The 114,954-nt window shown below is 48.1% G+C and overlaps 4 protein-coding genes across 6 annotated transcripts in view; all 4 read right to left on the reverse strand.

Annotated features, from left to right (window-relative positions):
* Positions 1–4,235: 4,235 nt before the first annotated feature.
* Positions 4,236–11,997, reverse strand: TAGLN2 (transgelin 2). 2 transcript variants are annotated; one of them, XM_059934425.1, is made up of 6 exons: positions 11,890–11,977; positions 6,765–6,931; positions 6,427–6,634; positions 5,774–5,948; positions 5,359–5,461; positions 4,236–5,056 (listed from the first exon to the last, which is right to left on the reverse strand). In XM_059934425.1, exons 2-6 carry the CDS (start codon positions 6,881–6,883, stop codon positions 4,915–4,917), a joined length of 747 nt encoding a protein of 248 aa, XP_059790408.1. In that variant the 5' UTR covers positions 6,884–6,931; positions 11,890–11,977; the 3' UTR covers positions 4,236–4,914. The 2 variants fall into 2 exon arrangements, with proteins under 2 accessions (XP_059790408.1, XP_059790416.1); XM_059934433.1 differs by lacking the exon at positions 6,765–6,931 and having other exon boundaries at positions 11,890–11,997.
* A 2,216-nt stretch (positions 11,998–14,213) lies between these two features.
* IGSF9 (immunoglobulin superfamily member 9) lies at positions 14,214–31,989 on the reverse strand. Of its 2 annotated transcripts, none has more exons than XM_059934450.1 (21): positions 31,941–31,989; positions 29,704–29,954; positions 29,283–29,465; positions 24,253–24,405; positions 23,098–23,246; positions 22,740–22,857; positions 21,006–21,147; positions 20,769–20,914; positions 20,534–20,676; positions 19,567–19,707; positions 18,934–19,050; positions 18,571–18,721; positions 18,251–18,374; positions 17,823–17,998; positions 17,336–17,586; positions 17,042–17,126; positions 16,768–16,944; positions 16,480–16,522; positions 15,297–16,148; positions 14,929–15,056; positions 14,214–14,698 (listed from the first exon to the last, which is right to left on the reverse strand). In XM_059934450.1, exons 2-21 carry the CDS (start codon positions 29,759–29,761, stop codon positions 14,517–14,519), a joined length of 3,519 nt encoding a protein of 1,172 aa, XP_059790433.1. In that variant the 5' UTR covers positions 29,762–29,954; positions 31,941–31,989; the 3' UTR covers positions 14,214–14,516. The 2 variants fall into 2 exon arrangements, with proteins under 2 accessions (XP_059790433.1, XP_059790427.1); XM_059934444.1 differs by having other exon boundaries at positions 23,092–23,246.
* Positions 31,990–38,218: 6,229 nt separating this feature from the next.
* Positions 38,219–53,273, reverse strand: SLAMF9 (SLAM family member 9). The gene is given in 9 exon segments (XM_059924437.1): positions 38,219–38,424; positions 38,827–39,045; positions 39,048–39,101; positions 40,175–40,366; positions 40,369–40,417; positions 40,727–40,755; positions 40,758–40,823; positions 51,760–52,014; positions 53,219–53,273. Coding segments are annotated over 9 exon segments (1,125 nt in total).
* Positions 53,274–113,372: 60,099 nt separating this feature from the next.
* Positions 113,373–114,954, reverse strand: part of PIGM (phosphatidylinositol glycan anchor biosynthesis class M) — a 3,833-nt gene continuing 2,251 nt past the window's right edge. The window contains exon 1 of the mRNA XM_059902730.1: positions 113,373–114,954. This exon is cut by the window's right edge and continues 2,251 nt beyond it. The gene's annotated coding sequence lies outside the window, so the exon portion shown is untranslated.

A 114,954-nucleotide genomic window follows, 5' to 3' on the forward strand; every position in this document is an offset into this window, starting at 1 on the left:
TGAATAGGTTCTCAATAAATATTTTTTGAAATAATGGAAGAACAAATACAATATACAGGTAAAGCTCTCAGCAGAGTGACTAACAGAAAAATGGTGAATCATCGTCGTCATCATCACTGTGATGGTTCAGCCCCGCACCGAGCTACATTTCTCTCATGGAAACACAACTCAAAGTTCAGGCCCTGTCCACAGCGGGGCGAAATGGTATGGCAGCCCCAGTGTTTGGGGAGATGATTGTATGACCCACTCCCCACCTACCCTCTCCCAGTGATGTTGATCTGTCCCCACCCAATCCCTGGTTCTCACCCTGACTCAGACTTCTTTGCCCACCCCCACTCCAGGCAGAAGAGGAATAGCCCCTTCACCTCCCCACTGAAACTTGACCTCTGACCACAGAGCCAGTGACTACTCCTTCTTCTGGAGGAGCAATCCCACCCCCACCAACCAGCAGCCCCACTCCCCGCAGCAGATCAGGGGAGAGGATCCCTGAGACACGTAGCCTCAGCTCACCATGGCATCACCACCAACCTCCACCCCAGAAATGATCCAGGGCTGTGGGAGGCTGGCAAGTGATCCTCCCAAAGAGCCCTATTTGCATTTCTCTAAAAGCACATATCACTGGCTTTCTGAATTATCATGGCTCCTATCCATGTTTTACCTCCCCTACAGGACTAGGTACTTTTTGAGCAAAGAGACCATGTATTAATAATCTTCATATCCCCGATAAGGCCTGGCATAGGCTAGAACCCCAATAATTGTTGAACGAATGAATACATGAATGAAAAAATGGATGTATATATGAGTGTTCCCAGCAGAATTGCTCATTTTCCACCTTAAGAAGATGAGATTTGTCCTATTATTGAAGACCTTCCTCCTGACCCTTAAGAGAATCTAGAGGCTAATAACACCTCAGAGTCAAGAGGATCTTTTTTCCTTGTTTAACCTAAATGTCTCTAGGTGCAACTTCAGTGCATTGTCTTTTAATCTACCTCCCTAGCCACTGGGACTAAAACTCCTTTCTTCACAAGGAAACCGTTACTAATTTACTTTTAGCCTTCTCTTCAACAAATGTAATCCCAGGCCCTTTATTGCTCCCTCCCTGGGGCCCTACTGTCCAGCCCTTTCCCTGTTCCACTGGTCCTTGGGCTTTTTGCCAAGCTCTCAAAGGCCTCTCTGGGCTGCACAGGCAGGAATGGACATATTGTTCTCCACGGAGCCATGTACAAACGCTCAGACGCTTACGCTCTGCCTACACACACCCGACACACACCTCTCTGCACCCCCAGTCCCCAGTCCTTGGTAAACACATACTCACAGGCAGCCTCCACACATGGTCACAGTTTCATCTCCTCCCACCCGCACCCCCTGAGCCCTGGCCCTGTGAATTCTCACACACCTGGACGCACACTCAGTGCACATGAACAGGCCGCACAGAACTATACTTTTCCCCAACAGGTCAGCCACACTGGGAACCCCTCTTCCTCCTCCCCCTCCCCCTCCCCCCTCCCCTCCCCCTCCCCCTCCTCTTCCTCCTCCCTGCCTTCCTTCTCCAGCTCTCCTTCCCATCAGCCACCATGGGCCAAGCCTACCTTCCCTTTACCTCCACAGTGATTTTCCACTGCAAGGCTGAAGGCAAGGAGTAAATGAACCAATGCTGGCTCCTACCTCTTCCTCCTGCCCTCTTCCCATTTATTTTCTGCCAAATCCTCAACCACCTTCCATTTGCCCGGAGCACACAAACCACCCTCCATCCCCTTCCCAACCTCCACTCCTCAGGCTATAGGGAGAACCGGCTTCTCAGGTTTTTACTTTTGGGAAATGAACAATGAGGAAGCATTGGAAACTGAAATGGAAACTGGTTTCATTTCAGATCCAATGACAGGCTGGGTCGCTGGGACCCTGGGCTGGCTGGGCACCAGACCAGGCGATTCAGGAGCATGAGGGCAGTGTGATATTCACTCATTCATTCGTTCATTCAACAAATATTTATCCAGCACCTACAACATGCCAGGCACTACTCTGCATCAACAAAACCAACACAAACCTGCCCTTACAGAGTGTACATCCTGTGGGTGGAGACAGAAAATAAATAAGTAAAATACACTGAGTATCACGTAGTGATAGGAGAAAGGAGGGAAGGAGGATGGGGTGCAGGCTGAGAGTGGAGTGTGCAATTTTAAACACGGTGGCCAGGGAAGGCAGTATGTTTGAACTGGAAGGTGACATTTGAACAAAGACCTGAAGGAGAGAAAGTAGCCACGGTGACACCTGGAAGGGGAGATTGTTCGGGGCAGCAGGAACCATCCTGCAGGCGCAGGGTGTTAGGGAACACCAGTGTGGAAAGCCACGGGGAATGAGTTGCTAGGAGATGGCAGGAAAAGGGGGTGCCACTCAGAGAAGCTTTTCCTTCTATTCCCAGGATTGGGACCCATTCTGGGCTCCAGGGCCTGATGGAGTGCCAGGAGAGATGAGAGGGGCCAAATTAGGGATGAAACTGTGATCTCAGATGGAACAAAATGCTGTAAAGCAAACAGAAAACAAAACAAAACGTTGAGGTGTCAGTGGAGGCCATTTCCAGAAGGAAGGAGCTGAACCTGGAGCGAAGTGGATTAAGGGGAGACGTGGAGGGGCCTCCCAGAGCTTGCTGGTGGGTGGTGGTTCCAGCAAGGAGGGAGGTGAGCCCCGTGGCTGAGCACCTCTCAAATCCAGTCCGGCTAGAGCAGCACAGTCTCAGCCAGCTCCCAGCCAGGGTGACCTGGGTTCAAAACCCCTGTCCGTCCACTAAATCCTTATGTGGCTTTGGGTGAGTTTCTTGTCCTGAGACCCAGTATGCTCATCTGGGAACAAAATGAGGGAAATAATACAGTAATATCCACCTCGCGGACTAACATGGGAATCTGCTGGGAGAAGACAGTGCTTCTCAGTCTTGGCTCTGTGGTGTGCCGGTCCCAGAAAGTCGTGAGGCCTGTGGCCAATAATTCATAGCTATAGTTAAATCAGAGAAGGGTGCAAATGGTTTGTTTTTTTAGTTTAAATATCAATGAATTCAATGTTGTCTCTGCAATGACATCACTCTTCCTCACTGGCATTCCATGAAGGCTTCCTGAATGGGAGATAACGGGGTGGAGTGACAGCTAATCCCCTGGGAATTTGCAAATAGGCTGCACCCTATCTTATCTGTGCCACAGCCCAAGGGAATACAGCAGGCAAGCAAATACCATCTTGCCCATGGCTGGGGCTCGGATAAGGTGGAGAGCCCCTGAGCTGATGGTTAATGTACAGCAGCGGCATGGGGCCTGGCACACAGTAGGTGCTTCTTGGCAGAGGGAACCACAGTGGAGTGGGAGAAAGGAGAATGGAAGCTCTCTTGTTATCCACCAGTGCACAATCTGTCACCCTCAGGCACAACGTTGTGGCTTTCCCATCCTCGGGAAATAGAGATACACTGAAGTAGACATGGGGAGAGGGACAGTGGAGGCCAGGCTGGCTGATGCTTGTGGGAGCTGAAGTGGGGGACTGGCCCAGGGCCTCTACGGAGACGCAGGGTCGGATGGGAAGGCCGTGGGGTTGGAAACTACAGGTGGAACATTCATGCCTGGGTCAGGGCTGGGAGCTCAGGACAATCTGACCCCAAAATTGATTATTGTGGTCCAAGGCCACCCGTCCAGAAGGAATGCTGCTAGGCTCTCACCAGCACGCAGCTCACAAGTGCCTGGGATGATCAACAAGGCTTCCTGCCTCCAGCCACGACCACCAACTCCTTCCTGCTCACTCATCCCCCAGCTCGCCAGATCCTCACCACCGCAACCCCTACCCATGGCCCCCAGACTGGTCTGGCCACCAGAGGCCACCTTGCATCAAGCCTGCCTGAGGGCCTCCCACCCAGACACTTGCCAGGACTCAGGGCACCTTCCTGCAGTGGCTGAGAACTGTTCTGGCTGTGGGAGGGGCCCAGCCAGGAGCACCTGGGTAGGTGCCGGCCCCCCTCCCTGTGGACCCTGCCCACGCATGCTGCCATCATGGCTTCTAGCCCGAGGGCAGCTGGGAGGGCCTGTCCCTTCTCCACCCCACCCCTAAACCAAGTGAGAAAAAGAATGGGAAGGAAATCGATGATGGGGAGATGTGTGTAACCTTTCATTTCAAAGCCCTCTTCCCTGGAGCCAGTCACCGCCCTTCCCCCACACTCCTCCCTTCCCAACAGCGGACTCAGTGGCCCCAGACACAGCCAGAGTCCATCCAAAAAAAGACAGAGATTCTTTATTTAAATCAGCAAACTCAGATTCTTCAAGCCCCAGTCCATGGTGGGCAGCCTTCCCTCCCCGGTCCCCTCACCCCCACCCCTTAGCCACAGAGAGGGGAACGGAAAATGAGAAGCCTGAAGGCCTCTGCCAGGGCAGGCTGCCTCAGAAGTGTGGTGAGCGCAGTCCAGCTGGGGCTGGGCGGGCAGCCGCCACAGGCCCCTCCCTATAAATTAAGTCCCTGCAGCCACAGCTGTGGGCGAGGCGTACTTGGGGGGAGAAGGCCATTAGGCAGCATCGCTGACTCCCAGCCGAGGAATGGATTAGGGCACAGGGCTCAGGGGAAGAGAGGCCAGAGAGAAAGAGAAGAGGTTTGGTGGGGAGAGGGGGTGATGCCCACCTAACTTTGGTCCCGGGGAAGAGAGGCCAGTTGGTCCAGTTTTGGTGGATTTGGAGAAGGGAATGTATTAGTAAGCACAGTGGGGAGGCCACCGTCAGGCAACCCCAGAGGAGACAGGCCAGGCCCCCACCCTGGCAGAGGGGAGCATGAGAGCTCCAGGGGCTCTCAGGGAATGTCACTGCTAAAATATATATATATACGTATATATATATATATATATACATATATATATATATTAACCATTCACGGCAGGCAGGGGCAGGGCTGTGGGTGGGATCAGAGGATCTGGCGTGGCATCCCGTAGCCGGTCATGCCTGCCTGAGATGCCCCGCGGTTGGTCCCCATCTGTAACCCAATCACATTCTTGCCCTCCTGCAGCTGGTTGTCTGAGAAGTTCCGAGGGTTCTCCTTGGATTTCCTGGGTGGAAAGGGAGCATTGGTTAGGAGGGTGGAGGCTGCCCTAGTAAATGTCCTCCATGGACAGAGCACAGGCTTTCTTTGGCTTAAGTGCTGGTGCCAGCTCTGCCCTGGAGAGCCTTGAGCTCTCTGAAGCCACCCCCTCATCTCTCAAAAGGGACTGTCCCTTGCCATCCCGGGAGACGCGTGAGGATTAAGTGAGACGAGGAATGGGAAAGTGCTTTGTAAAGGGCATTTCCTAGGGACAGGAGTGGGCAGATCACCGCACCGGCCCGGGGCCTGGGCTGTCCCAGCAGTACTCACTTGGGAAACCAGTTGGGATCTCCACAGAAGAGCCCATTGTTCTGGGCTACCGCCAGCCCACCCAGGTTCATCAGTGTCCGCTGCACACAGGCCATGTTCTTTCCTGGGAAGGTGGAGGGGGTGTGTTGGCCTCAGTGGGTCTGGGGTCCTGCATGGCAGGCTTCCACCTCTATCACTACGTCAGCAGGCCCAGCTTCCTAATTCTTTTACTCTTGGTCTCCCTACCCTTCTCCAACCCAACCCCCAATATGGTTAACTCCTCCATAAACACACACACACACACACACACACACACACACACACACACACCCCACTCTTTGTCCTCAGGTGTCAGAAACCTGCCCCTTCTCCCTGGTGGACATGGCCCAGCCCAGCCTCTGGTCTTCTGGATGACAGTGCCCTGGCCCTGACCCACCTTCCCAGAGGTCCACAGTCTGGAAGATGTCAGTGGTGTTGATGCCGTAGCGCTCGGCTGCTTGCAGGAACTGGGAGATCTGCTCCATCTGCTTGAAGGCCATGGTGGAGGCCTGGATCTTCCTCACTGGGGCCTGCCCCTCGGGGTACAGCCCATTAATGAGCTCACACAGCACCTGGGTGAGGATAGTAGGTGTGCAGAAGTGAGGCCCTGCCTACCACAGATCAGAATGTACCACCCTCGGCGCTAGAGACAGTGAACCGCAGAGGTGCCTCTCCTACCTGAAGACAGCTCTGACTCTACCTGGAGTGAGCATCAGGCCCTTCCTGCCCAGCCGCCTGCCTCTGAGCCCAGAGTGTAAACCGCGCTATTCCAGGATTACCAACTAGAGCACACCTCCCCCAGCTCTCCCCTTAGAGCGCCTCTTCCTTCCGTCACACAACACACGGCTTCCACGGCAGGGAGGCACGTTCACCCTCCCACTTCCCTCGGCGGGAGGGAGGAAAGCAGGGGGCCTCTGCACGATGAAGATATCCCGGCTCAAGAAAAGCTGGGAGGGGGCTGCCCTCTGTTCTTCAGCTGAGACAGTCCCCGGTCCCTCAGACCCAGCCCTGCTCTCCTGGCACTTCTGGTCAGAGGCGCCCAGCTCTCACCGTGCCATCCTTGAGCCAGTTCTGGAAGTTCTCGCGCCCAGGCTGGGGCCGGCCCACATCCTTGCGGCACTGGGTGGTGATCCATTGGATCAGGATCTGCTCCAGGTCCGTATCATATTGTTTCTCAATCTTCTGCTGCACCTCCCGGCTCAGGCCGTAGGAAGGTCCCCTGTTGGCCATTCCAAAGGGTGGTGGTGTCTGGGGAAAGCTGGGGAGAGGACACATCCAGGCCTGTGGTCAGCGCTCTGCAGCCTGTGGGGTGGGGGATTCTGACACACACCATATCCCCCGGGTGGGCCCTGGTGGTGAGAACAGCCACCAAATGAGGGAAGTCTCACCTTAACCCCTGGACGTGGGCTAGAGTCTCAGTGCTCAGAACTCTAGGAAGTGTTAAGGCGCCTCCGGGTTCTTCCACCCCTGTGACAGGTAGCCTGTCTACTCTACTGAGGCTTCCCATTAGATTTCATTTGAATGGTTCCACTGCTACAATGAAGTATAAAACCCACTGGAATAGAAAATAGGGTAAATGAGGCCAGGATTGGGGGTTCAGCCCCTCATTTGGGGCGGTCAGCTTTAGCAAAGGCAAACTGGTCATTCTAACCCCAACCCTGCCTTTTCCAGTTCTGGGCAAGAGAATGATTTGGAAAGAATATGGAGTGGCTGGAGAAACCTATGTCAGGAGCTAGGGGACTGGACAGATCTACCCTTAATTAGCCACTGGGTTTTAATTGAACACCATTTGTGCTGGGGATTGTGGAAGACACAGAAGTCCTTGGTCCTAAAGTTGCCCACAGTGCCATCAGAGAGACAAAGTGAGCACATACGAAAGGGCAAGAGTTGTACATGATGAATATTAAACTACACAGTCAGACCATATGTTGTAGGAATTGAGAGAGGAGTATTGGCAGAAGCAGCCTGGAGGGCTTCCTGGAAGAGGTAGGTCTGAGTAGGTCCTTAACAGATTTCACCAGGCAAAGGGGCTTCCCATGAGAAACCAGGTAATACCTAATTCTACTTTCCTTTCTAGAAGCAGTGGTAGGCAGAATAATGCCCCCCCAAAGGTGTCTATGTCCTAATTCCCAGAACCTGGGAATGTTACCTGATATGGCAAAAGGAATTTTGCAGATGTGATTGAATTACGGTTCTTGAGATAGGGAGAGTACTCTGGGTCTCCAGGGGGGCCCAATGTACTCACGACAAGGGTCCTTATGAGTGAAAGAGGAAGGCAGATGAGTCAGAGTGGGAGAAGTGAGAAGGAAGCCAAGGTTGGAGTGACGCAGGGTCATGAACCAAGCAATGCAGATGGCCTCCAGAAGCTGGGAAAGGCAAGGAATGGAATCTCCCCTAAGTCCCCCGGAAGGAATGCAAGCCCTGCCAACACCTTGATTTTAGCCAGTGAAACCTAGCTCTACAAGATATTACATGTGTGTTGCTTTAAGTCACTCAGTTTGTGATAATTTGTTACAGCAGGAATAGGGCACTAATCCAGGAGCCTTGGGTGGCATTTTTAGGGAAACCCGGGAAGAGAGGGAGGGATGGGGAAATACACAGCAGGGTTTCTTTAACTTAGTTTGAGGACCTCAGTTAGGAAGAACTGGGTGGTTTCCTGACCACAGGCCTGGGTTGACAGCACCTCGCAGTGGGCAGTCTGTCCCCACCTGCCACCTCCCTGCCTAGGTCCCGTACCCAGAGCCCTGTCCTAGGAATGCTACCCATGCCAAGGGGGAGCCAGGACCCCATTTCCTGCCCCCATCCCCTCCCCATGGGCTCTTCTTTCTGCTCTGAGATAGAGCTGGCTGACCGTACGTAAAAGGGGATGCCCCAGGCCAGGCACCTCTGTTCAAGGACAGGGAAGGGAAACACTCCCTCTCCCCACCTCAGGCCCCAGGCCAGAGGAGTCACTCTGGCTTCCTGGGTCCCCTGCACAGCAGGTTGAGCCATCCCAGCACCCCCTCCCTGGGCCTCGGGGCAGGCCACAGGGACAGCAGCTGCCTCAAACGCCCTCCCACCTCTCAGCCCCGGCGGAGGTGCGGCTCGGGCCAGTCCCCTCCCCCCACTCCAACATGGCTGCTCCTTCCGACTGCAGCCTATTGGGCTGCACATTTCCGGCAGCGATCCTCCCCATAATGTTAAACCTCATTAAGACAACCGAGCCCCGCTTCACCCAGCCCGGAAGCCCGGCCAGATAAATGTCAGTCTGGGCCTTGACCCACACCACCAGCCCCATACACGCACTCAGCATGGGGAGGGCAGGCCGGGCCAAGTGGAGAGAGGGAGACAAGATTCCCTCCCCTCAGCCCAGCCCCAGCTGCCCAGCCGAGAGCCACTCGGTCTCCCTAAGCCTGTGACCCCTGACGCACAGGGCCACGGCTGGGAGGCTCAGAAGGAAGGAGAGGGGGGCCAGAGGCTGCTGCCACCAGTAAGCGCCCTTTTCCCAGCCCAATGTTCAGACCTCACTTCTGGGAGCAGATTCACTGTGGTCACCCGGGCCTCAGGGCTGTGTCTCCGTGGATCCAAGTGGCCTGAGGCCCAGGGATCACTATGGCCCAGGGAAAGAAAGGACAGGAGAATGATTAACCCAGACACCAGGGTTAGGAGGGGAGCGCAGGACCGAAGAGTGACCCCTCCAGTGTCACCTATGGTATGGACGGGCAGGACAGACTCGGCCTCCCAGACCCACCTCTGGGTGGGTGTTGGGGGCCCTCCTAAACTCTGGCGCCTGGGCACATCTGGCAAGGTCACAGACTCCAGCTGCAGTGTCTCGGCTCCACTCTGGGGCCATTGCCCTAGATCCCGAGGTGCCAGAGCCATAAAGCAGAGCTCTGGGAGGAGGCAGGCCAGACGGGCCCAGCCTGCCCACGGCTGCTCTCCCCACCCCCGCGAGCAGGCACACGCTGAGGGGCTGCGGCCGCCGGAGCTGGAGTGGCCCGCGCTAGTGACACTCGGGGAACCTACCCTGGCTCTCCCTTAAAGGAGGGAAGGTAGCCAGTTGCCTACTGGGGTGGGGAAAGGCTGTGTGGGAGACGCCCAGAGCTGGGGGTCCAAAGGGAAAACAACAGCTGCACAGCATGGGGGGTGGATTGGCAGTGAGTAACCTAAACTCCAGAGCTGCCTACAGCGGTGGGAACAGCCCTCACTCCCACCCACAAGGTTACAACAGTTGGGAAAGGGGGAGGGGCCACAAAAGGCACTCCAGCCCTCAGCCCCACCCAGACCCTGGGCTGGAAGCTTACCTCACCCCACCGCCGACGCCAAAGAAAAAGCGGACATGGGGTGGGAGTAGGATTCCAGGGCTCCTGGCTGGGGTGTTGAACTGGAAAGACAAAGGGACTCTCCATTCATTGTACAGAGAGGACACAGGGGAACTTCCCAATCCAGAATTGGCATTAAGACTATTTTGAAAAGGCGAAACAGGGATACTTGCCCCCAAAGTGAAGTGCCACAGGGAGCGGGGGTGATGGGAGACCTATGACTGAGGGGCCACCTTGGGGCAGCCCCCTTGGTATCAAGAGTCAGCGGGCAGAAGAGAAAGCTGAAGCTATACAAACAGGAAGCCACAAGGCTTGCGCAGGAGGAGGGGTATGGTGGGGGCCGTTGCCATGGCTTCTGTGTACCAAACACAGGAATGGGGCAGGGTGGGGGCACCAGGCAGAAACATCCACTCGGCGCAGGAGTGGCGGGGAGGCTCCGAGTGGGGGCGGGGCGGGGGCGGGGCGAGGGCGGGAGCAGAAGTGGGATCCTTGGGAAAGGGGCCGCTTCACAGGTACAGACAGGTGCAAGGGATTCCTCAAGGAAGCAGCTGTGGAGGGTTCGGAGGGCGGAGAAGGGAAATTACAAGTTTTGGGGTAGAGAAATAGATTTAAGATTTAGTTCAGGAATAGAAGAAATGTCCTGGGAACAGAAGGTACATTCTGAGCTAGAGAGCCCCATAACTGAAAATCCTGGGCGGGAGAAGGGATGGGGATGGGGGTGGGGGAGAATGGATGGGGGGTGGGGTGGGGGAGAAGGGATGGGGGGTGGGGTGGGGGAGAAGGGATGGGGGGTGGGGTGGGGGAGAAGGGATGGGGGGTGGGGTGGGGGAGAAGGGATGGGGGTGGGGGAGAAGGGATGGGGGTGGGGGAGAAGGGATGGGGGTGGGGAGAAGAGATTAGAGGCCAATCCCCAGAGAGCAAAAGAGGGACCCAGGCTGTGGAGTGGGGGGGTGGGGGGAGAACCGCACTTGGACAAAGACTTATTTGTTGATTCTGGAAGGGTAGGGCCCTTCTGGCCCCACCCTACCTTGGCCTCCTCGGCAGTCTTCCCTGTGGGCTAGGAAGGAGAAACTGGGAGTGGGGTTAAAGACGGGGAGCTGTCCCTCTGTCTGGTGCTCTGGAGTCAGAAAACTAGGAGAGCCACAGGCCTCCTCCTACACCGGATCCCCACACTAGTCCATCCTCACTTCTACCCTGCTCTTTCTGCTCACAGATACCAAGGTGCCCCAGAATTTCACAGATACCGGCTCCAGGAGACTCCAGGAGGCCTGCAGAGGGAGCGGGGGTCGGGGTGGGGGGGGGGGAGGTGGCCGTCCATTTCCGGTCCTGCTGATCCGACCTCCACAGCCGCCCCCCCTCGCCACACCCTGGGCCGTTACTGGGATGAATCACCCACCGCCCGCCGCTGGGGTGACGCAGTGGTCTGGGCAGCCCGCCCGCCCGCCCGCCCGCGGCCACCACCGACTTTCCCAGCAGCAGGGGGCAAGGGGTGGGGGCATCGGCTCCCGTAGGGGCTGGAGGCCTGGAAAGCATCCATCCTCCCTCAACACCACCTCCAACAGGCAGGGCACGCTGGGGCGCAGTCAGGGCTGCAGCCTCCCAGATGTTTCAGGTCGGGGGGACCCTCCTGGAGGCGACTGGAGCTTCAACTCCCCGCCCGAACCCGGGAAGGCGAGGCCACTGCGGGACCCGCGCACGGAGCCCCCTCGCCCCAACCCGCGACTCCGAATCCCCAGAAAAACGAGCTGCAGGAGAATGAACAGAAAGGCCGGCTTCGGGGACGCAGAGGGCAGGCAGCACCCACACGTGCTCCTGGAACTAGGAAGTGAAGTGTCGCTTCGGAAACACCGGCGGCGCCAAGCTGGCCAGGGTGGGCGCCGGGACCCTGTACGCTCCATCACTCGGGGCCAGCCAGCTAATCCCTGACGACCCCCTTTCCCCACCCCAGCGAAGACCCGGGGCTGGAGCCGGCGGGCGGGACGCAGTCCCCGAGTCCCTGATCCGGACGGACGGCCCCGTCTATGCACTCGCAACAGCGGCTGACCTCATTGCTCAACAATGCGGGGTCAGAGCCTGGGGACAGACCTGACAGCCCGGGGAGGGGCAGAGCAGTCAACGGACCCTTGCCTGCCAGCCCTTGATCACCAAGCTCACTGGAGCAAGTCGCAAGCTCTGGCTTCTAGCTTTCTAGAGACCCCTCCCTCCAGCTCACCTTTCACGCGGGCCGGAAAGTTGCGCACTCAAGGCGGGATCTGCAGCGCGAGTGAGACACCCGGGCCGGGCCCGGCCGGAGGTTTTCAGCCTGCTCCCGCCTCGGACGGGGCGGACCAGGGGCGGGGCAAGGGCCGAGAGGGTTTAAAGGCGCCGCAGTCCAGAAGCTGAGGGCAGTGCTTAAAAGAGAGGGGCGGTGGACAAGAACCTGAGTTAAAGGACCTGGAGGCAGTAGCCTACACTCTTGAGAACCTCTACCCCTACCCCAGAGCCCTTAAACTTGTGCCCCAGTGGGAAACTTTCTGCCTAGGTTAGCTCAAGACTGTGGGCGTTTTTATGCGGGAAGAAACCTCTTGGTTTAAAAAGGGTGGTTAGGTAAATGGAGGCACAGGAAGACGCTCACCGCATCCCCCCCCCCCCCCCCCCCCCCCCCCGCCTCCACACACACACACACAGCTGTCTAGGGTGTGGCAGGACTGGGGCTAGAGGGCCAGGACAACTCCTGGTCTTGGTGGTCTTGCTCCCCACCTTCTTAAAGCCCCAGACTAGCAGTGAGGTCATTCCGTGCCCAGGGCCCAAGAGGCATGATCAGCGTTGGGGCCCAGGGTTCAGACTTGACTTCTTTTTTTTTTAAACAATTTTATTTTTTCATTTTATAATTTATTTACTTATTTTGGGGCTGTGTTAGGTCTTTGTTGCGGTGCGCAGGCTTCTCGCTGCGGTGGCTTCTCTTGTTGTGGAGCACAGGCTCTAGGTGTGTGGGCTTCAGTAGTTGTGGCACATGAGCTCAGTAGTTGTTGTTCGCGGGCTCTAGAGCGCAGGCTCAGTAGTCGTGGTGCATGGGCTTAGTTGCTCCACGGCATGTGGGATCTTCCCGGACCAGGGCTCAAACCCGTGTCCCCTGCATTGGCAGGTGGATTCTCAACCACTGCGCCACCAAGGAAGTCCCCAGACTTGACTTCTTTCCCCTTCATTTCCTCCTCTATGACCTGGCACCTCTTCTTAATCCTGGAGGGATCAAAAGAACCCTCAGTGGAGGAGGAGGCTGGCAGTTCTTCTGTCTCTGAGGGTGGAGGAGAGCCTCGTTTGGGGGTTGAAGGAGGGCTCCCCCCTCCCTGTTTTCAGGCTTCAGTTGAGCAGTCCCTCTGGGGTGGAGTCCCTGCTTACATCCATCAGTGGAGTTCTTCATAGATGATAGAAGACCCAGTTGAGCCTGGTTTTCAAGTGCATCACCAACCAGTGCCGGACTTCCCTGGTGGTGCAGTGGTTAAGAATCCGCCTGCCAATGCAGGGGACACGGGTTTGGTCCCTGGTCCGGGAAGATCCCACATGCCACAGAGCAACTAAGCCTGTGTGCCACAACTACTGAGCCCACGTGCCACAACTACTGAAGCCCGTGCGCCTAGAGCCCGTGCTCCGCAGCAAGAGAAGCCACCGCAATGAGAAGCCCGCGCACCACAACAAAGAGTAGCGCCGGCTCCACGCAACTAGAGACAGCCCGTGCGCAGCAATGAAGACCCAATGCAGCCAAAAATAAATTTAAAAAATAATAATAATTAAAAAAAAAACAAACCAGTGCCTTCCCACTTTTCCATTCTCTCTTGCCCGATCCTCCCTACCCCTATATTCCAGTGATTCCCTGGTAGGCCAAGGAATCCTCCGTGCCTTTACACAGGCTGTTCCTCTGCCTGGGATGCGTTTCCTCCCTTGACTGACTTCTCACCTGCTCTATCCATCACCGACTTTGTGACTTTTGGGCAACTTACCAAAGCACTGTACACCTCAGTTCCCTAGTCTATAAAATAGAGCTAATGGTACTACCTACCTCAGAGTGGTAGAGAATTAAATGATACATGTAAAGAGCTTACAGCAGTGCCTGGCACATAGTGAGTGCTCAGCTGCTGGCTATTATCATTGTTCTCACTTCCTGTGATGATGCCTGCAATCGTCCCAATTTATCCCAGCGCAAGCTGTAAGCATTCACTGTTTGCTGAGTCCTTCCTTCGTGCTACCTTAATAACCAACACATAGTTTATCACAGAACTTATCACATCATACTGTAACTATTTCTTTACTTGCCTGCTTCACCGACCAGAAAGAACTCCCCAAGAGCAGACATGTCTTGTGAACTTTGTACTTCCTCTGCATCTAGCTCAATGGCTGGTCTCAGTAGGCATTCAATAGCTGACCTCAGTAGGCACTCAATAAACGCTTTTTGAATGGATATTGAACGTACGCCCATTCATTCAGGAAGAGTACCCTCCTTTTTTAGGGTTCAGGGATTTTCCAACCTCCCTCTCAGATTCAAAGCAGATGACACACAGAAAGATTTTTCAGACTTTCTTTATTCACCTGTAAAAAACCTCACCCACACCACAAACACCACACACACGCACGTGCACACACACACACACACACACACACACACACACACGGGCAGACCTAAGATCCCTGTTCCAGTCCCCAGACTCTAGAGGCTCAGCACATACATCCCACACCAAGCCCGCTGTCAGGGTCTGTGCCTGAGCACCAAAGGAGGAGGGGCAGTGTCCCAGGCTGGAGCTAGGTCTTGCTGGGGGCCTTCCTTGCAGGGTCCGTGTGCCTTCACCCTGCCTCACATTAGGGCATTCACAGCAGAGTGGCCTGTTCAGGGTGGGAGACTGGCTGTCGATAGGCCGGTAGCCGGAACCTAGCAGCATCTCGACGGCGGCGGAAGGCCAGGAATTCCTCCCGAAGGGCAGCACAGCGGGCCTCGGGGCCAGGAGCGTGGGCAGTACTCAGGAGGCAGCCCTCCTCTGGAGTCTTCGCACCTGCAAGAGGGCAGAATAACGGAAGGAAGAAGTCTTAAGGTTCCCTGGGTGAAGTCTTGTGGTTCACCGGCACCATGAAGCTCTCTAGGGCCTGCCAATGCAGAGAAGCAAAGACAGCAAGAGGAGAGGGCCTGGGGCACAGGGCCCAGCTGGGAACTGACTGGGTCCTAAGGGTGGGGGTGCAGGACAGCAAGGCCAGGGGTGCCCACCTTTCTGGAGGGCTCCCATACCTAGCTCTGGCTCAGCTTCAAGTCGGGATCGAGGGCCAGTCAAGCCCAGGTGCAGAGTCTCCAGCAATTCCATGTCCCCTGGGAATTCTGAGTCCCATTCATAGTTCTCATCCACAGATGTGTTCCTCCTGTTAAAAGTGACAGACGTTTGGTATGGGTGGAGCAATGGAGGGTAGCCAGAAAAGCCTGAACCCGGGGACCCCAAGCTGAGGGTGGGCCATGGGTTTCCTCTGAAGATCCCTGGATCTCAGCAAAAGGACCTCAGCTCTCCTGGTCCCAGGGTGGGAATGGAGCAGAGAAGGCAGACGGTATAGGAGAGGGGTGGGGAGAATCTGGATAGGGCAGGGCTGGGCAGGGACTGCCCTCACCTCGTGCTGACTGTCACCACATGCTCCCTTCGGGGCCACCTCTCAGGGCCACTGGCCCAGCTGCTGGTGTCTCCTGGAGCGGGGCTGAGGTAGCTGCCTCCTGCAGAGGGGGCCGTGGAGGGGGGCCGAAGGAAGGAGGCGCTGCCCCGCCCACTGCTCTGGCTCGTGAGGCTGCCCCGAGGCGCGGCAGGCAGAAGGCTTGGCAGCAGCCGCTCCCTCGGCGTCCAGTCAGTCAGTGCTGTGTACGGGGGTTCTGGGGAGGCCCCAACCCCAAGCACGGCCCCAGGAAGCGCTGCCCTGGGGAACTCAGAGCGGGAGTCCAGGGGGTGGAGGAGAGATGAGGTGGGGCGGGGCCGGGTATCCATGTAGTCTGGGGGAGGGGCAGGCTCCTCCAAGGGGGGCCAGTCCCCATCGACATTCATCTCCCTGAAGAAGGGCAGGCTCAGGTACTGGAGCAGGGGTCCTGGACCTGGCAGGGAACTGGGAGGCGCTGCTGGAGGGGGCCTCACAGGGCTGATGTCTGCAATGCAGAGGGGCTGGGGCATCCCACTGGGGCTGCTGCTGCCATCACAGGACCTGGCCTGACGCTGAGCAGGGGTCCGAGGCTCAGCCTGCTCAGGGCCTGACTTTTCTTGGGAGGTCCCCACCTTGGGTCCCATCACAAATCGCCCATCTGGTCCCCGGCAAATGGGCTCCAGGGGTAAGGGCCCTCGGCTAGGTGGAGGATCCGGAGGGGGGCTGGGGGGTCCAGCGGGTTCCCCCCAGAGCAGACTCTGGCGCAGGCTGGGGACTGGGGAGCCCTGGAGCTTCAGCTTCGCCACGCTGTCAGGACTGCCCGAGCCCGAAGCAGAGCTGGGGAAGGACAGGAGATCAGGGTCTGTGGTAGGGGGCCAGTCCCCCTCCCAGGAACCAGCGTCAGGCCTTGAGAGGTTTGATGCAGAACAGAGCAGAGCTAGGGAGAGCAAGGGAGAAAAGGACCCACATGGTGGAAGGGTGGAGCGGTGGAGGGAAGGCACAGGCAACACTGGACCAGCCCCCAGGCTGGGGCCTCTGCACTTCCATCCTTACCTCCCTCTCACTTCTGTTCCACCTCTCCTACCCCTCCCCAAGGTGCAGAAAAGGAAGCAGAAAACCCTGGTGCTCACAGAAGGCAGAAGAAAGCCAAGGAAGTGGAGGGACTTACTGGGGAGCTGACTTCCCGGCCGGAGAGAAGATAAGAGGTGGATCTGTAAGGACAGGAGAACCAAAGGTGACACAGGCAAAACCAAGCCCCACCAGGGCCCAAGACCCTCTCACCCAACACCAGGCGCCCAATCCCATCTGCCTGGGAAAAGTGGAGGCCACTGGGGAAGCAGGACCACGGGTTGTGAGAACACACCTGGCCCACGCAGGAGGGAGGGATTTCTCCTCCAGGTAGGAGGTGCTTATGGAGGGGCGGGGCCCTTCTTTGGCCGGGCCCCAGGTGGCCTACCTTGGCGGAGGCGTTTGCGGTGGCGACGCGCGGCTCTGCGCCGGTTCATAAGGCAAGCGGCCAGGATACTCACGAGGACAGCCACGCCCAGGAAGCAGACCCCGCCCACCACGCCGGCCAGCACTGGCTGGGGCAGGAGGCCCGGCAGCTGTGTGCGCGAGGGGTAGACCTCCAGGCCTGGGCAAAGGGCCACGGGGGAGGGTCGGTGTCCACGACTTAGTGGGCTTCGAGGCCCCCCCATCCCCAGGGCTCTGCCCTCCTGCCAGATTCTCACCAGAAGTGGAGACGTTGGCCGTGTTGCTGGGATCACTGACATAGCTACCGGCGAAGGCCACCAGGCGGAACTCGTAGAGAACGTCCTGGGGGTTGGGGTCCAGGAAGGGGGTCAGGGCTCAGCACTGCCCACCCCCAACCCCGTTCGGAAAGACTTTGCAGTTGGAAGGTACGGGTGAAGTGGACAGCCAGAGGTGAGGATAGTCAAATCAGGGTGAGACCAGGTTTGGGGAGTGGAGCAGAGGGCTGGAGGGCTGCTGGGAGGACCCTCCCTGTGCCCGCCTCCCACACCTACCTTGATAAGTCCTGGCACCAACAACTGCATTTCACTGCCTGCCACGGCCCGATCCAGCACCTCCCACCCCTGGGAGCCTTGCCGTGCCTCCAGGACGTAGCCATCCAGTCTCTTAGGGACCAGTTCCGGGGGATCCCAATGCAGGAGTACCCCCCGGGGTGTCCTCACTGCCACCAGACCTCTCGGAGGGGGCAGGGGAGGCAGCATCTCTGTTGGGGGAGGACTGGGGGCAGCTGGTGTGGTAGGAAGCCCTGAATGGGACAGAGAGACTTGTAAAGATCGATTTCCAGGGCTCGTCCCCTGCTCCTCTGGCCTTCGACATCCCCGGGTGCCCAGCTGCTCTCCCAGAGCCCCTAAAGACAAGCCTGGATCATCTTCCACAAAGCCCTCTGGCCCCCAAGCTGCGCAGCACCTCTGCCCCCTCCCACCCAGGTCCCTACAGCCCTTGCCTGTCCTTGCCTGCTGCTCTGGGTAAGAGGTCTCTCACCTTCAGGGGCAGACAAGACGATCTCGCTGAAGGGCCCGCTCCCCAGCTTGTTCTGAGCGAGGACGCTGAACTGGTACTGGGTGTGGGGCTGCAGGCCTGGCACTAGGAGGTGAGCAGCCCCCACGGGCACCGCCAAGGACACCCAGTCGTAGTGGGCTCGGTCAGGACGCTTTGCCCTGGAGGACAGGAGGAAATGGGGGGCACCTCACGAACTAGGAAGAACAGGAAGGTTGGAGTCCAGAGAGCTGACCTCTCCCCTCCCTTCCACCATCCAGGGTCTCAGGACCTGGGCCATGAATCCCTGAGATTTTCTGGAACTCGGGCAGCAGAGTTAGGGCAGGGCTGGGATAGAGGGGTGGGAGAAAGGGCAGAGGGCCAGAGAGAATCAGGGTGTTGAGGGAGAGGGATGGCAGGGGCAGGTCACTCACAATGGGGTGTACCAGACGCTGAATCTCTGCAGATAGCCACCATCAAAGCCAGGCTCCCAGGAGACATTGGCACCCTTGGGCAAAGGCACGACGGACACATTGGTGACAACGTGGGGGCTGGTGCCTGGGTGGGGGGAACAGAGGGATGATGGTCAGGGTCCTGAGGGACAGCAAAGAGCCAGGGGGAGACCAGGGATTCGGCCCTCCACCCATCATCCCAGGGGCTCCCCACCCAACATCCCCCATCTGGGCCCCCCAAAATGATTTATTCCCGTCTCCTTCCCACATGGCTGCCTCCAGCTGGCTCTGCCCCCACTAACCCAGCACGTAGACGTTGGTGGAGGTGGCCACTCGGGCCACAGCATTGCTGGCCGTGCACTCCCAGCGCCCGTGGGCCTCCTTGGTCAATGGTCGCAGGATAAGGCTACTGTTGCTCTCCACCTGGGCCTGGCCCTGCAGCCCCCGGCCCACCTACAGAGCCACTGGTCAGCCCTGAGGCCACACGCAGCCGCCCCTCACCAAGGGCGCCGCTCATCTCTCTGGGCAGCTCCAGCTTCCTCCCTGCCCTGCCTCTGACAGCCGTCTCCTCCCCACCTCCTCCCTCCCACAGAATGGCCAGGGGCACGGAGAGGCAGGGGCGTAGCAGGCGTGAATACGGGAGGAGTGGGGGTCAGGAGCCTTACCTTAGCCCAAGAGATAGTAGGCGAAGGGTCTCCTCGGGCAGAGCAGGGGATGAGTAGCTCCCGCCCTACTTCTTGGAAATATTCTTCCTTGGGCCGTTCTAGAAAAGCTGGGGGAGCCTGTAAGCCAGATCTGGCATTGGGAGGGGGCTCTCTCACACTGCTGCCTGAGGGTCGTTACTTCCCCTCTGCGGGGCCCCCATCACGCTGCGTCTGTCTCCATCTCTCAGTGTCTCTCTAGCTTTCTCTGTGTTCCCCAGCAGGGGGGCCGGAGGGACATTGCTGGAGAGACAGGGCCTCCCTGGAGATGTACAAACCTCTGCAGAACACCCTTCACCCTGCCCTCTGCTTCCCACTCTCTTCTCTCTAGAGCGGAAGGCAGCCTGGTCCAAGTTAAAAGGTCGGGGCAGGCAGGATATCTTACTGTGTGGAGGTGACCGACGCCCCAACTCACCAGCACCATCTCTGCAAAAACCTCTGTGATGGCATCTGATAGCTGCTGCCGTGGCCACAGACTGGGAAGCCCCACCCCCTCCCCACATATGTCTGTCCCACCCGCCTCTGTCAGCCCGGTGTCAGCACTAGGCTCGCATCTTCAGTCACCTGACCCGCTGCCGCTGGCCCCCCGAGCCTCACCTTGAGCAGCACGCGGGTCACCGGGGAGGGCCCTGCAGTGCCAAGACGGTTGTAGGGGGTGCAGGAGTATTCTCCCAGCACATCCTCATTCCCCAGGGCAATGATCAGGGAGCCTTCTGGGCCCTGGGACCAGCCAGGGAACTGGAGGCATGAGGAGATGACAACCAGAGAGAGAAACTCAGCGGAGGCCAGACCAGAGATGGAGAGAGGCAATGCGCGGGAGGGACCCACATCTATGCAGAGGATGCCACAACCCTACCCCTAGGCCAGACCTCTCTGTGAATTCCATCCTTCCTTTCTCTTTCCTACAGAGGGGCCACTACCAATGGGGGTGAAGACTGGACTTTTTTTTTAAACCTTAGACAAAAATTTATTGAGCACCACTACAGTTGCAGTAGCCCTGGGGAGACTAGGATTAAAAGATGAAATACTAGCCCACAAAGAATTTGTGGTCTTTGCCAACAAACAGAAGATCTCAGTCACCTTGGAATGAGGTAATATTAACTTGGCATCCATAGTTCTTCCTTTTGGTCCCAACCAGTCTTTCCAGATTTCTCTGCACCAGTCACGTCCCCATAGGCACTGTAGCTCCCCCCCAGCTGGTAGACTCATTATGCCATAAATGCACTACACTGTTTCCTGCCTCTGGGCCCTGGTTTCTGCACGGAATGTCTCTCCACCCTTCAAGGCCCATCACCAGAGTCCCAGAAGCTGTTGCTGATCTATCCTCAACCAGCCCTAAGAGGAAGGTGCCCGCTGCCTCCTGGCCTTCTAGCAGAGTGTCTGCGCGGCTGTGCTGCCCCCTCTAGGCAGGGTGTCTCTGCTCCTGTTCCCCATGCGACAACCTACACAGCACCTGATACGACGTGCATGTTCCCCAGTCACTGAACTGATCTAATGCCACCCCAGCTGTCCTGACTAGAATACCACCAAGCTAAGCCCTCTCTCCCCTGCCCCAAGCCTGTACCTTGTCCAGCTGCAGGGCCTGCCCATCCTTGGTCCAGCTGACAAAGAGCAGTGGGGGGTTGGCACGAACCGGGCACCGGATCACCCCCCGCATGCCCACGGGCAGGGGTGTCTCAGGAGGCATGGCAGTCACCTGGGCGGGGTCTGGGGGGAAGCAGTGGCAAGTTGTCGGGGAGGAGCTTGGCCTGGCCCAGGGGAGGAGAGCAGTCTGGGGAGGGAGCTGGGGTCAGGCTTACAGAGAACAGTGAGGTAGGCAGAGGCCGAGGGTGGGCGCGAAAGGCCGTTGCTGGGTACACAGGTGTAGCGGCCCGCATCATCAGGCTGGGCGGCCTGCAGCCTCAAGCTGCCATCCACCAGGATCCGCACTCGGGGCTGCAGGCGGCTGCAGTGTGGCACGTGGGCAGGGGGGTCCAGGCCTTGCTGGACTCAGACTGCCCATCAGTTCCCCACGCCCACCCCACCCCATGCCCCACCTAATGTGGAAGACATTGGTGCTGTCCTGGAACCAGCTGTAGGTGAGGTTAGCGGGGTACGCCTCAGCCTGGCAGGCCAGGGAAACATCCTGGGAGGCATTGACCGTGCTGTTCTTGGGGGGCACCACGATGACTGGGGGTCCTGTGGGGGGGAGCACACGGGGAAGGGGAGGCCTCAGCCCAGTCTTCCAGGAACCCTGAGGGTCACTTCTACAGTTCTTCCCAGCTCCGCTCTCTGGAATACAGGGCTGGTTGCTACAAAGCCTTGGGAATGGAAACAGGTCCTAACCCTTTTATTTAACACAGGTTCTTCCTCTGCCCCGGCCAGCTCCCCTTCCCATCACCTCCATTCACCCAGTTTCCCGTGTGTGTGTGTGTGTGTGTGTGTGTGTGTGTGTGTGTGTGTGTTGAGGAGAGGGAATCAGTTTTACCCCTCTGATCACCCTTTACACCTTTACACCCACTACCCTTTCCATCCCTCATCTGTCACATCTGAAATCACCTCTGTCTCCTACCCTAATCCGGGTACCCAGTACCTTACCCCAGGATGCTGCAGCAATCCCTGACTCCAGGCTCCGCCATCACTGCCACTCTGATGGCCATTCATGCAGAAATGTCCCCCCCCCCCACCTTTGGCCGTAGAACACTTCTAGTCAAGAACCCACAACAGCTCCTGGCTCCTAGCACATTAAGCTCCAACTTCTTGACCCAGCCCTGTGGGCCCTTGTAACCCCTGCCTGGCCAACTATCTTTTCATATGTCAAGTCTTTGTGAACTCTTTCAGGTCCGTATGGGCAGCTCACTGTGCCTATGCCAGACTCACTCCCACCTCCATGCCTTTGCTCTCTGAACCCGCAGTCTAGAATGCTCTTCCCTGAGAGCCTGGCCAGGCCACAGAGCCCCTGCCAAACCGTCTCTAGCGTCTGCAGCTGCACTGCTGTTTCCCTTCTCTGGGCTCCTACTGTGTGAGCGGTCAGTAATAAGTGGTAACGATACGAGTTGGTGTATAGAGCACTTACAGACATGCCGGGCATGGATGAGCACCTTACCTGCACTATCCTCATTTAATCCTCCCAAGAGCCTTTCGTGGTAGAAATTGTTGTCTCCACTTCATAGGTGAAGACACGAAGGCTCAGAGGCAGAGAGACTGTGAGGTGACTTGCCCGAGATCAGCGGGGAAGGCAAATTCATACTCAGGCCTTCTCAACACCAGACTTCACCCTGCACCACTGCCCAGCACTGCCTCTCCCACAGTACCCAGGAGAGCAGCACTTCGCCACTGCGTCTTATCTCCCCTTGTGGATAAGAGGCTCCGTGAAGGCAGGGTCTACTTCTCAGCTTTCTTTCTAAGGGGAAGGGCTTGGCCAGGAATTACTATGATCATTGTGCTCGTCTGAACCTAATTCTTGTAACAATCCTGCGAGGAACATAGGAACCTCTTTGTATAGATGAGGAAACTGGAGGTCAAGGGGGTTCCATGGCTCATGGTCTAACACCAGCACCCATGCCCTTCTCACTATACCACATTGCTGGCACTAAATATGTTCACTGATCCTTTTACAGGCAAGATGCTGGTTTTAGAGGAAGAGCCTGCATTGGGAGCTCCCTCCCTCTCCAAGGGCCCCTGCCCTCAGGCACAAGCCTCCCCCCGGCTGCTGGCTGTGTGCACCTCCAGCCACAGGTCAGTCGTCTCACGTGTGTGTCCTGTTTCCCCGCCCTCCCCCGAGACAGCACCTAGCACCAGCAGCTGGGTGGCGTGGGTGGCGCTGCCCTCAGTGCTGGAGGCTTGGCAGGTGTAGACCCCGGAGCTGCCTCGCTCCACCCTCCGGATCCGCAGCGTCCCGTTCTGCACCTAGAGTCAGAGTGGGTGAGAACAGACCCTTGTGTCTCCCCTGCCCACGGCGGGCCTCAGACCCCGCACTTCCGAGGCTGGCCAGCAGAGGGAGGCAGTGTGCTGGGCTCAGGGAAGCCAATGCCAAGCCCCTCCTCCGGCCCGTCTCCCAGCCTCCTGGCCTCCAGCCCCGCTCCCAGGCCACTGCCTGCCTCACACTCTATCTGGCCCACCCTGTCCAGCCCTGGGACTCACTTGCACCTGACTCTGGCCCTGGCCGAGGTCCTGTCCTCGGAGCTTCCAAGTCACACGAGGTTGGGGGCTGCCGCGGGCCGCGCAACGCAGGGTCACAGGCTCCAGTTCCCGCACTTCCAGCACCTGGGGAGGTGTCTCCAGGAATTGAGGGGGTGCTGCAAGGAGAGAGGCATCAGGGATTGCCAGAGGGGCCATCAGCCCAAAGAGCAGCGTCCGAGAACCAGAGAGACAGATCAGGGCCTCAGCCTTCAGCCCATCAGCCCACCAGCTTCATAGGAATCCCAACCCAGGGCCCCCCTGTCTGCTGCACCCAGGGCCCCCCTGTCTGCTGCACGCAGGGCCACCCTGTCTGCTGCACGCAGGGCCACCCTGTCTGCTGCACCCAGGGCCACCCTGTCTGCTGCACGCAGGGCCACCCTGTCTGCTGCACCCAGGGCCACCCTGTCTGCTGCACCCAGGGCCACCCTGTCTGCTGCACCCAGGGCCACCCTGTCTGCTGCACCCAGGACCCAGTGAGGACACACCAGCCCGTCCCCCTACTGGCCTGCAGAGTTGGTGAGGGAGCTGAGCACCAGGCTGGGTGTTCAGAGCTGGGAGAGAGCTAGGTGCCCTCTAGAAAAGCACTGTCCTGGGAGTCAGGAGACCTGAGTTCTACACTGCTCTGCCACTAATCAGTGGCATGACCCAGTCTCCCCATGCCCCATCTATGAAATGGGACTAATTATGACCTCCTTGCTTCTTAGGGTTGAGACAGAATTCATGAGGTACTGAGTTAAAAGGTGTTTTGAAAAAACAAAATGTTGTATATGTGTGAGTGATGTTTCACTCAGGGCTCAAAAACCCCTTATCCCCTCCTACCCATTACCCTCTCCTGGCCAGAGAGGCAGGAGCAGGGAAGAGAGAGGAAGAGGAAGTTCCTGACAAAGAGCCGAGAAGGCTGATTGGATTTAGGTTTGAGGAACTGAAAGGGCAGGAGTGGGGGTGGCAGGGGTAAGATGCAAACAGAGCCAGAAAACAAGGGGTGTCAGCAAGGGTGGGGCATCGGGACTGCCCTCCTCCCCTCCCCCCTCCTTCCCCTCCCCGCCCTCCTCCTTCCCCTCCCCTTCCTCCTCCTTCCTCTCCCCTCCCTCCTCCACCGCCTGCCTGCTCCCAGATTCATACAATTGACTGTGAGGTGCACCCAGGAGCCGTTAGCAGAGTCGTCCTCAGGTCTGTGCTGGTCCAGGAAGAGCACGCGGCACTCGTACCAGCCCTGGTCCTCAGCCCGGAGCCCCTCGATCTGGAGAGATGCCCCCTTCTGAAGCCGGACACGCCCTGGGGGAGGAGCCCTGGATCAAGTGTGCTGAAGGGACCCCCTGGGAGCCCCAGGCCCCTGGTCACACTGGTCATTCTCAGACGTCAAGAACAGGCTCAGTGTCTCCCAGTTACCCTGATAGAGTGGGGTCCAGAGAGGCACAGATGGGGTTGGGGTCACTGAGGGCAGGTCTCTCCCTTCAGCCCCTCTGATGGCTCCTGCCTTTCAGCAGCTGGGACCCAGCTTAGACAAAGAGAAACCAGAGCAGCAGCAGGTGGACACTGAACTCCGCCCAGCTTCCAGGACTGTAGGGGGAAGGGGCTCGAAGAGCCGACACTTAGTCTCCTCTGGATTCGTAGAGAATCTGCCCATCCCTGAGCTCTTTTTGTAAGGAGAGTCCCGGGAGTACTCCTGCCAGAGGACTCTGTCCCCAGAAACCACAGCTGTGTCTGGGGCCTGAGCAGGGATCCATACCTCGCCTACCAAAGCCCCTAATCCGCCAGGGCTATTATCAGCGGCCTAAGCGCCTTAGGGTGGCCAGAGTCCAAACCAGCCAGGCAGCGAGGTCAGCAGCCTCCTCACCCCATCCCCTCACGCTCCAGGGCATCCAAGCCCCGGCTGACAGACTACACAGAGCCCCACAAAGCACCCAGCCCCAGCGCAAGCAGACAGCGCCCTCCCACCCTGACGGAGCCCTGCACCCCAGACAGCTTCGTGGGTCCCTGGCAGTGCAGCCTAGCCAGCAAGGCACACACTTGGGAGCCACAGAGACCTAGCCTCCAGCTCTGCCATTTACTTCTCTGGCCAAATCCCTTAACTTCTCTCTCAACATCAACTTCTTCATCTATAAAATGAGAGAGGAAAAAAATCCAGGTAGGGTGGATGGAAGGCAGGCAGCATGGTGCCTGGCATCAGCGGGTGCTTAAATAAAAATGGTTGAACAAATGAATGAGCTCATGATTTGAAATCAGCAGCCTGCATTCAACCTTGGCTCCATCCCTCACCTGACAACACACCTTCTCCCTCTTCTCCCCTGTATCAGTGAACAGTGCCAACACACATGTCACCCTACCAGAAACCTGGTGTCACCTAGACTGTTCTCTCCATTACCCCCACATCTGCTTGTTCAGTAAGCCTTTCAATTCTACCTCCTAGATGCTGTTTCCCTCTCTACCACCTTCTCTTTAGTTTAGTCCCATAGCATCTCTCACCTGGGTTACGCCAACAGTCCACGAAGAGGTCCCGCTGCCTCCAGCCTCCCGCCCTCCACATTCATCAGCTACCCACCCCGCCTTGATCTTTGATAGGGACAACTGACATTTTCTAATTCTTGTGGGTTATGCCAAACAAAGGCAACCAGACTATGCCCCTACTTAGCCCTTTCTAAGACTGGGCAATCTGAAGCTGCTCACGCACTCGCCCCCTCCGATCTGCTTGCATTCTACCTCTAGGGCCATCTTTCTGAAATAGAATCAAAACCTGTGGGGGCCCTGAAGCCATCAGGAAAAAAGAGGAGATCAGGCTGAGGCCGGCGCTGTGCTCATAGGCAAGTGACTTTTTTCTTCCAAGAATGAGGTCCAAGGGTGCAGATTCTCTAGAAAGGGTGGAGCTGCTTAAAGGGCTAGGTGTTTAAATCCCCACCTAGAAGATAAGCCTGGGTCGTGCAGGTAAATATTGAATATGATCACACCCTTCCTCCCACCAGTGGGATTCCTCAGTAACCCTAAACTGCCTGGCCACGGGACCCCCGCAGACCCCACTGCGACCTCTTCTTTTTTCTCTTTTCTTTTTTTTGTCTGCGCCATGCGGCTTGCTCCCCAACCAGGGATTGAACCCCGGCCATGGCAGTGAAAGCCAGGAATCCTAACCACTAGGCCACCGGGGAACTCCCTGTGAACTCTACTACGTCCCGTGTGATGGTAACTTTTCATTATGGTGATCTTCAGTCGCTACAAAGAAGGAAGAAGAGGGAAGGGAAATAGAGTTTGGGATATGGGCCATGTAATATCAGGCATTGTCACCATACTTAATCCTTCCAAGAATACCATTATAGAGGAAGGAACTGATGTTAAGCTTCTTTCCAATAAGCTACTCAGGGATACAGCCAGGCCTTCTTTCTCATGATGCAGCGTACTCTCCATTGCACACTGGTGAGAGGATCAAGTGACACTCAGGGCACTTATCACTGAGCATAGTCAGTGTATTCTCACTCGGGGGATGTTGGTAGCCAATGGGTAACAGCTCCAAATGTCTGTTGATCAGAACATCCAATAAAGCGTAGAGTATGTCCTAACTTTTCTGTGAGGTATGAATGCCTAGACCTGTAGTGTCACAGAAGAACAGGAAGCTGGCCAGGGGCAGGCAGTCCTGTATCCTCCTGAGTCCTGGGCCCCCCTCCACCCGCAGGGCCAGAGTCTGAGTGTCTTTGCACCTCCCCACGTGCAGGGGAGTATAGAGGAAGGAGACACAGTCCCCATTCTTGCAGGTTCTAGGAAGGCAGGGAATCCACACTCATGGACATGTGCAAGTTCACATACACAGAGAAGCTTAAAAAATATTCCAAGAGGCTAAGAAGCAAGAGGAGTATGGAAGGCTTCCAGGAAGAGGTGACTCTGCAGAGGGTATGCAAGGCTAAAAGGTAGTGAGGGGAGATGATCAGAGGGAGCCAGGTTGTTCTAAATGGAGGATAAGATAACTGATTTTTATCAAATGACTCAGGACAGAGGGAAAATTCATGTCCCTTCTGCCACATGGGGTATCTTGAAACTCCCAAGAAATATAGCACAAAAGTCAAAGACCAAAAGCTGGTCCCATGAATTAGAAGAGCTGATCTAAGATCCACCCCAGGAAAGCTGGTGTAGAGGAAGTGGACCCTCTTTCCTCTGCATGCCTAGTCACGGTTTCACACCATGCAGGCACTCTGTACAGCCTCTGTGCTGGGTTCTTTACGTACAGCAGCTAACTTCATCCTAGGATTTAGTCCTGGCTTGTTTTATACTGCTTTTTACTACTTTTGTACTAGTCTATAAATCCAGTCTCCTCTGCTAGATGGATTCTAGGGTCCTCAAAGATTGGAAGCCTTCTCTTCAGTGTAATCCCTGAAGCTCCAATCAGTCTCTCTCATGGTCCCTCCCACATTCTAGGCCACGGGCCTCACACACACAGTCCCAGGCCATCTCCCCTTCGCTTGCCCAGAGGGTTTATGACAGGACAGCATTGTCCTTAGCAACCTCCACCTCCCGTTGCCTAGCAACTGCAGTTCAGAGTCCCCTACACAAAGGCTGAGAGGCCCCTTCCACACTGGGAGGCAGTAAAAGGGTTAATGGGTGCAGGGGCCTCTCCCCAGGGCCCTGACTCCCCAGACTAGCCCTGCCCGACCAGGAGCTCCAGAGTTGGGGCAGGGGTGGGCATGAAGGGCAGGGGTAGGAAGAAAGACCTGCAGCTCAGAGGAACATCACAGAGACAGAAAGAAAACCCACAGGTAGCAAAGTTGCTACCGTCCAGTGGTTTGTCTGCCTGAGGGACCTCAAGACAGGACAGAGGGCAGCGGGTGGGGGTGCGGGGAGGAGAGTTGCACATCTCCCTGGGGGAAGCCCAGGAAAAGCCCTTCTCTCCCCCGTCCTCCACCTCCCCCTGCCCTGCCGTCAGTCGGGCAGCGCTCTGCATCTGCGGGAGCCTCAGCCTGGCAGCTCAGCCCCTCCCAGCCCGGCGGGCAGAGGCAGGGAGGGCTGGTGGGCACGGCCGTTGTCTCTCCACTTGTCCTAATTGGGGCCCCGCTTTCATCAGTTCTCCGGGGGCTTGTGCAGACACATACGCTCCCACCAGGCTGTTTGCCAACAACTGCCCCCAGTTTGAAAATAAACTCTTCCCTTCTGCAGCACCTGCCTGAGCCTCCTCCCCTCTCTGCTCAGCCTGCCCCGCGGCGACAGCTCAGCCAATCCTGTGGCTTCTCCCAGGATTCAAACTAAAGAGGGAAAAGGGAGGGGGTCCCCCTGCCCCCATCGACGTCCTCCCAGGTGGCCTTTCCTGGGCTTCCCCTCTGAAGAGGAGGCAGCCAGACTCTCTCCCCAGCGGCCCCAGCCCCAGCCCTAGGCTCTCCCACACACTGCCCTCCGAGACCTGCACTAAACCGCTCAGATTAAGGCTCCATCGGGGATTAGGAGGAAGCTGAGCCTTTCGAGGGAGTCAGCTGGGGCACAGGAGAAGGCCCCTAAGGAGGCCTATACGCTATTTTAAGTCCATACAGAAGCCAGCTGAAGCAGAAGCCCAGCCCAGCTCCATCCATTTGCTGATCTTTAGGGGAGCCTGGTCCATCCCCAGTCCACCCTGCTCATGCACGAACTCTGCTGTACCCAGAATGAGAAGCAGTGGAGAAGCAGATAGGTCGTAGACCCACCCACACTGCTGCCCCATCAGCCCACTCCCTAGAAGCCTAGAACACCCAAACTAGCATTTAAGAAAGTAGGGGAGGAGGAGGGCGGGGCAGTGAGAAGATAGCGGAGCCAGGGACCAGGAGAGGGCCACGTAGGGAGAAGGATCAGGACGGTCTGGGAGGTTTCATGATGAGCTCCAGAAAGAGCGATTAGAGAATCAGGATGGACACTTGGAATAGGGCTGCAGGATCTCCTTTGGAACAGACCATGTGGAGTTTTAAAGAGACCACATGTGTGTCTGTGTGTGTGTGTGTGTGTGTGTGTGTGTGTAAATGAATGAATCCTTCAATGAATGGACACTGCTTGGGAGCAGAGCCACGCTTGTTAAGCAGAGTTCAGGCAGTGGAGCTGGAGATGAGGTTGGGGCAGGGACAGAGTTGTTAAGAAGAGGTCTTGTTCCCACTCTACCCAGTCCACCTTTGTTGGGGACACCTCCCGACCTCCCACCGGAGGATAAGCCTTACCCACGTAAGCAGGGTCGATGCGGGGAGAGTAGAGGCCGAACTGAATGAAGATGGGAAGCAGGAATCCAAAGCGCAGCCACTCGATGACGTGCAGAGGGGGCCGGCCAGCCGGGGGCAGCAGGTCACAGCCCAGCACCGCGCTCTCCCCGGCCCGGCCCGACACCGCCTCAGGCTTCCCTCGACCTGCAGGGCAGGTGGCATGAGGACACAGCAGAGGACCAGAACCAGGGATGGGAGGGGAGATACCCTCTTGATCTTTGTGGGCTCCCCAGGCCTTTGGGAAGTGGTCGAGGCAATCCTCGACTTCTGCAGAACCAGTGCTGTTCCTCCCCTCCACTGACCGGCTCACAGAGAACCCCAGGGGACCACCACCCACCCCAAGGCCAACAGGGAGTTCCGGAGCCCAGGAAGTCCAGCTCACCGTCAGCCCCCTGGCTGATGATCAGGCTGAGGATGGCCAGGCTGAGGCACCAAACCATAGCCCAGCTGCCTGCTCGCCCGGCCCCTCCTATCCACAGGGGCCCAGACGGAGGGGCCCAGGGACCTGCACAGCCCAGCAAGCCCTGTCAATCCTTCTGATTGGGTAACGGGGGTCAGCTCTCACTCTTCTGGACAGTTAGGGCTTGGCTCATGTAACACCTGATGAAGCCGTCCTCTGGAGCACCACCAGATCTAGATGCAAAATGCAAGGCAACATGCAGAGTGGGCCAATGTTGGAAACCAGAAGAAACCCCGAGTTAGAGAAAAGCTGGAGGTGAGCAAAGGCAGAAAAAGGAGAGAGGAGAGCCGATGAGTGGGGGAAGGGCTGGGGTGAGGGGGTGCCGGGTGGGGAGACCAGACAGATGAGGACATGTGGGGAGCAGAGGAGTTGGAAAGATCTTAGAAAAAGCAGAGGAATTCTGGGGATACCCAGGTTACTAAGGCTCTTGGAAAGCTGAGCCAGGAGGGAAATTGGGTTCCCATACACTTGGAAAAGGACTTCTCAGGAAAGTATGGGAGATGAAGAGCCCCCATAGCCCAGCCTCTTCTCCCTCTTCTTTCCTTAGTCCTGATGCTGATAACAAGGGAGCAGATAGCAAGGTAGAACCAGTATTATCGCCTCCACCCTACGGTGACAAATAAAGACCTTGGGTATCTCAGAGCCTTGCTCAGGCGCACAGAGCCAGTTAAGGGCAAAGCCTGGATGAAAACCCAGAGAAAATGGCCCCCAGAGCACAAATCCTTGCCTCATTTCTCCAGCCTCTGTGAACCCTGCAAGCTGGAGGCCCTGTACCTCTTTCTCCATCAGCCGCCCAATACTGCTTTAGCCGTGAATGAGTCAGACACTTGGGAGAGGAAGACTGCCTCCCCATCTGCTGGTATGGGGGGCCCAGGCAGCATCCTCCAGGTCTGGGCAGGTCCTGGGGCTGGCGGCTGGCGCCACTTCCTCTTCTTGATGCTGCCAGGCAGGCCTCCCTCTGCCAGACACCATGACCCAAGTGCCTTAACCCAATTCCTCCCACTTAGTCTCCCTCCAATATCTTCGGGGCCTAAGGTTTGCTAGGCTCTCCCTTCACTAACCCCAGGGGCATGGTGCATGAGAAGCTAAAAAGTCAACGAGTTCCTGGGGTGTACAAAGTGAGCCCTGGGGCATGGAGGGGAGGAACTCTTGACAGCCCCAGCCCCTGAGCATCTAGGGAAGTCACAGCGGGCTGGGGGTGGGGTGGGGTGGGGGTGGGGGTGCTGCCTTGGGCCTGGCGGATCCAAGTGGGCTCTGCTCTGCGGGCCTCCACCCCACTCTTGGCCTCACAGTTCAGGACGGGCTATAAAACATCCTCCATGTCCCTCAGCCTGACCCCTGCCTGTACTGAATGGCCCTGCACGTCTAACTCCTGATAACTCACCAGCAAACATCCATCCCCCTTGCTTGCCACTGTCCCCAGCCACCTCTCCCATACCTCGTGGACATATCTTTTTCCAAATGCATAGGAACCCCCAGTTCCCTCCAGGCTCAGTTTTCTGAAAACCTCAGTATCCAGGTTTGCCCAGAATTCCTCTGCTTTTCCTCAGATCCTTCCAACTCTTCTGTCGCCACTATGTCCTCACCTAATAGTCTCCCCACCCAGTACTCTCTCATTCCCCCATCCCAGTTATCCCCACTTCTCACAACTCCCACCCCCCAAATTCCTATTTTTCGCACCTGATCTCCAATTGCACCAGGTCCTCTCCGCTTCAAGGAACTCCCTGTCTCCTCCCGAATCGCCACTCACCCACTTCTCCTATCCTCTCTTCCCTGGAATTTCCCTCCCTCGAATTCTCTTGCCTCAGCCCACAGTACACTTCTGGTACCCCGCCCCCAATTCCCTTCTCCTTCGCCTTCTCCGGACCCCTGGAACTTCTCCCTGCTTTTGGAACCCACCAAGAACCACCCCCCCCAACCCCCCACCCCCAGGCACACTCATTACCTCCAGAACTCCTCCACTTCTCCGGGAGCACCCGCCCATCCACCCACGCAGAATTCCACTTCACTCCCCAGAACTCCCCTAGTTCAGCTCCCCAAAGAATTCCACTTCTCTCCACAAGTTCCCCGCTTTTTCCCGCCCCCCATAACTCCCGCACTGTTCTCCATCCCCCCGCCGGCACCCCGTTCCATTGCCCCCAGGGCGCTCCCGCCCTCACCTGCTCCGCACCGCTCCGCTCCACTCTTCCAGCTACACAATAGGGGGCGGACCCGCCTCCTAGCCTCGGATGCCCAGAGCGCCTCCCGTCGCCCTGGAGACCGCCGATCCCCCCTCCCGCGGCGGCCAATTGGAGCGAGCAGAAGGCGAGGCAAGGCGGGCGCGACCCCCGAGCAGCCTGGGAGTTGTAGTTTCGAGAGAGCAGGACTGGGCGGCACGTGGGCCCGGGTCGCCCCCTGGTGGAGCTCGATACAACGAAGGGTGGAAAGGCCGGTTGGCCGCTTCCCGCCGCAAGCTTGAGGGGCTACGCCGGTCAGGGCCCGGGCTCCCGGGGTCGCAGGAGCCGGCCCTCAGCTGGCTCCTTGCACACCTTCCCTCCTGTGTAAGCCACCTTGGACCCTCTCCCCTCCCCTAACGGGCTTAACCGCAGAAGTGGCAGCTAGGGTTGAAATCTGAGCCTGGGGGCCGGAGCACCAAGCGGGGAGCAGGACTCCCCGCCCTCCTCCCAGGGGACCCACCCCGCTCCTCTGATCTCCTCCCCCATCCCCATTCCTACCTCCACACATATCTTCTCTGGCTGGACTGGAAATACCTGTCTGCACTGGCGAGCTCCCAAATCTTGCCCAGGCGCCGCCCACAGTGTACAGAGGGGAAGGCGGCGCTCCCAGCCTGAGGTTGCCAAGTTAGCTACCAGCACCAGCCACCCAGAGAAACGGGCCCAGAGGGGAGAGACATCCTGGCACGGGAGACTGAGAGAGGAGGAATGAAATAAGTGATCATTTACTGAACCCCTACAGGGAGCCAGATCCTGGACTACATGCTTCATGACTCTTACGGAACCTGTACAGAAACCCTCAGAAGTAGGTGTGGCTCCGTTTGACTAACTGAGGTTCCACGAGGTGTAGTCACCTGCCCAAGACTTCCTGTCCAGCACAGGACAGAGCTGGAATCAGACCCAGCTGGGGCTCCATCACACCCACCCCCTTGGAAACTTCAACAGCAGGCAAAAATACATCTTGCATGTCTGCCCCATAGAGCTTTCTACCTCCTCCCCTTGGTGCCGCCTTGGGGAGGCAGGGTCATGACACCTTCCCCACCAGGCTTAAGCAGTCTTAAGTCTGCCCGGGTGCTCCCCTGGAAGCCTTCCCTAAAAGCAGCACTCTGATCTCACCCCAGGCTGAACTCCTGCCACTCAGAGCGCACCATTCCCAATCATGGCCTCAACACCAGGAGAGACCCAACAGGATGGGTCTAACCACGGCTCACACTGAACTCAGAGGCACAGCAGTGAGTGGTCCTGAAGAGATATCTTAGTTCTCTGCCCAGGAATTGACCCTGCGAAGCCTGGATGAAAACCAGGAATCCTAACCACCAGACCACCAGGGGCTAGCGGCTAGAGACAAAGTTCCCTGGCTCTTACCTCCATTGAAAGTAAGAATGTTTCAAGGAGGCAAAAACTGTAAAAACACGTACGAAGTTTATTATTAGAGACACAGCACAAGTGGGAGAGCACACAGAAAAACAGTTTATTTAAGACTGAAGCAAAGTAGAAATATACACCTGGAGAGAAAGGGTATGGGCGTCCTCTCTAATGTGGAGAAGCACAGTAAAGAGGTGATTTAAATCACTTATACAGGACAGTCCTTCTGTGTCTTTGTTTACCTTTGGCCTATTGTTTCGTTTTGCACACCTGACCAGTCCTAGGACCCTTTGTTTACCTTTGGCCTATTGTTTCGTTTTGCACACCTGACCAGTCCTAGGACCCTCCCCAACATGCGTGCACAACTTTTTGCTAAGATGGATCTCACCGCAGAGGCCTGTGTGTGCACATCCACACTTATTATGGGGTGGTGACCCCTCCATTTTTGACCCCCAAGGAGCCTTCCTGTGCATGTGCAGACAGGGAAGTTTCCCTTGACCTCAGGAGTGGGACCCTTATCTCTTTACTTCAGCAGAGCTCAGCTTCCGCCACTAACTTTGTCCTTGGAGTGTCTGGGTGAGAACAAAGCTTTAGTTTTACTCCACGCGACAAACACCAGCTGTCCAGCCCAAGTGCCCATCTATCTCCTATCTCAAGACCAGTATCCCTGCCACATCCTCCCTTCCAGGTGGTCATCCAGCCCCATACATTCTGGGCCAGGAAGCTCACCACCCCTTATAGTGACTCATTCCATCTTCAGGGACTTTTTTTTTTTTTTTTTTGGCTGCACTGGGTCTTCGTTGCTGCGCGGGCTTTCTCTAGTTGCGGCGAGCAGGGGCTACTCTTCGGTGCGGTGCGCGGCCTTCTCATTGCAGTGGCTTCTCTTGTTGCGGAGCACGGGCTCTAGGCATGCGGGCTTCAGTAGTTGCGGCACGCAGGCTCAGTAGTTGTGGCTCACGGACTCTAGAGCACAGGCTCAGTAGCTGTGGCGCACGGGCTTAGTTGCTCCGCAGCACATGGGATCTTCCCAGACCAGGGCTCGAACCCGTGTTCCCTGCATTGGCAGGCGGATTCTTAACCACTGCACCACCAGGGAAGCCCCATCTTCAGGGACTTTGACTGCTGGAAAGTTCTTCCAGGTGTAAACATCTGGGTGCTTTTTGCCACAGCCTGAGATGAAAATGGAACGGGGGGGGGGGGCGAAGTGAGGGAGGAGGCAGGAGGAGTGGCCTGATCTCTCCCACTATGGCTCCAGCAAATTTTCCTGAAGTGGCTGCTTCCAATGTTACAATGTAACAGATTGACCTAACAGTGCTGAGACTCTAATGAGAACATGTCAGTGGACACAGCATGAAAGCAAGGCCAGGCAGAATGCCTAGGAAAGACCGTCGAAGAGCGCAACCTCTTTCACATCTTGGCCCCTCACCAACTAGTGGGAAAGATCTCCCTTCCCCATGTTAGAATCAGCTCCATCTCTGGTTCAAAGGTTTCATTTCTGCTGTCTCCAGTGTTTTCTTGAAGATAAGTTAAACTCTTTTGGACATTAAAATAACTTTTTGTAAAATTGGGATTTAAAATGATTTTCAATTTTTTAAAGTTTATGATGTGGTCATTTTTTTTTTTCTGGAAGTTTATTTTGTGTTTTATTATTACTGTCATTTTGCTCTGATTCAGATGCATCTTGTTGGCTTTTTGGTAAGAAAAGGAACCTAACCCTAACTTGTTCCCTCACCATGCCAGGAGTGAAAGTCGGTAAAATTAGTCCCTGAGGCTCAAAACGAAAGATTTCCCTCTGGGTTGTCCTGGATCCGTAATCATCACCCTCTGGGATAGTGTATTCAATCTGCTAGGATTCTACCTAGCATCATTCTACCAAAGTTTCAGCCAGCCCACGTATTTTCAACTTGTTGACAAGAAGACCAGACAATGTTGTCAATTACAGGGACTTTGCTGACCACATGCTATGAGCACTGGTCCTGTCACCTGATCAGAAAAGAGGTATGGTTCCTCATCGATTGTCCTTTGGCTGTTGGCGTGCTTATCTGCTGACCCAACGAGACTCTAGCTCCACATGAGTGTGTGGAGTTGGTCTTGTTCATCCTTGAATTCCTCCCCAGCCCTTAGCCTTATCAGAGGGGCTCTGCCTACCTCTCCAGACTCATTTATCACTTACCCCTTCATCACAGGGCAGCAGCATGTGGCCTCGTAGTCCCTAGAATTCATGGTGCTTGTTCACTTATCAGTGGCTTCCCACTTATCTTCTGTCTGGCTAGAATGTCCTGCTCTCCCTTCCCTGAACTCACTGCTAATCACAGGTCAAAATTCTGTTTACCTCTTCCCTCCAAGACACCATCAATGACTCCTCCCACCATGCCCTCACCTTCACCCACAGCCCTTGTCACACCTCGTTGTAATTATATCTTACACACCCCACAAAGAGTTCCTTGAGGGCAGTGTCTTTTCCGCCTCTCCAGGGCCAGCCCAATGCCTGACACTTCAATGCTCAAATATTATCCTCCTCCCCTCAGTTTGCTTTTCACCTATTTCAAAACAGCAAACTTTGCATAAGGCAAAGTGCTGTCAGGTGATTATTATCCTGGCTTCCTGCAGAGGAAGAGGTCTGGGTCTCTCTGAGCTTATATTCCACCTTCTTGAGGGTCTGAGCCTTCCTCTTCCAGGTGCTCTGGACCGGTTGGGGACCTCAGCCTTTCTCTGTTCAGAGACTGGGTGTGAGAGGGTATTTTGCCAAATTCCAGGGAGGGCCCTGGGCCAGCCATACAGGGACGTTCATTCCCTTATTGACTTCCCGTGCCAGACTCTGAAATATACAAGAAAAGACCTGCCCCCTGTGTGCAAGATGGCTGTTGGCCTTTTCCACTCAGTTTCCAGAAAGGTATTAAAGGAATCGGAGGAGTTGGGTGCTGCAGGCTTGGTCCTAGAACTTCGTGCGTTTTTGGAGGTGGGACTCCTCAGCCCAAAGGGAGGCACAGAGAACCAGCCTCAGGCCAGGGACTGCCTTCCAGCAGGACAAGGACTCCGGCCTTCAGGGAGTAGAGTGGATCAGTTGCTATTCTTAGGAGCTCTTTGGGGACCGGTTTCCCAACCTCATCATCTCCTTCCCAAGCCCTACAGGGTTCCATCTCCTGCCCAAAAACCTAGACAGAAAGCCCCTGCTTACCTCCTGGACCTGCTTCCTTTCCAGCCCTGGAGACCCTGACTCTTGGTTTCCACCATACCCCTGGCTATTGGAGGCCCCCTCCTGGAGTGTCCCAGTGCCTGGTCCATGTGTCCTGTTTTCCCTAAAGCCGTCCTTGGTCCCTGTGGTTCCCCAGTGCGTCCCACTGTGCCTTCACAGCCTCAGTGTTCCTTTTCTTGGGAAACAGTTTGGAGGTCAGCATCCTTCTCCTCACTGAGAGGGGAAAGCCAGATGCAGAGAGATGTCTGGCATGGCTTCTGCCACATGGCTCTGTCTCTACCCCTCAGACCCTCTTCTAAAATCCCCCGGGGTTACCGGCCCCTCCTGCCCCTGTGGGAGCCAAGGCGCTCATTTAGCCCTGTCTCTGTAAGAGCGCCAGTCAGCTGCACCTGTGCACGCCTCTCCTTCAAAGCGCATGTTCCTGGTGGAAAGGGACGGTGCCTCCATGGACATCTGCTGGACAAAGTGTCCCAAGCCAGAGACCAGTGGCAGAGCACAGCCCAGATCTCCTGAGATCTCACCCAGCGATCTCCCTACCATATCCTACATACCACCCTCCTCCAGGTCACTCACTCCCTAGGCATGTCCTGTGACTTGAGTGGCTTTCCATTCCCTCCCCAATTCACCCCCCTCCCCACCCTGCCACAGCAGCCACATTAAGTAACATCTACAAGATCTGATGTGGGGAGAATGACCAAGACTTAAGCAGAGGGTGAAGAATTCAGACTGATCACCGGGCTTGGGAAAGAGAAAGAACATATACACTTAAAGGCCTTTGTAGGGGGGGACGGGTAATGTATGTGTAGGGGGTGGGCATTAACCCAGGACAAGAGTCCAGAGAGAAGGTGTGACACCTGGAAATCTATGGAGAAGGGACAGACAGGACAGTAACACCAACCACAAACAGAGGTCAAGGGTCCAGACCTCTGCTATTAATCCGGCTGAGTTGCCATCTCTGTGGGGCAGGCACGAGAGCCCCAGAGAAGCTGGCACCAGGGAGATGACCGAAAGGTCAGAGTAGAAAGCTCAGACCCAGAGTAGGACAGCACTGGGGTGCTTCAAAGCGCCCGTGCCGGACAGCTGCTAGATTGAGGTGGGGTGGGGTGGGTGGGAGTAGCTAAGTGAACTCATCTGCCAGGGCGGAAGGAGGGTGTGAGACCAGAAAGACCGGCAGGAATAACACCACTCTTACGTAGCGTTCTCATTGCCTGAAATCTCCCATGCAGGAGTCACAGCTTCAGTTAGGTTAAAAGGAATCTCTCACTTTTCTTACTGAAGTGTAAATGTTATGTGTGTTGGTGGGGAATGGGTTAGGAGTGAATAATAACATACCAACACTTCATTGTGAGTGCGTCTTTTAGACTCACTTTCCTTCCCAAAGGCAGGTGTGGGAAGCACGTGGGGTTGGAAGAGGGTAACTGGAATGGAAGAAAAGGCAGGAAAGCAGGTTTTGCCAGAGTCACCCAGTGAAGGACCAAATAGCTCATCCCGAGTGAGGTCACCTAATTTGACTTTATTGCCAGACGATCTTCCCTCGGGGAGCATGGCCCTTGGGACACCCACCCCTTGGCCCCCTGGGAAGAGATGAGTCTGGGAAGGAGAGGAAGGTCTCCCTTGGGGCTGGGAAGAAACAATGCTCAGGACAGGGGTCCCCAGGGGGCCATCAGGCCAGGCTGGGGCCAGGCTTCCCTTTCTTTCTCAGTCTCATTCTGTTTCTCCTGAGTTTCTTCATTCTTGGCATTTTGCACCTTGTCTGGACTCGGATGAGCCAAAGCCCCACAGCAAGAATTGCAAAAAGCAAGAGGATGAGCAATGCCTTGGCCAGGAGACAGAAGGAGGTGGAGGACTTCTCCGAAGGGTAGCCAAGATCTGGGACAGAAGAAGGCAAGGAGAGAGGGGCTCACCAGAGGGAAGGTCTGGATTAGGGGGCAGACACCTACCCCAAATTCCACAAAGGGCGTCTCAAGTTCACAGTCAGTTGATGTTCCTTGGCAAGTATCTCAGGAAATGTATATTCTATTCACAGAATTTCAGGGGCTGGGGTCTGAGGAGTAATCTCAACCTGAGTAAGAGACTAGAAGGGACCTTTGGAAGCTGGGAGGACTAGGAAGGCGCACAGGGAAAGTGGGGGGCCCCTCCCCAATCCAGGGGTCAAGTCTCCACGTAGTTAGGTTCTAGATTCCATGTACTCTCCTGGGGAGAAGAGAGGGAGGGAGGGGGTAGACTTGAGGCCCTGTGGTCGCTCAGGGGCTGTCTCTGGGGCCCTGGTACCTGCACAGAAGGGCCCAGCAGGGATGAGACGGGAATTGATGTCGCTGATGGGGCTGTTTGCCCGGCATGTGTAGGAGACGGCCTTGTCCCCGGGCCTCCAGGACGTGCTGAGGACAGAGCCTTCGTGGGCCGTGTCAGTGCCGTCCTCCCAGGATATCCAGCAGTTGGTCACATGCAGGCCTGCCTTCCCTACGGATCATGTCAAGGACATATTACAGTATCTTCTTCCTCAGAGATCTCAAAGTTCACAGTCATGTGAGGCTGTGACAGCCATCCTAGATGAAGGAGAAACACAAAGACCCTCTAAGTAATCAGGGGTTGGGTCTGTTTTCCTGAGCTCTTCAACACTGGGGTATGGAGGCTGCCCACTGAGACCTGCTTCACTTAACAAACAAGCCAAACTAACAGCACCTAGCCACCATCAAACCTGTTGTTCCAGCGTCCCCAGGGCAGCTGCCGAGCAGACAGAGCTGCCTTTGGCATCTTCTACCTCCCCTTTATGACTTGCCTTCTCTCTCTTACCTTTGCATCCCACCTTCTTTCAAACTCCGTCCTGCCTCCTTGATCTTGGAAAATATTATCACCCCTCCCAGGGGCATTTATAGTTTAATCAGTGCCTCTGCAAGATTCAAGGTAGAAAATCAGTCAGTGGACTTCCCTGGTGGCACAGTGGTTAAGAATCCACCTGCCAATGCAGGGGACACGGGTTCAATCCCTGGTCTGGGAAGATCCCACATACCGCGGAGCAACTAAGCCCGGGAGCCACAACTACTGAGCTCGTGCGCCACAACTACTGAAGCCTGCACACCTAGAGCCTGAGCTCCGCAGCAAAAGAAGCCCCCACTCCCTGCAACTAGAGAAAGCCCACACGCAGCAATGAAGACCCAACGCAGCCAAAAATAAATTAATTAATTAATGAAAAAAGAAAAAGAAAATCAGTCAATGTCACAGGCACTAAGAGGAAATTTGGGCTCAAGTAGAGAGGAGACCCTGATTAGTAGCCCTCAAATCACACAGGAGGACAAAAGGCTCAAGAATGGAGGTGGCATTCATGTCCAGGATGCAGAATCTCACTGGGAGAGAAAGGCTCCCTAGACATCTGTAAACGAAACCCCTGACCCATCTCACTGCGTTGGGCACATCCACAGGAACAGCGTCAGTCCAGGGCCTTGCTACACCAGGTCACTTTACCTGCAGTGCAGATACTGGGGTCAGACACACTGGAGGCAGACTGCCTTCCCATCTCAGACCCTCAAGCCATAACCCCGAGTCCTAAGACCCCTGATCCTTTGTGTGAGAAGCTCAGGAGAGCCAGAAAAAGCAGGTTTATGGTTCCCAGTAAACTCACGGTACACACGAAGATTGTAGTGCTGCATGGTAGAGATCTGGGACTTCCCCAGGTTAACTTGAGCTTGGTAAGGCCCCGAATCCTCCCAGCTCAGATTGCTGATGTGCAGGGAGTAGGTGGGCTCCAGGAAGCTCACTCAGCCCTCATAGCGAGGGTTGGTCACCATGATGGTAGCCGGATGTCCCTTTCCCCTGGCATCACAGTGGCAAGCCTTATGTGGGAGGACCAGATGATGTTCTCAACCTCTTTTTTTTTTAAGTTATTTATTTTATTTATTTATTTTTGGTTGCATTGGGTCTTCGTTGCTGTGCAAGGGCTTTCTCTAGTTGTGGCGAGCGGGGGCTACCCTTGGCTGTGGTGTGCAGGCATCTCATTGCAGTGGCCTCTCCTATTGCGGAGCATGGGCTCTAGGGCGCACGGGCTCAGTAGTTATGGCTCACGGGCCTAGCTGCTCCGCGGCATGTGGGATCTTCCCAGACCAGGGCTCGAACCCGTGTCCCCTGCACTGGCAGGTGGACTCCCAACCACTGTGCCACCAGAGAAACCCTCAACCTCTTCATCCAATGGTATTTCCAGGGGAGGCTGATGGACTCCTGAAGGACCACAACCACTTCCTTGGGATCCACACCATCTCCAGAGTCCCCTTTGGCTGCAGATAAAGAAAGAAAATATGGAAACAACACAGCTGGTGTCTCTAGGCTGCTGAGACTGGCAGCAGGGCTGTGGTCTCAATCTCAGTTGAGTATTTTCTATGACCCACACTCAACCTTGTCCTCCAGTTGCCTCTTCTGGCTCTAGCTTTTTGCTGCACCTGACTTGAGCACCTACCAGGGCTTGGCTTCCATCTGTGCCTCACCCTCTAAATTTTCTCTTCTCCATTTGCTGTCCTTCCATATCCCCAGGAGGGATATGGGGCTGCTTCCCCTTCCATATCCCCAGGTTTCCTCATCTCTTGGTCCTGCACTGAAGCCACACCCTAGTCCTCTTTACTCCAGAAGAGCTGAAGCATTTGGTCCCAAAGGTGGTGACTTGCTAGCCCAAGACCCAGCAGGAGAACAGAGGGGGAAAGAGATACTCCTGTCCTGGAGCTGGCAGTCTGTCTCATTACCCACTGACTCATGTTTGCTGTCCCTCAAACTCAGCTGAAATCCCACTTCCTAAATGAAGCCTTCCTAGATCCTACTCTCTGTACTCTCAGACTTGCCAGAAATACCACTTTCCCCAAGTTCTTTGAACACTTTCTATCCAGCCCTATCATTTGGCTTTCAGCATACTCTGCCTCGGGTCTCCCTTAGCAGTTCCTATGTTGCTGTGATCATATGACCATATAAACATCTTTATCTCCCCAGGCAGACTCCATCTTTTGGGACATCTCTGTATGTCCTACGGATGCTGGTCCCCATGGAGAAATGATATTTAAGCTGAGACCTCAAGGATGAGTAAGGTCTGCTAAGTGAAGAAAAGAATGAAGGAGATGATAGTTCTTAAACTTCAATTTATACAATTATCAAACCTCAGGGGCTGGGTTTTTTGAAAAGGTACATCAGGTCTCAGTCTGAGTATGAAAACTTTTTAACATAAAATCATTTAAAAAATAATATTAAAGCAAGGAAGAAAAAATTCAGTTGAAGATTTGAGCACATGAGTTAGGTTCTCTGAGAGTCAGATACTGGAGTTAGGAGTGAAAGAGGTTTAGGACTTCCTTGGTGGTGCAGTGGTTAAGAATCCACCTGCTAATGCAGGGGACACGGGTTCGAGCCCTGGTCTGGGAAGATCCCACGTGCTGCGGAGCAACTAAGCCCGTGCGCCACAACTACTGAGCCTGCGAGCCACAACTACTGAAGCCCGTGCGCCTAGACCCTGTGCTCCACAACAAAGAGAAGCCACCACAATGAGAATCCTGCGCACCGCAACGAAGAGTAGACCCCGCTCACTGCAACTAGAGAAAGCCCGTGAGCAGCAACAATGACCCAACGCAGCCAAAAATAAATTAATTAATTAATTTAAAAAAAAAGAAAGAAAGAGGTTTAATGTGTGTGTGGGAGGGAGTGTGGAGGGTAAAGCCTGTAAAAGATAAAAGGGGAAGGAAGCAGAAATGAGCAAGGAGAGCCTGGGACCATGATGCTGAGCAGACAGTCTCCGCTAATTCAGCAGGGAGCTCTGCAGCGGAGCTCCCGCACCCTCACTGTGCACAGTCATTGGCTGGGGCTGCCCAGGAAGTGCATGGGTCCTGCAGGTGCTGCAACTGGAGGCTGTCAGTTAACTGCATCCCTCGCAGCTGAAGACAGGTTCTCTCTTGAAAGGAGGTCCAGGGGCACCTTCATGGCTGCTGCAGTGAATATGCTGATCAGACAAAAGGTGACTGTGTGCAGATTGATTAAATGTGTCTCCATAAACAGCACATTATACTTATTGAGCAGAGGGAAATAATTACCATCACTCCCTCCCCAGCCCCTATCCCACTCTCACTAAGCCCTTTTCAGTCCAGTGTGGAGAAAGCCCTTCTCCGAACATGATTTTCAAGTGCTCTGGAAATCTGATTTTTTATTCTGGCTCATGGGTTGCGACCCAAATGCAACTCCATTTCCGTCTCTCACTGCCTCTTCAATCTTATTCAGTGGGGTGGTCTTCCCCTGAGGTTTCTGCTCTCAGTTCAGAAATGAGAACTTCTGTCTCATGTATTGAGTTGGCCAAAAAGTTCCTTCAGTTTTTAACTAAAAATAAAAGACATATTTTTCATTTTCACCAAGAACTTTATTGAACAACATATTCACCAGTTTGTTCCACTGCCTTCTGCCATTTTTCAGGCAACTTCATAATTCCATCTTCCCAAAACTTTTCTATCTTTTTGAGCAAAGAACTGTTCCAGGTGACTTTTACAGTCTTCTGGGGAATTGAAATTTTTTCCATGAAAAGAATTTTGTAAAGACCAAAATAAATGGAAATCCGAAGTTGCAATATCTGGTGAATATGGTGGATGAATCAGAACTTCCCAGCCAAGCTGTAACGGTTATTGCCTGGTCATCATGAAACATGCAGTCTTGCGTTATCCTGATGGAAGTTTATGGGTTTTCTGTTGACTAATTCCAGATGCTTTCATCAGGTGCTTCTTTCAGTTGGTCTAATCAGGAGCAGTACTTTTTGGAATTAATCGTTTGGTTTTCCGGAACGAGCTCATAATAGAGGACTCCCTTCCAATCCCACTATATATACACAACATCACCTACTTTGGATGAAGACCGACCTTTGGTGTGGTTGGTGGTGGTTCACTTCACTTGCCCCATGATCCCTTCTGTTCCACATTCTTGTACAGGATCCACTTTTCATCGTCTGTCACAATCTGTTTTTAAAATGGGACGTTTTTGTTACTTTTCAGTAGAGAATCACATGTGGAAATATGGTCGAGAAGGTTTTTTTCACTTAACTTATGTGGAACCCAAACATCAAAGCGATGAACATAACCAAGCTGGTGCAAATGATTTTCAGTGCTTGATTTGGATATTTTGAGTATGTCGGCTATCTCCCACATGGTATAACGTTGACTGTTCTCAATTAATGTCTTGATTAGATCGCTACCAACTTCAACTGGTCTACCCGACCGTGGAGCATCATCCAGCGAGAAACCTCCAGCATGAAACTCCGAAAACCACTTTTTACATTTTCGATCAGTCACAGCACCTTCCCCATGCACTGCACAAATCTTTTTTTGCGTTTCTACCTTTCTTGAAAAAATAAAGGATAATATACCGAAAATGTTGCTTTTTTCTTCCATCTTCAATATTAAAATGGCTACACAAAAATTCACAAATATTGATAAGATTTTTTTTAAATGCACGCTGAAATGACAGCTGTCACAACTGAATCTAACAAAATTGTTTCAAATGAAGTTAAAGACAACTAAGCGCTACTAGAGCCATCTAACGGAAAAAAAAAAAAAAAAAACCCGAAACTTTTGGCCAACCCAATAATATACAAAATTCCAAACTTAAATAGAATCAAGCTATCTCCCCTTGCCCTGGCTTGCGTCTATTTCAGGCTGGAAGGTTACAGCAGGGCAGTGGGAGAGGTCCTGCTCTCTGCTCAGCTTCCCCCTTCCTCTTGCTCCCCTCAACTTGCCTCCCCAATTCATGTTCCCCCTCTCCAGGAGGGTGGGCAGGGAGGGGAGGTGGTAGAATTGTTCTTATCTGGCGGAGTGGCTTTGCGCTCTGTGGGTCTGGCAGATGGTTAAGATGAACTCTTCTGAGGAGCAGTTTCGTGGGTTTTTACAGGTTTCTGCTGGTTCTTTCTCTCCTACTCTTGACCCAGGAAGGATGCGTCTCTCTTCTGGGTGGTCCTTTGAAAGTCCTTCCTCAGCTCCTGGACACCTGGCTGCACGTCTCGTCTCCACCCCTCACCCCTCCAACTGTCCCCACTGTATGGTACCCAGGCCAACCAAACAAACAGGCTGTGTCTCATAGGTGGTCCTCGGTTGCCCTCCAAAAACATTCCTGGCCCCTGACAGATTCCGAGATCTACAGCACATCGCCACACTCCTGGCCGCCTCGCGGGAGTCCCATCTCAGTCCACAGTTGTTTTTAATTCTCTGAGCCCTGACTTAGGCTCCGGTCCCCTTACTCTCACCTGCAGGCACACGTCCTCTCTCTGAAGTCCCATCAGACATAAAATCATCTATCCTTTGAGGGATGAGGTGGGGACTGACAATAAAATAACAGTTATTTCTAAAGAACTCTCTTTCCGGAATTCCGTGGTGGTCCAGTGGTTAGGACTCTGTGCTTCCACTGCAGGGGGCACGGGTTCGATCCCTGGTCAGGGAACTAAGATCCCACAAGCCGCGTGGTGCGGCCAAAAAAAAAAAAAAAGGAGAAAAGAAATCTCTTTCCAATCTCCCTCTCTCAACTCTCCATCCGTGGATGAGGGGATTCCAAGAGCGGTGACACAGGTTCTTCTTCATTCTGGTTGAGAATTTCACAGAGGGAGGTCTTCCTCACGCTGCCTTTGATCTCTCCATTCCTGTCCCATGGACACCTCAGTGGAACCACGGCAGGGAGAGTTCCAGTTAACACATAGGGTCCCCTTACCACAGCCTTTGACCCAGTTGATTTCTGCAGTGCTGTGGTGGACAGTTTCATGACTGTGCCCCTCCACCCTGAAGTTTGCACCTCTGCTTTTCTGCTTCAGGGCTATCTCTGCAGCAGTGGAAGGGCATCAACCCAGTTGCAGTGTAGCTGGAAAGTGTAGGGAGTGTATAGACCCCAGAGGCAACCCCTGGAGACAATGGAGTGCTGCGTTGTTGGATAAATGCCCCAGCCTCCCTGCCCTTCCATGGGATAATTCTGAGGCTTGTTCTCCAGGGTTCTTCAGCAGATTGAGCCCGATTGTCCACACCTTTTACGGGCTTTTCTCCCTTCCCCATCTCATGTTCCTCATTCTTTTATGTTGGCTTCCTGGATCATCTCCCAGAAAATACTACCTCTACCCAAGTTCTTGTCAAAGGTCCTGCTTTGGGAGGAACCTAGATTAAGATAATATTATATATGATAAAGTAGTTGAGCCAGTCAAAGTTAGATGCCCTGTCTCCTCTGCCTGGGTCTTTAGGGGGCAAATAAGTTAACGAGAAATAAGTCTCGGGACTTCCCTGGTGGTCCAGTGGTTAAGACTCCATGCTCCCAATGCAGGGGACACAGATTCGATCCTTGGTCGGGGAACTAAGATCCTGCATGCCACATTATGCAGCCAATTCCCACCCCAATTCTCCTGAGGTAACAGCCTTGGGAAACAGGGGCCGGTGAAAAGCTGGTGTTGTTCTGATGAAAGGATGGGGGGATAATAAAGGGTCAAACCTTTGATCAGATTTTCTCTTCAGCTTCTCGTCAGGAACCGGGACCCACATGGCAGAGCCATTAGCAGATAAGTTCCAAATCAGTCACCTCCCTCCCGCAGCAAAGCACATTGAGACCTGCACATGTCTTCTGTTCCATCAAAGGGGCTGCGCCTGATACATGGTTTACCTTCTTCCTTTCTTTTTCTTTTTTAAATGTCAGGGTTAAAAGAGTGATTATTCAGTTGAACTATGAAGGTGGCTGGTGAGAACTGAAACAGCCCGCAAATTGCTGAAGGGCACCCAGAGAAGCCTTTGTGAAACAGAGGAGGAAGGAGTGTCCCTTGTGAGGGACCAGCCTGGGCAGGACCCCCGGGGTGGGAGAGAGCAGAGCACATGGAGGCACAGATGGCATCCTGACCAAGTTGGGCAAGGGTGAGGTGGCAAAGATCAGAGAGGGGGCAGCAGAGGTGCCCTGGAGACAGCTCAACTTAGAGCCTTGAGACCTGCTCAAGAGCTTAGAAGTCATAGTCTCTCAAGAAGTTTACTTTGACAGGCAGGAGAAATAAAGGCTGGAGGTGAAGGGAAAACAGGGTAGAGGGAAGGTTTTATTGTTGCTGACTTTTTGAAATTTTATTGAAGTATGGTTGATTTACAATGTTGTGTTAATTGCTGCTGTAAAGCCAAATGATTCAGTTATACATATATACATTCTTTTTTATATTCTTTTTCATTATGGTTTACCATAGGATATTGAATATAGTTCCCTGTGCTATACAGTAGGACCTTGTTGTTTATGCTGTTGATTTTTTTTTTTTTTAATGGGAGAGATTTGAACATATTTAAGTACTGAGAAGAGAAGAAGCAAGTGGGGAGTGGAGCTGCAGGAAAGAAAGGAGATGGTCAGTGGAGCAAGGCCTCCCCCACCACCCCCAGAAGTTGGGAGGGAGCTGGGATTCAGAGCCCAGGAAGAAGAACCAGTCTTAGATTGCAAGATGGCCCTTCATTATAATAAGAAAAGATGATCAGAGATGCAGGTAGCATCTTCTTTGTCTGTGGCAGGAAGTTAAGCGGTGTCCTGTCATGTGGTTTCAATTTTCTCTGTAAAGTGGAGGCAAAGTTATCTGCTGACACTGAAGGTTTAGGTGGGTGTGTCAAAGGCAGGTATTTCAGGAGAATGGACAAAGTCTGAAACAGATGAAGTGAGTCTGGGTCCAGGTTTCTTGGGACAGTCCCAGCTTAAGTCTGTTGTCCTGGCCTAATTATTAATCATGCTCCTTTTCACTCTTAGAAAGTATCCTGGTTTGTAGGGTAAATTATGTGATTACCCTAAAACAGGAGCAAAATCTTAGAAAAGGAATCACAGTGAAATAGCTAAGCTTTAAGAACTCAATGTCATCCTTAGCTTTTCTGGTCAACAAATTGCCCTAAAGATCTGGAGAAAGGTAGTGGGGTGGGCAGGGGAAATGATGACAGATCTGGAACCAAACTGCTTGGTTTGGAACCTTCGTCTGCAGAATGGGATCCTCACAACACCAGCTTTGTAGGGCGGTTGTGAAAATGAAGTGAGATGATGCCCATAAAGTACTTAGTATAGAGCGGCACAGAGCCAGGGCTCAAAGAGTGTGAGTTGTGGTTGTTACTGAAGGTTGGTTAAGTGTCAAGATGGTGGGCTTGGGGAGTGTGAAGACCTGGGACCCCTTCGTACTTGGCCAGGGTCTATGGCTATTGAAGAGAATAGGGAGGAAGTCTCTAACAGATGATACATGAATAGGCTGATTTGAGACTGTTCTCTGGCAGCACCAATCAGCCCCTGATCTGAGGACACAGAGGGCTTTGCTGCCGGCAGGTTCAGCCCAGCTCGGTGCTTTCCACGCCACCTGCCTGCTCACCAGATCAGCCCTTTATGTACGCAGAGACGCAGCACGCTGGGCTGAGCCTTATTTTATTTTATTTTATTTTTTGGCCATGTGGCAGCTTGTGGGATCTCATCTCCCCGACCAGGGATTGAACTCTTGCCCCCTGCAGTGGAAGCGCGGAACCCTAACCACTGGACCACTGGGGAATTCCCTGAGCCCCTTTAAAACACACTGCCTGATGACTCATTCCTTATCTCTTGGGCATCCAAATCCCAGAGTGGTTCCTATACCCACACCCTTCCCTCAAACTTCCTTGTAAGTATGATGTGTCTGCCCTTCTTTGCTCAAATCGACTCCCCGCCATAGGCTCTGCTTATCGTTCTCACAGTGCAGATTTTGTATCTTCTGCATCAGAATCCCACAGAGGGCTGGTTACAATGCTGATTCCTTGGGCTCCACTCCAGACCCAGGGAATCACGACGGGGGCGGGACCTGGTGGTGGCTGTGAATCCACCTGCTTATCCAGGTCCCCAGGGGATTCCGCTGTATGCTAATGTTTGAGAATGTCCCACGCTGCCAGTTCTTCTGTTTTGCTGAAGCGGGGAGACAGTTCCCCAGCCTGAGCTGCCTTTGTCTCTAGTCACAAAATGTTTCTTTCCCAGTGAGTAGAGCTGTGAAACGCTGCCTTCTTGGGCTGGGCTTCCTAGAACATGAGAGGGACTCTGGGAGCTTTGGATCTGTCCTCCTGGGAGTCCCCCTGGGAATTGGGAAGCACTGTGTCCAGGACTGCCAAGGGAAGCAGGTCCGGGCCAGAGCTTCAACCCGAGACGTGCGCCTGCATTTATTCCTTGACATGCGGGGTGCTGATGCAGAACTTGTTTGAAAATAGGAAAGAAAAAAAGTTCAGAACCTACTAATCTTGTCCAACCCCTTATTTTACAAAAAAACACAAAAAACAAAAATAAAAACCAGAGGTCCATGGGGTGGAGGGACTTCTCCGATGCCACGCAGTTGCCAAAACCCAGGTCCTCTGGTACCTTGGTGGCAGGACTTTACTTGATGAAACAAATTTGGGATGTAACACACTCTATCTGTGATGTCCCAACATAGAAAATCCTCAGTAAATGTTAGTATTGCTGGTGTCATTATTAATTTGTATTTGTATTCATTCGTTATTGTTAATTTCTATTTGAGACTGGAGGCGCTCAAAGAGAGCCCAAGGGGAACAAAGTGGGGTGGCCTGAGGGAAGCCAGCTGGCTGCCCAGACAGCTCTGCACAGAATGATACTTTTCTCAGCAAATTCAACACTGATCAGGTTCCAGCTCTCCACACCACCATGGGCTCAAAACTCCAGCTCATCAATGTCCCAGAGTTGATCAGAATCTGGGAGGCTGCCTCATCTTATCAGAGCTGTCATCAACTGATATATAAAAGTAGCCACTCATCCTACAAACATTTAGGAAGTCCAACACAGTGCCGGAAACTGCAGGGCCCAGGGCTGTTTTCCTGAGCAGTCTTGTGACCCTATAGCTGATGTTACTACACCCTCAGAGTTGCTGCTGTAGAGTAGAGAGCTATGTGGGTGGCCTCCTATGGCCGGAATAGAACACTGAAGCATGCAATTTGGATACTGACAGTGTTCCTGGCACTGGATTATCTTCCTACCCTGCTTTCTTCTAATCTCATTTTCCTGACTGGTGTCTTATCTTGCCACATTGTATGCATTTTGTGAAACACGTGTGAGTTTAGCCAAGCATACAGTTAGAGAGACTAGAAGACCACCCTCACTTCTGACACCAATTGCAAGTTTCAGGGGTTCCCCCAAACCACCCTCAGTTTCAAAGATTTGCTAAAGGGATTCATAGAACACACTGAAAGCTTTTATTCTCACAGGTTAAAAATCAGCCTAGGGAGGAAGTGCAGAGGCCCAGGAAAAGTACCAAACATGTCCTCTCTCCATGGAATCCTAGGACAGTGTTACGCTCCTGGCATCTCTGTGCACACACAGAGAATCTCGCCCAAGCCTTGGTGCTGGTTTTGTTGGGGCTTGATGACATACGGCCCTCATGACTGATCTTTAGCCTCTAGCCTTCCAAAGGTTGCGGGGAGAAATGATACTGCAGGGCCCAAAGCCCTCATCATACATCACATTGTTAGACCGTCTGGTGGCCAAGGTCCCCATGCAAACGAAGACACGCTTATCAGACCTGATATTCCAAAGGTCTAAAGATCACTTCCAGTAGCCAATGGCAAAAGCCAGACCTCTCTTTGGGAAAGTTAATTCTTCACGACACAATGTGTTAAATTCGTTTTTCCAGCAAGGGGAGAAGGAAAGAAGGAATAAACCAACCAGTCAAATCGAATCAATCCAGTCACGACCAGACACCTGACTACAGTCCCCTATTGACAATAGGTGAGGGACCTCAGCAGGGACTCTAGCCCACAGCCTGAGCCCCTCTGTTGTGCTTCTTGTGGTACCCAGGGTTGGAAGAGGGAGCCAGGGGTGCTGCTCTGCCCTGAGTGAGGGGAGGAGAGACAGTGCCCTCTGAGGCCAGGGAAGGCAAGGAGATACTGAGGAGACTGAGGTGGATTCAGACTTGTGCCATCTTCTCACGTTACTAGGGAAGGGATTCCAGGCGGAGTAGGCTAAGATGGGCATGCGTGCAGTAGAAGGGTGGGGGTCCTGGCAGCTTTGCAGAGCTGTTTGGGAAGGATGCTGAGTCAAGTTCATGGTTGGCACTCAGGGTCCAGAGCCTCAGAGCCACTCTCACAAGCCTTCAGCCAGCACCTGGGCAAAGCAGCTACCATTTCTCCCCTGGTGCTCCGGGGAGTCCTGGGAGTTCAGGTTCCTGAAATACCTCCAGGCTGTGTGGTCGCAGGGTCCCTTCGGCAGAGAGGTATGCAGACCGTGTAACTGCCCACCCCAGCAGCAAGGGGAGAAGGCAATGCAGCCAGCTCTGGGGAGAGGGCATCGGCAGACCCGGGGAGAAATGGGGGCCAAGCTGAGGTTGTGGGGCTTCTTGTGGGTCTCTGGAGCCCATCTGCACCCGGGACTCCAGCTCCTGCTTCTCTGTTCATGTCCCTGTGTGTGCCTCGGTCAGGCTCTCCCCCTCTCTGCTCTCTCTAACACACACTGTATTAGTCAGCTCGGGCTCCCATAACAAAATGCCACAGACTAGGAGGCTTAAAGAACAGAAATGTAATTTCTCACAGTTCTGGGGGTTAGAAGTCCAAGATCAGGGTGCCAGCAAGGTAGGTTTCGTCCTGAAGCCTCTTCTCTTCACTTGTAGGTGGCTGCCATCTCGATATATCTTCACACGACCTTTTCTTTTTGCACGCCTAGATAGAGAGAGAGAGAGAGACGAGGGGAGGGGGAAGGGGTGGGGGAGGGGAAGGGAAGGGGGATGGTGGAGAGGGAGAGAGAGGAGGCTCTTGGTGTCTCTTCTTACAAAGGCACTTATCACATCATGAGGGCCCCACTCTCATGATCTCATCTAACCCTAATTACCTTCCAGAAACCCCCATCTCCAAATACCACCATATTGGGGGCTAGACCTTCAACTTATGAATTTGGGGTTTTCACAAACATTCAGTCTATAACACACACATTATGGCTTATCCACAGGAGACAAGTTGCCTGTGTCTGAGGCCAAAATCCAAATGGCTCAGACTTAGTGAGATCCCAGGAAAGTGGTTCTCTAAAGGGTCCACAACATCTGTGACTGTAAAAAGAGGACCCATCTAACTGCTTATTTTCATGTGACCTGAGGTTCCTCTCCCTCTACACATCTCCCTCCTCCAAGGTCCCCATGCTCTGTACCCAGCATGGCGGGAGGAACACAGAGGAGTGAGATCTGACCCTGGCCAGCTTGCTGGGCTCACAGCCCAGTTGGGAGACAAGACTTACCCTCCACGGAGAGTGTCTCAGGCTTGCTTGTCTCTTTGGAGACACTGTTCTCAGCCTCGCAGGCGTAGTTCCCAGCATCCTCCTCTGACGTCACCGGGAAGAGGAAGGAGACGGCTCCACCATAGGGAGTCACGTGGTTCCGCAGGGTGTCCCCACTGAGGTAGAACGGGGATCGGAGGGGAGGAGCTCCACAACTCGGCTGGTGGGTCTCAAGGTGAGCAGAGGACAGGACGCAGGAACCGGGGCAGCACACAGCTGGAAGGGTCAGCGGGACCCCCCAGGCTCCTCCCTTAGGGACCCCTCCCCACATTCCCAGGGGGCCCCACTGCCCACCGCCCAGGCCCCTGGGGAGTGTCTTCCCGTCCTCCCCTTACCCCACACCCTGACTTCCAGCTGGGGACTCTGTTTCTGGACCCAGCCACCCTCAAGTGCTGCCTCGCACCAGTAAAGCCCGGAGTCTCCCTCCTCGGCTGCTGGGATGCAGAGTGATGCTAAGGAGGTAGTATCTAGAAGACTATAGATACATATACATATATAATATATATAAATATATAAGACTATTTATATATATACATAAAACAGCAAAAGAGTGAAAACAACTAAAATGTGTATTAATAAGGGACTGGTTAAATAATTACGGGCCAGGGCTTCCCTGGTGGCGCAGTGGTTGAGAGTCTGCCTGCCCATGCAGGGGACACGGGTTCGAGCCCTGGTCTGGGAAGATCCCACATGCCGCGGAGCAACTATGCCCGTGAGCCACAACTACTGAGCCTGCGCGTCTGGAGCCTGTGCTCCGCAACAAGAGAGGTCGCGATAGTGAGAGGCCTGCGCACCGCGATGAAGAGTGGCCCCCGCTTGCCGCAACTAGAGAAAGCCCTCGCACAGAAACGAAGACCCAACACAGCCAAAAATTTAAAAAATAAAAAAATTTTTAAAAAAACAAAAAAACAGACCAGCATCCACCGGGCAGAAGGAGGGGCAGGGAGGAAACTAAACACAGATCACAAAATTAAAAAATAATAATAATAATAATAATAATTACGGCCCAGCCATATAATGAAATATAATGTAACCATGAGAAAGAGGTATGTCCATAAATACCAAATGGAGTGAGCCCAAAGATAAAGTGTTAGTGAAAGAAAATTAAAAGCAACATGTGAACCCACGTGTACAGTGCACCTCCACTGTGTATAAAAAGGTATACACATACATATTCACACATCTATAAGCTTGCATATGCATATAAGGTTTTTAGCATATAGTGGGTAGACCGGGTAACTCGTGGGCTAGGTCTGGGAAAAAACAGTTTTCACAATGCGCTTCTTTGTTCTTTAAAAAATTTTCTAATATTTTTACGGCATTCATATATTTTATTAATTAAAAAACTAGATAAAACAAAAGATTCTAACCTTTATTTCCCGTTTTCCATCCTTTCATAAACCCCTCCTACCTGAATTACCTGAGTAGGGATCCACTTCCTGCAGCAGAAGATCCTGAGGGGCTGAGTCTCTCATTGCACAAGGAGGATGATCAGGAGGAGGAAAGGAGAGACTCTGGGATCGAGAATCTGGGTGAGGGATTTCCCTGGTGCTCCAGGGGTTAAGAATCTGCCTTCCAATGCAGGGGATGCAAGTACAATCCCTGGTCGGGGAACTAAGATCCCACATGCCGCGGGGCAACTGAGCCCACGCACTCTGGAGCCCGCGTACCACAACTAGAGAGCCTGCACCCTGCAAGGAACGATCCCCTAACAAAGATCCTGCGTGCCGCAACTAAGACCTGACGTGGCCAAATAAATAAATAAATAAATAAATAAATACGAAAACAATTTTTTTTAAAAGGTAAACATTAAAAAAAAAAAAAGAATCTGGGTGACCGCAGCTTAGGCAGAGCAGGATGAGTAAGTGAGAAGACTGACAGCTGACCATAGGCTTGCATTCTTGTTGGTGGCAGAAGACAGGAGAGACACAAAGCAGGGTTGGGCCAGAGTCCTTGGAGTAACAGGTCGAGGTCCCAGCTAATGCTGGAAGACACATAAGGTGAGCAGATACAGTCTTCACTCAGAGACAAAAAGAAGGGATTTTTGCTGGCATCATGCTCTGTCTCTCCAGTTATGGGAAAGATTTGTTCTGTCCTGGATGTTGAGCTCACAGCAAAGCCAGTCACGCATCTTATAGCTCCTGCAGGCAAGGCTAGGACTTCAGTTGGTGGAGAGGCCTGGTGTGAATGGGAGAAAGTGGCTGAGAGAGAAAAGCAGAATGTGCCCAGGCACAGATGTTCGTCACTGGGCACTGGGAAGGAGGGGGTGGGTTCAAGGCCATTTGCAGGAGGGAAGAGACCTTGAGACCTCCCATGCCTTCAGACCTGGCATACGGCTCAGCACAGATGGGCACATAAGCTCCAGCTCAGCACCATGAAGCCAGCCTTACTGACTGATTTAGAGTCAGGGGCTATAGCAACCTCAGCGGGACAGTTGTCCTCTCAGACAGACATTTCTAGTCTGGGTGGTCAGAAGGGGACGTAAATACAGCCATACACACAGAAACAGCAAGGACATGAAACTAAGGACGCACCAAACTTTCCATCACAGGGCTCTGCAATGGAGAAAAGTGATGGGGATTAGATTCGACAATAAGGACTTCCTGATGGAAAGAGAGATTCAACATGGAAATGGTGGATACAGGAGGATGAGTGAGCCCCCTTACTCCCTCTTCCTACACACATTTGGGAAGTGCCAGCCCCCACTGCTTCCCCACCCCCAACTGGTCATAGTTCCTGAGAAGCTTCATAGGAACATTTCCGCCCGGCATCTGGCCATCATGGCTTTAGGGTGTCCACGGAGCCAGCCCATGGCATACCTCTCCCCACTCCCCATCCTCCCTGCTTCAGGAGGAATGAGGAAAGGAAGCCAGATGGGACTTAAATGACAACTGCCTCGTCCTCTAAGAAGCAGCAGGCAGGACAAGACTTGGGGTTGGGGTGGAGACTTTAGAAAGGATAACTGACTTTGGTGTCAGTTATGAGAGTAAACGTGGATCTTCATACAGGACACCAGATCTGATGAGGTGGGTTTAAGCACGTGGAAAGGACTCTTCATCTCTTAGGAGCCTGGATCCAACTTGAAGGAGGTAAATGGATGACTGTAGTCACCTGGGTAACAGATGCTAGGATGGCATCCAAACAGACCAGGACCTAAGAAGGGAGGCAGATAAAGATGCCTAAACTATATCTTACAAGACAGATTCCTGGTACTTTTTTTTTTGGTTTCCCTTTTGCTTACCCTAGCCTTTAGTAAATACCTGTCTAAAGGTTTCAGCCCAGCTCAGCCGTGTGTTGAAGAGGAAGCAGAGCTCTCCAAAACCCAGCATGATAGACACTGGGAGTGGTCACCAAGGAGAGCCCCCAAGAGAAGGTGAACCTCAAAAGCCAAAAGAACCTCAGATCTGTGGCCCAGTTGGTCCTCTCACCAGGAGATCCTTGTTCCAGGCCCAACTTCGGAGGTTCTGAGTTTTGTTACTATCACAGAAGGCAATATTTCCTTGTAAACTGAGCTGTAACTGGCTCTCTCCTGTCATGGGAAGGGGAGCTTCTCCCATTCCAAACCATCGTTTCCCAAGCTGACCCCAGAAAATACTTCATATGACTGTGTGAAAATACAGATTGCTTTTCGTTTTGAAGGCTAGAGGATTCACTTATGCTTATTTATCATGAGGCACTACATGAGCCTTGTACATCCTTAAATGCATCTCATCAATGCTGTTGGTATTGTTTCCTTTTAACTTCTATTTGATGGTGTTCAATTTTCCAAGTTTCTGTCTCACTTAGTGTGGCCATGAGTAGAAAACCTTGCAAAACTGGTGTGGGTAGGCAGAAGTTATAATACCGTTTACAAATCAGAAGGAGTAGAAGGCTACCTAGGTGGTAAAGTCTGAGTTGTTTTAGAGAAACCCTTCTCAAGCACAACTCTCTTAGATGCGCCCTCTGCTGCCCCCCCCCCCCACCGCACCCCCGCCACTGATTTATTTTTGGTTGTCACTACTTTCCCCCAAGTTCTTCTTTAATATGCAAGTACTGCTGGGAAGATAAGAGGAAACTACAGCATATCTCTGCTTAAAAACTGTTCTAATGTGTTTGTAAATGTTTAGGAAAAAAATGTAAATCTCCTTGGGTAAGCAGGATGAGATGAAGCTATGAGCTCATTTTGGTAAATGTGCAAGTTTAAGCATTTAAAGCTAAGAGGTTTAAATCAACCTAAGCTTCCAAGGCCAGGAGTTAAGCATCAAAGTATGGTAGCCAAAAAAATATTTTATTGACTGGAAGAGACTCTCATGGGACTCTTTACCATGAATGATTTAGAGAAAATAACATAAGGCAATTTTTTTCTACTTCAATTTAACTCAACAAAGATCTATTTCATTCTACTATATGTAGGACACTGTGCTAGGTGAAACTGGGGACACAACATTGCATATAACTGTCCCCTTTCCCAGGCAGTCTACCATGCAGGACAAAATACATATGGAGACACAAAGCAAAGTGTCAGAGTACTGGGTGAGTTCAATGAAGGGAGATAGCCCACCCAGTTGCAGGGCTCAGCAGGCATGGAGAAGGGATTTAGAGGCGGCTATAAGTAAAATAAATTGTATGTGAAGGAACTGACATAAACAAAGGCACGGAGATGGGAAATCACAATATATTTTAGGAAATATCAGGTGGTCAGGTCTGGATGAATCATAAGGTAGGAATGGGAAGTTAGTGGAAAATGAAGATGGGAGAGAAGATTAGGGCCTCTGAGCAAGACCAAGGCAAAGGAAGTTTAGAGCCGATTTACAATGAGTCTTCTGTTCTTTCCCATTTCTGCTTCTGAGAGCTCATCCTTAACCACCCACTAGAACCATGATTCCTAGGCACACTTCCAGGATGGGCTTCTGGGGCACAGACATCTCTCCACAATGAGCTGAGTCTTTGGTTCTGCTCTTAGAAAGACTAACCTTCTCATGTGGCTTAGTGTTCTTCCTTTGGCCACTCTTCCCAGCCTCTTCCCATTTGCCATATCCCTAACCTCTCCACCAGCCTTGGTACTGCTCATCCTCTTGGTCTTTCAACCATGGCTGCCTTTGTTCTCTCTTGAAAGTGACTAGTGATAGAATGGTACCTAACCACATTACCCAAGTGCCAGGCCCTCCTTTGATGGGCAACAGAGTCTCCTGAGGATTAAGAGCTAATTGGAGATCTCAGGCCTATTTAATATGTGTACTTCTCACTCTCCAACTCTTCTCATGTCTTTCTCCAACACTGTCTGTGTCCACGTCTCCTGGACCCATCTGATTCTCCTTTTCCTCGTCAGATGGCAGAAGCAGGAATCACAGGAAGGAGGAGCAACACATACACCAAAGGACTAGGGCCTCTTAATGCATGAGAGGGTAACAGAGGTGGGATATTGCTTACCTTCTTTTATGTGCTAAATTGTGTCCACTTTCTCCACCATCCCATTCATAAGTTGAAGTCTTAACCCCTAGTACCTCAGAATGTGACTGTATTTAGAGATAGGATTTTTTTAAAGAGGTGATTAAAGTAAAATGAGGCTGTTAGGGTGGGCTCTAATCCAGTCTGACTGGTGTCCTCATAAGAAGAAAAGGTTAGAACCCCAAGGCTGCTCGTCCACAGAGGGACAACCCTGTGAAGAGGCAGCACAAGAGTAGCCATCTGCAAGCCAAGGAGACAGGGCTCAGAGGAAACCAACTCTGCTGGAACCTTGGGAACCTTGATCTTGGACTTCCAGCCTCCAGAATTGTGAGAAAATAAATTTCTGTTGTTTAAGCCATGTAGTCTGTGGTATTTTGTTATGGCAGCCCTAACAAACTCATAGACCCTCCCAAGGCCATGTTGGAATGGATGGACTGGAGAGAAGTTTTTGATATTATCAGTGTCTACCAAATCCATGGCATCCTTCAGAATAAATCACTTCTGTCTTGATATACCACCAAAATTCGCCATGCCTTGAGTTTTATGATCCTGATACCCTGGCCACAACTGACTGGACCAAGGATCAAGTACTGGCAAGACATGTGGGTTTATGGGAGAGCTCCTTATCATAGAGTGCTAAGTTTCTCAATTAGATTCTCTCTGGGGAGTTTTGAATACAAAACAGTAAAAGACCAGGGAAGGCAGAGGTAATAGAAACAGAAGTAGGAGAAGAAAAGACAGAAGAGAGAGAGAAGCTGAGTAAGGAGAACAGCTATATCTAGAGCAGACATTGGCTTCTGAGGGGACAATCAGAGCTGCTGTCGAGTAATTCCCCCTCTTCTGTGAGACCTGACTGTGAGACTGTTGAGACAGTTTCCTTACTTGTCCTTGTAGCCTTAAAATAAATCACTGTCACTCAAGCTCTTTAAGCCTGAGCCTCTCTTTTTCCATCAATCTGAAAGGACCTACCTACTACTATAGTGTGTTTGTTTGCTAGGGCTGCTGTAACAAAGTGCCACAAATTGAGTGGCTTATATAATCAGAACTTCTTGTCTCACACTTCTGGAGGCTGGAAGTCCAAGATCAAGGTGTCGGCAGGGTTGGTTCCTTCTGAGGGCTATGAGGGAAGGATCTATTCCAGGCCCCTCTCCTTGGCTTGTAGATGGCGCTCTTCTTCCTGTGTCTTCCCTTTGTACACGTCTGTGTCCAAATTTCCTTTTCTTCTAAGGATATCAGTCATGTTGTATTAGGACTCACCCTAATGACCTCATTTTAATGTAATTGCCTCTTAAAAGATTCTATCCCCAAATATGGTCACATTCTGAGATACTGGGGGTTAAGAGGTCAACATACGTATGGGGGTTGGGGGGAGTGTGCACAGTTCAGCTGGTAACAAGTAGGTTTTTTTTTTTTTAATTAATTAATTAATTTATTTATTTATTTTTGGCTGCGTTGGGTCTTCATTGCTGTGCGTGGGCTTTCTCTGGTTGTTGCGAGCGGGGGCTACTCTTTTTTTTTTTTTTTTCTTCTGATTCTTTTTTTTTTTTTTAATTTTTTTTAAATTAATTAATTAATTTATTTTTTATTTTATGGCTGTGTTGGGTCTTCGTTTCCGTGCGAGGGCTTTCTCTAGTTGTGGCAAGCGGGGGCCACTCTTCATCACGGTGCGCGGGCCTCTCACTATTGCGGCCTCTCTTGTTGCGGAGCACAGGCTCCAGATGCGCAGGCTCAGTAATTGTGGCTCACGGGCCCAGTTGCTCCGTGGCATGTGGGATCTTCCCAGACCAGGGCTCGAACCCGTGTCCCCTGCATTGGCAGGCAGATTCTCAACCACTGCGCCACCAGGGAAGCCCGCAGGGGCTACTCTTCATTGAGGTGTGCGGGCTTCTCATTGTGGTGGCTTCTCTTGTTGTGGAGCACAGGCTCTAGGCACACGGGCTTCATTAGTTGTGGCACATGGGCTTCAGTAGTTGTGGCTCACGGGCTCTAGAGCCCAGGCTCAGTAGTTGTGGCACACAGGCTTAGTTTCTCCATGGCATGTGGGATCTTCCCGGACCAGGGCTCGAACCCATGTCCACCGCATTGGCAGGCGGATTCTTAACCACTGCGCCACCAGGGAAGCCCGACAGGTAGGTTTTTAATGTTTTAATTTTTTAAAACTTTTTTCCAGCTTTATTGAGATATAATTGACAAATAAAACTGTAATATATTAAAGTGTACAATGTGATGATTTGATATATTTATACATTGTGAAATGATTCCCACAATCAAATTAATTAGCACATCTATCAATCACCTCATAACTTTTTCTGTAAGAATGCTTAAGATCTAATTCTAGCAAACTTCAAGTATACAATACAGTTATTAGTTAATTTTTTTTTAAAGTAAACTAATATCTTTCAGTAATAAGTTCTGAGGATCTAGTGTACAGCATGGTGGCTATAGCTAATAACAAGTAGGTTTTTATCTAAAACCAAGGCATTTCCAGCAGGCCTCCTCCCAGCCAGTCAGCTTTCCTCCATTGACTTTCCTCCAAATAAGCAGCCATTCTGGGGTGATGGCCCCGCTCAGCAACCAAGCTGTCCCTGAGGCCTGATGTTAATGCTTTTCCAGAAAGGAATACTGATGTTCCTACCTACCTCCAGCCCACAAGCACAGACTAAATAAAGTATGATAGATCTGTGTATCCTGATATAAAAAGATCTCAAAGACAATTTTAAGTGAACAAACAAGTTGGAAAACAATCTGTTCAGCATAAGCACATTCACGCTTAAGAACAAACCTATATATTTTGTATATGTATATAAAATAATGTAAGTGCACAGAGAATAAACCAGGCGATACGGAAATAGAGGAGAAGAGCATGAACATCTCAGTCAGGCTGTAATGGAAGGAGAAAGTTGAGGGGAGGTAACAAGCTTGAAAGAAATTTTTTAAATAATGGAGTAGCCCTGAGGACACTGGTAAACAGAAGGGAGAATGGGAAATGCTGAATAATTGATAGGACAGGACCCTCGAGTAGATGGAAAAGAATGGAATTAAAAGCAGAAACTGATAAGCAGTGCAAAAGAGAAAGAAAAGAAAAACAGAAACTGGGCATGCAGAAAAGTCCTGAGGACAAAGAAAGAAAACTGGAAACATTCTGGTAAAATGTTTAGTCTTAGTGCTTAGTGCTTAGTCTCAGCACAATAAAAAGTGAGATAGCTCAGTGTTATGGGCTGAATTATGTCCCCCCAAATCCATATGTTGAAGTCCTAACCCCCAGTACTTCAGAATGTGACTATATTTGAACATACGGTGTTTAAAGGAGGTGATTAAGTTGAAATGAGGTCATTAGGCTGGGCCCTAATCCAATGAGACTGGTGTTCCTATAAGAGGAGATGAGGACACAGACACACAAGGAGGAAAGACCATGTGAGGACACAGTGAGAAGGCAGCTATCCACAGGCCAAAGAGAGAGGCCTCTGAAGAAACCCACCCACCAACACCTTGATCTTGGACTTCTACCCTTCAGAACTTGAGAAAATACATTTCTGTTCTTTAAGCCCCCATTCTGTGGTATTTGTTATGGCAGCTCAAGCTGACTAATACATCTACCAAGGCTGTGGTGTGCTCAAGAAGAAGAGGAAGATTTCAAATGCCAACTGGAAAAGGAGAGGGGGCAGCAAGCACACACACAGGAGAGAACAGCCTAAGCCCTTCCAGGAAGCTGGCAGAAAACAGCCTACCCAGACCAGGGGTGCTAAAGAGGTCAACCCCTCTTTCACGTCTCTTTTCCATTCCCCCCAAACTGCCTTAATTCAGACTGGGCTGCCGCAGTCATCTCTGTGCTGGGGAAAGTACACTCAGATCTGCTGCTAGGAGCCTGGTTGGCTGGTAGCCTCCAGCTGCTGCACCTCTGGGTGCATCAGGTGTTCACACTGCCCCACCCTCAGGCATCTCCCAGCTAGCGATGAGCACAGCAGGGTGCCAGACACAGGCCATTTGTGCCTGACGTGGGACATTGCTATTGGACACCCCATTGACCTGGCTGAGATTTTCTCACAGCTGCACTGTGGTCTGAGGCTCCTCTTACTCAACCTTCTCCCCTTCCCCCCACCCCCTTTCACAGGTGTCACACCTGCATTATGCCTGATGGCTCTCCTCACCTATCCTGCTCTTTATCCATCACTGGTGTGGTGTTTCCCCCAGTGACTCTCTTGCATGTCGACTTTTGTCTTGGTCTCTACTTCTCTTAAAGGATCTCACTGCCCCTGGTCTCCTTTCCCTCCATCCATCCTCCACACTGCTAGAGTCCTCCTTCTTTTCAAATTCAACTCTTGTCACACTCCCTGCTTTCTTTCTTTCCAAGATGCCTGGTCACTTACAAGATGAAATTAAAAGACTTAAGTCTCTCCATATTCAGCCTGTGCTCAACTTTCCATTCTCATACCCCCCGACCCCAAATGCCCCTCCTGACAGCCATATGGAACTACCTGCACTTTTCTAAACTTCAGTGCCATTTCACATCAAGGCCTTTGGCCATATAATTCCTTTCTCCTGGAAAATTCTTTTCCATTCCCAGCACACCACCACTACCACCACACAGACACACACACACACACACACACACACACACACACACCCCACCTAGTGATCTTTGAATTCCTATGAAGACCCACTTCAAATGTCCTGGACACAGCCAAGCAAAGGAAATCGTGCCTCTCCCTGTGCTATTTTTATACCCAACACTAATATCTCTTATGGCATTTATCAAACTGTCCTGCAGTTCCTTGTATCTTAGGGAAAACTTTAAGGTAGGAATAAAGTTATCTCTGTATCCTCAACACCAGCACAATACCTAACACACAGCAGGTGCCCAAACTTTGTGTAATGTTAAGTATATCTATATGTGTACATACAGACACACACACACAATATTAAATATAACACATGAAAGCAAATGTCTTGGTCAGTCATCAGCACTCTGGCCAGGCTCCTCTCTTATCGACTTACCCTCCCACCCAGGGTCTGCCTCCCTTTGCCATCACGGGGTCTGTGATTCTTCATCTCTTGAATGGAGAGAGGTACATATGGGTGTTGGAGGAGCCATGGACTGAAGTATCACAATCACTGAATATGTGCTGGGAGTCAGAAATGGACAGGGAAAATTTCCCTTTCCCAGGGAAGGAGTCCTCAGGTTGCCAAGAAATGAGAGCTCAGATCTTCCCAAGGAGAGGTTTTCTGGCCACTTTTTCTTTTTTTGCATAAGTTCATTCAAGTCCGTTTCTATTACTTGAAAATAAAGGACTTTAATGAATTCACTTGAAAGACATTGCTGGGAAGGTAATGACTTACTTGAGAGGTTGAGTTTGGGTGGAAAGTCAGTGTTGGCTAGTGGAGCAGGGTGGTGGATGCTGGCAGGGCAGGGGTAGGGTGGTGAGGCTAGATGAGCTTTTAGGTCCCTTGTAAGAAGATAGAGGTGCCTCCTCTGGTTAGTGATTCTGGTCAGTCTCCTCTCTCCACTCCCCCAAAATGAGAAGCAAAAGGCAGGAAGAAGGTTCCTCACAAGTCACCCATTCCCTCAAGGAAGAGACACATGGAAGTCCCAGCAGGGTTATTCACAGCGGCAAGCGACCAGGACGCCAGGAGAAGCATGGCCACACTTGTCCCAGCAGCAGCCAGTGCTTCAGATTTGATGGAGCAAAGGAGAGGGTCTCTAGGAGCAGGGTGAGCTGACTACACAGACCATGAGAAGAGGAAGTAGAAGAAGTGTGGTCTCAGGGCAATGTTTTCCTTACATGATTATGAAAACAAAGTCCACTCCGTGTGGGCTGAACAGTGTTCCCCCAAGATGCCCACACCCTAATCCTGGAACCTGTGAGTGTTACATTATATGGCAAAAGAAACTTTGCAGATGTGATTAAATTAAGAATCTTGAGATGGGGAGGTTATCCTGGGATTACTGGGAGGGCCTGAGGTAATCACTAGGGTCCTTATGAAAGGGACTCAGTAGAAGTCAGCGTCAGAAGAAGGCCAGGTGATGATGGATGTAGAGGGAAGCAGATCAGAGACAGAAGATGCTATATCACCAGCTTTTTAAAGATGCAGGAAGGGGGCCACAAACCAAGGGATACATCCGTATTCCTTAGTAGATAGCAACTACTTTGGAGTATCACTATGAGGATTAAATGATTTAATACATGTGATGGTAGTTGTGCAATAAATGCCTGCTATTATAAATATCCTTGGATCTCTTAGAACTGCACTGCCCAATATGGTAGCCACAAGCCACATGTGACAACTGAGCACACAAAATGTGGCTGGTCTGAACTGAGGTATGCCACAAGTGTAAAATATACCCAAATTTCAAAGACGTAGTACAAAAAAAAAAGAATGTAAAATAATTCAATAATTATGATATTGATTACAGGCTGAAATGATAATATTTTGGGTATAGTGGATACATAAAATATATTATCCAAATTAATTTCACCCGTTTCCCTTTCCCTGTATGTTACCTTTATATCAAAGTGGCTATTAGAAACTTTAAATTTCTGTGTGTGGTTCGCATTATGTTTCCACCAGACAGAGCTCTCTGAGTTTCTGAACTTTGCTGAATAGAACACACAAAGGCAAGCCCTGAGGATTCAGGGGAAGCAGTAGGACACACTGACATCTTTACAAATGCCGCTGGCACTCATCTGCTTCCTCTTTTTTGTATCTTTATGATGCTGTCCAAGAGACATTCCTGGGAGCACCCTTAATTCTTGACTGCCAGGTCCAGCTAAACCAAGAGAGTAAGTTCAATTAGCCTCAGACACAGTGTGGGTCCCTGCCCCAGGGCAGAAGGAGGTAGTTGTCACTTTCTCTTTGAGACATCCAGTGAGCTCAGAGCACCATCCTCCCACGTGGCTTAGCAGGAGCCTGTTCCCTCCATACCATACACTATTTTTTAATCCTTGCCATCTGCTCCAAAATGTTCACCCAACAGTCTGCCCCCATTCTTGAAATTCCACAATTTGGGTGACTCTTTTGAATAGAAAATTTAACTCTGTCCAGAAACGGTGCATGGGCCTTACGACTGTTAAACCTCTGCAACCATCAGGGATTCAGCTTGCTTTCCTTTCTTCACCCTCACCCCAAGAGTGACCCTAGACCAGAAAAAGGCCTCCCAGCTTCCTTCTCCAGTTGTCCCTAAAGACATACACACAGCTGGGACTTCCCTGGTGGCGCAGTGGATAAGACTCCGAGCTCACCACGCAGGGGGCCTGGGTTTGATCCCTGGTCAGGGAACTAGATCCCACATGCATGCCGCAACTAAGAGTTCGCATGCCACAACTAAGGAGCCCGCGAGCCACAGCTAAGGAGCCCACATGCTGCAACTAAGACCCAGTGTAACCAAATTAATTAATTAATTAATTTTTTTTTAAAAAAAGACATACACACAGCTGACCCCCATCTTAAAGGCTCTACTGCCAATCATTACACTGATACTGACGGCAAAGGATGGCAAAAATAATAAAGCTTGGCAAGCTGCAAGGCCTCCAGAATCTTCCTCAAGTCCCACAGCTAGTCCCTGGATGATGGGGACTCAAGTGGACTCCAGTCCCTGCCCTCATTCCTGAGGGTGGAGCTCACCACCCCATGCCTAAGGAGCACGTGGGCTCCTTTCCCCGAGAAGCCCTTTCCCCACTTTGTGGGCTTGAAGAGGCAGCAGGAGCAGACTCAGGGCCAAGTGGGCAGTTTGTACCTAAGAGGCCTTTAGACTGGGTGATGTGCACTTCACAGGCTCTCTGCCCATACCTCTGGATACTCTTCACAATCCTTATCAAATAGAATTACCAGAGGGACTTCCCTGGTGAGCCAGTGGTTAAGAATCCACCTTTCAATGCGGGGGACATGGGTTCGATCCCTGGTTGGGGAACTAAGATCCCACATGCCGGGGCTTCCCTGGTGGTGCAGTGGTTAAGAATCCACCTGCAAATGCAGGGGACACGAGTTCGAGCCCTGGTCCGGGAAGATCCCACATGCTGCGGAGCAACTAAGCCCATGCACCACAACTACTGAGCCTGCGCTCTAGAGCCCGGAAGCCACAACTACTGAAGCCCACACGCCTAGAGTCTGTGCTCTGCAACAACACTGCCACAATGAGAAGCCCACACACTGCAACGAAGAGTAGCCTCCGCCGCAACTAGAGAAAGCCTGCGCACAGCAACAAAGACCCAATTCAGCCAAAAATAGATAAATAGAATAAATTAATTAAAGAAAAAAAGATCCCACATGCCGTGGAGCAACTAAACCCATGCACCATAACTACTGAGCCCACGCTTTCTGGATCCCACATGCCACAACTAGCGAGCTCACGCGCTACAACTACTGAGCCCGCCCACCGCAACGGAGAGCCTGTGCACTGCAACGAAAGATCCCACATGCAGCCATGAAGATCCGGGTGCCGCAACTAAGACCCTATGCAGCCTAATTAATTAATTAATTAATTAATTTTAAAAAATTACCGTATATCTAGCAATTCTACTTTGGGGTATATAACCAAAAGAATTGAAAGCAGGGACTCAGACAGATATTTGTTCACCCATGTTCAAAGCATGTGAATTGTGGCATTATTCACAATAGCCAAAAGGTAAAAGAAACCCAAAGGTAAAAGAAACCCACCAATGATGAATAGATAAGCAAAATGTGGTATTTACATACAATGAAATATTAGTCAATTTTAAAAAAGGAAGGATATTCTGACACCTGCCACAACATGAATGAACCTTGAGGACATTATGCTTAGTGAAAAAAGCCAGTTATAAAAGGACAACCATTGTATGATTCCACTTATATGACTAGAGTAGTCAGTTTCTGAGACAGAAAGTAGATTACAGGTTTCCAGGGCACAAGGGAGGGGGTAATGGATACTTCTTGTTTAATGGGTACAGAGCTTTAATTTGGGAAGACGAAAAAGTTCTGGAGATGGCTGCCAACAATGTGAATGCACTTAATGACCCTGAACTGTATACTTAAAAATGATTAAATTCTTAGATTTTATGTTATAGATATTTTACCACAATCTAAAAACAATACCTCCAACTAAGAGAAAAAATAATCTGTATTTCTACATCTCTAACCAGAGCCAGATTATGATCAAATATGCCTCCAAATCTCCTCACCTTCCCTAGCAGAGGACCCTCTACCAGAGAATACCCCCAGGCCCCTCTCAGCTCCTCCAGGCACTGTGCCCAAGGGTGGGCTTCACTTAGATGTTTCTCTGTCTCTTATTGGAACTTATGGGCTGCCTGAGAACACATATTCTCATGAATCCACAGGGGAAGTCAGAAGTTTGGGTCTGGGCATGTTTGCAAGCACATTTGGCTACATACCTGACAACACAGACTTTGTTAGTTATAAAGCTGATATTTTTATCTCCATCTTCTAACTGCTGATACTCTGACTTGGTTGGTTCAGAACTCAAGCAGGGAAGAGAGAGGTGTTACACATTGACCACCTAAAATCCCAGCACTGCCAGTATTAGACAGGAGGCCAAGGCCAGGATTTTCTACTGGACCTAGGTTTCAGCAGTCTTAGCTATGGAAGGTATATGCTGGTTATCAAGCTATTGTGTGTAGGTTCCAAATCTACCCTTTCATATTTGTTTTGTGATGCTGAGTACCTTCCAAATTATGTTTCTCCTTTGCTGGCTTGCAGCTGTTAGGTTCTGCCAGGAGGGACGCTAGAGAGAGACTGGAAGGCAGGAGTAGGGAAAATACTCTTCTCACTGGCTTGCACCTCCTGGCAGGTGGGCCCAGCAACGGCCCTTCATCCGAGCAGCAAGTCAACCTGGTACAGCTTCTTTCCACACTCCCAGGACAAGCCTCGTGACTCCACCTCAGAGGTACCAGCACGAGCCAGACAGCACCCCCTCCTCAGAGGTCTGAGCCAGCTCTGCTGCCTCCTTGAAAAACAGAGGTAGTCAAAGTGGGACTTTACTCTGAGGTTAAGGCTCAGCAGTGTGGGCCTCTCCTCCAAGGTCATAGGTCCTGGTAACACTGACCTCACCCCTCATCCCCCAACCATAGAGGTAGATGCTTCCTGCACTTATTTTCTTTCTTACCTCACTATTCCTTTTTTTTTTATTTTTTTAGTCCTCTAGTAACTATTTGACCAATTTCCTACATTAAATATTTTCTGTTAGAATACCTAGCATGACTGCTGTTTTCCTGACTGGGCCCTGATTATTTTCGGGGGTTAAGGTCTGTGGCAGGTAGACCCTTAGGGTGATCCTTATGATCCCTGTCCCCTGGTGTCCAGGTCCTGCATAATCTCCTCCCCTTGAGTGTGGGCAGGACCTGTGATTTGCTTCCAACCCATAGAACATGGCAAAGTGAAGGAATTTTGCAGAGGTAATTAAGGTCCTCAAACTGCTGACTTTGAGTAAATAAAAAGGGAGATCATCTGAGATGGGCCTGACCTAATCAGGTGAAAGCCCCTAAGAGAGGACTAGGCCTTCTCTGAGGTCAGAAAGACACTCCTTGCTGACTTGATAAAGTAAGAGCTGTCTTAAAGAGGCCCACATGGCAAAGAACTCAGAACAGGGCCCTCAGTCCTATGACCACAAGGTAATGAAATCTGCCAACAAGTGGAATGAGCTCAGAAGCAGATTGTCCCCCGGTTGAGCCTCCAGATGAAAACACAGCCCAGTTGAAACCTTGACTGCAATCTTGGGAGACCCTGAGCAGAAGACTCTGCTAAACCACTCCTGGACTCCTGACCCACAGAAACTGTGAGCTAATATATATGTGTGTGTTCTTAAGCTGCTCATGTGGCGATCTCTTATGTGGCCATAGGAAACTAATACCATGTCTTCAGACTTTGTATGCGGCAAATCAAACATAGTGTTAAAATTACCCATGAAAATCCTTTAGGAAAGCTGACACTCACAGCTAGATTCTTTTCTTCTACATTGGAATTTATGATACCAGTTGAAGTAGGTGGCTTTCATTTAGGGACCATGTGGTTCCAAAATATATGTGTTTTTTAAACATGAGAATCACACTCAGCATACTAAGATACTCACACAAGAAAACTGAGATTTATGAAAATGAAAGCCAATTTGTGTCTCCCTCTCACCCTCATTCTGTGGTACATATTCATTGAATTTGAAATAGCAGGTGGAAATTCTTTTACTAAGTAAAGTATTCTCTTGCTCAGTATATAGTTGGACTTATTTAACTTCAACGAGTATATAATGTAATTCTTCTTTATTTGAGTTTTTGTGTTTGCATTTTTAAATTAATAAGACATTTGTGTTAAATTTTGGAGAAGCTTCTTTTATAATTTAAGACCCCTAGTTTAGCCAAGACTCTACTGAGTCTGCCAATACTCCATTAATAAGAGAAATGAAAACACTCTCTCAGGAGGTAGCTGCAGCAGAACAAGAAATACTTCTTTCGGTCCTCTGTGTAAGATGGCCACATAAGGACTGAGGACACCCTCTACCTCTACCCAGTCCAGAAATAATGATAGTGAAAAGTGAAAAACAGCACGTCTGTCACAAAAACAATCTGTATCTTGGAACTAGGCAAAAGAGATTTTTTAAAGTGTTCTTTCAGTGCAGTGCTGAGCTTGGTTTCTATTGATTAGGTTATTTTACAATACTTAAGAAGTTAACTTGTAGTTTTTGTCCACTAAAAAATGTGAATAACTGGGGCTTCCCTGGTGGCGCAGTGGTTGAGAATCTGCCTGCCAATGCAGGGGACACGGGTTCGAGCCCTGGTCTGGGAGGATCCCACATGCCGCGGAGCAGCTGGGCCCGTGAGCCACAATTACTGAGCCTGCGCATCTGGAGCCTGTGCTCCGCAACAAGAGAGGCTGCGATAGTGAGAGGCCCGCGCACTGCGATGAACAGTGGCCCCCGCTTGCCGCAACTACAGAAAGCCCTCGCCCAGAAACGAAGACCCAACACAGCCATAAATAAATTAATTAATTTTAAAAAATGTGAATAATTTATTGTCAAATAGAACAGATAACCCCAAAGGTTACAGTTTATTGCCCTATAACACTTTAAAACATTTTGTGTCTAAATCTAACCCAGCAATCTTAACCTAACATTTCTTTATTAAATTGCCTATCTATACATCTGCATATTCAGTTTCTCAAATGCTCTTTGAACCAATTTTGACATCTTACTGGTTCCCACATTAATTCATGAGATAGTTGAATAAAATTTTTGACATGATTCATTTCATACATGCATGAGAGTTAGGCTTTTATCATTTTGAAAATTATACTTTGACCGGGGTCCAAAGAAGAGTGCCAACCACACTCCAGAAACTTCAATGCATTTACACTAGATGAAGTTCAGTGGGACTAGACTGAAGAAAAACTTCAGGGTGATTTTCCCCCTCTCTTTCCTGAAGAAGAGAACGTCCATCATCACCTAGTTCTGTAACAACAGAAGGGAAAATCTTGAGACACTCCCAGTTTGAGAGGCAAAGGCTGGAGACAAGGGCAGGCCCTGACACAGTCTGGAAAGGGGTCAGAGGGAGTACTTCTGAGCTCTGTAGCACAGTAACTTCCTGAGAAGCCAGGCTTAAAAGCCCAGGCATGAACAGCTACTGCAAACAAAAAGCAGCAGCAGCAATGAAGAGCCTTGTTCCAAAGCAACATGAATCCCGTCTGGTTTCCATGCAGCACCACCATCAACAAGGCTGTGTAGGGACTGGTCTGGGCCAATCCCTATAGTCAAAATAGCAAGTATTTTTAAAATATTAGCAAACGCTTAAACTGAAAATAGATTTCCACCTTTGCCAAGCATGAGGTTTTTCTCTCACACCAACCAAATCGCTGATTCTCTGATGCCAGCTGGGTGCCCCACAATTCAATTCTGACACTAAGTACACAGAGCCCATGCAGACTCCTGAGGTTTCAGGCCTCAGTCCCAGAAACACCAGCCTCAAGACTGGGGTCTGTCCAACACGACTACCAAGTCAGGGGTTCCCACAACCCACCCCCATTCCCACCAGGTTCCATGATTGGCTAGGACAACTCACAGAACTCAGGAAAATTCTACATTTATTATTACAGTTTATTATGTTAAATTAATCAAACAAGGAGGCCATCAGACTGAGATGGCTCTATTGTCATGGCAGCCTATGTAAACAAACCAAAATCAAAGCCTGGAAATGCCTTCAGGTTATGAAATCAAAGCTTAAGGACAACCGATCACAAACAGCCAGTCAGGCTTTAAGCTACAGCCAAATAATTTCCTTTCTTTGGCACCTTCTCCAAGTCACCCCCTGAGCTTGTACAGGCGGAAAACCCCTGACCTCTTCCAGTTTGGCATTGCCCCATTCCAATGGATTTTTTGCTCAAACTCTTAAAAATTATAAAATGTTTCAGTTTATCTTTTATCTTTATAAAGCACACAAATGAACAGTCAGATGAAGGGATACGTAGGATGAGTCCAGAAGATTCCCGAGTACAGGAGCCTCTGTCCCCATGGATTTGGAATGTGCCACCTTCTGCGGTTGTGTTTGCCAACTGGGCAGCTCCCTGCACCATGACACTAAGGGTTTTTACGGAGGTTTTATTATATAGACATGATTGATTAATCACTGGCCATTGGTAATTAACTCAACTTTAACCCTTCTCCCCTCCCAGGAGGTTGGGTGGAAGAGGGTGAGATGGGGCAGAGTGGGGCTGAAAGTTCCAAGTGTTTAATCCTGCCTTGTTCTTTCTGGCACCAACCCCCATCCTGAAGCTATCTAGGGGCTGGCCAAGAGTCACATTATTAGCATGAACTTAGTTGAAAGGGGCTCCTTATGATTATGGGAAGATGCTCCTATCACCTCTATCACTTGGGAAATTCCATGGGTTTTAGGTCTCTGCCAGGAATCAGGGACAAAGATCAAATAGTTTTTTCTTATTATACCTCAATAAGGGATCCAGATAAATGCATCAGAAAGTCAAACAGATTAGTTGTGACATGATATATCTAAATAAGTTATATTTCCCTTTGAAGTGACAAAGATTCTTATATTTGATCCAACCATATATTGTCCACAAGAGGCACATCCAAAACAAAGTGACTCGGTATGTTTAAAAATAAAAAGATGGGAAAAGATATATTTAGAAAAGGAAAATTATAGTCCTAAACTATTAAACAAAATAAAAAATAATTAATGAAAACCAAGATCTGCAATGAAGATATGCTTGTCATAAACCTTTAGTTTCTGAATAATAAGAGGAAAATGACTGAAAAACAATTGCTGTGGAGACTTTGTCAGTTCTTAGCTGATCAAGTAAACAAACATAAAGATGTAGAACCTCTGACAAAACTCATTGCTGAGATACATTTAGCAAATATGAAAAAAATTAAAAAGAATACACTCTCTTTTTCAGTGTCTATGGAATATTTTAAAAAATGGATTGTGTGCTGGAGAGGGTGTGGAGAAAAGGGAACCCTCCTGCACTGTTTGTGGGAATGTAAATTGATACAGCCACTATGGAGAACAGTATGGAGGTTCCTTAACAAACTAAAAATAGATCTACCATATGATCCAGCAATCCCACTACTGGGCATATACCCTGAGAAAACCATAATTCAAAAAGATACATGTACCACAATGTTCATTGCAGCACTATTTACAATAGCCAGGACATGGAAGCAACCTAAATGTCCATCGACAGATGAATGGATAAAGAAGATGTGGCACATATGTACAATGGAATATTACACAGCCATAAAAAGGAATGAAATTGAGTTATTTGTAATGAGGTGGATGGACCTAGTGTCTGTCATACAGAGTGAAGTAAGTCAGAAAGAGAAAAACAAATACCGTATGCTAACGCACATGCATGGAATCTAAAAATAAAAAACCGGAACTGATGAACCTAGTGGCAGGTCAGAAATAAAGATGCAAATGTAGAGAATGGACTTGAGGACACAGCAGGGGAAGGGGAAGCCGGGACGAAGTGAGAGAGTAGCATTGACATATATACACTATCAAATGTAAAATAGATAGCTAGTGGGAAGCTGCTGCATAGCACAGGGAGATCAGCTCGATGTTTTGTGATGACCTAGAGGGGTGGGATAGGGAAGGTGGGAGGGAGGCTCAAGAGGGAGGGGATATGGGGATATATGTATACATATAGCTGATTCACTTTGTTGTACAGCAGAAACTAATACAACATTGTAAAGCAATCATACTCTGGTAAAGATATAAAAAAAAAATGGATGTGTATTAAACCACCAAAAAACTCTAACAAAATTCCAAACCCAGAAATTACACATGGCTGTATCCTTTACCACATACAATAAAACTAGAAATTGGAAAAATCTGTAACCAAAAAAATGTCTGACTACTTGGTATGAAAAAACTCTTCAAAATAATCCATGGATCAAAGAGGAAACCTAAACCACAATTTAAAGAACGCTTCAAAAATAATGATAATGACAATACCACATATTAACACTAAGAGGAGACAGCCAAATCTGTAATCAGAGGCTACTTCAAAGTAGCCAATAAAAATAGTAATTAACATTTGTTGAGCACTTACCATGTGACAGACACTGCACTAAGCACTTTTACATGTAGTTTCTCAATTATTCCTCATAACCAATCTGAAATGCTTTTATTAATATTATCAAATAAGAAAGTAAAAATATATGAAGTAAGCACATAATGCAAGAAGTTGAAAAGAAGAACATTAAAGTTTAAAAAACAGAAGAAATAGGGAATTCCCTGGCTCTCCAATGGTTAGGACTCCATGCTTTCACTGCCGAGGGCACAGGTTCAATCCCTGGTTGGGGAACTAAGATCCCATAAGCTGCATGGCACGGCTAAAAATAAATAAATAAAAAATAAAATAAAATAAGATAAAAAAACAGAAGAAATAAATTAATAAAACCAAAAGATGAAATTAATTAGAAACCTATGAAAGAACAGAATTGATAAATAAGCCCCAGAGGGTGTACATAGCAGAAGCTGTTGTGCCTGTCCCAACGCCCAGGGCATCATCACTTTTGTGTCTTCCAAAGGAATTCCAGTGTCAGTATCTGCATCCCTTTGTATGACAGCTTTTTCTAAGACTGTGTGAGGCCTTTCTGCTTGTGCCCAAGACAGGCTTAAGTGCCAGGGAATGAACACGCTGACACTCACAACCTACCCCATTTCTATACACAGTAGCCCTCGACCACTAACTGTCAGGAGCTGTGTGTGTAAATACCTCCACGCCACCACGCCTCTGGTGGGAGCTCTCTGAGGCATGCCTTTACTCCCGAGTTCCCCAGGATCACGTTCCCGTCCCCACAGCAGTGGCTGGCTGAACGACTCATCCTTTATTGGCCGACTTCCTTCCCCTGGGTCACCTCCCTGCTCCCCTCTAGTGTTTTCTTGCATCAACCAAATAAACCAAATAAACTACTTGAACTCAAATCCTTCTCAAAGGGAAGACTAAACTGTACGTTGAATAAATATCCAAAACAAAGTCTTGTACCCATAGAGGGAGAAAAAATTACACCCAATTAAAAATGATATTTTATAGCCACAGATCAAAACTAAATATTATAACCACACATATAGAGACTAAATTTTTTAAAAAATCTATATAAAACTTCATGCCAACTTATTTTGAAAATCTTAATGAAATGGTAAATTTATGGGAAAATAGAAATTATCAAAATTGACTCAAGAGAATGTAGGAGGTCTGAAAAGACTAACAAACATGGAGCAAATTGGAAATCATTGCCAAAGAATCCATCCTCCAAATGTGGTAGGTCTAGGTGTAATCTTTTAACATGATAAAAAACATATATTTCAAACCAACAGCCAGTTGTTCATGCTAACAAAAAATATCTACAATATTAATAGTAGATGAAATAGATTTCAAGTCAAAAATCTGACTAAAATAGCACCAAAAAGAGAAAATTACAGACTAACTTGACTTATGAATATAGATGCAAAAATCCTGAATAAAATATTAGCCAATTAAATGCAGCAGTGTGTTAAAAGAATAATGTACTGTGATCAAGTAGGTTTATTTTTATAAGACTACAAGGACTAAAATTAGAATATCTATTAATATGTTATTACCCATAAGGAGAAAAATAAAAAGATTAACTCAATACAGTAAAAAATATCATTTTCTGATATTAAAAGAGAAAAACCTAAATAGACTGGAGATGAAAATATATTTATTTAATAGAAGAGGGAATATCCATTTCAAAGCACTAGGCAATATTGTTATTTAAAGGCAAAACTCTAGAGACTTTCCCAATAAGTAAGGAGTAAGATAACGATAGTTGCTATTGTCATTGTTGTATGACTTTGTTGCAACTCTATGCAATAGGACAGATAAAAGACATAAATGTATAGCTATCAGAAAGAGAGAAGTCTTTGTTGCAGTTCACATAGTTGCCTACCTGTAAAACCCAAGAATATTGTGAAAATAAAGACCACCCAAATGAAAACAAATTGGAGGCTATTTATTCAGAGCTTGGTATTCAGAGGGGTGTCAGTCACATTCACTTGGGTTTGGTGGAACTCTAATGCAAGCAGGAAAGCTTTACAGTGGAAAAAAAAACAAAACAAAACCGGAGAGGGGAGGTTTCAAGTATGCTCAGATAGGAGGTTGTTGGCATGGGGACATTGAATCCAGGCTAACTAGATTCATCCTATGTGATTGATTTGGGGAGCATATTTGACTTTCTCTGGTTGGTCCTGAGCTGGAATTGTAGCCGAAATTCAGCCTCTGTACACTGGTACCAAACTGAACCTTGGAGACAGAGTTTTGGTGAAGTAGAAAAGAATAGCTTTATTGTTTGCCAGGCAAAGGGGGTCACAGTGGGCTAACGCCCTCAAAACTGACCTGGAGGGAGTAGTGAGGAGCTTTATAGTAATGGTTCAGAGAGGAGAGCATGATCAGCTTGTGGACATTCTTCTGGTTAGTTGGTGGTGAGGTAATTGGGAGTCAGCATCATCAACCTTCTGGTTCCAACCAGTCTGGGGTCTACGTGCTAGTGGGCAGCAGACAGTTAACTTCTTCCAGCTGGTGGGGGTTTCAGTATCTGCAAAACAGCTCAAAGGTATTGTTATGTATCTCTATTGAGGGGGAACCAGGACCCTGCCCCAAGGCTGCACTATTGTTTCTTGGCTGTTCCTCTCTTGTCTCTGCATCCCCTCCCTTCCCTGATTAGCAACTGTTTGAACCTGCCCTTTGAAACTCAGAGAAGGTCATGGAGGCTGAATGAAGCCTATTTCCTACAAAAAAGAGACAGGGACACAGAAGGGCTTTTGTGCCAAGGAGCCCCACAGGGTCCTGCTCAGTTACAGAATCAGGAGCAAAAATTTGGGGAACTGGCCACCATTGACCAAGTCCTGACTTTTCTGGTCTGACTGCTGCAGAGGGTCTGATTTGACTTTCCAGGTTGGTTGCTACAAAGGTTATGGGTCAGAGTGTTATGGTGGTCTATGGTCTGACCATTTTCCATTTGTATATTTTTTTTCTTTTCTTTTTTTTTTTTGGCAGTTTCAGGTCTTCGTTGCTGCACATGGGCTTTCTCTAGTTGCGGCGAGCAGGGGCTACTCCTCATTGTGGTGCACGGGCTTCTCATTGCGGTGGCTTCTCTTGTTGTGGAGCATGGGAGCTAGGTGCGTGGGCTTCAGTAGTTGCGGCATGTGGGCTCACTAGTTGTGGTGAACGGGCTCTAAGGCGCGCAGGCTTCAGGAGTTGTGGGGCACAGGCTTAGTTGCTCCATGGCATGTGGGATCTTCCCAGACCAGGAAGATGCCTGCATTGGCAGGTGGATTCTTAACCACTGCACCACTAGGGAAGTCCCCCTTTTGTATATTTAGTCTCTTAATATCAACCCAAAAGTAAATGAAAACCAACCACAAAATAAGATAATGAAGTATAGTTGTAACCTAGATTTCTGCAACCAGAATATCTTGAAGTCATCAGCCTTCTTGGATTACCTTTCTCTACAATTCAAAGAAAACAGTTCGGTCCTCCATCCCATGTAGAAAATCCAGGGTCCCTCTGAAACAGGAGGGAAGGGGGCAGGGCACAATCTTTATAAGAATGACATAGCCCAAGGACACAACATAAACTGATTAGAACCAAATATGTCCAAGATGGTCCAAGTCGACTTCCACTAGACCTTGAGCCTCAGTATGCACTCAGTGTAACATACCCACAGGCACCTTGGCAGTTCCAAGGCCGACCATCAAAGATCAAAAAGTCTGCAGTGACCCAATTCCCGGAAACCTCCGCCCCTACCCCAAAATAGCTGGAATACTCCTCCCACTCATTAGCCTGTGAAATTACTCACCCCTATAAAAACTGACAACCCTGTACCCTGGGGCCGCTCTTGCCTTCTGAGATGGCCCACACTCTGTCTGTGGAGTGTGCTCCTCTCTAAATAAATACACTTCTTACCTATCACTTTGCCTCTCACCGAATTCTTTCTGTGATGAGACATCAAAAACCTGAGCTTCATTAAGTTCTGAGACCAGGTGTGTGATCTCAGTTAAAAGACCGTGGGTTCAGGCTTCCCTGGTGGTGCAGTGGTTAAGAATCTGCCTGCCAATGCAGGGGACATGGGTTTGAACCCTGGTCCGGGAAGATCCCACATGCCACGGAGCAACTAAGCCCATGTGCCACAACTACTGAAGCCCGTGTGCCAAGAGCCCATGTTCCACAACAAAAGAAGCCACCGCAATGAGAAGCCCGTGCACTGCAATGAAGAGTAGCCCCCACTCACCACAACCAGAGAAAAGCCTGCGCAGCAATGAAGACCCAACACAGCCAAAAATAAAATAAATTAAAAAAAAAAAAAAAGACTATGGGTTCAAGTCCTAATCTGGGTTTTAGATGGGTTTGAGTCCCAGCCCATGGGTTCAAGTCCCAATCTCTTAGTTACACGATTTCACTTCCAATTAAATAATATTCTCAGGGGACTTTGTATTTCTCCTGGTTACCTCTTGCTGTAACTCCTGGACTTCACCAGGTTCTTAGTCTTTGCTGTTAACTTGCCTCTCATAACAATTTAATTCTTCCATCATCTCTTAGCCCTACACTGGACACTGCCCCTATTCCTTCATTCAAAACACTGTTAATCCCAGCCTGTTATATACAGCAGACTTTTTATCAAAGCAACTGAGAAAATAAAGAGGTTTATTTATTGAAGAACAGTGTGGGTGACAATATTGAATATAAGTCATCATTGTCCTAAAAATGCATTTTCCATTCCTCAACATGGGGACGTTCCCACTGGTCTTATTCCTCCTTAGGTGCCTCGCTGCGTTCGTGTCTCCACCTCTTTCTCTCCAGTCCTTCTCCCAATCCCTCTCTAGACATTCCTCACACTCCTCTCACCTTTCTGTTCTTGACCCCTCAACCCCTCTCCCAGCCTCCCCACAGACACTTAAAATTCTTCTCACTTTATAATAATGTCATTCAGGCCTCCTTGAGTCTCCCCAAACCAAATGTCAGGCTGTGACTTTCTCAACCATAAATGCCCATGGAGGCATTTGTTTAAGACATACAACCATGGACCCCAGAGATGACGTATGACATTCCCCAAGGAGGCAGTAGTAGCTGAGTTACTTTTTCTTTTTTTAATCTGTTTTTTTCCTACTCTCTACACAATATAAATTTGCAAAAATCAGCTATATTTTAGAATAATAATTCATGGGGGTAAACTCCACTTGCAATATAAACAGTAAAAAAAGATGCTCAATAATAAATATAAAAAGTATATGGGGCTTCTCTGGTGGCATAGCGGTTAAGAATCCGCCTGCCAGTGCAGGGGACACGGGTTCGAGCCCCGATCCGGGAAGATCGCACATGCACGGAGCAACTAAGCCCCTGCGCCACAACTACTGAGCCTGCGAGCCACAACTACTGAGCCCATGTGCCACAACTACTGAAGCCAGCAGACCTAGGGTCCATGCTCCGCAACAAAAGAAGCCACCTTAATGAGAGGCCTGCACACCTCAATGAAGAGTAGCCCCCACTCACTGCAACTAAAAAGAAAGCCCGCGTGCAGCAACAAAGACCCAATGCAGCCAAAAATAAATAAATAAATAAATTTATTTTTTTTTAAAGTATATGAACTGATATAAGGAAAAATTATATTGAGGAATATAATAAAAGCTTTGAGAGAGACGTACCATATTCCTGGATGGTAAAATGCAGTATTTTGAAAATGTCAGTGATTTTATATTAACTTACAAATTTAATGCAATTTTAATCAAAATCCCAAATGAGTTTTTTGTTTGCAAACTGACTTATTTACCATAAAATGTATCAAGAAGAATAACGAGAATAATTAACAAAACATTTTGAGAGGTATATGCATTGTCACATATTAAAATATGTTACAGTGTTAAAATCTAATTTCATAGCCTTGTTACATGAATATGCAGATACCAGTGGAATTTAATGAAAAGTCCCATCAGTTAGAATTAGGTTCAACTGCAATGACCAATAAAAACAACATAACAATGATTTATACAAAATAGAAGTTTATTTTTCTCTTGTTTATTAGAAGTCTAAAGATAAGCAATCCACAGCTGATAGAAAGTCATCAAGACCTCTTCAGACACCAAGACTTCTTCTATTTTGCAATAATGCTCAACAAGTAACTTCTACTTATGGTCCAAAATGGCTGCCAGAGTGCTTGTCATCACATTTACATTACAGTTGTCAGAAAGCAGGAAAAGATCTAAAGAAGAGCATGGCCCTTTTCATTCAGGACATATCCTGAAATTTACAAACAAAATTCCCCTTATATATCAATGACCAGAACATAGCCACGTGACCACGCCCATCAGCAAAGGAGGCTGGGAAACATAGTTTTGATTTAGGGGAATCAGGTGTCCAGCTAAATTAGAAAGTTTTATTACTAAAGATGAAGGGGAGAAGGGATATTGGGGTGTCTCTGGCAGCAAAGCACAGACCAACATACACGTGAGCATTTAATATAATCTAGTATAATGTAGAGGTGGCATTTACAATCAATAGAGAAAGGTGGATTATCTGATAAAGGGTGCTGAGATATTTGGCTAGCCTTTAGGAGAAAAGTTAAGCTAAAGCTCCACCTCATTCCTTACATCAAAATAAATTCCAAAAGAAATAAAGAATTGAACATTTTAAAAAATGAAATCATAAAAGGACTAGAAAAAACTCAAAATCGTGGGTTTTGAAACCTCTTTTAAACTATAACATCAAATGTAGACTCCATAAAGGAAAAGACAGACAAATCTGACTGCATGAAAATTTAAAGCATCTCTTGGTCCCAAAACACCATAGCTAAAAGTAAATGAAAGTGACAAATTAGGACAAAATGCCTGCAATATATTAACCAACAAAGAGTTAATATCCTTATTTTATGAGGTTACAAAAATCACTAAGAAAAAGATGAACCCCCTATTAGGAAAAATAGGCAAAGTATAGAAACAGACGATTCATAAAAGGAAAAAGCAGATGGGCAGAAAAGTGTTTAACCTCACAAGCAATGATCAAAAATTAAAATAAAAATGGTTTTGTGCTCTTTTTAAACTATAAACTGTGGGAAAAAAAAAAAGAATGATAATACCCAGTTTGGGGAAAGACAGTTGGCTGTTTAAAGTAACATTGCTACCACTTTCGGGGAAGACAATTGATAATGCCAGTCAAATGTTCTGAAATACTTCTCTGACCCTTGTAAAATCCGCTTCTGGGATATAAAAGGAAATAATCGGTGATGTAGGCAACGCTGTAGGTACAAGCATGTTTATTACAGGGTTATGTATATAACCTAGCAGCAGGGTATCTCCCTAGACTCTTGGGGGATAAACTCTAGGCACCTATTTTACTGCATTCCCGATTGGACCGTAATTATTGCAGACTTATTAAATGTTGTCTTGAGTCTTGTCATTCTTTCAACTGTGTCGATGAAAATTCTAGTATTTGAAAAGGTGCTATAAATATGAGGTTGAGTGTCATGGTGATGTGGAAGAGTATTCAATGATATGCGGACATGCTGTTGAAGTTTTTTGCTAAACTAATAAAGCTGACTACAAAATTCTTCATGCACAGTATATTCTTGTTCTCCCTGATGTCTGCTCCTAGCCTCTGTTCCCAGCTCCTTTGCTCCTTTGCCACTCCACTTTACTCCATGCTTCATTTCAACCAGAGCAAACAAAACCCCGGGGTGTTGTTAATAGCATACTTTTACTGAAGGGTTGAGTCATGGAGTACAATTACGGCACAGGGCAGGAAACCACTTCACGTTTAATATCAGACATTCTCTGCCACAAGGAATTCCTCACTGGTTGTGCTTCTTCCCAGAATCTACCCTTTTCTATGCTTCCAGTGCTCCTCCCCAGTTGCCCTCCTCCCATCTCCCTCCAGTCTCTTGAACTGCCAGCTCAAACTTTCCTCTTGTTCTCCTGTGGAGTAATTTATTACTCTCCCCTGGGAGCAGGGTTGAGACGTGTCCACCATTCACACGTTATACAGACCATTAGGACTGCTTCTAAATTAAAATAAGTCTTTCTTGAGATGAACTCTATCATCCTCCTAAAGGCAGAAGCAGCTACAGTCCTGTGAATGTATGTGTATAAATACATATCTCTTCTTCTAGACACATCATATTCACATGTGCATATAGTTAGAAAGAAAGACTGAAAAAGTATACTCCAAAATGTTAACAATGGTTCATTCTGATTGTTGGAATTACAATTACAAGAGCATTTTCTTTTCATGTCGATATGTTTTTCCAAGTCTTCTGCAATGTATGTATATATTAATTTTATATTTATGAACCTTGTGTTTTTAAGTTATCAAATGTAGCAACAAAAATATCCTTTTGTTAAAAAATTTTACTTATCAAATGTAAATACCTTTCACTTTATCTTAGCTTCCTTTACCCCCAATGCTCACCAATACATTTAAGGGGAAAACAGATTTATAAATAGCTATCATGGGCTTCCCTGGTGGCGCAGTGGTTGAGAATCCTCCTGCCAATGCAGGGGACATGGGTTCGAGCCCTGGTCCTGGAATCCTACATGCCACGGAGCAACTAAGCCCATGCACCACAACTACTGAGCCTGCACTCTAGAGCCCGCGAGCCACAACTACTGAGCCCGCGTGCCACAACTACTGAAGCCCACGCACCTAGAGCCCGTGCTCCGCAACAAGAGAAGCCACAGCAATGAGAAGCCTGCGCACCACAACAAAGAGTAGCCTCCACTCGCTGCAACTAGAGAAAGCCTGTGCGCAACAACAAAGACCCAACACAGCCAAAAATAAATAAATAAAATAAATTTATTTTTAAAATAAATAAATAGCTATCATTACAGTATAAAATATGTATTTCAAAGATGTGGACAGGCAAAGGTGAAATAAAAAGCAACCATGAACTAATGTGCAACACTGATCCTTAAGTTCAAAATGTGGATGAAGACTGTCCTGGATTTACACCATGTATTTCCTGGATTTATACCATGGGTTGCCTCTCAGCAGTGTTCAATCAGACTTGTAGACATTTGGCCAGATTCATGGCCCATGAATTTTAACCAGAGATAAAATTTGATAAAATCTATCAGTCTTGATGTTTAGTTTTTTAAAAATATTTATGTCAGCCATTTGTCTACATAAAGTACATAAGGAACAATAGACTGTTAGGCTGAGATCAAATATGTAGATGATGTCATATCTGGGGGAGGGCACAGTGAGTTGAATAGTGTCCCCAAAATTCATAGCAACCTGGAATCTCAAAGTGTGTCCTCAAAATGTGCAGGTGTAATTAATTAACTCCTCCATTTATTGTGAATTTAAAAGAAAATAAGTGTAAGACAAAAAGTGTAGTTAATTAGTAGGAGAGATTACACTAAGGTCCATAGATGCAGGAGGTTCTCATTGGGGTATCCTCATCATTAAAGCAGGGAAGGGATGTGAATATCATTGAGTTGGAAGAATTAGCACTTAGGCCTAGGTCTGGGTACTATTTAGCCCCAAACAATATGATATTTCCTTAAAAAAGGGAGCAAAAGTGTCCAACTGCACAGCCTTGGCAGCCCTGGTCGGCTGGATGAGAAGGGCTGAGGCCTCAGGGGTGAGGGTGGATGGGCAACTGAAGATCACAGACTCCCATCACAGAGGAGAAAGCCCAAGAACAGAGAGGAGTCTGGAGGGCATGTCGGTGATGGGAGAGGTGTGTGGATATTGGAACGGTCTAAGAAGCGAGCTCAGCAGCTTCAGGGTCCAGCTAGAACGTGATTAACGTGGCATGTGCCAACTTGAAATACTAACCCAAGGGCACATGAATCTGGCCCACCTGTATCACCAGCTGCCTTGCCTGTCTGAAAAAAGATTGTGAATAACTCAGGGTCATACGCAGTTTTTATATTCAACACATTCTGCATGGAAAGTATTCAATTCATAAATGATGATAATGCAAAACCTTCCCACCTTCATCGGCGGCAGAAGCCAGTGGCCACAGGACCAGGAGGACTGGGTGCCCAACATTATTAATAACACTCAGCCTGGAAGAGATTTATACCAGGTTCCTAGATTCAGAGAATTTACTTGATTAAGATGGTTCCAATCAAGTCTCAATTAATTCCAGTTGATAATGTGGATTATTCCCTTTGTGGATCACGAACAGTTTTTTTTCTTTTTTCATTCTAGGCAGACTTTTCCCTATCATCCCAGCAGAACATTTGTGAAATGATGCCTCTATTCAAGGAACCCAAAGTAATTTAATTAGTAACTAAAAAATACAATACAAGAGGTTTAAAAAAATCTGCTGGGAAAACAGATCTATCTGCTAAAAAGAAAAAATGGAAATAGAGTATAATAATGAGAAGTGATAATAATATTACTCTGTTTATAGCTTTTGATAGAGTAACTCTACTTTCAAAACGTGCTTCTCGGTTTGGGTCTTCGAGTCTGTGTGACAGAGATGGGGTGGGGCTTATACTGTTTTCACTCTTTCCTGGCTTTGAATGTGGATTCATTCTCTTTCCGGTGAAGAAGCAGTGCTATTGCAGACACCGCCAATTACCCTCCAGTCTTTCTGGAGAATCTCCATTTAATAGGGAGAGTTGTGTGACTCCCTTTCAGGGACACTGGCTGTAAATTTCTCTGGCTTTGGGACTCTCCAGGACTAGGTAGGGTGAGTGAGACATCACCTTAGGTACTGCCAAATTTAAGGAACTGCCAAAAAACTCAGAAGTCAAGATAAATAATATTTTAATGCAATATTTTAAAAAATCTTATATCAATGCCCCCCAACCCATTGTGAACCAAATATCAAAATTTGGAGACAGGATCAGTATTATTAATTTTCCCTTTGGGCTCCAGGCTCCAGTATGGCTCTATAGGACACTGCTCTGGTAGTCAGCAGCTGGACCCCAAAAGGAGCCTTCCCTCTCTGCCCCCACCCCAATCTAGGGAGTATTTTCTGAGGCCTGATCCCCCATAACATTTGGGGTGTCCAGTTCTCCATATAAATGTCCCAGCAGATGATTCTGGGCCTGATGGCGGCCCTGTGCTTATGTGCTATGACCCTGGTTTCTGGTCCCAATCAGGTACATACAATTTCTTTAAGCCCCTCTTCTGAGTTACAGTCATAAAGAGGCACCTGGAAAAGGATCATTGAACTTGGGGCTGCCTTGGAAAATCTACACTGCATGGTTTTACTTGGCAGTAGAGATTAAGCTTGAAATTTGGCCCCATGCCCACCTCTTTGACCCCTTTCCTTTAAGTGACAGGAAGATAGAGGTGGAATGGAGATTCCTTTATGCCAGAAGAAGAGATAGATGGGATCTCCCTGGGAGAGTTGTGGCCTGGTCCTCTCCTCCAGGTTCCATAACACCCCAGTACCCAAATGCCAAGGACTCAGTGGGGAGATCACATATGCTTCCATCCCAATCCTTGAGAGTCCACAGCTTTGGATGGGCCTTTCTCCATCACTTTATCCCCAGCAAATCCCTCACACCTCCAGATCTGGTCCTGCTTGAGTCACCTGGACCCTTTGGCATAACAGACCCCCGAGTGTTGATCCTTGAGGACATGTGGGACCGTCATCAGTGATGTCAGAGATGTCCATGCTGATTGGATGAACAGGGAAAGCCACAGAGAAGAGGAGGGAGTCTTTCCCCTTCCCTTGCTTTCCTTTCTTTCCTGTGTTCACAGTCCTGAGGGGTGTTGCAGTGAGTCAGCAACAGAACTTGCATGGCCCATACCTTCTAGCAGAGCCAAATCCTGGGCATATCAGTAGTGGATGTCCAACCAGGCCTACCACCCTACCCACCCCTATCCCAGTTTTCCTTTACCACCTTCTCCTTATATCCAGTAGAATTCGGGTAGCTTCTCCAAACCAGAAGAAAAGTTTGAGGTCAGCATCTTAGGATCTCACCACCAAATACATGTAGTGGCCCAGTGGGAGATGGAAGCTGGGTTCTTAGGACAATGCAGAGCCTGGCTGGCCCACACTACACTATCCTTTGGTGATTGATGAATGATTGTTTGGCCCTTGCAGCTCTAATCTGCTCTAAGTGAGGCCTAAAAATACCCAGATGTACCCAGGAGAGGAAGTATTGAGACCCTAAGGAAGACCATGTATGGCCTGGGAGACGTCTCCACAACACAGCGGCGGAAACAGGCCTCCAGTCTCCCCTGCTCATCTATGGGAAATAACCACCACACGTGGGGCAACCCTTGCCAATTTGTGAATTGGTTTCCATTAACACATTTGTTCCTCACAATAATCTGTGAGGTCATCAGTGGCAGAAACCAAAAGGGAAGAGAAACACAAGCTATTATTTATTGAACTGAACACTTGCTCTGTGCCAGACGCCACGGCTGGCACTGGGAACACAGGACAGGAGACCAAGTCCTAACCCCAGGCAGCTTTAGCCACTCCCCACCTCACCCTCATCCCCAGTCTATCACCAGGTCCTGGCACATTTGCCTCCTAAACACTGCTCAGATCCACCTGCTTCTCGTCGCTGCCACCACCCTGCTTCAGCTAGCAGTGACTCCGACAGGATAAGTGCTAACCCAGTCTCCCCATGGCCACCTTTGCTTGCCCATGTTGAATTTTCTACATTGCAGCCAGAGGACATCTATCACCATGCAAATCTGATCATATTATCTACTTGATTAGCATTTCAATAGCCTCCCAATGCTCTTGCAGTATGAACCAAAACTCTTATTATGACCTCCAGGCCCCACAAGGTCATCCCTTCTCCACCTATCCAGACAAGGCTCACGCCAGGCTCCCTTGGTCTTTTCCTTCTGGCCACATGGGTCTTCTATCAGATCCCCCAAAACACCATGCTCCCTCTTGACACAGGACCTTTACACAGGCTGTCTTCTCTGCCTGACATGCTCTCTCTTCCTCTTCAAACTCTCCTGCCCCACACACACACCTTATTTATGTGCCCTGTCCTACCCTTTAGATTATTGCCCTTCTGTCAAAGGAAGCTTTCCTGACCTCCCAGATTAGAGCAAGTGTGCAGTGATGGTAATTTTATGTGTCAATTTGGAGGGTGTTTTTGGATGAGATTAACATTTAAATTGGTGAACTCTAGGTAAAGCAGATTGCCCTCCATTATGTAGGTGAGCCTCATATAATCAGCTGAAGGCCTGAATAGAACAAAAAGACCAGCCTCCCCAAACCAGAGAGAATTCTCCAGGAGTCTGTCTTCAGACTTCACCCGTACATTGGCTCTCCACCTGCCAACATTGAGACTGGAACTGCACAATCGGCTCTCCTTGGTCTCTAGCCTTCCAGCCCACACTGCAGTTTTGGACTTGCCAGCCTCCATAATCCCATGAGCCAATTCCTGATAATAAAGCTCTTTCTACATATATATTTAAATGTCTATATCTATATCTATATTACAATTCTAACATCACTTCCAATGTGTGTGGTTTTCTCCATACCGCCAAGCAATTAATTCTGACATTATCTACTCAGAGACAACATCAGATCCCATAGGTCAAGGGCTCAGTCCCGCAAGACTGCCCCCCGTGACACATACACATACACACTTCAGGCACCAACTGCAAGTCCAGATTGTCATCTGTGCTTCTGATCAAGCAGCTATAGATCAGACGTTCCCACAACTCCTTCCTCAGGTTCAATTAATTTGCTAGAGTGCTTCACAGAACTCAAACATTTTACTTACTAGATTACCAGTTTATTATAAAGGATATAACTCAGGAACAGCCTGAAGAGATGTGTAGGGCAAAGTATGAGGAAAGCATAGAAGCTCCATGCCCTCTCCAGGAATGGAGCATGACACTCTCCCCAAACCTCCGTGTGTTCACCAAGCTGGAAGTTCTCAGAACCCAGTACTTTTGGGGTTTTATGGAGGTTTCATTACATAGTCATGATTGATTAAATCATTGGCCATTGATTGAACTCAACCTCCCTCCCTTCTCCCCTCCCTGGAGGTCACGAGGTGGAACTGGAAGGCAACCAGGCCCCATCCATAGGTTACCTAGGGGCTTTGTCTCATTAACAAAAGACACCTTTATCTTTCTTATCACAGGAAATTCCAAGGGTTTTAGAAGCTTCGTGCCAGGTACAGGAATGAAGACCAAATATCAAGGGGCAGGGGGATAAATTAGGAGCTTGGGATTAACAGATACACACTACTATATACATATTTATTTATATTTATTTATCTATTTGGCTGCACTGGGTCTTAGTTGCAGAACGCAGACCTTTGTTGCCAGGTGCAGGATCTTCGTTGCAGCATGCGGGATCTTTAGTTGCGGCATGTGAACTCTTAGTTGCAGCATGTGGGAGCCAGTTCCCTGATAAGGGATCGAACCTGGGCCCCCTGCAGTGGGAGCGTGAAGTCTTAGCCACTGGACCACCAGGGAAGTCCCATACTATATATAAAATAGACAAACAACAAGGTCCTACTATATAGCACAGGGAGCTATATTCATTATCTTGTAATAACCTATAATGGAAAAGGATCTTTCATATATGTATTTTATATATATAACTGAATCACTTTGCTGTACACCAAAAACTAACACAATATTGTAAATCAACTATACTTCAATTAAAAAAGAAAATTAAAAAAAAATTATTTATATCTCTATCATTTATCTATCTATCATCCATCCGTCTATCCATCCTATTGGTTCTGCTTCTCGGAGAACCCCGACTAACACAGAAACCTCCTAGGAGCTCTCATAATGTAGTGTTTCTCTCCATGTAGCGTGATTCTTCAGTTAACACAGGCTCTAATTTCCATAACTGCACAGCTGGTGCCCATTTTCCCCTCACCTTTGCATCTCGAGTGCCTAACTCTGTTTTTGGCGTACCAAGTTAGGCTCCTGGTAAATATGTATTTAATACCTAATGAATAAGAACAGAACTTTCACTCATGGAGCTTACAGTCTAGTAGGAAAAGACGGCAAATGAGACAATTTCAGTGCTTTATGATGAGCAGTTACTTTCAGCTCCAAATGCCATAACAGCTTGGAGGTGCAGCTCCTAACCCAAGCTATGGGGAAGGAATAAGTCGCAAAAGTCTCTCTGAAGGAGGTGACACTTGAGCTGTGCCTTAAAGGACAAATAAGGGTTAATCATGAGAAGTAGAGAAAGGAAATGTGCTAGGCAGGAGTAAGAGCGCGTGCAAAGACTTCAGGCATAAGAGCCCTTATGGGAAACGGACAAGCCTGACACGGGACCTTTGGATGCAGGGCTAGTGTGCTTGTGTATTATCCCAAAGGTGAGGGGGGCTGTTGAGGTAGGCGTGACATGCTCGCTTTGTACTTTAATCAGATCGCGTGGAAGATGGATTGCAGCCAGGGAGGGAATGGAGTCAGGGAGCGCTGCTGGAAGGCTTTGCCCTAACCCAGAGGAGAGGTTGTGACCACCAGGGTTGAGGTGGTGTTAGCGCTGATGCTGAGAAGGACCAATCTGAGCTAGAGGCAGAGCAGATGGGATTTGGGAACCCAGGGGAAACGGGGCAGGAGGAGAGAATGACTCCAATTTCTGGGCTGGGCAGCTCGGAAGTACAGAAGGGGCGAGTATGAGGTCATGGGTGGGGGAGGAGGAGGGAACTGAGGGGAGTTGGGAATAAGCTGTGTTTGAAATTTGAGTCACAGGGGAGGGAATTAACATTTGTTGAGCAGCTGCCATATCCCAGATCCTGCGCTGGGTGCTTTTGGTTGATCGTCTCAGTTATTCTCTGTAACTGGCCATTTAAGAGTTTAGTGTGTGGTTTGGGAGCAAGGTCTCACTTTGATCTCACAACCACACACGGGTCGTATCTCCGTCTCACAGAAGGAAACCCGGAAAGGTCAGGTTCCTTCCCCAAGGCCACAGAGCTGGGAAGTGGCAGAGCCAGGATTAGAACAGAGGCTCCATCTCCCAGGAGAGGGCTCGTGCCCCATCCCAGGCTGCCAGCTGAACCCCACATTGCCAGTTCCGTAGTGGAGAAGGCCTGAGGCCTGGTCTTGGGAAAAACACAGGTACATGTGAGGTAACTCCTGTCTCTCCTTTCCTGTCTGCCCCATAGGGCCGGCGTCTCCCCGACTGAGCCACTCTTGCTTCCCTGCTGCCCGTGACCTCTGACTTCCCACCCTACCCCCAAGGCTGGATAAAGGCCAGCAGCGATATTCCTCGGAAGATCCCTGACAGCACATGACACACGCGGGCCTTAAAATGACCACACAGGATTGGAATCTTACTCTGTATTTGAAATCAGGAAAAAATCAGGGAAAGTCACCGCTTTGAGCTCAGCTCCAAGGAAAAGCTGTGGTGTTGGGAAGGAGGACATTTGTCCTGGAGGGGGGGCGTGGGAGGTGGGCAGCGTTGGGAATTGGCAATCAACTTCCCGGGCTTTTAGAGCTACGGCCAGGATATATAATTCCTTAATCTTCTCCTTAACAGCCCCTGGGAGTCAAATGCAAACCACCCAGTGACTCTGGCCCCAGGCCCCCCAGCAGGGCCAGGAGGAGCAGCCCCTCACCATGACAACCCACCTCACCAAGTAGGAAACAGGGGAACAGAAAGTGGTCTCTGAGCCTGGAACGGAAAGGGGAAGGAGAATGCATTCTGTGGAACATACAGAACACCCACAGGCCTCACATAACTCAACCGTGGGCACAGAAGCGAGGCGCCGGAGGCAGGGGCCTCAGGAATGATGAATGATGAATGGGAGCAGGCATGATGAATGGGAGCACCCTAGAGAATACTTCAGCACTTTCACAGAATGTGAGGGCCTTAAGGGTTCTATTTCTTGTCCAACTCCTTCATTGTGTAGAGCAGAAAAGCAATTCGTAGAAAAGTGAATAGATTTATCCAAGGCCACGCAGCTGAGAACAGAGGCAGGATCAGGCCCAGAACTACAGAGTCCAGGGTCCTAGTCCCTGAGAAGGATGGATCCCTTCCTCCCCACCTGTCAGCTGCTCTGGACCCTGAGCTCTTGGGCCTGCTTGTGCAGGATGCCCACCCCCATCAATCCCAGTGAGTCTGGAGTAGGGAAAACAACGACCCAGGGCTGACATTCACTACCATCCTCTGGAGCCCTCCTGGGGGCCAGTGAAGTGCAGGCACCAGAGGGCCAGCCCTTCTTGGAAAAGGGGAGAAACAGGCACTGAGTGGCGATTAAGGTAATTAAAGCTCTAACCAAATTCCATGCCACACGGAATAAAGGATGCGGGCGTGTGGGTTCCTGGCTGTTCAAGCCCCTCCCCCGCCACACCCCCAGCCTCTGACTCTGCAGCCTCAGTGACAAAGGTGTCCCTGACCTTCCTGGGAGCTTGCACGCCTGCGTCCAGTCACTTTGGGGTCTGCTGTTCTCTTCCTCTCGCCCCCAGAACAGGCTGACGCCAGGCCCCCCACCCTTCCCCAGGCCCTTGGTCCACTAGGATGGTACAGGGGGCTGCACTGAGAGTGGCTCTCCGACCACCGGTCCCACCAACCATCTCACCTTCCCAACCCCACCTGGGAGGTTGGCTATTTGCATTTTACTGGGGGAGGAACGGAAGCAATTTGAGGACCAGTTACGGTCCCAGAGCTTGTGAACCAGACTAAAGATTATGGGCATCAGAAAAGGGAGAGAAGGATGGGTGTGTGCAGGAGGGGTCCGAGGTGACTGAGAGGCAGAGGGGGGCTTCTAGTCTACTCTCTTAGCTTATGTTTCCTGCTTGGAATTGTCTCCTAACAGGCTCCCAACCCTCACCTCTCCCGACTCGGTCTTTGTATAATTCAAATCTGACTGTGTCTCTACCTTGAGGAAATCTTGCAGTAACTCCCCCACTGTTAGCAGGGGGAGCCTGAAGCCCTGCCTCTCTCCATGCTTATTTCTCCTCAGTCCCCATCTCGTCCCCTAAGCTCAGCCTTACGCAGTGCTGGCAGGCCCCAGCACCCTGTGTTCCGCGGCATCAGGGCCACTCACGCCCTTCCCTGCCTCCTCCCTTGGCTCGCTCCTGCTTGCCCTTCGGGACTCACCTTCCCAGCCAGGCCTGCCCTGCTCTGCCCTGCGCACACCTCACAACTCCTGCCACCCTGCCGGGCAGACTTCTAGTCCAGCAATTGTCACTGTGTGCCAATGGTCTGTTTGCTTTTTTTCCCCACCTTTGAGCTGCCTGAAGGCAGGGACCATATGTGACTCATCTGTGTACCCAGGCCTGGCTCCATAAAGGCTGAAAGATGAAACCATAAATGAACACAGAAATGAATGGGGTAGTAACACTTCCCCCTGCCTCCCACCAGAGCCAGCCTAGTGAACGGACCAAGGAGAGGCCAGAGGGTGAGAGCCGCCTTGGTGACCCCAGTGGTCAGATAACCATCACCGAGTCCTGGGATCCTGACATGACGGATGGACCTTTTCGTTCTCCACACCCCACGAGGCTCACAGTGTTTCCCGGGATGGGAGGGGCTGCTGGCGCCTGCCCAGCGCCACCTGGTGGGCAGAATCTCCACTGCATTCCCCACCCAGGAGCCCAGCAAGCCTCCCCCACTTCCACCCTGCCCCACTCCCCTCCCCTCCTGGGGGAACGCCCTCGAAGGCCCCAGCCCCGATTGGGCAGCCGAGAGGGTACAGGCGCCACCCCCAGGAGGCCAGGCAGTAGGGCCTGGAGTGTCAGAGCACAGTGTCACTGGCTGGAGAGGGAAGGCTGGAAGAAGAATCTCCCCTTCTTGCCCGCCTCAAGAGTTCCTCTGCGTCAGCCAGCAAGGCTTGCAATTCACCCGGGGGGGTGGTCTCCTGTATCCTCTGAGGTCCAGGTAGAGACACCTGCCTGGAAATCTCAGAGCTCCTCCAACGGTCACTGCCCGAGGAGGGAAAAGTCGATTCAAGCTACTGGTTTGTCTGAAGCACTGTTCTCCTCTCCGCACCGCACCCCCGCCCCCCCCCGCCCCCGCAGCCTGTATGAGAGGAAACGTCCAGTTCCCCACCCTGTGCCCACCAGTCCGGGATGTGTGATGGCATACAGATTGCAAGGCGTTTTGGAGACCACAGCAAGGGGTAAAACGGTCCATTTATGAAGATTTGGGAGGCAGGTCAGAGGCTAGAAGCTCCTGGCTGTGAGGTCAGGAAGGTCTTTGTATGACCGATTTTGTCATTTAAAATAATTCGTAGACGCCCACGCCACCTCCTTTACAGTCAGTCCGAGCCCACGTGGGCTCAGACTTCTTCACCCGATGTCCATCTCAGGCCCCAGGCCAGTGTTTGCCTTCCGGACAGGGATCCTCCTCGTCCAACTTTCTCCCTCTCCTCCCTCTCACCCAATAGTCAATTTAGGACTCTCAGAATTTGGAAGTATAACTCAGGGTTACATTATGACTTTCGTGGGCTCTAGGCAATTTGGTCTTTGTCGACCCCTTGTTCCATTAAAAAAATTTGTAAATTATATTTCACAACTGTCAGTATAAAAACAAATGTAATCCAGGCTGGATTCATTATTGTATATTCATTGTAAGTATATTTATTTTTATTTTGATTTCAAAAGAAATTAAATTCAAATCATGTTCATGAGCTCCCCGCCCCCCCCCCAAATATCGTGGCCCCTAGACACTGTGATTCCCGTGCCTAGTGGTTAAATCGGGCCCCTCAGGACTGAAGCCCGAACTGCACAGGTGCGCAAACGGGCCTTTTCACCGGGGCGCCCACGCCTGCGCCCTCTGTCGGCAGCGGCCCCAGCGGACATCAGGGAAGCCCAAGTTGCTTTTTTTTAAGGGACCAGTGACCGTGATTCTAATGGCCTCTCTGCTTCTCCCTGAATACCATGGGCAACCTTCAAAGTAGCCAGAACATCATGAGTCTAATCATACCAGTCCTTGAACTGTTTGGTTCCATGATCCAGAGGTTTCTCTGACTGGATTATGGAGCACGTGGAGTTGCAATGGGATTCTATCATAATAAAATTGCATTTCCTTGAAAATTACTGTTTGAAATCTTAGGAATTCTGAGAAACAGAAGTTAAGTGTTAGTGTAAGGTGGATTTCCATAGGAAGGTAAAACGAAATTTACATTACATGTGAGGAACAGATCCACAACACTTTGAATTATTCTTTCAATTAATAATTATCAAAGCAAAGTATATCATAAGGCCACAGATCCATGAATCCCCATTTCATTAAAGCCTCCACTTGGCAGCCTACACAGCTATTCAGTGAATATGAAAGTTCCCAACCAAAATACTGCCAAATCTGTTGAATCAAAGCATTAAATCTGTGGCTGAAAAGTTATGAAACCATTTATATTTATTTATTAAATGATGTTTTGACTGCATTAACAGAATCATTAGTTAAACACATCCTTTGTTTAAATCTGACAGACTTGTTCTGGATTACTTTTGTAAGCCGAACAAATAGAATAAAAATTAAATTTAAAAATAAACTGAACTATTTGGCATGTTAGATCATTAGGTGAAGAATTGTTTCGGTGACCACCTAGAGGGGTGGGATAGGGAGGGTGGGAGGGAGGGATATGCAAGAGGGAAGAGATATGGGAACATATATATATGTATAACTGATTCACTTTGTTATAAAGCAGAAACTAACACACCATTGTAAAGCAATTATACTCCCATAAAGATGTTAAAAAAAAAAAAAGAATTGTATTATATGTCATCAGTTTTATAAATTCACATGGTGACATATCAAGTTTCCCCAAGTAGGGAGGGATATACCTGTAAAAGATTAGAACCAGCATGTCCTGTTTTACATAAATAATTATATTGTGTTATGAAATTGTGAAACTTAGAGAACTACTCAGCCTCTTAAGTCCCAGTTCCCACATTTTTTAAATGAAAGCTTGGACTAGTCTGTAGTTTTCAAACGATTTTAGCTATAAAAACGTTTCTATCAAGTGAAATAATCATAGTTAATAATAACAGGTAATGTTTGTGTTTTCACTTTTCGTCCTCACGACACCGTATGACCAGTGTCCAATTTATATTGCACCTGAAGAAACAGAGGCCAGAAGAGGTTAGCTAACATACTCAAGATCACACAGCTAACCACAGAGCTAGAATTCAAACCCAGTTCTTGCAACCACAAGTCTCATGCTCCTTAATCATTTGAAGCCCTCTCTGCGAAGCAAAGAGGGGGGCTTTGCTGACTGAAGAGCAAGTGGGGGCTCCCCAGAGCCCCACTAACTCTACTTCTCATCCTAGGAGTCCAGTTTAGGAAGTGCCTGTTTTTTTCCTTTAAAAAAAAAAAAATTTCAACTAAGAGTTTTGCCTTTATATCTGGTCAAATAACTAAAAAATTTTTTCATCATGATTAAAACAGATTTTAATATTCTCATAGCTCTCGTTGGTCATCCGGTCCCACGTCGTCCCCCCTCCCCCCAGCTCCCCCATCTGCCTTCTTCAATAGATTGAGGGATTCCCAGGAGTCTGCAGACCCACAATTAAGAAATTCAAGTAAAATTCAGACTATATGGCATATAGTGACATCTACTGGTAAATTGTGGTATTGCATCCAACTTCCTCTTACAGGAAATGAGGATCCCGCGGCTAAATTCTACCCAGTTGCAGATGTAAATCAAAATAGGAGACATTTCTGTCATACAGAGAAAGCAAGGGGGAGATTTTCCAGCACAGTGAAAAGTCCGAGTTATGGTCCTGACTTTGCAATCAATACGCTTGGTGCCTTAGCTCCAGGGCCTCACCTTGAATAACCTGGGCTTTACCATTGTGCCTCCAAAGCACTAAGGGCACCCCAAGGGGCCATGTCAGAGAGGCAGAGCCAAGAGAGTGTGGCTCCTCTCCTCCTCCTAATCTAGGCACTTCTCTCTTTACCTCTTCATATGCCAATTTTTAAAATAATGTTCTGTTTTCAAAAAGAATTCCACATCTCTTTTCAAAAGTTTCTCAAAATTCTGTTTGTACTATAAAGACCTGGCCAACCTACGTCAGCATTTACTGTGCCTACCACATTTCAAGGTCCTGTACTAACTCTTTATGAGCTACAACATAGGAGTCCCAGCCCCCTTCTCTTAAAGAGCTTACAGGGACTTCCCTGGTGGTGCAGTGATTAAGAATCTGCCTGCCAATGCAGGGGGCATGGGTTCGATCCCTGGTCCAGGAAGATCCCACATGCCGTAGAGCACCTAAGCCCGTGCGCCACAATTACTGAGCCTGTGCTCTGGAGCCCACGAGCCACAACTACTGAACCTGCATGCCACAACTACTGAAGCCCGTGGGCCTAGAGCCCATGCTCTGCAACAGGAGAAGTCAGCACACCGCAACGAAGAATAGCCCCCGCTCGCGGCAACTAGAGAAAGCCCGCGGGCAGCAACGAAGACCCAGTGCAGTTAAAAATAAATAAATTAAATAATTAATTAATTTAAAAAGAACAAAGAACTTACAATACGATTGTGGAATAAAACAAGCACATCATCTGTTCCTTCCTTGACTAAGCATTTTTATCAACCAATATTTTTTCCATGTGATCATATCTCTGATTTTATAACACAAGTCAACGAGAGAGAGAATTCTTTTTATAGTCAAACTTGCTGGAAGGCATCTTTGCTATAAAATGAGTGTTTCAGGAGTCTCTTGGGAAGAAACCGTTATGGACTTGAGAGCCACTGTCATTACTATGTAACAGTGTTCCTTCTCATGGGAAGTGTATCAGATTAGAGACTTGGCCAGTAGTGTCTGCTGTTCTTAAGCAAAGTACATAAGGCTCTGAGGTTCCCAACCCAGACAACAGGCTATATATCTGCAAATTTCCCATTCAAAGTCCATCTTCATTTTGTAATCAAGTTGTTTGATTTTTAAACATTTCTATTAAAGAATAGGGAGCAATGTACGACTCAATGATCCAAATAAGGTAATAATAATATCATGAATTATTAGTGTTGATTAAGTACTCACTCTGGCCCAGAAATTGTTCTAAGAGCATTAACTTATTTTATCCTCACAAAATCCCTAAAAACTACATTTTATTCTTATCATCATTTTACAGAGGAGGAAACTGAGGCACAGAGTCATTAAATAACAAGGAAGTTACCATTGTCTGACACCACTGATCCAGACTTTCTTCCCTTGGGGAAGTTGTCAAAGGGAGTCAGACTAGCTCCATCCTCCCCCTTAGCCCACTGCTTACTCTCAGAGGCCTTGCTGTGGGCCCCCTGCCGCACCCAGCTCTGGGCTCTGGTATTATTTGGACAGATGAAGAATCCCACCTTCTGCCCAGGGCCAGCAGTGGCATGGGCAGTGCCTGAATATTGCTTAACATTGTGTTCAATAAGGAAAAGGAAATTTAGAAAGAGAGAGTCAAGTTTTTGGACTGTCTCTATCTCTTAGCATCCTGTATAAGTCTATATTCGATAAGATTAGATTGATCAAATCTACTCCTCCTTTAGATTAGACAAAGAGGATTATCTAATCCTGTTCAAGTTGGGCCCCCTTGGATAATATTTAAGGCAAAAAGATGAGAGTTTCAAGACTCTAATGGGCATTAAAAAATCAGAATTATTTTACTTTCCCCTTTTTCCTCTATCCAAGAAAATCCAAGAAGTACTTGATTATAATATGTATAGTTTCCAGATATTGGTTGAAGATGAGATTTTCTTTTCAAGTATCTGAGAACTCTCTATAAGACCACCTTCCCTACTCTACCCTACCCTGGCCTTGCAAGGAAAAAGACCCCCAAACCACAGCCAAGCCCTGTGGGCACCATAGGATAACTCTCAAAGGGAAGTGTTCTCACCTTTTAATTATCTTCAACAGCAGGAATGATCAGCTGGAAACTCCCAACCATAACTCACCGACATCGTAGACCAGCTGAATAGACAGGTCTGCTCTGATAGATACATTATGTGGCAAGCAAAGAACAAAGAAACCCATCATCACTATGTGTTTTCATCCCTTTTGTAATATGTATAATTTATCTTCTTTTGGAAAGGTGCATATAAATTTTAATGCAACTTGCTTAAGAATAATAAAGTCACAGTTCGTTACTCCCATTTGTTTCCCAGAAGAAAGGGGAAAACCTTAACTTCACAATGAGTATTAAGGGGACTTCAGGCCCAAAGGGGAGGCATCTCTGATATGTTACGTCCTTAAAACAATAAAAAAAAAAAATCTATGTGATCCCAAGACAACCCCATCCTTCACACACTGACTAAGAAGCCTTAGGTGACATTGAACAAGGAGGCACATATCTCAGGATTTCAGGATTAGCGAGATGGATTCCCCTTAACAGCAAAAGAAAACACCAGGCACAGAATTTCTGGAAACGAAGAGTATTAAGGACATTGCCTAACAACCTCCCATCCAGTGTATTTTTCCCTTCCACAATATCCTTGGCATATGGTCTGCCCTCCTTTTTGTTGTCCAGAAACTGAGGAAAAGACTATCTAATTCAACATTAGAGACAAATGCTTATCTCCTGGGTGACTATAAATCCCAGGCAGCCTTCAGGCAGTAACCTGCTGAATAGGCTACAATATTCTCAAAGTGTGGACTGGAAAACAGAAGCTGCCTATCCATCTCTGTCCTCCGCGCCGGGCTCTGAGAGACCTCATAGATGCACAGCAGGCCCACTTTTCAGTCTGAGAGTCAACGCAAGTGAAATAGGTAGTGTTTCCAGTCCAAAATGACAGTCTGAGTCGATAAATTTAACACTGTTCCTTCATAATTCCCAGATGAAGTGACTTCTGGGGCAGAAGAGGACAAACACTCAATGCCTCAGTGTGACATGGACCAGAGATGAGATGAGGATTTTGTGGAGGGTGGTACCAGATTCGAACCCCACAACCTCCTTGAGAAGAGGACAGATGCTGGAGTTCTCAAGGAGGGACAAGTGGCCAAAAGTACGCCCAAAGCTTGTTCGCGGCACAGAAAGCATGAGAATGGAGCAGAGGTACTGATGAGGTCTGCTCTTGGTGCGGGCCACCATGCTATTTGGAGAGATACAGCTGCCCTTTCAGCCTCAGTGGCCACAGAAGGAGCCCTTGAGTCAGAGGTGAGACTGGCTGCCCTTGGCCACCTCTCTCTTACCCTCACACACCATGAAATGTCTAAGGTGATTAAAGTCAAGAAGATATAAACTTGTTTCCTTTGCTGAAGGGACGCATAATCTCTAACAGAACATCGATCCTTTCCTATATTGGACAAGCACAGACCTTCTTCTTTAAGGATGAGAACATGGAGGAAAATTACCAGATATAGAAATAAAGAGGCCACTATGAGGAGTGCCAGGCAAATTCAATAAAATAAGGTTCATGAGGGTATACTGTAAGCAAACCTTGAATGTCAAAGATAAAGAAAAAAGGCCTATAGCCATCCAGGTAGAAAGCAAAACCAACAGGCTATTTATACTGAAAAGCAGCAGGTTTCTGCTTTGGAACCTTAAATGCAAAAATGTCATTCGGTAGCTGAACAGATCATTCATTTGTGTAATGGAAGAAGATACTGCAGGGAAAATAAGTGTACTTCAGCTATACCTTTGGCACAGAGGACTCATACTCATAATATGGGGCAAAAGGGGTTTCATAAAAATACAGTATGATTCTATATTCTATATTCAGAAGTAAAACTATAAACAAAAAAGTGAGGTTACATTAACTCAAAATTCAGGATAATGGTTCCATTTGGGGAAGAACTAGAGGGATGCCATTGGAAATTCTGAGGTGTTGGTGAAGTTCTATTGATATTCCTTAGGCCAGTGGTAGCTTCATGGGTGTCTGCTTTATTATTACCCTTTAAATTGTACAAATACATGTTGTATACTATTCTGTATATATAACATGTTTCAAATAAAAATTAGGAAAAAAATACATCTAAAATAGAGAATAAAGAAAATGTATAAATGAAAAATTAACTTTTTTAAGATTTAAAGAATGTACCAGTTAATGCAATTTTTAAAAATTAAGCATGGGCAGAAGTAGGAATATTATATAAAGTATATTTTAAGAAAAAATCTGATAAAGCACCAAAAAGAGAAAGAGAGGAAGACTACAATGGATGAATCTCCTCTGTGAAAACAGATGAAAAATTCCTAATAGGTTTTTTTAAAAATAGGAAATTAGACTAAGAGGTATATTATTAAGGCTTATCTAGTACTGTTAGGTACTGTTAGACTTTACAATAAAAATATGCACATGGTTTGACACTAGAAAATGTCTTATACTGAATTCAGAGAAAAGTCTCAGGATAATAACAGTAGATGCCAAAAAGTCATTCAATCAAATTCAACACATTTTACTTATATTAATAAAAAATCGAAACATCAGAGAACTATAAAAATATACATCTTTGAAGTCAAACACTAGGGGCATTCCTATTAAAATCCAATATAATATAAAGATGTCTGCTATTACGACCATTATTCAAAATTATTAGGAAGTTTTAGGCAAGTGTAATAAGGTAAGAAAAAAGAATAAAGAAGTATACATATTGGAAAAGACAATTATAATTTTTTGCATGATGATATAATTATTTGAAAAATCAAGAAAATTAACGGAAAAATGATTAGTACTAATGAGAGAGTTCTTGTGTTGTGTTCAATTGCAAAATAAATGTACAAAACTTAATAGTAACGATCACAACCTCAAACGCCTTCAGACAGACAATAAAAATGAATGACGCGGGGCTTCCCTGGTGGCGCAGTGGTTGAGAGTCTGCCTGCCAATGCAGGGCACACGGGTTCGAGCCCTGGTCTGGGAGGATCCCACATGCTGCGGAGCAACTGGGCCCGTGAGCCACAATTGCTGAGCCTGCGCGTCTGGAGCCTGTGCTCCGCAACAAGAAAGGCCACGATGGTGAGAGGCCCGCGCACCGCGATGAAGAGCGGCCCCCACTTGCCGCAACTAGAGAAAGCCCTCGCACAGAAACGAAGACCCAACACAACCATAAATTAATTAATTAATTAATTAATTAATTAATTAATTTTAAAAAAAATGAATGACGCAGACTGGTGGGGACCTTCTGTGACTGTAGGAGACAACAGCTTCCCAGCTCCCAGTACATTTTTATCAAGAAAGAAAGTGACCACAGAGTCGCTAGATATTCTGATTTTTCAAGAGAATTTGGAAAATTATATCTTTGTATAAAATTTTCTGATTTTATATGTATATAACTAATTCAAAAATTACATGAACTAAATATATCCATAGGCTAGATATGACCATGGGCCTCCAGTGTGCAACTTTTGATCAGCATTTTCCTGTATAACGATTCTGCAAATATAATGGAGGGAAATGTGAAATGGGACAAAAACTGATTAACTGTTCAATAGCTCACCATTTGAAATAAATAAAACAAAATTTCTACTTCTTATATCACACCAAATAAAGTCCGGAGGGTAAAGATTTAAATGTAACATAAGAAACATAACAAGCTCTAGAAAAAATATAAAGCTGAACACTTATATAATCTTGGTGTGGGGAAGGCTTTCTAAAACTAACAATAAACAAAGAAATTATAAAAGGAAAAGTCTGACCTTGATTACATATACTTTTTAAATATTTCAGGTCTCAAAAACTAAAAAGCTGGTGGCAGACTAGGAAAAATATTTAAAACACAGAGGATCAATATCTCTTATACAGAAAGACCGGTCTTACAAATCAGTAACAAGCACCTTCAGAAAATATCAAGCACAGGATGTGGAAAAGCAAGTTGCAAAATAAGAAATGCCAACAGCCGATGAATATATGGTAACATCCCATGTCACCAGTAATCAAAGAAATACAAATAAAACCAGTGACTCAATGCCATTTTCCCCTACTGACTTGCCAAAGATTTTTTTAAATTGTTTTTGAGGCCCAGTATTGACAAAGACATTTATTGTTGGTAGAGGTATTTTTGAATACAACTTGTAGAAAAATCTGGCAATGTGGGTCAGAATGCTTTAACTCAGCAAGTCCATTGCTGGAAGTTTAGTCTAAGGAACTAAGAATATATACAATAATTCAGGTGCAAGAATATCATTATTGATATAATAGCAGAACCCAAAAACAAACAAAAAACAGAACAATGCAAACACTAAGTGAGAAATAGCTTAATTAGTACATTCATACTGGGAAATTCTTGGCAGTCAATTTAAGAAGTCCTGGAAGAATATTTATTATTATTGAAAGATATTCACAATACATTGCTTAGAGTTTTGTTTTTGGTTCTTTTTTTGGGGGGGGGGATATGTCTTTTAAGTCTCCTTTATTTATTTATTTTTTAAAATTTTTATTGGAGTATGTTGTGTTAGTTTCTGCTGTACAGCAAAGTGAATCAGTTATGCATATACATAAAGCCACTCTTTTTTAGATTTCCTTGCTAAGGGTTTTTTAAATTTATTTTTAATTACATTTAAAACATAAAATTAAGTCTATTTTTATTTTAGATTAGTGTGACTCCAAACTACACAGTGTATGTACAGAGATCAGAAAGGATATATCTCAAGATATCAACAGTAGTACTAACAGAGGTTATCTCTGGATTGTGAGATTATGATTATTGTATTCCAAATTTCCTTTTTTATTTTTTTATTTATTGTTTTTTATTTTATTATTTTATTTTTTTGGCTGTGTTGGGTCTTCATTGCTGTGCATGGGCTTTCTGCAGTTGTGTTGAGCAGGCTTCTCATTGCAGTGGCTTCTCTTGTTGCAGAGCACAAGCTCTAGGTGCGTGGGCTTCATTAGTTGTGGCATGTGGGCTCAGTAGTTGTGGTTCACGGGCTCTAGTAGCTCTGGTTTGCAGGCGCACGGGCTTAGTTGCTCTGCGGCACATGGGATCTTCCCGGACCAGGGCTCAAACCCGTGTCCCCTGCATTGGCAAGTGGATTCTTAACCACTGCACCACCAGGGAAGCCCCCAAACTTCCTTTTTTAACATTTTGTTTTTCTATAAAGAATATCTTGTTTTGATAACAAGGGGGAAAGCTTTATTTTTAATTAAAAAATAAGGAAACCTGGGGGTACCAGGTGGACTAATTGATTATTATAGTTACATAGCTATAAGTATTAGAAGGAGCTAGATAGAGTTCACATAGTTCAGTTTGCTCTGTGTGTGTGTGTAAATAGGTATACTGTATATAATCATCAAGCTCACCTTTCTACTTATGTTTTGCTTAGACTGCTTTTTTTTTAATAAATTTATTTATTTTATTTATTTATTTTTGGCTGCATTGGGTCTTCGTTGCTGCACGTGCTCTTTCTCTAGTTGTGGCAAGCGGGGGCTACTCTTCGTTGCGGTGCGCAAGCTTCTTGTTGCGGTGGCTTCTCTTGTTGCGGAGCATGGGCTCTAGGCATGTGGGCTTCCATAGTTGTGGCATGTGGGCTCAGTAGTTGTGGCACATGGGCTCAGTATTTGTGGCTCACGGGCTCTAGAGCACAGGCTCAGTAGTTGTGGCGCATGGGCTTAGTTGCTCCATGGCATGTGGGATCTTCCCGTGCCAGGGATTGAACCCATGTCCCCTGCATTGGCAGGAGGATTCTAAACCACTGCACCACCAGGGAAGCCTTAGACTGCTTTTAAAATAAAGTCATTTGGCTTCCCTGGTGGTGCAGTGGTTGAGAATCCACTTGCCAATGCAGGGGACACAGGTTCGAGCCCTGGTCTGGAAAGATCCCACATGCCGCGGAGCAACTAGGCCCGTGAGCCACAACTACTGAGCCTGCGCGTCTGGAGCCTGTGCTCCTCAACAAGAGAGGCCGCGATAGTGAGAGGCCCGCGCACCGCGATGAAGAGTGGCCCCTGCTTGCCACAACTATAGAAAGCCCTCACACAGAAACGAAGACCCAACACAGCCAAAAATAAATAAATAAACAAATGTGGGGTTTTAATAAATAAATAAATAAATAAAATAAAGTCATTTGCTAAACGTTGGTAAAGAGAGCCTCCCCAGAAATGTGTAAAATGCCATAAGACAGCTTAGGCAGGATTTAATGTAACACTCTGAAAAATTAAAATTTATTGCAAATAATCCACAAAGTGGATTTTCTGCATGTGGTTTATTAGAGTTGCCTGTAAGAACCTGGTTTATCCACAGTAACTTAATGGACCTTAGACAAATATGTATAGGCCCAGAGAGAGATTTACTGGCAGACTTGGGCTTCCTGCCAGGCCTAGTTAACAGTGAATTCCTGCCAACCCTTCAAACACACATAAAGAATCCAGAAATATCTTGCCGATGATTTAGGCAAGGAAAAGTGTGGAGCTGTGAAGGGTCTGACATTTACTAGATAAATCTGTAGTGTATTCATAAACAATGCAAGTGTCCAAAATAAACTAAGTGGGACATGTAGAACGTACAAATTAAAAGCCTGCACTTTAAAAACAAAATGGCATTTCTCTGACCTCACCGACCACTCCCTGTCTCCATTGCCCGTTGCTGCCCAGCTAGACTTTCTAATGTGACAGTGCCCAGGGCTCGGTCTTAGGTACCTCCCAAGTGACCTCACCCTGCCCCTTGTTTTAAGTAAAGTCTGTAATCTGGTGGCTCCCAGATGTACATCCAGCGGCCCCCATGCTTCCCCACTAAGACATCCGACCCCTCAAACTTGACATGAGATTGATCGATTCCAAACTCCATCTTCCTCCCTAAATCTGCTCCTTCTCTCCGTCTTCACAGCTCAGTAAAGGGCATTACTGTCCTTTTAGTTGCTCAAGCCAAAAGCCTAGGATTTGATTTGGATTTCCCTTTTCTTCTCCCTGACATCAACATCAGTTCCATCAGCAAGTCCTGTCAATTCTCTCTCCAAAATATAAAAATACATGCTAAATCCACCCCCTTCTCACCCTCTCCAGTACTACCCCTTGATTCAAACCACCATCACCTCTCATCTGGATTATTGCAATAACGTCCAAGTTGGTCTTTTTAGAATCCTTTCTCTATCACCAAACTGAATTTTTTAAATGTAATTTATACATGTTTAAATCCCTCTAGTGGATTTCTATTGCACCTAGGAATAAAAAACCTGAACTGCCCACAAAGGCCTACAAGTTCTGCGAACGCCCTTCCTCTACTCCCCACTCCTTGCAAATTATTCTCTAGCTACAAGGGCCTTCTTTCTATTTCTGGGATTCCAAGTTCATCCTACCAGAGGGCCATTGCGCTGTTTGTTTCCTTTGCCTCAAAGTTCTCCCACCCAACTCCCACCCCATTCCCATGCATTAGTTTTTAAAACAGTAGGAAATTAATAATATGCATTGAGGGCACAGAGTGGTAACTGTCAAATAGAAGACCTGGGTACCTGTCTCCCATTATTTTCAAGGTATAACACCTACCCCAAACCAATACTGCTAAGGACTGCAGTCAGCAATAACTGAGAAAATACCTTGGCTCACGGTTTCCTCTTCTCTAGGACCAGTACCAACAGTTAGCTTCTCTCTTGGAAATTTAAAACCTGGACCCAGAAATCTGGAGACTGGAGGTCACTGGAGCTGGTCACCAGCTGTGGAAGTCCCCAAACTGCCCAGTTTCTTGTGTTCCCAGACTTTCTTGTTCAGCTCTTTCTTTGGAGTTTATGAACTATCCAGTACTCTTCAAATAAGTCTCTTGGCTAACATTTGTTTCTGTAACTTACACCTGAATTTTGACTAAAATAATGAAGGACTCCATCTTAATTGCCTACTCTGCTTGCTAGAACTCAGCCTCACAGAATTCTTCTTTTACTGGTGACTATTGGCTAACCCAGGACATCCCTGGAACCCAAAATCAGCACTGATGTTGGCATACTTGGACAAGTTAATATTCATCCTGTCCCCTCTGAAACATACGTGCATGTGCACACACACACACACACACACACACGCTCCTGAATTCTCTCCAGGTCCTCTCATCATTCTTTCTCCGGCATCCTTGAGGATGGACTCTGCTCTGCCTTGATGTTTACTCACAGCTCATCTCTCCACTGCCTGCTTGTACGTGTACATGAAGGGGCCTCATGCAAACACAGCAATAAATCTGAACTCTGAGAAGGAAACCTCTCTCTCTCCTAAGAGGAATTCACTTCCCTTGCCTTTTCTGGTTAATCTTCTTTCCATTTCCTTTTCCCCAGTAGTTATATTTTCATCACCAGGGCAGTGGGCTTCACTTTTTGGAGGTCAAGGACCCTTTTGATGAAGTCTACAGACATTTCCCACAAATAAATGCGCACCCCTCCCCTGCACACACACACACAATTTTGCGTACAACAAAAGTTACTGGATTCCTGATTGAGAACTTCACTAGGAATAGTACTTCTCTGACCTTCCACAACCCCGTACACACTCACACCACTAATTCCCACCCTTCTCTGCCAATGACTCATCCACGCCTCTGCTGCCAGAGATATTGATAAATTAAACGTGGTTCCTCCCTTCTAGAGTTTATTCTGCTGTAGGAAAAAAAAACATGCAAAGCATCCTTAACAATTATAGGCAGTTAAACTCATGAGTCATCAGAAGCTTCCCCCTTTAGAACACTTCCCCAGGACAAACATTTTAAAATTTCCTAGATTACAGTTTATCTCACACAAGTTACATTTTAAACGCTTTGCTTCAATGGGGAGGCACTCTTGGACCCTGGCTGAGAGTAGAAACAGCCACGTCTTATCAGCAGCACACTTATCAAGAATTTCTTAGATGGGTTATTTCCTGGGAAGATTATCACAGTAATTAATCTCATTCATTTTTTTGTTGTCAATTTCAGAAGGTGACATTTTTGACCTTATTCCCAGATTCTAGGGATATTGTCAGTTTGAAACCTGCAGCTTCTTTTTTTTTTTTTTTAATTAATTAATTATTTATTTATTTATTTATTTTAATTTTTGGCTGTGTTGGGTCTTCGTTTCTGTGCGAGGGCTTTCTCTAGTTGCGGCAAGCGGGGGCCACTCTTCATCGCGGTGCGCGGGCCTCTCACCATCGCGGCCTCTCTTGTTGCGGAGCACAGGCTCCAGACGCGCAGGCTCAGTAGTTGTGGCTCACGGGCCCAGTTGCTCCGCGGCATGTGGGATCTTCCCAGACCAGGGCTCGAACCCGTGTCCCCTGCATTGGCAGGCAGATTCTCAACCACTGCGCCACCAGGGAAGCCCTGCAGCTTCTTACATAGTGACTCTACCTTCTAATTAGAAAAGAGGTCTAAAAACGTTGGAGTTTTCTGGGTTGCCTTCTCCAAGCTAAATTAGAGTCTGCTGAGGAGACGAAAAGTTGGAAAAGAGAAGAAAGATGGAAAGAAGAAAGGCTGGGTGAATGCAGTAGAGAAAGAACCATAAGATTGGAGGCAGGTCAGCGACTGGGCGCAAGAGTCTTTTTTTCTCATTAAAGCCAGTAGCTCACAATTGGCTTCAAGCCCCTAAGACATCTCTTCAGCCCCGTTAGCCTCCTAGCAGATGCACTTACTTTGATTTCTTGCTTTTCAGTAGAGTCAACATGGTCTAGAGTGGGGTTTCTCAACCTCGGTTCTGCTGACATTTGGGGCCAGAAAAGTCTTTGTTGTCAGGACTGTCCTGTGCATTGTAAGATGTTTAGCAGCATCACCGGCCTGTACCCAGTACAGTACCCAGTACATGCCCAGTACCCAGTAGATGCCAGTGACATCTCCCAGTTGTGGCCACCAAAAATGTCCCCAGAGTGGGGGGCAAAGTTGCCCCTGGCTCAGAATCACTCAATAGAGGACAGTTGCAGAGTCAGATTTAGGTTCCAACTCTAGCTCCATCCCTTACAAGCCTATGACCTTAAAAAAAAAAAAAAAAAAACTATTTACTTGAGCCTGTTTTCTTGTCCACCAATAATACTTATATTAAAAAGTTGTTTTGAGAATGGAATGAAATGTGTGAAAACCCCACATTATTAAGTTCCCAACAGGTATTCAATAAGCATTTGTTCCCTCCCCATTCCAGCTTCATTTATTTAACAAATATTTATTGAGAATTTATGCTGTATACTAAGGATACAAGCACAAAACAATTCTTGCCCTCCACGAGGTAACTAACTCTGAGAGAAGACAGATATGCAAACAACTATACTAGACCAAGTGCATTAATAAAGTTTACCAAATCTTACAACTCTGGCCCTATTTTTCTTTCTTTTCTTAATAGTTAATGTCTCTCCATAAGCTCACCTTGCATGCCTCCTGGTAGTGGAAGGGGCCTGTGAGTTGGGTCTTAAAAAATGAGTGGTAGTTCACCTGAAGAACGGGAGAAGCACACATGGCAGAGAGACAGCACGGGCAAAGGCTTAACAGTGCAGTGATTTCAGGAAACTATGTATTATCCAGCGGGCTAGAGTGAGGCTGAGGAGGAGAAATTGGCACAAGATGGAGGATGCTACAGAATTTAGACTTTTTCTCGCAGGTCACGCATGGAGTCCTCTAGGATGCTTTTATCAGGATGGTGACAAGATCAGTCTGCTTTGGAAAGCATGCTCTGGCAGCAGTGGGGACGATAAATGAGAGGCGCAGTAAAGGGTGGGAGAGATGGGACGCACGAGGACCAGTCAGGAGCCAGATGAGAGATAATGAGGGCCTGAACTGTAGAATCGGCAATGACAATGGCGAGATGCCAGCAGGCTCCAGGTACATTACAAGGTAGAGCTGACAAAAATCAGTGACTGATTAGATGGGAAGGCAGGTAGCAAGTGAAGAAGTAATAGGAGGTGATTATAAGATTCTAGCTTAGAAAATTAGGTGGATACTGAGGGCATTTAGAAATGACAGGCACCCGGAAACTGCTCCCTTTCTTTTTCGCAGCTGCCGCCATTGACACTGGGCAAAGAAGCTCACTATCCCCAGCTCCCACTTGACAGATTCATGGACAACTCAATTCAACAAACCTAGGAAAGTATGTGGCACACCTAACAGCTTGATGACATGGGTTACTCCTGTTCATCTTTGCTTGGTTCTGGGAAAGCCCGAGGAAAATAATATCAATGACTAAGAAATAATCACTATCCCTAGGGAACTCACAGTCTAGATGGCTCAGACACACAAATGGGAAATTACTGTGCAATGTTATCCACTCTATATAATAGAGGTACTAAATCAGAGAACGTTTCATTAAGGTAATCATTAAACTGTACAGGAGGGACTTCCCTGGTGGTCCAGTGGTCAAGACTCCACACTCCCAATGCAGGGGGCCCAGGTTCGATCCCTGGTCAGGGAACTAGATACTGCATGATGCAACGAAGATCCCGCATGCGGCAATGAAGATCCCGCAAGCCGCAACTGAGAACCAGCGCAGCCAAATAAATAAATATCTAAAAAAAAAAAAATAGCTGAATTAGGAGCTGGTAAGAGAGAAAAGGGGATGAGAAGGATGCTTTAGCCAAAGAAACGGCGGATGCAAAGGCATGAAGAGGTGATGTGATTTGGTATAACTGTAGGGTGGGGTGAGGTAGATGAAGCTGGAGATATAGGCCAGGGCCCCATCAGGGAAGGTCTTGCGAGCTAAGCTAAAGATGATCAAAAGTATAATCAATCACCTAGTGATTTAAGCAAGGGAGTTTCAAAGAAAGCCCCCAATATTTACTCAGTATTAAAGCAAAACAGGTAAGGTAACAAACATCTCAGTACGTAGTGTTAAAAGATAAACCGAAGCATATTAAAAATTTTAAGATTATTTGAGCAAAAATTGACTCGAATTGGGCAGCATCAAACTGGAAGTGGTTAGGAGTGTTCCACCAGCAGGAGCTAGGGGAGAGACTTTTACAGGGAAGAGGTGGAAGCAAAGCAAAAATTATTTGATTGGCTATATAGCTGTTGCATTATTTGGAAAAGCCTACTTGGTTGTTTATGACTTGTTGTCCTTAGGTTTCGGTTTCTTAACCTTTGAGAGCTTAAGGCTTTTTTAACCTTTACAAGCTTAGGTTTTGGCTTGCTTATGCAGGCTGCTAAGGTATTGGAACCATCTCGGTCTAATGGCCTCCTTGTTTAATTAATTTAACACTAGTATGCACCATGTTCTGTGCTAGCTTTGTCAAATGCATGGATTAGTGAAGTGCTCCCAATTACTTTATGTATCTGCTCTAGCCATTGCCACACTGAATTATAATCACCTTTCCATCTGTGTCCTCTATTAGACACTGTGAGTTCCTTGAAGCAAGGACTGTTGTCATAATCATCCTCATACCCCCAGCCTAGCTGAGTGTCTGGAACAAAATAAACCCTTAAGAAATGTTTACTAAATGAATGAATGAATGATCTGTTGGAAAACTTTTCCCCAAACTTCCTACCTTCTAGGGTCAATATCTAAATGACAAGGGTAGTACAGAGAATGGAGTAGTAAATTTTGCTCCAGAAGATATGGGTTCTGGTCCCATCTCACATACTAACTCTGACCTTGGGCAGAGTGCATACATTCTAAGCCTTAGGGCTCTCATCTGTAAAAATGGATTCAAGACAATCCTCACATCTCAAAGTAACATGTGAATGTACCTTGTAACACTGCTCAACTTAGTTGTTTATATATATTTCATCTTCCTTACAAATTAACATGTGCTCAAACGTCAGGAAAAACAGGTTGAGCTCAAAGTTATTCTATTACAGGTCAACAAAAATACTAATGTTAATTGTATTTCTCAACTAGCTTTCACGTTCTACTGGATACTGTGAATTAGATTCTGGGTGCTCCTTGCTCACTCCAATCAATTATACTCCCCTTCCTGCTGTTCTTTAAACATGCCAAGCTCTTTCCTATCTCAGGGCCTTTGCACTGCCTTCCACTCAGTAAGGTATGCTCTTCCCCAGAGAGCTGCATGAATGTCATGTCTTCGTTCTGTCAGGTCTCTGCTCAAATGCCACCTCAAGATGCCGTCCCCAACTGCTTTATCTACAACAGCACCCACACCTCTCCTCACTGCCATCACTACTTCCTTAGCTGACCTTATTTTTCTTCATGGCAATCGTCACAATCATGTGTTTGCTTCTTCTTTGCCTCCCGTGGAAATGTAAGCTCCATGAAGACAGAGTCTTTGCCTCACTCAGAGCTGCATTCACATTGCCCAGAACAATGTCTGCCGCATAGAAGATACTCGGGACCTTTCGTTAAATGAATGACATTTGGTAAACAAAGGAAACCTTTCACTGTGAACACCTGCATCATATGGAATTAAGGAGGACTTGCAAAATATAGAATTAGAATCAGAAGACCTACTCTTTTCTAAGTGTAGGCCTACAAGCTGTGTGGCCTTAGAAAGTCACTTACTTCTGAGCCTCGATTTTCTTATCTGTAAAATAGGAATAGTAATACCTTCTACTGCCCCATTTTACAAATCACAGGATTGTTGTAGAACTTAATGAGGTCTCATATGGAATTTTATTATATTAATGCTTCTGTCCTTACTGTCAACTCTTCAAGAGCGTGGACCTTGTCTTACTTGTCTATTATAGGACTTGGCATAGGCCTGGATTTATAAATAATCACCAGAAGAACAGAGAGCAAAGAAAGTTAAAAATTCCCTTTGTGAAATCACTGAGCTTCAAACATTCATGATCCAAATTATCTTTAAATAGTCACTATAAGTGTCATTTCACTTTATATAGCAGATATAACAATTAGCAAAGTGTCTGAGCAGCTAGAAATATTCCCATTTAGTCTGTTTTTTTTTTTTAGGATAATGAATATGAATGCTGTTTTGACTAAATGAATGGTTCTCCTGGATCAGCGCTGAATAAATGCTTGTGCTATTCTGATGACTCTGATCTAGGCAGAGGACACGTGCTTCCATCAACAGAGAACCAACCCTTGAATGACCCCTCAACACAATGGAAAAAAGAAGTGCTGTGTAACTTAGGGGCAAGAGCCAAACCTCCACTGCGCAGAGCCAGCCAATGTATGACAGGAATGCACAAATACAAAATTGTCAAGCCAGAACTAGACATTTAAAAAACCTGTGCATACATTTTCACATATAACTACTATCTTCTCAGAGAACCAGATCAAAGTTTAGAATAAAGTTTATATTAACAGAAGGAATAAAGTTTATATTCACAGGTAGTGAAAATAATTATTTAGAAGGAACAAAGGAATAAAGTTTAGAAGGAATAAAGTTTATATTGACAGGTAGTTAAGACAATTATTTAGTACAAATCCAGGTTCTTTTCCTAAATCCTAGTAAATTGGGAGGAAAAGGTTTAAGCCTAAATTCTAAAATGAGCTCCTTCTTTAAAGGCTTGTAAACAGATATTAAAGCTGGGGAGGTGATAGGGAATGGCTTGTCCTGGGCCAGCATAAGCACTTTGGGTTTATTAACTCATTTAATTCTTACAAACAGTTCTATGAGGATTACATTATCATCCTCATTTCACAGATGGAAAACTATTTCATCTAGATAAGAGAATTTTGCCCAAGGTTACATGCTGGGATTTGAACCTAAACTATATGAATCTGTGTTCTCTTATGCTATACTATCAGTATAGGACATGAGTTTGAACTGTATGAATGCACACTGCAGAAGGTACATCGTAGAGCAAGAGAAATTTAACAATAATCATTTGGAAATCATGTTCACATAATTTCCATAGCTTGATTTACAAATAGATGGGCTAACATGTGGTTCAGCAAATCAGCTTCTTAGACCAGGCTATGGAGGGAAAGGGCATTGCAAAGTCAGCAGTAACAAAGAAATTATACAATTTGGTGAGAGGGTTTGGATGTGGGAGGGGGTTATTAAAGGTCTGGAATTATTAAAGAGAAAAGTTTGGGGATGACAGAAACTTGCACAACTGCAAGAGAACTGCCCCTCAAGCAAATACCTAAAAGATTAAGGACAAATTGATTGGCAAGACATTTGTTAGAGTGATGGTGAGTTTCATTTATTTTGCCACAATCTTTATCTGTTGCAACTGGGCACTTTGGAAAAATCCAAAACCTAATATAGTGGAAAGAGTATGACATTTAGTAAGGCAAAATTTGCTTCAAATTCTAGCCCTGTCACCTATTTGTAAGCCATTTAATCTTTGAGCCTCTTTGTTCACCTATGAAATGGAAGTACAAATATCAACTCTAAAGTGTTGCTGTGAAAACGTAATGAAACCGTATATGGTGGAATAGGTACCCCAACTCATACAGTCATGAAAAGCCAGAACTTATAATCAAGATTTAAAATCAGTTAATCACCTGTTGTTGGAGGAGAGGGGTAGGTATTAAGAATCTAAACGTGGGACTTCCCTGGTGGTGCAGTGGTTAAGAATCCGCCTGCCAAAGCAGGGGACACGGGTTTGAGCCCTGGTCTGGGAAGATCCCACATGCCACGGAGCAACTAAGCCCGTGCGCCACAACTACTTAGCCTGCGCTCTAGAGCCCGTGAGCCACAACTACTGAGCCCACGTGCCACAGCTACTAAAGCCCGTGCGCCTAGAGCCCATGCTCCACAACAGAGAAGCCACAGCAGTGAGAAGCCCGTGCACAGCAACGAACACCAAAAGCAGCCAAAAATAAATAAATAAATTTTTTTTAAAAAAGAATCTAAACATGGGGAGTTCCCTGGTGGCCTAGTGGTTAGGATTCCGGGCTTTCACTGTCATGGCCAGGGTTCAATCCTTGGCCAGGGAACTGAGATCCTGCAAGCCGTGCGGTGTAGACAAAAAAAAGAATCTAAACATATATAATCTTTTATTTGGAAAACTTATTAGGGATGATTACCACCCTTTATTTTCTTAGGAGGGAGACAGATAGATTTGCACAAAAAAATTGTTTGTTCAACTTTGATGGAAGGCAAACCCCTTTAGTTCTCACTTTGTTTTAAAGACCAGGGAAATATCCAAACTTCTTAATCATAGATTATTTATCATCTCTTTCTTTCATGGAATCTTTGAGATCCAAGAATGTCTATTCTTTAAAATTAAACACAAAATAATTGGAGAGATTTGAAAATGGGCAGGATGTTAAAATTATATTAGATAACAATATACTAGTTTTGTAAGAAAAGACTATTTTTAGGAGATGCACGCCGATGTATTTAGTGGTGAAGTTCAATGTTGCTGGCAACTTTGCATGGTTCAGAAAAAAATTATATATAAATAAATAAAAATTATATAAATAAAGCAAACATGGCAAAATGTTAATTGTTGAACTTAGATAGTAGGCATATGGGTAATGTTTAAAATTGTTCATAGTAAAGCATTGGGGGGAAAAAAAAACAAACAAGAGGTTGCATTTAGGGACTGTCCCATGTGAAATTTTCCATTTTTTCCGTTTCCACTCATTGCATAGATGGTTGAGGTAAGGGTGGTTAGAACAGAAAACAGCTGGAGAAATAACAATATATTCAGCCACAAGTCAACTAACTAAAAGGCAAGTCCTACAAAACTTTTGAAACAATGTTATGTCACTTACAGAGTCATTCAGCCAGATGATAAGTCAGTAACTGAAACAACATGGTTTTAACAAAGAGATTAGCCTTTCCAATGGACCTAATCTAGGGACTTTATCTAGGGATATTTAGGGACCACATTTTGAAGACATTAAGGCAACTATAGAAGAAAATAAGTAATGCAGTCCCTCTGTTTAGAACACAGACCATCTTGAGAACCATGCTTCATATGCTAATAATTAATGCTTATCTGTAAATGGGTATATTGATCTTAAGAGGTGGCATAAGAACAAAAAAAATCATATAGGAAATAAGCCAAAGTGCTATTCAATTTTAAAGTGTTATTACAGGATGAATAAAGAAACCAAAGGACTGCAAGTGAAAAGAAGACAAAAGAGATTTTACAAAACTTGAACACAAAAATAAATGAAAAAAATTTAAAAACCCAAGAGACCAAATGAAATCATTTCTTGAGTTAATTTACTAAATGTCTCTCAGCATATAAGCTATAAAATACTCTCTGCATCTTTTAAGAAACGCCTGCAGTTCTTTGGTAGAGAATTTCTTGTAAGGCAGGATCTGCAGTTCCCTCCAAAGATCCCAACAGAACTCCACTGACTTCTAAGAACGTTAAGGGAGTGATCTAAAACATGCAAAATGTTTAAAGTCTTATGATGCATTTACAATGTGAACATCCATGTGATAGAATATTATTCAGCAATTTCAATGTAAATAGGAAGAGTAAAGCACAACAAAGAATGTTAAAGTAAAAAATAATAATAATAAGGAAATGAGTAAGTAAGTACACTTGTGACTACTAAAAAATTATTCAGGGGGCTTCCCTGGTGGCGCAGTGGTTAAGAATCCGCCTGCCAATGCAGGGGACACAGGTACGAGCCCTAGTCTGTGAAGATCCCACATGCCGCGGAGCAACTAAGCCCGTGCGCCTCAACTACTGAGCCTGCGCTCTAGAGCCCGTGAGCCACAAGTACGAAGCCTGCTGGCCTAGAGCCCGTGCCCCGCAACAAGAGAAGCCACCGCAATGAGAAGCCCGCTCGCCGCAACTAGAGAAAGTCCGCTCACAGCAATGAAGATCCAACACAGCCTAAATAAATAAATAAATAAATAGCAATAAATAAATAAATAGATAGATAGCAATTCCTCTAAAAAAAAAAATTAGTCAGGGATACTAAAAAGACAATTATAATGAGATGTTGGAATTCTCTTTCTGTTTCCCTTTTCCCACTAGTTCTACCAGAAAAAAAATTTTTTAATTATCATTATAAAGGGATGAAGGGAAAAAAAAGGTACGAATGCCATGGCTGGAAGGCCACTAATAAACAATCATATACAAAGAGCCCTTAAGATAATATCTAATGTGGGATATGAAACAAGATGTTATAAGAAAGGTCACCGTCCTCAACAATTAATTGTCTCTGCTATTTTCACCCTAACAGCAACCCATGCAAAGCCACCCATTCATCCCTTCTTTCTAATAGTGGGTCGCAAAAGGTATCGATCTAAGAAGTGCTGCCAGTAATAGCATTCTTAATTATGACCTGCCAACAGACATCCTATTCTCAGAGGCTTTTTAGGCCTGAACTGACATGAAATATACTACTTCTCCGGAGGTTTTTGTTTTTCTTTTTAACTGTGAAAGAACAATGTTGTTAAATTACTCATCTTTTAATATCAAAATCATAAACTCAAACTCACTCATTGCTAATGCATTTTAGAGCGTTAGGGAGTCGCCACCTAGATAGGCTATTTTTTTTTTAATTTTTTTTTAGCTTGCTTGTTTGAAACTCACAAAGCATTTTTTCCTAGAAATATTATAGTAATAAGGTAAATGGATCTGGCCACCAAAGCCTCATTTCCACAATCTCTCCCTCAATTTCCTGGTCTAAAAAAGACTAATGGCTATTAGGATGCTTCTTATGCTTTCCAGGAGCCTCCCATGCAGGCCTCCATTCCTATCATGGAATTTTCACAAGTAAGGTATTTGTAAGCTGGGAAATGCCTTATTAACAAT

Source organism: Balaenoptera ricei, chromosome 1, assembly GCF_028023285.1.
Source record: "Balaenoptera ricei isolate mBalRic1 chromosome 1, mBalRic1.hap2, whole genome shotgun sequence".
NCBI lineage: Eukaryota > Metazoa > Chordata > Mammalia > Artiodactyla > Balaenopteridae > Balaenoptera > Balaenoptera ricei.

Coding starts and splice junctions, on each gene's coding strand:
- TAGLN2 (XM_059934425.1), bottom strand. CDS start 6,883: ATGGGAAGCCTCAGTAGAGTAGACAGGCTACCTGTCACAGGGGTGGAA. Junction 6,635..6,764: donor GCCCACGTCCAGGGGTTAAG/GTGAGACTTCCC, acceptor TCCTCTCCCCAG/CTTTCCCCAGACACCACCAC. Junction 5,057..5,358: donor GATCCCAACTGGTTTCCCAA/GTGAGTACTGCT, acceptor CTTTCCACCCAG/GAAATCCAAGGAGAACCCTC.
- IGSF9 (XM_059934444.1), bottom strand. CDS start 29,761: ATGGTTTGGTGCCTCAGCCTGGCCATCCTCAGCCTGATCATCAGCCAG. Junction 17,127..17,335: donor TGGTGCCAGGACTTATCAAG/GTAGGTGTGGGA, acceptor CCCAACCCCCAG/GACGTTCTCTACGAGTTCCG. Junction 14,699..14,928: donor TGAAGCTGAGCCAGAGCTAG/GTATGGGAGCCC, acceptor GCCCTCTTGCAG/GTGCGAAGACTCCAGAGGAG.